At 51.3% G+C, this 106,184-nt stretch overlaps 1 protein-coding gene across 6 annotated transcripts; it reads left to right on the forward strand.

The window, feature by feature from the left end:
• The first annotated feature begins 4,954 nt into the window (after positions 1-4,954).
• Positions 4,955-104,167, forward strand: SIL1 (SIL1 nucleotide exchange factor). Of its 6 annotated transcripts, none has more exons than XM_063348840.1 (12): positions 5,013-5,028; positions 6,363-6,436; positions 9,357-9,526; positions 27,893-28,007; positions 31,284-31,419; positions 57,819-57,939; positions 59,172-59,268; positions 62,084-62,275; positions 67,040-67,161; positions 99,096-99,192; positions 101,425-101,589; positions 103,709-104,167. In XM_063348840.1, the coding sequence occupies exons 4-12, from the start codon at positions 27,903-27,905 to the stop codon at positions 104,057-104,059; spliced, it is 1,386 nt and encodes a 461-aa protein (XP_063204910.1). In that variant the 5' UTR covers positions 5,013-5,028; positions 6,363-6,436; positions 9,357-9,526; positions 27,893-27,902; the 3' UTR covers positions 104,060-104,167. The 6 variants fall into 6 exon arrangements, with proteins under 6 accessions (XP_063204907.1, XP_063204910.1, XP_063204909.1 ...); XM_063348839.1 differs by lacking the exon at positions 5,013-5,028 and adding an exon at positions 5,218-6,122 and having other exon boundaries at positions 6,335-6,436; XM_063348838.1 differs by lacking the exon at positions 5,013-5,028 and adding an exon at positions 5,218-6,122.
• Positions 104,168-106,184: the final 2,017 nt, after the last annotated feature.

A 106,184-nucleotide genomic window follows, 5' to 3' on the forward strand; every position in this document is an offset into this window, starting at 1 on the left:
CACCTGGAAACCCTCGCACTTCAGCCCCCGGCCCTGCTGGCAGAGCCTCCCCGCGCAGGGATGGCCCCTCGGCTCATCACATCACGTTTAGTGCTCCAGAGCCTCCCAGGGACTGACGGCAAAAGCCCTCAGATGAGTAATCTTATTTATTTATTTTTGAGTGGTGAATGAAGTAGCATTTAGGCTGGTGGTGGTGAGGGGCTGCAAGTGGGACCCGTCTGATCCTTATGGCAATGCGGGGAGGCTGATGCTGATGTGGCAGAACTGGTCCCGTAAATTCCCCCAGGTCCCAGAGCGCAAAATGGGTGAGGAAAAAGCATTTTTAAAAGCAAGAAGGTTAACCCTGCAGCTGTGATGCCACACCGTCTTCAAGCCTGGGGTTCACTTCTGTCCTCTCTGGATGCCTCTGCACTGCAAAAATCATCTGCTCTGAACTCAGACTGGGTCGTGACTCGCTTCCTGAGTTGTAAAGATGGGTCGCATCATCTCAGCGTGGGAAGCGGCCGCCGCCAGCTCTCTGGCAGTGGCGGGGCAGGCTGGGAGGTGATGCAGCACGGTGCTGGAGCTGCAGCTTGTTAAACATTTATACCCGCTGGAGCCTGAATTTCATCTAATTTTTTGGAGCTACAGCACAACACAAAAGGCTGAGTGGAAGGAAGGGAGGAAAGGTCAGAGAGGAAAGACATTTCAGACAACAGTCCCCTTCCTGGTGACTGTCTGGTCACAACTCCGTCTATTTTGGTGCAAGCGTGCAGTGCAAAGCCTGGACCCGCTGCCTGGAAACTCGACCTACTGAGTCTCTTGCAGCCTGTGGAGTTTGCTTATTATCCGGGCAAAATACGCCTTTCGTCCCTCATCGTCCTCTGCCCCAGGGATGGGAGCAAACCCATGCTCACCTGGGGTGCCCTGGAAAAGGCTCCCCTGGCTGCCAAAGTGGGTTCTCCTCCCCTGGCATCCTCCTGGGGGAAAATGGTAATCAAACCCTCCTGGTAACAGCAACCTGGCGCAGGAGCCCCATGAACACGTTGCCACGGCTGAGCTGTTGGAGAAGTGGAATGGCCCTGAGGAGGATCCCAAGGAGGGGAGGTGGGCCCAGCCAAGCACGTGGTGGTCCCGGGCACAAGAGAGGGAAAATCTGAATTTCTGATGGCCCAAGAATCACCTCGGAACCACCTCTGCAGCAATTGCACCATCTCACCTCCAGCTCCTGCCTGGGAAGCAGCAGATATTCCTTGAAATCAAATTGTTAGGGCCAGTCACAAAGGCAAGGAAGAGTTTTATCAACTTTATTGTGCCAGTGTGGTGTCAAGCTATTGATCTGGGCTTGTGCTGAGCAAGGGCGAGTTTTGGATCATCCTGCCTGAGGGGAACAAAGCTCTCCCTGCTCTTTTGCTGCTGCTTAGGGGTAGGACTGGTCCACCTCTTCTGGCCCCTTGCCTAGTTCACTGTTAAACTTGTGAAGCTGTCGACCGAGAAGCTGTCAGTGCTGTTTTGCAGGGAATAACCCATTTCTGCAGCCTCAGCTTTTCTGATGTCCTCTTTTGAACAGCTGAGGGCTATTGATAAGGGAAGACCGAGGTCCCCACGGCAGGTATTTGGGGATGCCAGTGGCTCTGGGCTTGCAGGCAGCCTGTGGGAGATGGGCAGCGGTGGCCGGTGGTCTCTGCCGGGGAGTGGGCAGGATCCAGCAGGATGCTCTGCCCAGGGAGATCATGCCCAAATCCCACCCTATGCTCAAAGCTGAGCCGCTTTGAGCAGAGCTTGCCCTTAAAAGAAGATATTTGTACTTAATGCAATTGATTCCTTGTGTTTAAACTCATCTGTTGATGCTGCTGTCCGGGGGCAGAGCGGCCGTTCGCTGCAGCACACGATGCCGCGGGGATCAGCGGCTCTGCGCTCATTAACACTCTGGGCCACTAACGATGCCCAGAAGTGGCTGGAAACAAAGACAACTGAAGTCTGATGGATTAATGCTGCCTCCCACCAATGCAGCCTGCGATCCATCAATTACCTATCTGCTTAGTCCTTTTCTCCATCCTTTTACAATCTAAATAGCACATTTTATAGTCACTACTAAGTGATGTGATCAACATCAATTACCTACTAAAAGAGAATCAAGTCTTGATTTAAAATTAAGTGCTGCATTTTGCCATGTTCTTTATATGTAGCCAACAGAATAATTGCAGTGACATAAAAACTAATTACACAACTCCACAATTAGGCCTCCCTCCTAGTGCTGTGATTGTCTTTAAGTACATTGATGAAAAATTACTCCCAGCCCTAAATTACTCTCTGCACCCATCTTCTCCGATACCTTTGGAAAAAAAAAAACCAAACACCTCCACCCCACCAGATCAAACAGAAGAACTTGAAATGCAAAAGATAATGCATGCAGAGCATGTTTTCTGATCTCTTTGATGTGCGAGCAGTTTCAGACAGCGGGATTAGGCTGGTATCGCCCGGGGATGCAGCAGTGCGATGGACCAAGCATCTCAGCAAGGATTCCAAAACGGCCTGGGGCCGTCACAGGACGGTGAGGCCGGGATGCTGGCACGCCGCCATTAGGCTGTGGCTGGGGAGAAGCTCCTCTTCCCTGTGCCCGGCTGCTGGCTCTGGGTTTGGCGCATGGAGGGGTTTTGTTGCTGCTCCTGCTGTGCCTGAAAGAGAGGGCTCACCGTGGCTCCGGAGAGATGGCTGATCATCCTTGTAGTGCTGTTCCACCTGCCAGAAACAAGGGGAAGAGCTGGATCCAGCTCGCCTGCTCCACTGGCGAAACCACGGCGGGGTTTGGGCAGAGGTGGATGGTTAAGCCCCATCCTGAGCTGGTGGCAACACTGCTCCAGGAGCTGAGAGGGCCCAGAGCCACAAAGGGAAGAGAAGGAAGAGGCTGGAGTACGGCAGCGCTTCCATAGGCCAGGAGTTACATCTTGCTGGAAATCACACAGTTGCCTGAAAAATCATACCATTAAACCCCCAAAATCTGTGGAGGGCTCCTGATGGGCTTTGTGGGTTTTGCTTCTGGATTCCGATTTTGAGGTGCTTATATCCAACCTGGAAAGACTGAAAACATCTCAGTTACTGGAAATGAAAGCTAGGATTTGCTTACAATCAATCTCCTGCCTCCAGGATCTTGGTGGGTGCCGGCAGCAAAGCTGGCGCGGGGGCGAGCGGAGCGGTGGGGACGCTGGCCCAGGGGACAGAGCAGGCATGCAGCTTCCCACCGAGTCCCCTCACACCATGCCATCCTGCCAGTTGTCACTTGCTGTCGCTGAGCATCACTTGCTGTCGCTGAGCATCCTTTGCTGGATAATTAAACATTGCAGGTTTAATTTTGGGGCTGGCAGGGTGTTTTTGGCCATTGCCTCGTGGAGCCCTTGCTGGGGATGAGGGTCGCACAGCTCGTGGCTGTGTTTTTTCTGTCATTTCTGCAATGCTATCACTCAGTGACCAGCCAGGAGAGGGGTGGGAAATGCTTTGGCACTCGATTTTAATCAGCGTGGTGCTGTGAGGTAACGAGGCAGAAGGGACCCGCAGGCTCACGCCTGAAGCAGCCCTGCAGTCCCTGCGCCTTCCAGTCCGGCTTTGTCACCTCCTCTTCAGCACGGTCCAGGGGACGTTAGGTGCCAAGGCTGTGAATTAACACCCTTGTATTTACCTGAGACTTCACCACCTCCCTCAAAAGGTGTGAAAAATAAAGGGGGTGCTGAAGCAGCCGACGGCAGGGAAGATGTGATGTGTAAGGCCAACTACATCTCATGAACTTTGCAAATGTCACCTCCTCCTCCTTCCCCACCACCCGCCTTGGGGGAAGCTCGGGATGCCCCAGCACACAGGTGGAGGCTGGAGCAGGGAAGGCCGACGGGACCAGGCACTGCCTCACTCGTGTCCAGGGGCTCGAGCCTGTCCCCATTCCCCTCCTGGTGCCACCCCAGAGGCAGCTGGGACCGGTGGCTCTGCAGGGCCCAGTGCTCTGAGTCTGCACCCAGACAAGCTGCGGTGCAAGGCCACCATGAAAGAAAGCAGATATTTGGGAAAGCTATTGACTGTTGTTGGTCAGTCAGTGCATTGGTCAGTCAGCTAGTTCGTTGTCAGTCAGTCTGTCGGTTGGTCACTCCATTGTCGGTCAGTCCATTGTTGGTCATAGAATCACAGAACCATAGAATGTGCTGGGTTGGAAGGGACCTCTAAAGGCCATCTAGTCCAACCCCCTGCAGTGAGCAGGGACATCTTCAACTAGATCAGGTTGCTCAGAGCCTCATCCAGCCTGGCCTTGGATGTCTCCAGGGATGGGGCCTCCACCCCCTCTCTGGGCAACCTGGGCCAGTGTCTCACCACCCTCAGTGTAAAGAACTTCTTCCTAATGTCTGATCTAACCCTGCCCTGCTCTAGTTTAAACCATTGCCCCTCGGCCTGTCGCTACATGCCCTTGCAAACAGCCCCTCCCCAGCTTTCCTGGAGCTCCTTCAGGGACTTCCAGTTCTTCAGGGCCTGGAAGGGGCTCCAAGGTCTCCCTGGAGCCTTCTCTTCTCCAGGCTGAACCCCCCCAGCTCTCTCAGCCTGTCCTCCCAGCAGAGGGGCTCCAGCCCTCCCAGCATCTCCGGGGCCTCCTCTGGCCCCGCTCCAACAGGTCCATGTCCTTCTTGTGCTGAGGGCTCCAGAGCTGGACACAGCACTGCAGGTGGGGCCTCAGGAGAGGAGAGCAGAGAGGGAGAATCCCCTCTGGAGCTGCTGGCCACGCTTCTTTTGATGCGGCCCGGGATGCGATTGGCCTTCTGGGCTGCAAGCACACATAATGGTGGTCGGTCAGTCCGTCCGTCTCTCAGAGTGACTAATTTCTTCAGGGCCTGGCACCGCCTCGGCGGGGCTGCCGTCGGCTCCCCGGAACAGGCCGTTTGCCCGCAGCGAGGAGGTCTCCCCGGGGCCCCGCTCCCTCCTGCCCGTCCGGGGACGGGGCCCGGCCCCGCCGGCTGCCGGGCGGTGCCTCACGGGGGGGGCGGGGCCCGAGCGGAGCGTGCGCAGTGCGGAGCGGTGAGTGAGGGCTGCGGCGGGGGGCGCCGCCATGACACCCCCGGCACGGGCTGTTGCTCGGGTCGGGGCCGCACACGGGCTCGGCCGCCGGAGCGTGTCCTGCCGGCGCCCTCGTTCGAGGGGAGCCGGCGGTGAGGCCTTGCCGGGGCGGATGGGGGGGGGTGGGGGTGGGGGTGCTGCCCGCCGCCCTGCTTTCGCACTGAGGGGGCCCGGCTCAGGCTCTGAGGGCGCAGGGCCCCGGGAGCCGGTGCTGGGGTGGAGTGAGGGCGTTTGTGGAGAACCCGGGGGGTTCGGCCTGCCCCGGGCAGGGCTGGGAAGTCAGGGCAGTTGCCTGGGCTGTCGTGTTCCAGAAGTGACTGAAAATCAGGGCCCTGGGGTGGGCACTGACCCATAAAGTGTGGGGCAGGACACCTGGTTAGGGCAGGACCCCTTATACTGAAAGGTTTGAAATACAAATTCAACAAAATGAGAGCAGTTTATGTTCGGCCTTGAGCATGAGGACAGGCTGGGTCACCTCAGGCCCCTTTGCACCTGGGCAGTTGTGGACTAAAAGTGTTCTGGTACCTTTGGCGTAGCTCTGGGACATTAAAATGGATTTTTCTTCAGGCTATGCACTCGGTAACATGAGGCCTGAATTTTAAAACGGTTTAATTATTTTGGTACAAGCTTGCATATGGCTCTCTTGCCAGAGAACTAGTGAAATTACATGTTGCACAAAGCCAGGGAGTGAAAACTGAGCAAATGGGATTTTGTGTATAAACACTATTTGGAATAGTGCCTTAAAATGTTTAACTTCAGTGGTTGACTAACACTCGCATTAGAAGTAATCTTTGACAAATAATCAACACTACCCGCCTCTCAAGATGGCCTAGGTTTACCCTAACAAGTTCTGTAGACACAATTTCTTAGGGGCGAGTTATTTATTTTAACAGTGTTTTGCTGATAGAACTAACCTAGTACAAATATGGCTGAGAGGCAGAAAGTGTGACTTCACTGATACTGTTTAATTTGCTTCCCGAAGCAGTATCATCTGCACAGGCATTTCTGTTGGTAGAGCTGTCTGCGCGGAGAGGCTGCTCCAGCCTACAGCCGTGGTAGGAAACCTTTTAAGTGCAGATAAGTCTCTGCTGTGTTAGAAGCCAATGACACACCCTGTCATTTACTGCACGCGCTACCGCAGTGTTTCTGCCCTCTGTCATCCTTTAGAATTCATTTGTGCTCTGGGAGTAGCATTATTAAGGGATGGACTTCTTTTTTTTTTTCCCCCTCTCTTTTCTTTCCCTCAACCCTACCTTAAAATGACCAGCCTGGACCGTGTTGGTATTTTTCCGCAGCCTCCAAGGCATTTCTATGGTGGAAGCATCCAAAATACTGCCCCAGAAACTTTAATGAGAAGCGCAGCTAACAGGTGAGAGCAGTGTCTGCAGGTTCCTGGGGTCTGCCATCTGTGTGACCACTTATTTACTGCATTTGAAGGGATACAAATGTGTTCTTTTTAAAGAAAGAAGCTGAAAACAGGATATTCCTAACGAGTTGTAAGACTAGCCCTTAAATCCGCTACACCGTCCCCTAAAGCAACACAAGAAGGTGCTACCACCACCTTCTCCTTTTTTACAGTTGAGAAATTGTTTAGCCTGAGTATAAAACACCTGAAAAACTCTCCAGCACCCCCAGACCCTCTCTCTGCTCTTACCTGGCAAGGAAATGGAAGGCTACTTAAATACAGGTGTTGTCAAACTGGGCAGGTGGGGTTAAAATCACAGTGGCTAAACCCTGAGAATTTGCAAGGCAGTGGATTATTGGGATAAATTTAGGGATAATTAGTCAGCCTTTCTACGTGCTAATCCTCTCTGCTACTGACTCCCTCTGTGGCTTTTATAACCCACCTCAGCTCTCTTACCACTCAGCTTTCCCCTCTGAGAAATCGCGTTTAACTTGCACTCATGAAGTAGGTGAATCAGCTTTAATTAAGATTTGTCGAGTGCTTTGTTGATAAGTTCCCCATAAAGCTAGTTATTATTTTTTATTAACACGCAGATATTCTTAGCACCTGAAGTGAAAAATGACACAACACTGGGGATCTTCTGGGAAACAGCCCTGTGAAAGGAGACGGCGCGTGCTAACGAAGGCTTTGTCAAAGCTCTTCTGGCTGTGGTTCACGAGGCAGCTTGCTCCCAAAGCTCTGACTCAAAAAAAAAAAAAAAAAAAAAAAAAAAAATCCTCTCGAGTGACTGGGAAATCTTAAATGTTCCTGGAAGTTAAGCCCTGCTTTTGCATAAAATTTGTAGATCTTGCCCCCTTGCTGGATTTCTCGCACAGCCTTCAGTCGAGGTTTAGTGCAGCTGTGTGTGTATGGCATCAGCTGCGTGGGCACAGCTGCTCTCACCCATTTGAAACACCTTGTTTCAATGATTTCAATTGCTTTCAGCAATCATTGCCTCAAATTATTCTGTCTGGGGTAGGGAGGGCTTGCCCACATAGCTGAGTGGTGACCCTTATGGGCTACGGCCCGTCGCAGGGGTCAGTGGGGCTGTTTGGGGGTAGGAGGGGAGCCTTGTCCAGCCCCACCGGCAGCCAAGGTCACCATCCCTCGCCCTGCAGCGCGTGGGAAGGCTGTCTTCACCACCAAAGTAGCTTGGTGGCAAGTTGAGCTGAAGAGCTTCGTTTATGAAAGGTAATGAAGACGTGAATTGAAACGGTTACGGCTGTGCTTGTTCTGCGTTGCTGTGTGGGTGCCCTTTCAGTAGGATGAGGAGCTCTATTGTATTTTGGGGAAGAGAAGGCTGTTAATTTAGCTCCAAGATAGCACTGCTGTAGCGGTGTAGGAGTGGCCAGATGGAGGATGCTAAATGAAATGCAGGGAAAAGCCTCCTTGTCTGTGCCCCTGTCCTGAGGCCAGGTGAGAGATACTCAGCTCCAGACTGGACAGAGGTGGATGTTAGTGCAGAGCTGGACCAGGGGCAAGTTCCCTCTGGGACTTGATGAAATCCCAGTCTCAGCCTGATACCTCATCTAACTCACCTGTGCAATGACTGAAGCGGGCTGCTGTGTCTCTTGCCTTCAGAGAATGGGGAGACCTTCTTGTAAACAGCTGTTTAGTGCCGACCGAGAGCTGATAATGACCCTGGAGGGAAGCAGGGATGGAGAAACCCTTCAACAGCTGCTACAAGGCTGCACGTTTTACGCTGCTGACTGCTCTGCTTGTTGCCCAGACCCTCTGCAATTTTCTTAGGGGCGTCACTGAGCATGGCCTTCCAGCCCAGAATTAGGAATTTTATGTTCTTAAATCCCAGAAAGATGTTTAGCTCTTTGTTGCTGGAGCTGTGATGTCACAATGCTGACACACGTCGCATTTTTCATCCAGTCCCTGGCTTTCTTTGGTGTTACCTGTGTCCAGAGAGCTTTCCCTCGTGCTGTATTTGTGTGCTTGATCTTTGTTTTTTGCTGTTTCCAAGTGCGGTTCTTTGCATTGCTTTCCTTGCTTTTTGTTTTATTGATTCGTGGGTTTTTTTGGAACTTGTCTTCATTTTATCAATTCTGATCACGACCTCCAGAGTGTTTCTAGCTCTTAACTGTTGGGCATCCTTTCAGGTTTTATAAAAGTACTTTCTCTTTCATCGTTTGAGCCATTAATGAAAAGGATGAATAGAAGCAGACCTGGACTGAGCTCCAGGGGCCTATATGTGAGGTTTTCTCCCGTTGTGACAGGGAATCGTTGATAGCTACCCCTGAAGTGTGCATGGGGGGGAGTCGCTTTGGTTTTTTCTTTTTCTTGGTTAGTGATGAGTGCTGTGCCTTGTTAAGGTGAGCTCGCCTGGTCCGAGTTCCTCTGGTTTGCCTGAGAGCGTCAGATGGATGGAGTAAAAAGCCTTGCTTTAACGCTGTTGTGCTGCTCGGAGGTGTATCACACAGATCTCTGTAGAGGGGGATTTGTGCCCCATTTCTGAAGACTTGGGTGATTTCTGAAAGCTTTCATGAACCTCATTTAACTGGAGCTTCTCGCTGGTGCTCGATAGGATTAGCATTGCTCAGAGGCAGTCCTCTGGTCGTTCAGCCCTGCTTTGCACCAAGAGCTCCCCAGGTGTCTTTGCTTTGGTCACAGAGGGGTATGGATGGGGGGAATTTGTGCCTGTAGTGTCCTGTTCCCCTTTGTTTCTCTGTCACTCTGCCCTCAGTGAGAGTTAGGCTTGTCTGTATGTGACTAAGGTAGGAAAAATATATATTTCTGCTCAAGCAATTTGAAGTTCCTCGTGTGATTGCTCTGTTCTAGGAAAAAAAAATTACTTGCTCTGGAAAAATTAATTACACTCATTTTTATCCCCAAATAGTGTGTCGTTGTGGGAGCAGTTGCAGGATACCTCGTTCCACCAGAGCTCCGCCAGTCACCTTCTCAGCGCGAACTAAGCTTAAGGAAGAGGAGTTGCTTGAACTGAAATACATTTAACTGGAGAAAACGTCACTGTCCAAGCAGGAGCAGCTCTGACTGCCTCTGAGTTCTGTAAGTACTGAGCTGCTGTGTTCAGTTTTTTGAATTTTAAGAGGTTGATCCTTTTCCGAAGTGCACTTCTGGCCACTATGCCACCTTTCTTTGCACATCGGTATAACTGTGGGGTGAAATTTGGGCCCCGCTGAATTCAAGGGCAACACAGGTTTCCTCTGTGGTTTTTATCTCTTCCACCTCTCAAGGCTGGTAACTTGAGGTACTCGGCCACAGCTGTTTGCTCAGGCTGTGCTTCAAGGACACCATCAATGGAAGAGAGAAGCTGTGCCCTGTTTGTTCTCCTTTGTTGGTCCACGGCTGATAGTGGTTGTCCTGACCAAATTTCAGTTCCAGGCAAGAAAATTCAGCCTCCTTAAAGCATTCCTGTGGCTTCTGTTGGATTCTTCCTTACTTCTCTCTGAGGGGCTGCGTGCTGTAGTTAAATACTGGTAGAAAGGTTGTGTTCCCTTCTGGATTACGGCTGAATCTCGGTGGTGGATAAATCCTGAGTCCAGTCTGCAAAGCCCTTCGGGCTTCATGGGATGCAAGAAGCTGTATTTTATTCCAGATGTGCGTTTGCTGATAATTCTATAGGATTTTCAGTGAGCAGGTTCTAAGAGTCCTGATTATACTGGTTCTCTGCACAGTCAGACTCTTTGCCCAAATAATTCAAAAGCCTGCAGCAGGGAGAGGTAAAGGAAGGTGGAAGGATGATTTAGAAACCGCTGGGTCACTGGAATAGGTGGGAAGAAGATGCATATGTTGATCTGAAGGAGATACCACGCCAGGTATGTGTCTTTAAGCATCTGAAGAAAAGTTGGGATTTTTTTAACAGCTGCCTACTTTAAGCCCAAATAGTTTCTTTAATGAGAATTTTTAAAGGTTTAACTGTTAATTTTAGAATTTTTATTTCAAGCATGCTTCCATAAAATTAACTTTTTCAACGCAGAACACTTTAATGTCTTCCGTGTTGGTGCTCATTTGCAAGAAATCTATGCGCAATTATTTCTTATGTACCAGTTAAATCTATCAGCCAACAGATGTCAAGTGTAGCAAAAATGCTATAATAATATTATGGTCTAATAATAGTTATAATGATTCTAATTACCTGGCGCGGCTTTTAAGAGAGACAGACTTGGAAATTAGTGCAAAGGAGATGTTTAACCTTGAACTGCAGAAGCAGGGCACTTTCAGAGGTGTCTGGGCTGTGCCCCCTCCTCTTTACTGGACATCCCATTCCCTTTATTTCCTTCAGCAAACTGGGAGTAGCAGTCTGGTCTGTTTTAAATGTTCAAACCTCATTCTTGGTATGTTCAGAGGTGGAGAAGAGTGCTGGCGAGATGTCGATGAGCACGTTTCTTGAAATACCTGTGAATGTAGCCCGGTCATTTTTAACCTTGCACTGCAGTCTAGCCGCCCTGGTTTTGGCGTGCTCCTGCTGCCTGATTACAGTGCGCACAGATTGCTCTCACCTCGGGAAGGCTGCGGGAGGCTCAGCAATCTTCATCTTTTACCAAGCCGGTTGTGCTGCTTTTAAGTGGCAAAGCCTCCCTAAGACAGCCTGGAAAGCACAAAGCCAGCCTGAATCTGCCCTGAGCGCTGCCGGGCAGCTTTCACGCTGTCCGCTGATGGGAGAGCAGGTGTGGAGGTGTGCGGGTGAATGGGTGTGAATTGTTGATCCCGATGGAGGTTTTGACGTGGGATGCTTTGGCGTGGGAGGTGAGGAGGGCATGTCAGCAGTTAGGAGTCGGCCCCTTGCTGGTGCAGGGCTGCTGCGCTTGCTTTGCCTTCGGCAGCTTGGACCCACACAGCCTTGTCGGAGTCTTCTTCCCCAGTGCAGAAAGGATGCTCTGTGTGCCAGCTCTGTTATGTCACTCCAAATGCCCCTCTGCCGCAGTATTTTTCCTTAGGAAGGATCCTGGCCTGCATTTTCTATATTCCGGTGGCTTTTGCGCAACCTTACTATTTGCTGTGTAGGGTCTTGGGGTCCCAGTGCTCATTATTTGTAGGACCGATAAGGCGATGCATAACGCGATGCCCCTTGCCGCAGGTATTTGTTTTGATTTTTGTGACGTGCAGTTGGTGAGAAGTCCCTGATACACAGGGAAGAATCCTTTCTGCAGAGGAAACCCTGCATAGGCTGGAAGTTGACAGCTTTCAATGATTATATGCCAGGCTGAACGTTTTTCCTCTAAATAATAGATTCACATGCTGATGAGAACTCAGCAGGACCTACGGGAATTCTGCTGTCAGTGGCTGGTCCCTGGCATGGGCAGCAGCTGTGAATCTTTTTCCATCTTCCTGTAAAATGGATCTGGAGGTGCCCTTGCAAGGTTTTCTTCTTCATTTCCAGCCTGCTTGTAGGCCAGCGCGCTCCGCTTCTCGCAAAAGCCCTGCCTTCCAGCGCTGCTCATGCAGCCCACTTTTCTCCGGGGCTCACACCGATGAGAGCTCTGCCATCTTCAGCCTTCTTTTTTGGGGGGGAGGTTTGCCTTCTTGCTGGAGTTGGTACCTCCATTGGTGCATCACCATGGAGATGGGACCGTAAGAGCTGCAGGACACAGCCTTTTCCAGGCTCACATGAAGAAGGATGCGGTAATGGGCTACACTTGTTTAGGGAAAATGATTTCTTGGAGTAAATAATTTGTCAAAGAACACTTGGCATCACCCCAGATGCTATTGAGGAAAAGACAAATCTTGGATCTCTTCAAGCCTGAGCTGTGAGGCTCATGTAATATTCACTTGCTTTTTAACATGCTGCTTTGCTTTGTTCAACGTCAGGCATGGCTGCTACGACTGACGCTGACTCACTAACCTGCTTGTGCTTTTACTTACCCTGAGAAACCCAAAGCTTCCTTTGTTTTTCTCCTCCCTGTCAATATTAGCACTATGTTTCTCCTCCTGCCACAAGAGCACCACAATCTGGACAAGAGTCCAGATTTTCTGGGTCGGTTGCAAGGGTATGCTTCCTATGACTGGTGCGGCTCTGGCCAGGTTTCCAAAGGACGCAAAGGGTGCTCAAGTGCATTGAGCTTTCCTGCACGCGGAGGAGTGCAGGCACCTCGCCGGCGTGGCAGACTGTGTCAGCGCACCCCAGACCCCGAATGAGCTCATGCTGACATTCTTGGAGGTTTGGGGATGCTGCCCCTTCTGCTCACCTGGCACTGGCGCGCTCTTTCTTCGTCTAGTTTCTGGTACATGGAGAACCGTCTCGACAAGGTCTAGAAGAGCCCTCTGGCACCTCTCTGCCTCATTGCCTCCATGTCTCATTTCAGATTTCATCTGTAAACATCTCTTTGCCCTTGCTAAATGCTGTGTCTCTTAATTTCTCTCTGCAAGAGTATTATTTAATTTGTAAATGTTTTAGGACGTTATTTGAAAAATATGATATGAAGCTGTATTTCATTTACTGTAATGATCCACTAATGCGGGCATATTTCAAAGGCAGGCTATGCAGTACTGTGGCGTTTAATTAAATTTTGTTTTTCATGTAAGCATCAATAGACAGACAATAACAAATGGTGGACAATATGCATACAGAACAAAGCCACTCCATTTTCTTTTCCAAGACTGTGGAATTGAAAAAGTATAGCCTTGAAAATGTACTCGGCCTGCTCACGGCTGCTGCTTTAGTGCAGTTACTCACTTTAGGGCGAGTTTTTTCTTCTTACACCGACTTACTTAATTTTCCTGATCTCTTCCTGCCCACAAAATAAACTGTTACGCTACGGAGAATTTCCGGCAGGAGCCTTGGGTGATCTAAGTTCTGCTGCAAGCTCTGGACTTAGTTTTGAATATTGCGTTGTGGCTTATTGCATTTTGGCTTGTAGAGATGGGTCCTCATTGGGGTTACAAAACCGAAGGCTGGCTATGAGGTTCTCGTTCCTTCGGTGGGAAATGCCTGTTTGCGGTGGCTGGTTGTGACGTGTGCCAGCCCCGGTGCAGGGAGGTTGCAGGGAGGTAAAAATGTTGTTGCATCTGGCATTGTTGTACCCAAATCAAGAATAAGCAAGTGGCTCTTGAGTGCGTTTCGTTCCTTTTCTTCCAGCAAGCATGGGGTAATCAAGTACAAAATGTATGCGGAGAAGCTTGGAAAGTCTGTTCAACAGCAGCGGGAAGCTGTTGGAAATCGTAATGGCACTCATAAGGGTGGCACTTCTACAAGTTTTCTAGGGGTAAAGAAATTCATCGGTGATGATGTAAATGGCCTCCTTTGTATGGGTTTGTGCCGAGCATGGCTGGAGGAGCAGAGTGAGATTGGTGGCTGGAGCATCAGTGAGTTCTGGCTGGTTTCTGGTGGCTAGCGTGGGTTTTGTTCTCTCTTGGTGTTTGGGAAATTTTCCATTGTTGAGAAACGTAACCAGAATTTGATAAGGAAATCAGTGCGGGTACCCTGGACTCCCGCAGCACTGCAGCCCTTTGATTTCTTTCTGAAATCTCTCCAAGGCAGAGAGCTGAAAAAAAGGTAAATTTTTCAGGAGGACCCCCTGCCCTCCATTCGGAGAGTTCAAGCCGTGTCCTGGGTTGATGCCTAAAGCTTTGCCTGCTTAACCTGACTGCAAATGGATCCCAGGCTGGGGCAGCGGGGTGCCTGGGGGCGAGGGCTGGCTGGGCATGGTGCTGGCTGTGCTCACCGCCAGCTGACCTGGCGTGGGTCACTGTCCAAAGAGCTGTTGGGTGGAAATTGGAGTGCGTAAAGCCTGGGAGAGGCTGTGGGAACCTGGCTCTTGACTTGCCTCTCTGCAGCTGTAAGTGCCTGAAAAGCATCGCTGTAAATGACAGACTTGTGTCTGCTAACCTCCTCCTCCATGAGATCTCGGTTTAACACTTCCTGCGTTGCAGTAACAGCCTGTGTTTTGCTCCGTGCTGGAAAGCAGCGCCACGAATACTTTACAGCTCTCCTGGTGCATGTACTGGCTGATAGTGTTTTCTGCTCGGGATGAGATGCTCGTAGGAAACAACAATCCTGTCCAAGTAAGGCTGGCAAGACGGTGTCCTGTGCTTGATGCCAGTCCCTGTGGCTGGAGAGGAGTCCTGATACAGATAAAATGGTGTCTAAATATAACTGGTCATGAAGCATCAGATGCTCTTTAAATAAATTCTGGAAAAAAAATCCCACGCAGCTGAGGTTTGTGCTGGTACTACCAATACCAAGGGGAATGCCCTGTGCCTGCTGCCTTGTTCTTCCCATGTTCCTTGCTTTCAGCTGCCAGGTTTTCCCTTTTCTCACTTCTTTTTGTTGATGTGTAGTGTCCCTCAAGGCTCTGTTGCTGGGTTTTGGGGCAGGCAGCTGCTTTTTGGTGACTTGAGGCAACATCTGCTTCTCTTGGCCTTCCTTTGGATCTCCTGCCTTTCTCCCATTTGCTCTGGCTTTCCGATAAGCTAACCTCCTCTGTGGGCGAGTCAAGCTTCCCATCCAGGAATCTCAGGCCTCTTGCAAACAAATTTTTCAGGGGCCATTATTCATCTTCTGTGGAAGGAGCGGTTTTCCTGGCTGTGGTGGTGCTCAGGTGGCTGACCCCAGGTGAAGCACGCTGGCATCTGGAACATCTGGAGCCAGCGGCTGAGCCCTGGGCTGAGGGATTTGCCCTCTCTGCAGACCAGTAAGCGCTTGAGCCTGGTGTTTGCAGGAGCAGGTGAGTGATAGGCGTTCCCCACAGTACAGACTGGCATGATTAAATCTTGTAGATGTGCCCAGAGCAGGTTTAGGGGCTTGTTTTCCTGCCCAGTGGGAAACAGAGAGAGAATGATGTGCCCTGCTGCAGAGCCAGCACTGAGGAGTCCAGGCCTGAATGGTTCTTGCAGGACCATACAGCAAACGGGGGACCCAGGAGGGGCCTAAACACAACGTCTGGGATGACGTGAGCCCAGGGCATGGGCTGTGACAGTGCTCGGGAATGAACCAAAAAAAAGGCTCTAGGATTATTCGAAAGAAAAAGAAAAGTAATCTGTAGCTCAGCTTTTGGGTAATTTGCTTCTAGTGAGAGAGCGTGAGGCTGGCTGGGAGAGGAGGAGCACTTGCTCAGACGGATGATAATCCATCGCAGCACGTTACCACGCCAAGGCTCTTTGACAAACATTAGCCTTCTTAATGCCTCCCTAGGATGAGCGAGATGCTGCGCCGCTAGATGAGGAACGTGAAGTTTCTGGACTACAAGGAGCTTCAGCCCAGAGCGATAATTTAAACACCAAATTCTTTTTAATAATGGATATTGTTGATGGCTGCCGTGTATGGGTGTGCTGCACAGGAACAGATTGCGTTGTACTGATGTGTTTTAAAAATGAAAAGTGTGCTGGTCTTTGTAAGCGCTTAGGTCTGACACCAGCCAGCTAGGTTTCTTGGATTTCTCCTTTGGAGTTTGGCAGCCGTCTGCTTCAGGGAGTACAGTGGTCTCAAAAGAGTTTATTTGATCTGACACATGACAAATTGTTTCTGCTGGCGGGTACTTCAGGCGCAGTCTGTTAGCTGGCAGCCGTGGCTTTGCGGGCACCGGGGAAGTTGGGGAAGGCAAGCCTGCCCTCCTCCTCCTCTTAGAAAGTGTTAACGGAGGGAGCGTGGCTTTAGCCCACCTCCCATTCCAGCCTCCTTTTTGCCGGTTGTTAAATTGTGCTATTTGCATAGATTATTAATGTTGCTTATGTGCTGGGGGTCCCTGCAGACGCTCGTTGTGTCTCTCGTTGTGCTTCGGTGTGCGGGGCAGAAGAGGAGAGCTTGCTTTTCTGGAACCGGACCCAGTTGCCATTAAAGATGCTTTGTTAAGTTGCCTTTTTTTTAGGGCACCCTTTTAACTCTGTAACGAGGAGTGGAATATTACATTCCTCAGCAGAATAAAAAGTACACGTCCCCTGTGAGATACTGTAAATACATTTTATCTATTCTATTACCTGCATTTTCGAGAATATGTCCCCTAAGCATTTTAATCTTGTTTTCCAGAGTTGTCTCAGGGTGAGGAATCGCTCTTATTTGCAACTTTGGGAATAATTACTGTGTTCATTAATTTCTTCTCTTTCCTGCTGTCCATCTATTATTGCTTCCAAGAGGGGGGAAAAAAAACCTCTCTGTAAATCTCCACCGAAACAGGACTGGCTGCTTGATTAGAAGGAGAGTTATGTGCGCTAGAAATATGTTTGTGAGAGAGCATCTCATAGCCGTGCGTTTGGACGGACCCACCGACGTGTGCTGGTTCCTCCAGTGCCGTTCGAAAGCACTTAGCCGCATAGAGCCCGCCAGATGCCCGGGCTGGCTTGGCGCTCCTTACCCTATGATTAAAGAAGAAAGCACCACAGGCAGCATGTTTCTGGGCAGTCGTGGCACACCTGGAGCACTGTGATGAGGCAGGAGGCTGAAGGTCAGGTCTGCTCAGCCACCCGAGCGATGCTTTGCCTCCTGAAGTGCTTTGCCTGCAGTGCCTGGTTGCTGTTATGAAATAGAAATTAGACAGGACAATAAGGAAAGCCGTTCATCAGCTGGTCCTCCTTTGTCCAGCAACTAAAAGCCAGTTCAGAGATTTTTTTGTGGAAGCGCTGTTTGCTCTGGTCCTTTTTTTTTTTTTTGCTCTTTCTTTAAGTACAGAGTGAAAAGAGCTGGAGACTGGCGGCCACTGTAATTATTATTTCTTCCTGAGTAACAGAATTAATGTGCTATTTAATGCATAAATGACAGGGTCCTTGCCTCGGAAAAAATATGTGGCTTGACCCTGATGCTGCAAACCCTTCTACATGTGAGTAACCGTCCCTGCCTGGTTCTGGGTGCACTGAGATTTCTCAGTCCCTGGATTGGGGTCGGTGCCAAAACTTGTCTCGATGTGTGATGTCTGCGGTCACTGGAAGTCGCTGTGCAGGCTGTCATTGGAACAGCCTTGGTACGCGTGGCACCTTTATTTAAATGGCAGCTGCTGTAGAAGCTTTGCAGAATAGTGTGGCCATCATGTGCTAAAATCTGCTTGCAGCAGGGGACAGCTGAAGTCTGTGGTCCTTATTGGAGAAGCCCCCTCCTTGGAAATGGGGCCTGGCAGTCCTGTGACGGACTTGCCACCTCCCTGCCTCGTGTGGCAAGATGAGGCTGTGGCACCACCAGGATGGAGAGGAAGCTGAAAATCACTCCTTTGGCGGCTGCTTCTCGCTGCTTGGGTGCGTTGTGTGGTGTTTGCAGAGGCAGCAGATGCAGTGACAGCCAGGATTGCCAAAGAAAGGACCATTCAGGGACTGGTGCTGCTCAGCTACTGAGATATGCCAGTCCATGAAATGGCTTTTTATAGGTATCCTCTAAGAAAAGGATGTTCCTTTTAAGTGGCTGGGTCTCCTGCCCTTGGTCCAAGCTCAAGATGAGAAACAGTGCGTCTTTTCTTTTGGACTGAAGGGTGCTGAGGTTGCGAACACAGTCGTTGTCCCTGGGAAGAGAAAATCACAACGGAAAACCACTCACTTCTGGTCGCACCTCTGTTTTCCTCCTTCCTCAGTCTAGGTTTTGGGCCGCTGTGGCTGAGGGGCAGCGGGACGAGCTAAGGTACTGCTTCTGCTTGAACCCCACGGCTCTGAAGAGCAGTGGGCACAGCGACGGGGCTCAGGAGGGACCTGTGGGCTGGGAGCAGTCCTACCGCTTGGAAGGTTTACTACTTCTCTGAGTCTCTCTCCGTGACCCTTCATTGTGCACACCTATAAGGCCCAGACTTGCAGTTCAAAGGTGCGTAGTGAAGCGGTTGCATGAGCCTTCCCTGCGGAGAGGAGCCACGTGGACCTTGCAGCCCTTGGGTGTGGTGACCAATGCAACTGTTAACACGCCCAGGGTCCTGTAGTGGCTAAGGCATTTACAGAAATGCTGTTTCATAACCTCTGCTGGGATTCGTGAGACGTACAGAGGCAGGTTCCCTGATTTGTCACAGTGTCATAAGGATTTAAGGTTGAGGAGCTCTTTGAAGCACCAATATAGCCTGTTCTGCCATGACAAGGTGGAGATGAGCGCCAGCATGACTTTTCTTCCCCAAGGAAAACGCTCTTTTGCACAGATCACAAGCTGTGGTTCTGCTGCTGTTTGAAGAGACCAGACGAATCGCAGAGACGGACGCTCTGTGCAACATCAAAGTCTGCCCGTCTGAAGCCGAGATGCTCAGGAACTCCATCTCGGCATCCTTCATGTCTAGGCAGCAAAAGGAAAGAAGGTCTCTGAACCGGGAGTCACTTGGGGGATCAAAGTTCTGCTTAGCGGAGGCTGATGAGGCAAAAGACAGGACGACAGCAGGCAGGTCACAGCCTGTGCGGGTGATCTGGGCCATTTAATAACGGCAGTTGGGCCTCCAGAGGGGTCTGTGAAACCTTCTCCTCTGCTGAAGGACTCAGGCCTGCTTCAACCCCTGAGGAAGTGGACGTGCAATGTCCAGCGCCTGCGCTTGGCTGGAGAGATTCTGCAATGCCTGAGAGATTGTTTAATTAAAAGCCTGCTGCACTGTCACATTTCAAACTGTTTTTTCCATACATTGCTACAAGTAGTATCTAAAATAGCTCCATCTGACAAGAGATGAGAGAATTTTTCAACTGTGGACTCCTTGCATTTGGTGGTGCTTTGTGTGCAGGCGGTTTCCTTGCTTCTTCCCTGATTTTTATCAAGCTTAAAACAGTGTCCAAGGAGCAACAAAGGCTGGAGCATTGTGATCCTAGGTGCAGTGTAAGCACGTGTCAGTCTGTAACCATCTCACAAGCTGAAAGGCAAAAAACCCTTCCCCAAAGTCAAAGTGGCAGATAATGAAGAACAAGAAAGGGATGGAATTATGTTCTCTTTCAGCTTGCCGTGTCTGTGCATCTACTTCTGCATTTGCAGCCTTTGGGGCTCTTTGCTGTTTCAGATTTCCTTGGGGAAAAAAGCTGCTGAAGGAATGCTGCCGGCTGCTGGCTGGCTGTTCTGCTTTGGTTTTGAACTGGGGAGGCTCTTATGCTCGGGGAGCAAGACGGGCTTTTTAATCTTGGTGGGAAATGCCTGGGTAGAGAAGTGGAAATCATGGTGAGAGTCGCTTTTAGATGATTGTAGTGGTAGTCTCTCTTCTTTCTTCATATTCGTTACTGTCCCAGAGCTTTTTTAATTGCTTATGAAAGGCATCCTCTGAGGCCACTTTAAAAGTACTAAAGCAGTGAAAAAAAATAAGCAAACTTGAACAATGCCTTTCATCCAAGCGTGTGAAGATATTACTGCAGACCTTAGTGGAAGGAGCCCTGCGATTCCCGTGTTTGTAACCATTGCGTCTGTGTTAGGAGTGGAGCAACTGAGCCCCAGCGTGGGGAGCGACTTCCCTGGGTTCATGCAGAGAGTTGGGGCAAAGCCAGGAGCAGTCCCGAGGCAACCTGCTTGGCAGTGGCTATGTTCATCCCCAGAGAGCTCCTTATATCCCTTCGGGGAAGGTTTGAGATTGTCTTCTTGGGCCTTTATTCTGGATTTTGGTGCCGGTGGCCAACCTTGCAGCTCCTGGGTGGGTTTGGTGGATCCCAGTAGCTTTTCAGCTGGGAACTTGCCACGAAACTGGAAGCGTGGGGGGAGCCCGGTTTGCTTGCAAGGGAGGTCCTGAGCTGGGCATCCCGCCAGACATCCTGCGCAATTAATCCCATGGGTTGCGGTGCCACATTAATCCTGCCCGCACAGCCAGAGCACGCGGCGGGCGAGCCACACATTTGCTGCCCGTGTGCCATGCTGTTCCCTGCTGTGACCTGTACCCGTGGGTTGTCACGCTGAGTAAGAGCTGTCACCGCTGCCTGGTGCACTGTAAAGAGGTGAAGAAATCCATTTTTCATAAACTTCACAGCTCACTGTTTCTGGCAGATTGATGGGGCTGTTGGAGAAGCCCTTTGCTTGCTTGCTGTCGGGGCACCTCTGTGCCGGGTGCTCTGCAGGGCTGCGGCAGCGGGTGCCCTCGGCTCGGGAGAGATGGCAGTCCCGACAGGAAAACTCCGGGCTGAGCCAGAGCCCGCAGCAAGGGTCTTGGCAGGTGCAGGCTGAGATATCGACGCAGGGGAAAGATGCTTGTGGCGTGGCAGGCGGCGTGGGTGCTGCCATGAGAGTTGTGTGCCTGATACATCAGTGTCGAATTTCTACAACACTGAGCCTGAATTTTGCATGGTTTTTTAACCTCTTAATTGAGTCTTTTTATAGGGAGGCCGGCACCTGACAGGGGAAGGAGGTTGTTATTTGATGTGAGAGCCACGAGTGAACAGCAATAACTTGGAAAATGCAAAAAGCTGGTTCCAGAGAGGCTGTTTCCAGAGTACACCAATTAAATCTTTGGTTCTTTGTTAGCCCAATTGCAGTGGGACATCAGGGTGTCCCTTACCCTGGCTAATCCCGTGGCCGCTTTCGTTCCTGTTAGATCCTCCAAGCTGAGGAAGACAGAGGGGGTAAAAAAAATACGCTGATGGAAATGATAGATATTGGCGGGGGGGGAATATCATCCTTTTTATGTGCTGCGCATGGGAAATTGCAGCAAGGAGCAGGAGAAGGGAACAGGTATGGGCAGGAGGAGAGGCGATTTCAGCTGGGGTTTGGGGCGATGTGGAGGCGATGAGGGAGGGAAGAGCTGTTTTTGTGTGGTTGAGGTCAGGCAGTGCGGCAGCTTCCAGAAAGAGGTTTGTCCTGGAGGTCCCTGCGCATCTCTCATCTCCAGGCAAGTCCTAAATTGGTGCAAATAAGCCCCTGCGCTCGGCTATGGACTTGAATGTGCTCGCTAGCCCTGAAGCTCTGCGGAGCGAGGGTGTCGTGTGTGTGTGTGCAGGCAGTCGCGGAGCCCTGCGAGAACAGCTGTCGGAAATTCAGATGGCTTCATTATTTATACATAATAAATGTTAAATTCAGTCCTCTGATCTCTGAGGCACGCTCTGGTTTTGCGTGCTTCGTCCTGGGGCATCCTGGACCTGGGGCTCTCTGGCATGGAGGGTCCAAGGAACACTGGAGATACGCTGGCCGCAGCCCTCGCCATCGGGGCGCTTGCTGAGCGGCGGTGGAGAGTGTCCTCCTCTGCCATCGCTGCTAATGAGCGGGCGGAGAGGACGATGGCAGCCTTACTCAGACTTCAAACCGCCGAAGTACAAAGCTGTGCTCTTGCCCTCTGGAGAGCAGCGTTTTCTGTGAACACCGCTTTCTGAAGGAATTAATTAAGTGAATTTAATTGATAGACTAAATGATGTTTCATGTTAAACTGCACAAAGTTATTTGGATAAACAACAGGGTTGGAGTTGCTGTGGTCAGGTAGAAGGGGCGATGCTGGCTTTATTCGTAAATGACCGGCACCAACCCACTTCTCTGGCCTGTGTGGAGCTGTGGCTGGTGCCAGCAGAGCCGCCGGGTGCCAAGAGCTGCCCTCGCCGTGCCCAGGTGCTGCTGTGCCATCTCCTGTCGCTGGAGACATCCGAGCTTTGCTCTCGCTTGTGTTGGCACCCGGCAGCGCTTGTAGGAAAGACCAACGTTAGGTGGTATCGTAGCCGAGCTGCCTTTAGAGGGGCTGCTGTTAGCTGATGGCTAAGCAGGTAGCCTGTAGGAGTTACTAATATTTATTATTATTATTTGTTAGTGGCAGTTATAAAAGATGCCATGGTAGATGCCGGGCTCTGTAAATCTCGTGTTTCTGCTGTGGTTATCCTTCTCCCTCCCCATCTCCCACTGTCCTGTGTCAAAATTTCTCCCTGTGCACTGGTCCCAGTTCAGCAGGACCTGCTCCTTGGTGGCAGGCTGTGCCTAACCAGCAGGGCTCGAGCTGCGATTTATTCCTGTAAACCTAAAAGCGTGGCCTCTTTGCTGCGTGGGTTCTCTGTGGGCAACCAAATACGGCAAGGTGTTCCCACAACTTTTCCCTTGTGTAGGAGTGTTTTTAACACGCCAGAGCAGAGTCCGGGTAGGAGTAAACGATGAGGAGCAAGCAAGAAGAATAAAAGTTCTTTAAGCGATTTCATAAGCAGCGTCAACAGGGTGGTCTGTATTGCAGCTGCGCGCACTCTGCTGTGCCGAAATCTTGGTAGTGTGAGGGTGTTTGCAAACAAGTGATACTCGCTGTCCTGTCTTTCACCCGTGCATGTAGGCCTCTGTGCTCAGGTGAGACCTTCTGGCAGGGCTTGGGGGCTCTCAGGCCAGTGGGCTCCTGTTTGGAGCTGGGGATACTCGCTGGAGGGACGAGCGTGCTTTCCCAACGGCAGGACTCCAGGAGGAGCAGAGCTGTGAGAGCATCCCGAGTGTGGCAGAAGTGGTTACAATGTGGAACCTCGAACAAAGCTGCGCACAGCCTGCCGGTGCAGGCTGGTGCATCCGTTCCCAGAGAAGCCTGTTCCTGCCGGGTTTGTCCTGGGACAATCGAGGACACAGAAACTGGGGCTCCATCAGGAGCATTCCATGCGTCCCTGAAGGAAGCTCCTCATTGTGTTTGGTGTTGCCGTTCAGGGCTCTTCTGCTTTGCATAAGGTGATAGATAGGTTCATTATTATTATTTTATTCTGTTTTTATTATTAATTTTTATTCAGATCTAGTTCTTTGATCAGTCAAGTGTATTCAGGTCTCTTCCAGCATCTTTTTAGTTTTAATATTGGCTTTAATGAAGAGGAAAATTCACTCCTGTCTCCTTTTGGAAGTGTCGCTGATCAGGACCCATCCGTGGCAGGAGGGAGCACAGGGAGACACACGGAGCAGCAGGTCACTGGTGCGTCCTGGGTGCCTGTCGATCAGCCGTGCAGAGCTACAGCAGCTCACCTGGGCACTGCACTTAGGGCAAGCGCAATTAATTGCTAGGCCTCATCTCAGGGAAGAAAAAGCATGAAAAGATGACAAAGATGGCTTTTAAGGGGGGAAAAGTGGTGTCAGAGACTCACAAGTCCTCTTCTTGATGAAGGCAGTAGAGAATGCTCAGATTTGGCAACGTTTGGTAGCTCTTTGTGGTTCTCGCAGCATCTTGCTGTCAGCTTGCATCTTTCTGCTGGATCCTCCACATTATAACGTGCTGCAGGTAACCATCTCCAGGCAAACATTACACGTGCTCTCTCTTACGAGAGCCATTGGGTTTTTAGTACGGGTAAGTTGTCTTCTCATGGCTCCAATATGCAGAGGAAATCCAAGAAATTCATGCCAGAAGCCGCGGTGCGACGTCCATGTACTGTCAGGGCAGGGAGAGCGGAGGCAGGTCTTCAGGATTGAGACCTGCTAAGCAGACACATGGTCACCTGGGCCTGTGTCCACCAAAACATGAGTATTTCCAGGCTGGCTTCTTTTAGCTTGGTTTGTACTTAACAGGAGCCTTTGTGTTTCTGTGCCCCTGGGAAGAAGAGAGGAGGATTGTATTTGCAGGGTGGTCCTGCTCATCTGTTTGAAAGCAGAGGGTTGCGCAGACCTGACTGTAATGAACGGGGAAGGGCAGAGTGTCCTGTGGCCTCCTAGTAATCCTCTGATTGTCCACCAGCTGTTTCCTCTCTTAGGCACAGACTGAATTTCAGATTAAAACTCCTCTTTCTCCTGTCGGTGTAGCTGCACAGCCATCGGAAGAGGAGGGACTGCCAGCCACAGGACATTCCCAAGGTGTCTGACTGACGCTGCACTGCTCTTCAGTAGCAAGTCAGCAAAAACGGGTGCTCATTACAGACCTGGGGACCCTATTGCTCAGAGGAAGAAAATTTCAGGTCAGGTCAGCTAAATTTCCTTCTCTTTCTCTGTTGCACTGCACATCACTTAGCACGTCATGCTGGTCTCGGCCATAGATGCCAGCGTCATTAAAATGACATTGTGTTTGAATGGGCATCTTGACTTGACACTGATTGTAGCATGTGTCCTGAGCACATCTCTTCAATCAGACATCTCAATTTACACGTCTATCTTTAAAACAGTTTCCTTAACTGTTATTGCCCATCAAACTTTGGTTTCAGCCTAAGAGGCTCTAAGTGCTTGGAGGTCTTTGTGTCATCGGTTCAGCTGAAAGGTGCCTGGGCTGTGTTCCTCGATGTCTTTCATCGTTTGATTGTTCTCCGCTGCTGCCCTACGTTCCGCAAGGGGACCTCTGTGAATTGTTTGTGCTCGTAGACACACAATGTGCTGTCGGTGCTTTCGTTACCACTGGCCATCCCGACGACGGGTGGCTGGGCAGATACCCGGCCTGAACTAGTAAATTTGCTGACAGTTTTGCAAGACTTAAAATTCCCATACTGCTCCCTCCATCTCTAGATGAGAACAAGGATTAGCTTATTGTTATTGCTTCCCGTTGTCCATAAAGCCAGAGCCTGGCGAGGGGGCTGGGGAGCTTCCTGGGATGTCCGCGTGCTCTCCTGGAGCAGCGGATCAGAATTCAGATGAGGTTTCAGATGGATTTATTGGAGTGGCACAGTATACGCAGTGTGGGCTTTGAGTTAGGACTTGAAAGAGCAGTGCGTTCCCAGCAGCCAAAGGCATTAATGAAATATGTTCCTCTTACTGACTGGCTTTGAACTGTCACCTATGACTACGGCAACTGCCTTCACAGGGCTGTGCAGCACTTAGTGATGCGCAGCTAGTAAAATCAGTAAAAATGTCCCTGCTAATAGAGAACATAATGGCAATGCTATTGTTTCTGCAGCTGCCGGTGCGGACAGGTTTTTCTGGAGCTGTGGAGCAGAACCTCCCAGCACTGCGAAGTCGAGAACATTGCCTGCTCTGACGGGAGGACTGCTGCGAGGAACGGAGGCTTCTTTGGAGCTGACCCTTTGCTTTTTCCCTAGTACCTGATTTTCTTTGACAAAAGAGAATTATTGGGGGGGGAGGAACCCACCCCACTCTGCACAAGGGGAATTTGTGGTCTTCCTGTAGCCGTTCTGGCGCTGACTGCTGCAGCTGTACATGGGTGCTGCTGGGTCCCAAAATGATGTCCTTAAATCAGAGCAAATACTCCCCATGCAGGTGGAGTCTCAGTTACCACCCTTTCTGCTTTGCAAGCTGCAAGGGTCGTTTCTAAAAATGCATTGTTTCCACATAACATTCGGTTTGGAAGCCCGCTCACGCCCTCTGCGTATGTCTGTCTTGTAATGAGATGTCAGCCTGTGCAGGCTTCTCTCCAGGAGCTTCAAACCCCCGTGTTTCACATGTTAGCTCCTCCTGCCTACCTGGGACCTAAGCAAACTGCTAATTGTTGTGCAGATGTCATCTTCCAGGCAGGCATGAGGTGGTAGGCTTTAAAGAGGCTGTACTGTCATTTGCTACCAGCCTTCTCGGTACACGTGAGCTCTATTTTTATGGGAGTGCGCGTTTTCTTTCAGCCGCTGCTTTGTTGAATTTCTTTTTCTTCTTTTCTCTTTTTATTTCCAGGCTTGCAGGTGAAGTTTTAGAGATACATCTATTTTTCATTATCCTAGTTTTGCCGCTTGTTTTATAACTGAAAAAAACCCCCAAACCCCTGTTTCCTATGTAATAAGCAGCAGTTTTCTTCTGAGATGAGTTTAAGGGGGGACTGTGTGTCATGGTCAGTCTGAGATGGAGGTCCCGACTCTGTCATTGACCAGAAGGGCATGTAGTTCTTTTGGGAGCAGGTGGAGTTTGGGGCCATGAATTCTGCTCTGGGTTTTCCAGCTCAGGAACTTGGGTGTTGGTTGTAGCCCGGTTGCCCTTGGCCTTGCCCCAAGTGAGAGGTGAAGGCTTTGGCCACAGGTCTTTGTCTATCTTCTGAAAAGGGAGAACTTTTCTTCTGCTCCGATTGTAGTTTAATAAGGGCTTGTGGGTCCTTGAGGTGGTTCTCTGACCCTTTAGAAAAGGGGAGACATCGGAGGAGGATATCAAGCACCAGGTCAGACATGCCAAGTGATACTTTCATGCATGGTGTGAATTAAGCAGAGGAACTCATTACTGAGGGATGCTGTGGGTGTCTGAAGTCCAGATCTGCTCCAAAAGCAATTAATGGCAAAACCAAAAATCCCGTTGATCTGGCTTTGAGCTCAAAGATAGAGGCTGCTGTTCGGGAAGCACCTGGGTCAGGAGTTTCTGGAAGCTGCATACATGCCTCGGATGTATTACTGTTTGTGCTCCCTGCTTGGCTGCTCTTTCCTAGACATCCACCACTGACCAGTGTGATCTAGTATTTTGCCTTTTATTTTCTTTTTTTTTGGCTAAAGCGAAAACCAAGCAGGAAGAGGAAGAAGAACCGTAACGGAGTGGGGAGGCAAGATAGCAGTAAAGGGGTGGAAGGAGAAGACTCCCTCCGTGTCCCTAAAGTCTTCTGGGGGCAGAGGTCCTCTGGTGGCAGGAGGCCGTGAGCATATTTTCTGCTTTGTGGAACAGAAGATGGTTGCTTCAAGGAAGGAAAAAAACCTGCGGTGTGATGTGCCATCCTGATGGACAACAAAGACAGAAAGAAAGATATTTAGGACTGCATGTATGGGAGGAAATTCTTTAAAACCTGGATAGGAGTAGGAGCAGACTTGATGGAGGGATGAGTAATGAAGGAGTGTTTGAACGGAACTAATCAGTCCCATCTTCTTTCAAAAGACCTCATTTAGTTTAATTTAGCAGCGTGTAAATTTAGAGCCAATCAAAGGAAATACTTCTCCAGCCTGTGTGCTGGCAGGCTGCTCCGTTCCCTACCCCAGCAGGAGAAGCAGCGAGCTGAGCGCCGTAGGTGGATTTAAAGCCTGGTGTTGCGAAGCAGTGGGGCCACGCATGTGTGCGAGTGTGGTTACACACATAGCGGTGGGGATACAAGCTCCGTACCAAGGGGGCTAGCAGCCACAAGAGCAGGACCTTTCTTCCCCCCCACCTCCCCCCCTAGTTCCGTCGGTGGTCTGTGGTCGGTCAGGGCAAGTGTTTGCCGTGGGGACTGCTTTACGGTCTGCTGCAAGCGCGGGCAGAGCCGGTGCTCTGAGCATCGAGGGAGAGCCTTGCGCTGTAAGAACCACCACATAAACCTTGTTCACCTCTGCAAAATGTTGTTTTCCTCAAGCAAAGCCTACATATGGATTTAGATAAACTTCTGATCCTTTGACAACTGGTAGTTTTGTTTAATTTAAATTAATGTAGCTACTTCTGTGTTTAAAATGAGGCACATGCATAAAAGGCATTCACAGGATTGCACTAATGTTTAGCTTTCCCTTTCACTGTCATCCGTGGCAGTAACACAGTGATTTTAAACAAGACTTACAGGTCTCTTCATCTTTTCCAGGAGACACATAAGCCCCTGCGGGGTCCACGTAAGGTACTTAGTCGTTACCTGTCGTAAGCTCCATTAGCAGTAAAATCGGCACCCCTTGCAAGCGGCTGCCCCTGGTGAGACCTGTGCGCCAGCACTTAGTGGTGTTCTTTGTCCTGCAGTGTTGCACCCCTGAAGCCATGCTGCGTTGCAAAATGTTGCTTAAAGGATGCTGAAACCTGTGAAAGTATGGAATAAAATATTGTTGGTTTTGCTTTCCGTTGCATTTCAGGCTGGTGGCAATGTCTCACTGGACTGGTCTCCTCTCCACCGCTGCCAAAGTCAACCTGCTGGTCTTGGTGGTTTCTGTGGTGTTTTCCCGGTCAAGCCTAAGCGACAGAGTTCCCGTAAGTGTTGACTGCTCCGGCCGAGAGCCACACTTGAGAGGGCTGTCCAGCCACCAGAGTCTCCGATGGGGTGACAGCCTTACCTGATCCCTCTGTAGGGCCGAGTAGAACGCAGCAGCGGTTGGTGAATCACCTCTTCTCCACAGGGGGTCTTCAATAGCAACATTTCAGCAGGGCTTCTTTCTTGAGACTGCTTGCCTCACCCCAGGAAATCCAGAATATTCTTGACCTGGAGGGTTTGCAATGGGAACGGTGCAACGCGGGCAGCTCTTGTGTTTGCTAGGTGTCACTTTTTCTATTTGGAGTTGTCACACGTTCCCCCTGGTAGCAAGAGGCAAAGCTAATTACGCAGTCTAGTGGCAAGAAGAGGGGAAGAGGTGTCCTTGATTAGTTTCCTAGCTGTGCCTCTGTTGAGTCACCGCAAGTGAGTCAGGTCCTTGCATCCCATGGGCACGGATTTTGCTACTTGCAGTGTTATTCTGAAGCTGCAGTTGAGGTGGGTGGACTCTGTCTGCCCCTTTGGGCTTGCACAGGTGCGCAAAACTACCCCAGTTCTGGATTCTGCTGCTGAGCCCCAGGTGCCAGACCCCTCTAGATTAGCAGATCTGGAAAGTTTCCTTGAGGAGCTTGCTTGAGACAGGCTCTGTAGCAGTGCAGTGGTGATTTTTTGGTTTAATTAATGCTGTGGCTTAAAATCACAACGACGCTGGCGTAGGGGAGTGCTGCCCCCCCCGCCATGTCCCTGGACACTCGCTCCTGCTTTTGCATTTTAGCTTGCTGGTCTGTTGGTTGTGTGATGCAGCTGTTTGGGAGCTGTGCTATTACCCAGAGCAAATACAAGGGACAGATGATAGTGTAAGTGCCGTCAGCCAGTGCCTTGGGCCCACCTGGGGTCAGGTAACGATGTCTTTGTTTCAGGGAGGGAGGGGAGGAGGCTGGAGAACAGAGCACAGTTGTCTCAGCTGGAGAGCAAGCACCAGGACAGGCACCCAGTGATACCTGCCCGAATTGGCAGGAGGCCTGACACGGGGGTTCAGACAGGGTTCGCGCAGTGGGTGGCTAACTCTCCCGTTGCCTTTTCCTGCGCTCCCTCTACAACGGCTCCGTGGTGGCCACGTCCCTCCTTTACTGCAAACAGACTGCAGATTGTCTCAAACCCTCCCTGATGAGGCTTTTCAGCTTATTGCAGCTGATTTCAGACTGATAAAGCCAGGAGGCTTTTTGCCTTTGAGGAAATTTCCATTGTTCTTTAGAAAACATCTTTCTTTCTGCATTTTTGATGATGAAAACAAACCAAAAAGGATTCTGCCTAACTTCTACCTAAATGAAGGACGGCTTGTGCATTGTTGCCCATTTTTGCTGGAAATACTAGTGAAAATGGGGTATTGCAAAGCAGTTGCGGGCCAAGCAGTGGGAGTAACGTTTAAATGAACCATGTCACATCCTTTTATCCTTACCGAAGGTTTAGACCACGGCGCTTCTCTTAAGCAGAGCCAGTAAACATCAGCTATCTCCATTATGTGTTTCAACAGATACAACACTCGGAGGCCTGTTGGTAAATTTACAATAGCCTGTATTGTTAAGTCCCTCTTGGATAATAATATAACAGCATAAATAAGCTAAGTAATAACTGCTCTGACTCATTTATTTTAGTCCTGTTGAGTCTTGGCTCAGAAAATGTTAACATTGATTTTCATCTGCAGAACCTGGCCTTTTATGTTTGTGAGTGTTACTGAGCTTTAACCATTTGTCATAATTTTAACAATTTCTAAGCCTCTGATGTGCTAAGCGAAAGTAGGAGTTAAGGTCTATTTTCCCACGCGTTTACGAAATTTCAATCCCTTTTGACAGATAAAATAAAAACATTCTATAGGTTTGTCAACCATCTTCGTGCGTTCCCGCTGTCGTTGCTAATTGTATGTGTTTTGCTCGGGCTGACATTTCTCTTGCTCAGAAACACTCTCCTAGGCTGGATAATGGATATTTATATGCAAAGCACCCAGATCCTGCCTGAAAATGTGCACACATTTATTCCAAGAAGTGGAAGAAGTGAAGGCAGAACGCGGACTAAAATTTCCAGTTAACCTCTTAATTGACTTTTTTTTTTTTTCCCTGTGAAAACGTTCTAAGGATTAATATCAAAACACTTCATGAAGTGAGCTGTAACTCTTATTCTAATTGCCAGCAATTAGGAATAATCTTTCCCTATAGGCTGGTTATTTGAAATTATTCAGTGGTGGCGTTCATGGAGATACCAGCAACGGATAATGTTCCCTGCAACAGAAACTGAGCTGCCTGGACGATTAGCCTGGACCAGCTTATCTGTTCCCGTGAAAACCAGACCAGCAAATACCCGCTTCCCAACCAGTTAATAGCCTGGTCTGAGATAGTACGAGGTCGTTACTCACTACGCGCTCTCAATAATTTTACCCGCGGCAGTTTTACACGACTCCCACCAGTTCCCTAGGGAGACTTTCCAGTGAACAGCGAGGTTTCCCTCGCAGCAAGGATTTTTTATTATTTTTTTTTTTTTCCCCCCTGCTTTTCATCCTCATTTTTTCCTTTGCGTAATGCCTTACCGCTCGTGCTGGCTGATCTACCACACCTCTACCGTTGGCGTGCTGCACTTGCGATGTAGGTGGCGATTAAATCACTGCCTCATTGTTTTAAAAGATTTGGAGGACACCGGGAACGGGTAAAGAAAAGGATGCTCGCGTTTTTATTGCGTGGGCAGTTCAGTGTGTTTTCCCTGTGTCCTATTTTGGAAATAGCTGAACTATTTTAGCTGAAATCTTCTCCAAGCCTCAAACAAGTGCTTTTAAGGGAAAAAAAAAAAAAAAAAAAGCAAAACACGAACAAACAATGCTTGAGGCGTTCCACTCGTGTGGAAAATTTCTGCTGAAAAAGTTAAAAGTTTGACATATTTTTAGGCAAGGGAAAATGGGGTCTTACAACATTACACAAGCCTAATGATAGTCGGGGCTCCTGGCTCTGAGTCTAATATAGGTGAGGCTCTGCGAAAGCTTGTTTTAAACCTGCAGCCTGCACTGGAATAGGAAATAAGCCGCGTTGCTTTGTTCAGCACAAATGTCATGCTAGTTATGCATGTTTAACCTTTAATATACTCTAAATCTAAATTTAACCATGTGGAAAGAATCTCGGATGTCAAAAAAAAAGAAAAAAATCTGCTGGCGAGGGAAAAAATTTTGTATTCTCAGCCGGCACTAAATTACCCAGATGCAATTGCTAATGAGCTGAATCTCTTCTATCCGAAAGGAATTTGCCCTTACAAAAATAGAAGAGAGCGACATAAAAGATGACAGCGGGAGAGAGCCGATAACAGAAGATGATGGTGATCCTGAAGACCTGGAAGTGTTTTACCCAACACATCAGTGGCAAACCCTCCGTCCAGGTAACGTGTTGATGACTAATTATAGCATCCCTCTGAAACAGTACCGACAGAAGCCGTGCAGCAACTCAAAAATACCTGTTTGTTCCCATGACAATGTATTCTTTGCTGGTGTTCGGAGCGAGAGGTAGGGACCCAGTGACCCAGTACAGGGACAGGGGACCATCGCCGAACCAGCTGGCCATGGGAGCGGTTGCTAAAGTGCTTTCAGTTCACTGGAGCAGGTCGAGTGGGCTGCCAGTCCCATCGCAGGTGGGGATGTGTCTCTGTCACTAGCTCAGAAGCCCTTTCTCTCTTTGTACGCTTGTCAAGGGACAGATTTTATAACATTTGTTGGCACGCGGTATCCCAGGTCTGCTGTGCTCCAATGTGGGCTGGTGAGATGCCGCTCAGTGGCAATATGATTAAGGATCGTCAGTGTAACACTACACAGCTTTTTAACAATGGGTTTTCTGTTCCTTGGCTGTTTGAAATCCAGCTTTTATCCCTATCCGCACATCCCATGAAAAAAAAAATCTCTTCCCTTTTTTTGGGGTTGACGTCTTTTATTAGACGTGTATGGGACAGGTATGGTGGGAAAACACCAACCGAGCAGGCTGGCTTCGCTGCAAAATCCCGTGTGCTGGGAAAGGCTCCGGAGAGGATAAGCCCGTTTAAACACACACACAGGTGCATGTGCGCACACATATTTCGGCAATTAGGATGATCAGTAAGCCTGCCTCTGGGGTCTTGGACAAGGTATTTAATCCACTTGTGCTTCAATGTCCTCATGTATATGCAGGTGTAATACCTTCCCACCTCGGAAGGGTGAACTAAGTAGTAATTAATTTTTATAAAGTGCTCTGAATTTAAAAGAGCTTTATCCTGTGCTTAGTGTTATCATTGAATGAATAAATATAGGATCCATTTGTCTCGAAATTTCTGCCAGATATAGCAGAATGACTTTTCCAAATGTAAATCTTTGTGTAACATAAAAGTCTAGCAAAAGCCCCTAAATTTCACAAAGCTGCAGTATATACTTATATTCCATTTTTGTACCATTATGTATGGAAGGCGTGTGGTGTCCCTGCTTAGTATTCAGGCTGGCAGATCCCCACCACCCTCGTTGAAGCAGAATATGTATATACTTGCAGTCATTATAAACGTCGTTGCCGGTTTTGTTCAGAAGCACCTTCTCCGTTGCTCGGGTTTCTTGTTCCACTTCATTTTTGTAGCAATTCCACGTTGGGCATGTGCAGCGAAGAGCTTGTGGAAGTGGGGAGCTTGTCAGCATTCACAGCGCGCTGTAGGAGAAGAATTTCAATTACTCTCGTAAAAGGCTTAAATGGTGGCCTGCCTCATCGTCTGGTCGCTACAGATCCTCGTTTCAGGTGTGCGTGCGGATTTGGGTAGAAACATGTCAGAAAAATGAGTTTTCCTTAGTCTCTCCCTGCCAGCCTGGGTTTTTGTCTCCTGTGGGTTTCTCTGAAGCCACGTCCTGTGTGTGGACTGTGACTCGCAGTTTTCGCGTGCGTATTACCCGAGGCAAGACTCGTGAACCTGCTGCCTCCACAAGCCCATCCCTGCTGCCTCTGACCTCCAGGGTTTCTCCTTTGCTAGCACGGGTCCGTGCTGCGGTTTGTCGACCCGCAGGACGAGGGAAGCGGCCAGCGTGGCCTCATGAGGGATGTGCCTTTCTGGCCTTTAACAGAGGCACACGTGTTGGCAGCGTGTCTAATCCGGAGCTGCTGCATCTTCCGATGTTTTCTGCCGTGGTTTCACTCGCTCACAGCCGAGCAGAGCCCTGGCTGGGCTGTGCTCAGCACAGGCCGAAGTGAACCGCAGCACGATGCTCACAAGTTTGCTTTCTGCCACCCTCCTCTCCAGGATGGCCCTGTGCCGTCTTCTGTTGTATCCCTGCGGCAAATGGGGCCAGTCTCTCCTGAGGAAGCAAATGTTTTTATTTGAAATCTGGATCTTCAGTTTGAATAGCGGAAGGGACCTCAGAGTTGCGTTTCCTGCTGTCGCACTCCTGTTTCATCTTGTTCCTTTCCTGAGCTCAGCACAGGATATTTATGCTTCTGTCCAGTCCCGCAGTTGCTCATCTTTTATACATGTATTTCCAATTTTATTCTACTGTTTTTTCTGGTTCCCTGTTGCTAATTGCATCAAACTGCTTTTTTCCGCCGAGACTGCAGCAGTGTCATCGCCATGTAACCTGTCAAATCCCTCCACCAAATTCAGTCGGTATTGTCTGTGTAACGCTGCTTTGTGTGGTTCTTCACTCGCTGCCTACAGTGTGAGCTGGATTTTGATCAAGTGCTTTCTTGCACTTCGAGCACGCTTCAAGCTGCTGGAGGTAGCTGGATGCAAACAGAGAGAGACAGTTACCCTAAGAGCTCTGCCGCCTGTAATCTGGAAGCAAGGGGATCAGTTGTCTCTTCTGCCAGCCAGCTGGGAAGCTGACGGGCTGTGGAAAGGTTGGTGAAACTTCACAAAGTCCTTTAACACTTCGTTAGGCGTTGCTTTTTTCTCACTCGGTACTAAATAATGCACCAGCCACGGCTAGGTTAGACAGAAAGGATACACGTGCCTTGGAAAGACTTCTAGCACCTCCATTATTTTACTTTTTTTGCTGCCATTGGAGGAAACAATGAAGACGTCTGTGGGACTTTTCATCCTGTTCTTAGTTGGCATCCGTAGGAACTTGCAGGCGACTTGGGTTTTAACAAGCAGGATTACAACGTCCTCTGAATGGATGTTCACGCCCGTGATCAGATCACTTCTCGTGGCCAGGGATCTCTTCGTCCACACACGCAGGTATTTTTTTTGAAGTTGTGCTTCCTCTGGTCTTGCTTTCCTTTCTGAATGCACTTTCACCAGGTGATAGTACCCTCGTGAGTTGGAAGCTCTCTGGAGAAACACAGCAGAGCTGGCTTGTGATTCGCTTTTGTTGCTGCTTACATTAAGCTCTTCCAAGTGCAGGGAGGCGAGTCTGTCAGTGCACAGAAACGCCCCACCACTTCTCAAGGTGATCTTTGCCTGTTGGTTATGGCAACCAAATACTGATTCCTTAGTCTCTGTGATGACAGAGATGAATGGAAGGATTGGATGGCATTGATGGTCTTCTGTATCAAGTTGACAGTTTTCTTCGGGGTTCTGTATAGAAAAGCATTTCTTCCACGGCTGTAGGTGACCTCAAATCTGCCATGCAACATCCTGGAGCACACGAATGCTTCATTTCTCAGGAATTACCTCCTTTTGTTATTTGGGCACCTTGTTTCCCTCTGTCTGTTTAGCATTCCTGATGATTATTGAAACTCAGATTGCTCTGACCATCTAGTCGCGTCGCTGACCAGCAGATTTTCCACCCTGCATGCGGGTCAGAAGTAGCTCCTCTGGGGAAAACGCTGCTGTGAAGACTAAGGAAAAGGATATGAGAGGCAAGGGTTTAACTGGGAAAATAAAAGGGGGTTAATCACCTTCTCCTTAGCAGCGAGCAGAGCTGTGGGGAGCCCGGGCTGCACGGTGCTTCTGTAGATGGGCTGTGTCCACCTCTGTGGCAGCAGCACTTTCCTGCTCCCTGATGTGGCAGAAACTCGCTGGCAGGTTTCTCAGCTGACAGTTTGAAATTGGGAATTAACGTGTCCAGTTTCCAAATCCAGATGGACCAAGCAAGAACCTCATCTGCCCAAAATATCAAAATATTTACAATCTACTCTGTACGCTTTCCATTTGAGAGGAGCCAGCACTGGGGCACAGAAAGGCTTCCTTTGGTCCAGAGCAGCTCCCTGCGGACTGGAGAAATGGAGCAAAATCTTGCATTGGCGACTGAAATGTTGCGTTGTTGGGTCTATCTCAGTTTTGGATAGCCTGTCTCTGTATCTAGCCGGGCAGAGCGTGTCTTACAGGAGCTCAACTGGCCTGTACCTTTAGCTGTGGTTAAACTTCGGGCTCGCAGAGCTGTGTGCTGATACCTGCAGTTACTCTGTGGCATTTGTACTGTTCAGAGTCATTTTCCTAAGTGCCTAATTATATTGCAGTTAAAAAATAAGAAGCCATGACTGCCGCTGTTGATCAAACTGCCAGAGCGAAGTTGATGTGAGCATGCTGTTGTTGCTGCTTCTGCAAAGATGAAACCATCTTCTGTTCAGCGGGAAGCTGATGATACGTTACTGAGCATTTAAATATCCGTGGCTGCAGCTTCCGCAGGTCCGCGGGCTGCTTTCTCTGGCGGTAGCTGTCTTTTGCCGTTCATACTTGTGTCAGGTCTTCCCCTGTCTCATTTGCTGCACAAACAAGGTTGTACAGGTATGGAAACAGCTCTCAAAGAAAGCATTCACGTCGGGGAGCTCATTTCAGAAGCTGCTTTGAAGGACTTGCTGTGGTTTTGGAGAGAACAGGACTCAGGACCGGGAATGACTCCATCCAGTTTCGTTGCCAGTCTTTGTTTTTCAAGAGGCTTCAGGGGCCGAATGAGGCAGCCACCGCTGTAAGCTGAGGAGAGGTTTGTAAAGCTGGGAGGAGAAGGTAATGGCAGGAGGGATCCCTTTGGCTCAGGACTCCCGTGCCAGGGGCTGTCCCCAGCCCGCGTGGGTGATGTGGTGGCTGGCGAGGATTTCCTTACACCTCGACGGTGGGCGTCTTGCTCCTGCCGTTCAGCGGGATGTCCTGAGCTGTGCCGAGTCCTGCTGATTGCTTTGCTGAATTAATGAATCCGTCCAAGCCATTGGCTTCTGGGTGACCTAGACCTAACTCAAACGCAGGTCTCTGAAATATTTATGTCAGCACGGGCAAGAGAGGGCTGTGAAACACGGTGTTAAACCACCAGGGTATGCTCGTTTTTGCAAAGCTGGACATGTGTAATCCGGGAAATGGGAACCTCAGCAGATCAGCACAGGTTCACATGAAGAGGGAAGCAAATAGGATTTTAAAAACCTTATTTGCACCAGATGAAATGCTTCTTTTCCATTTTATTTTTTTTTATATAAAATAACTTGTTACTGATGTGCAGAGGGGAGAAATCTTGACTGTGGCGTTGTTACAGTCTTCTCTGGCCTGCAGCAGGGAGAGCTGCAGGGTGAGTACAGCAGGTAGGAAAGCCCAGGCAGGCTCGAGAGCGGTTGCAAACGTTCAGAGCTTGGAGGCAGAGTTATGGCCGCTGGCAACACTCCCTCTGCTTGTTTTCCATCTGACCTCTCGCATACGAGGCTTTTGATATCTTAAGTGTATCTCGTGCCTGTTCTCCTTTTTATTACCACATGCTTCCTCTCTCCTCCCTTGGTTTCCCCATCCTCGTGACTTCACACCTTGGCATTATGGGGTGGAGGGTTTCCCTAACACTGGCTCGTGCTCAATTCCTCTGTACACTGAAGGTCTTCTCTGGCAAAAGTGCCAGGGCTGAAGCTCCCTGTGCTGCTTCTGGCTCTGGCGTGGGGCAGACGCGTAAAACAGTAAATTCTCCTGATGTGCGTAAGAGGGATAACCGTGTGTCCCTGTCTGGTGCTGTCAGAGGGCAGGATTGGGACTGCCCGGGAGATGCTTGGAGAGCTTGCAGACAGAAGGTGCCTGAAACCTCTGAGTAGGGAATGTTTGAAGGATGCCAGGTTTGGGACATGGAGATATTGTCTGTGTGAGTCTTCCCAGCTCAGCTGTGCAGATGAGGGCAGTGCTGTTACCTGTCTCCAGCCATACTCTGCATTATCCGCTTGGATTTTCTTTGCCAGCGGGTTCTCTGAGCTGGGAATGCAGAGGGTGCCCACAGGGGCTGCACACCTGCTCCTTGTCAAGCAGTCTCTTCACTGTGCAGACAAGGGCAGCCCAGCACTGCGCGGTGAGCAGGACGGCGTCCCGGCTGCGAGGCAGGCCTGGGCTGGCCGTCCTCTGCACGGTGAGCTGCCCGGAGCCACTGCTACCGTCCCCACGAGGTGTCGGTGGCTTTGGACCCGTATAGTTGAGGCACTCGTGAAACCACCAGGAATGTTACTGGGCTGGGTCCTTGGGCACAAAGCTGACCTTTTCCAGGAGAGGACAGAACTGCAGAACCTTTGTCGTTCACGCTAAGAAATGGGAAACTGTAGCAAATAACACAACTTTATAGGTCAGTAACGGAACGCGCATGTTAAAAAATTGAAAAAAAATATAAAAAAATACTCCTACATTGTAAAAAACAAAAAACAAAAAAAACCCACTCTGCTTCTCTAATTTGACAACTGTAGTAATGTAGTTTTGATTATAGATTTTGTAGCATCTTGTAAGTGCAGTGTCTATATATCTATCTATCTAATTAGATTTAAATAATGTGAGACCTTAGGACTGCATCACTCCTGGTACCACATCATTCCTGGGAACTGGGCAGCAATGGACTGTTGTGTGTCAGTACGCTTCACTTGCAGGTTTTAATTAAGCGTAATGGCAGGGGTTGGTGGTGTGCCCAGCCCCAGCGCACATGGCTCGGAGCAGTGGGCTCAGCGTGGCACGTTCAGCGTGGCCAGGTACCGGGCTGGCTCACAGGGCTGTTTCCCCGTGTTTCCTATCAGCTTCTCTGTGTGTCGGGAAGTTTTGCCACCGTTGTTTTCCCAGCGTGTCCAGGAGGTTCAGTATTTGTGAAATGAACTGAGAGGCGATTTCTTGTTCCCCCTCAAACACAGCTAAAACTTCTGTTGTCTTCTGTCATTTCAAGAACTGCCGGTATCCTGGCAGCACTGGAGTCAGGGAGAAAACACTCTAAATTTACTACTTGGATTGCTCTGTTTAGGAGCGAAGCCGGGCTGAGACGGGCTTTCGGTGAATCAGGATGAATGCTGTCCCTTCCTGGCTGTGGTGTTACTGGTTTCGTTAAACGAGCTGGTTGTACAGAGTCTTCTGCGGTGATACATGTACTGCTAAAAACTAATTGCGCTTCTGAGCAGCCGAGATAAAAGTTTGCAGCTTCTCTAACATAGAGCCATGGGCTTGGATGTGAGGCATAACCAAAACAAGGATGTAACGATGTATTGTATGACTCCATGCCCCACAGTGTTTTACAGGTTAGTTATAAAATCATAGACTCATAGAATCTTCATGGTTGGAAAGGAGGGACCTTTGAGATCATCGAGTCCAACCACACGCTCACAAAAAACCCTACAGTCTCTGCCACTACAGTGTGCCCTGAAGTGCCAAATCTAGATGTTTCTTAAACACCTCTAGGGATGGTGACTCAACCCCCTCCCTGGGCAGGCTGTTCCAGGGCCTGACCACTCTTTCAGTAAAGTAATTCTTCCTAATATCTAACCTAAACCTCCCCTGCCGCAACTTCAGACCATTTCCTCTGGTCCTGTCATTATTCACCTGGGAGAAGAGGCCAACACCCACCTCTCTCCACCCTCCTTTCAGGGAGTTGTAGAGGGCAATGAGGTCTCCCCTCAGCCTCCTCTTCTCCAAGCTAAACATGCCCAGCTCCCTCAGCCTCTCCTCACATGCCCTGGTCTCCAGACCCTTCACCAGCCTGGTCGCTCTCCTCTGGACGCGCTCTAGCCCTTCAGTGTCCCTCTTGTACAGGGGGGCCCAGAACTGAACACAGCACTCGAGGTGGGGCCTCACCAGTGCCCAGTACAGAGGCATGATCCCTTCCCTGCCCCTGCTGGCCACGCTATTCCTGATACAAGCCAGGATGCTGTTGGCCTTCTTGGCCACCTGGGCACACTGCTGGCTCATGTCAAGCTGGCCGTCCACCAGCACCCCCAGGTCCTTTTCTGCCGGGCAGCTTTCCAGCCACTTTTCCCCAAGCCTGTAGCGCTGCTTGGGGTTGTTGTGACCAAAATGCAGGTCCCGGCACTTGGCCTTATTAAACCTCATACGGTTGGCCTTGGCCCATCGATCCAGCCTGTCCAGGTCCCTCTGTAGAGCCTACCTACCCTCCAGCAGATCAACACTCCCACCTGGTTTGGTGTCGTCTGCGAACTTACCGAGGGTGCCCTCAATCCCTCGTCCACATCATTGATAAAGATATTAAACAAAACTGAGCCCTGAGGGACACCACTGGTGACCGGCCGCCAAGAGGATTTCACCCCATTAATCCCAACTCTGTGGGCACGGCCATCCAGCCAGTTTTTAACCCAGCGAAGAGTACACTTGTCTGTGCCATGATTCGCCAGCTTCTCCTGGAGAATGCTGTGGGGGATGGTGTCAGAGGCCTTACCAAAGTCCAGACAGACAACGTCCACAGCCTTCCCCGTGTCCAGAAGGCGGGTCGCATGGTCACCGAAATGGCTATAAACCAGGCGACAGAGGTGTTTGAGAGTCAAGCGGCTCTTTTTGTACAACAGGAGGAAGTTAGGCTGCGTTTGCCAAAATATTTTCAAACTTAGCTTTAATGGTGCTCTGACTGGTGGTGTTATAATGTAAGCGTAGCGTTAGTGAAGAGATTAAGTATGTATCGGCTGCATAGCAGTCGACATAAGCAGTGTGGAATCGTTCACACGGTTAAATTTACATTGTTTGGAGGGCAAAAAGTGCTTTGAAATAGGAGACTGTTTCCCCGAGAGGGGATCTCCCATGCTTCTCTTTTTATCTTCTTTCTGCCAAACCAGGGATGCTGCGAGCGTGCGAGCTGCTAAGAGATGGTTAAATGCGTGCCGGGCGATGAGGAATATCTTGCTATGGTTTTCTGTGCAAGCATGCGATATTTTCTGTAATAACATTAATAACCTTCACGTGGCTGTTTAGAAGGATGAACCTTGTTAAAGAAGTAGTATTTAATAACGGGCCTATTTTTATCTCTGTCTTTATCTAGCAGTCCGCACAGTTATTTCAAGCTTGTAACAGTGCTTTGGAAGAAAAATGTTTTCCCTTCTGGAAAACATTTTGGGAGTGCATACAGCCTTGGTTATCTCGGATTTCCAGTCTGGGTATCTTCCCTCTTCCTTCCAGAGCAAGCAAGCCAGACCACGACCTTGGCTCCAACATTTTTATCAGGTGTTACGGGAAAGTGTTTTTTTCAACAGCGTGACTTGGATTCCAGAGTCACTTCAATGGTTCCGAAGGTTTGACCGAATATAATCAGAGCAACTCCCTTACACTTCAAATGCAGGATGATGTTTTGTGGGACGAGCCTTCCCAGCATTGCAACGCGCCCTTGCTTAGCCGCGGGTCCGACCTCCATCCCCATGAAACCCCGGGGGTTGCTTCATGGCCGCGAAAGCATTGAATTCCCCCCAAAGCACCATCGTGGATGCTGGGGATCAGACAAATCATCCAGCACATTGAAACAAACGTCCCCGCTTTACCCAAACAGCTTCCTTTAACATCTCAAGGAAACTTCTGAGTTAAAAAATAAATATATGTCTCTGGTTTTCCAGCTCTGCTTTACCAGCATAAGCTTGGGAAAGAAATGTAATCTCCTTGGGTCTGTCCTGATGTTTTGTAGAACTAATTCCCATTTATTGCAAGAACCCTTACAACGCTATATTCCAGTTTAATTTTTTATTATGTGTTTACATCTTGGAAGGAGAAAGTGTGGTGGCGTTGGAAATTCTAATTAAGGATAACATTTCAGATTCAAAAGCTCTTTCTTCAGTCCCGAGATTCTTTCCTCTCTCTTGATTTTTTTTTCTGCCTGCTCCTTAAGACGGCAGGAAGTTTTGCTTGGGTCATTCGCTTGCAACAGGATGTTTTCTGCATCCTGAATTAATGTATGCAGTCTGTCACTTGGTATTTCTTCTGTTCTTCTGCTGGAGATCTCCCAGGGTTGCAAAGACCTTGCAAGCGGCAATGGCACTAACAGGAATGTGCCTGTGATCCTGCAAAGTAAAAGAGGAAACATTAAGCTGCCTGTCTCTCCCGTCACTGCAGGGTGTGAGTAAATAGATCTAATCAACAATTTACATTTTACCCCTGGACCAGGTTTTATTTTTAGGATTTGTCATTCAGCCCAAGCGAAACCTTTCCTTTTCTGTCTGGCGGTGTTTCTGAAAGCACCTTTACGTTATCATCAAGACTGTATTTTAAGATGCATTTGCATTTTGATGTAATCTGTTGCTTTTTGTATTTGAAACAAAGCCCGATTGTTCTTCATTAATTATACTATCATTTAACCTGCTAACCAGGGTGCTACTAATTACAGTTATCTCACTGTTCTGCACTCGATAACATGCAAAAATGATTAGGCCTCTCTCTATCTTGATTCACTAGAGCTGTAACGAGGTGGCAAATTGTGAAGGTTTTTCCGGGTATTGTGAAGGTGTTTACAGACTATATGATAGGAAGCTGGGAGGAGTGGGAGCTGCGCCTTCAGAGGGACCTCGACACCACAAACAGAAATAGAAGAAACCGTTTAAACACAGGAAAATCCATTTTACTGTATTGATTGAGCACTGGAGCAGGTCAACTCCATCAGAGTGGTTGCGGAGTCTCCATCCTAGGAGACGTTCAAAACCCAACTGGACGCAGTCGTGGACAAGACAACCTGCTCGAGGTGACCTTGCTTGAGCAGGGCTTGGACGGGGTGATCTCCAGAGATGCCTTCCAACTTTGACTGATCTGTGGTGCTGTATGGCAGAGGATCTCATGGTGGGCTTCACAGAGAGATGCAAATCCTATTGGTGGTGCTGACTGTCCCCCTTGCTAACACCAGCTGAAACCTGAACGGAGCAAACATGGGAAGAGTTACTGGAGACCTCTCTCTGAAGAGAGGCAGCAGAAAGTGGTGTCTGAGACCAGGTGCTAGGGAGCTGCAGGGCCCAGCAGGGCTGGAGCCAGGAGCCAGAGGCTGGAATGAAGGTGCCCCACGGGAGCAGAGCCTTTGTTGGAAGATAAGCCAAGAGCCTTTTCACCTGAGACCTGCTTTATCATCTTTACACCCATGTCGATCTCTTCAGGTGCTCTCCAAACCTTTGCATTACATCCTGAAGTGGAAAGGACATGTCCTGACGGAGGAGCAGAGCGAGGCTGGTGATGGAGGAGAGCTTGTACCTCACCCTGCCGCCTGCGGGGAAAGCCCGGTCTTGCTGGCAAGCAGGAGAGGAGGAAGAGCTTCCAAATGAAGCTGTGTCGGCCAGTGGTGTTAATGCAGCTGCTTTGTGAGAAGGAAATGTATACGCTCTCCTTCAGTCACTCCAACAAAGATCCTCAGGTTAGGTCAAACCACCTACGCTGGCTCTTTTTCCTATTTGCTCTCTCTCTACTTGATATGCTGATTTGTCTGTGGTGTTTTTGTTAGGTTTTGGTGTTTGTTTTTTTTTTTTTTTTTCCCCTGAAGTGAACTAGAGGTGGTTCATGCGATTTCTTTTGTCCCCTCTGCAGTGCAGAAGATGCAGGCAGGGCGGGATGATAGCATCTTTATAGTTGTCAAGCATCCATCCGCGCAACCCACGTACAAACTGAGTGCAAAGGTGATTTTCTTGAAGTTTTGCCTATCGTGTAGTATTCCTAAGACCAGACACTCGGAAAAGCTCCAGAAAGATTGTATCCACGGTCTAAAAGCAAGATTCGGGGTCAACTGAAGTGCACTGTGCAGTCATAGCTGAGCTGGGAGCCCTGGAAGGGGAGATTTCCTGCACTTCTGGCATGAGGATCTGAAGGACCTCTTGGTTCTCTGTGGTTCTCCATGAGGACCTCCTGATGCCTCACGCAGAGCTTGCTGCGACACTGGGCAGAATCTCGCTGGCGGGGCTGCTCTGCTGTTGCAGGCTGTGGTTCAGCCCAGCAGTGTTCCTAGGGACCGGGCAGCAGTGATGCTTGGTTTTCTTGACGTTCTTCTGCTCTGAAACGTGGCCGTGCATGAAAGTACCTTCCTGCAATGGCTGACTCTTGTCTGCATCGCTTCCATCAGCGCCGGAGGGACAAAAATACCCTCCCGCTGCATCGCCGTGAGCCCTGTGGAGCCAGCACACCTGAGAGACGAGGAGACCGTCTGTACTCTCCTGTGCGTCGCCTGGGCAGTACTGGTTTAATCATTTATCCCTCTTCATGCCACCAAAGCTTCATGTCGGGTGGAGATGTGTGTATTTGAGGTGGTGGTGGGGGGTGAACCCCAACCGTGAGCTTGTCAGGTGTCAGGCAGGATTTGCAACACTGGCAGCTGGGGAGAAAAACTGTTATTAAGCGTGACACGGCACCTTGGATATAGAAAGCATGGGGAGACAATAAATACAGGCTTCCATAGTGGCATTTTATAGTGTCACTCTTCAGAATTTATTAAGACTTAGTTGCAACGATGCCTGCAGCTTCTTCTGGTTGAATCAGTAACTTCTGTTCATTATCTCCAGCACTTTTTTTGACCTACTGTGTTTGAAAAAAGCAGAAGCATAGGGGCCACCCCAATTACTTTCTTTGGCGGCGGGGTTTTTTGGTGTAAATCCGGCTTTTCTCAGGTTTGCCGCTAGCACCCCAGTCAGGCTGGAGGGACCCAAAATGTGAAGTGTTGGCTTGGTGAGAGCACTGAGAAAGAAACGCAGGCACCGAAGATCTGCATTAATCTTCGCAGCTTCCCGCGGGGAGTGTGCGGCAACGGGAAGAGGAGAGCGGTAGCAAGGAGGGACGTGACTGCCATCTCGGAGCACGTTTGCATGTCTTGTCATCCCACCCTGGTACCGCTCCAGCGTGTGGACGGTCTTGGACAGGCTGAGGATGGCTGAAGGTGGAGAAGGGTTCACAAGACCTTCCTTAATGACAAAAAGGTGGTTGCGAAAGCCGCAGGCTCAAAGGATGGTTCGCGGTCACTTCTCTGCGGGTGGTGCCACTTGTTTGCTGTCGGGAGCCCGCTGCCTTGTTGGTGCTGAGAACGGCGCCGGCGTTTTTCAAGTGTTCCTCAGTCTACAAATGAAATTGTGTCCATTTCTCCCGTTTTTTTTGTCAAACACAAATCACAGCGGCGGCACGTTTGTGTCCCTTTACCCTCGAGCTCAGCGTTCAGCTCTCCAGCATGGAAGAAAATGAGTTCAAGCTCAACCTTCTGATAATTTATTGTGTTCCTGGTGCTTAAGGGCAAAATTTAAGTTGCCAAAAGCAGATGTTTGCTTGCTCCTTTTTTAGCTCTCAAAGTACTTTCTGTGTGCTTGATTGATGGACGTCCCTGTTACGTTAATAGTTGGGCTTTGCAGAAAGCTGTTATTACCAGGAGAATCTGGTGTGGGTTTCAGTTTTTCTTCTTGCATTGAAAATCCATTATTAATGTCTTTTTGAGGAAGAAAAAAAAAAAAAGCTTTCAATTCCGGCATTTTGCTTTACTTTCTCAGGCTCCTTCGCAACTCTCTTCTCTGAGGCACTTTTAAAATCAATATTACAAGTGTTCTTTATATTTTACTGTGTGGTTGAGGGTTTTTGCGTCTTGCTATTGATTTCTAATTGTGTTGCAGGACATCTGGGTGCGCGCGGTTTGCCACGTGACGGATTGCTTCGTATGTGTCTTCCTGATCATCGCGGAGTTGGCTTTTTGCGTGTCCCCTCTTGCAGGATGCTGCTGTTGAGCCTGGAAGCTACCAGGACAGTTTTGCCGGCTTGTACCCACGAGTGCAGTCTTGAGACTCGGAACGTGTGACCATTCATTTAACGGTGGTTTTGATTTTGGTTTTCTATAGGATGCGGAGGTATGCTTGTGAGGTCTCCTCTTTTGTCTAGCCTTTGCAGAGTTGTTCTGCCCTGGCTTCTCAGGCACCTTTGTGTTCTGCATCGTAGGAGCTTAAGAGGTTGTCCTGGTTTTGTCTGGGGTGGCCATAATGCATCTTCCGCTCTTTGGATCGGTGCTGGCGTGAGCTCTGACGTTGCTTCTTGGATCAGCTCTGCTAACAGGCCTTGGCATTTCAGAGGTGCAAAGTCCGAGTCTCGATGAAATAATATGAAAACACAGGCCACGTCTGTAGCTCCTGTAAAGTTGGATTTGCAGATATAGGCCCTTGCAGCGTGGTGGAACGTGGGCACATCTGAGAGCTTGTTGGGACCAAAGGAGGCTGTGAGGAGCGACACGACGGTGGCCAGCACGGGTCCTCCAAAATGCATCCATCACTCCAGGTGCCTGCCGAAGAGGAGAGAGGACCACGCGCGTGTGTGTGTATGTGCACGTGGCAAGTCCTGAAAGCACGAAGGAGCAAGAGCAGCAACAGAAGTTTTCTGCGCAAGGAGGGTTTCCACGTGCCTCAAGCTCTTGTGAAGCCGGGTGGTGGGCTCGTTCCGAGCCCTCTGTGCATTGGCAGCACAGGCTCCGCGTCTGCCGCGCGCGTTGGTTGTGACGATACGCAATACGTAGGTGGTCTGGGTATGCAGCAAATCGCTGCCAGCGGGATTGGGGTGCTTGCTTGTCAGGCTTCTCTTCAGTGAGGTTCAACTCCTAGGCACGTAAAACACACTGTGCTTCATGGAGGCCAGTTTTTTAGCTTCTAAAGAAAAAAGTTGCTGTAGTTTATCCATCCGTCCTGGGGATCAGAGCGAAAAGATGGCAGAGGCGCTCGGTACCGCGTCTCTGGAGGAGCAGCACAGAGCGCGGATGTTTTCGACACGCTCGTAGAGGACACGGGCAGCCTGAGATCTTCCTGGGTCCAGCGCTGCCGCCGTTTGCTGGAGCCGGCAAGCGGGAGGGGGATGGCATGCATAACTACGGGCAGGCTTTGACCTTGCCGCTGGAACTTAGTTAGCAATTCTGTTGATGTTCTGGAAACGAAAATATAATTCAGGCCACCTTCTCCTCCAAGCTGACCCTGAGAATCTGGGAGGAGAGGAACTACTGAATAATTAGGGTCTTTTTTTTTTTATTTTTGCTAGAGTTACTGCTCAGTGCTGAAGAGTGCTGTAAAGTGTCATTAGTTTCCTTGAACTTATTGGTCCAAGTGTACTTTGCATTAATATAATTACGTAAATTGCAGTGTCATTAATCACATTGTGTGCTGCAGCATATCACTGTCTCGCCTTATTTTGCGGGTGCTTTGGCTGGTGGGAACCCACGTAACCCTGGCCGGGGGGGAAGGCTGTGGCTGTAGCACTCCCCCGCCACCCCCCCCGGACTCCTCTACCTGTTTTAATTCATTGTTTTTTAATTGCACGGCTTTACCCTGTGAGATGCGGGCGCATTTGCCACGACTGCGGAGAGCAGCCACGCTGCTGCGGAGGAGGGCAGCTGGGACAGAGCCGGGGAAAGGTAGGTTTGTCGCAAGGGATTTTTGCCGTCCCACATCCCTGCTTGCTGCCGTTTCGTTTTGGGTCCATAGAGGTCCCGGCACGGTGGAGCCCAGGCTCCTGGTGTTGCAGTAAATACGCAGATCCTGAGCTCTTGCGCAGGGGACCGCTGCAGGGCCGTTTGATGATGCTGTGGCTCTGTCTCCGTGGCAGAGCTCTCAGCCTTCCTGGCAATGTAAATTCTCCTGGCTGCATGCTAAAATTACACTGAGTTATTGATTTATCTTTGAGAGGATTTCCTTCCCGAGGGACATTTCTGGCCGTTGTAATGATTTAGTTCTTCTGCGAGCGCAGAATCCCGAGCGGAGCAGAGCCACGCTCCTGCCCACGAGTCTGCAGCCCGGGGGTCGCGCTCCCACAGGCTTCCTCCGCAAGCTGATTTCTATTCCAAAACCAAGGTTATTCTGCTGTTGCTTCCAAGTGACAACTGCAAATAAAAGGGCATTTTCAACTTCGCACCGAGCGAGCTGCAAGTCTCAGAGTAGCCTTTATGCCACGGGCGCCAGCGTGGTTACCGCGGACTTGTTGCAGATGCAGCTCTTGAGGCTGGCATGTGGGAAGTGTGAAACCATGCCAGCATTAACGCACCCGGGCTCCTGGGAATGTTGTAATGCTTTAAAGTAGTGTATGATGGGAGCGGGATTGTGCAAACATTTTTTTTTTTCCCCGAAGATGCAGGGTACAGCCTCTCTTTTTGTGGTTTTTGTTTGGTTTTTTTGTGTTGGTTTTTTTTTCGCTTTCTGCTGACTTGCCCATGAAGCATCTCTGAAAATCAGGCTAGGCAAGATCGATTTTGACCTCCTGCTTGAACCCCGGAGGAGGCAAAACCGATTCTCTGCTTCTACCACCCCTTTTCTCCCCTTAGCCCTGAAATCGTAGTCCACTGGTTGCGGCTCGACTGGTGAGCGCCATCAGTAGAAGGACCCAACCCTTCAGGAGTTGGGTTGAACGTTTTACCCAATATCTCTGGAAGGGAAATGTGTCCCTCCTCTCTCTGTGTCCCTGGATCCCATCTGTGTCCCTGGGTGCCCATCTCCAGTGATGGCCCGTCTCCAGCATGGATTCCTTGATCTAACCCCATGGTGAATGTGGATCCGAACTCAGCTGCAGTGTGTGCGCTGATGAACCGCGAGGCTGCTTGCGCACGCGGTGTTATAAAACAGCATCCCCTCATTAGGCTCGGGGAGAATGTCGATTTATTTTCCTGTGAACCAAGCGTGGCACAACTACTTTCTTTCTCAGTGATCTATCTGCAAGATAAAACAAGTCCTTAGCGTCTATCTTAAATACTGCAGTGTTGACAAGTTCTCTTGACAAAAATTAGGCTAATGTTCCCTACGACTGCATTAGCTATAGAAAGGAGGCTTTAAATTGAAGCTTAGGAAAGCACTATACCAACGCTCTCTCCAAGGCATCTTCCTATTCCAGCTTTTATTATTCAAATTCGTTCTCACTATAGCTTGGCAGCGTAGCTGGCAGACGAGTTTATCCAATACGTTGTGCTAGTCTCGCAGCCGGGCGGTTGGGATCAGGCACCTTTCAGCGTTGAAGCGGGGGAATGTTGTCCAACCGTCTGCGGACCCGGGCCCTCTTGGCTCTGGGGGATGCTCTGGGCTCAGGGGAACGTTGGTGCCGGGATGTTGCTGCGACCGCTGGTGTGAAAGCGTGCGATGAGCCAGCCGACACGCATGGAGTAGAGACGCAATCCGAGGCCATAAGGCGCACACCTTGCCAGCAGCACCGCATGTCCTGAAACGCTCCCGGTGGTAGCTGGAGAAAGGGAGTTTGGTCTTCCGCTGTTGAACGTGTCTTATCTTTTCAGTATCGGCCTTGACTGAGTCATAAACGCAGAAGCTGAGGACAGGAACAGAGATCGCTGAGACTGGGTTGTGAAGACCCCTTCTCAAGCTTCCCAGCCTTCCCCCTGAAAATAGGTTCTTTTTTGCCCCTTTTTCCTCCTGTAGCACGATCTTAGGCTTCAGCTCCTCCTTACCAACTGTGGATTAACTGTGGCCAGTTTAGACCTCCTGGTTTTCCCTCTGGTGTTGGTCCTGACAGATTATCCCTCCCTAGAGAGCAGTTGTGTGCTTGCCATGTCTCCACGTTGCTGGGTTCTCTGGGGGTGGTTTTCTCTGCCTTTACGTCCATCTGTGGTGGCCATCAAAACGGTTACTGGAGAGAGGAACCGAGGCTCTCTGAGGGTGACGGATGTGGAAGACAGCTGTGGTTGATGATGTTCTGGAGGTGGTTGATGATGTTCTGGAGGTGCTAATCTCTGTCATAGTAAAGAAGGCAATTGTGCCTGGCTCAAAAAGGTATTAGATGCCTAAAATTTGGCAGGATGAACATCATCCTCAGTTCATTTTGTCAGGTTCTTAATTCTCCTGGTCATCCCCCTCGTCCTTCTCTGCCTACGTTCTGCATTGATCTTCTCTGAACGTAGATAAGCCTTTGTGTCCCAGGTGGGCTTTCTAGTATAACAAATACACCCGTGGGATGACAATTATTTAATAGGTTGTAGTGACATTATGAAGTACTTAAGGCTTGGGGATAAATAACTTGGTGAGCTGGAGAGGGATTAAACCGGGCTTTTGTAAATAACGTTTCTCTCAGATGTTGACTTGGCGACATGGTGAGACAAAGGTCGCTCCGTGTCTGTGCAGCCCAGCGTGCCGTTGGATAGCTGAAATAATCGGGCTGGGGCCGGACGCCATCAATTCTCCGCTTTTCTGCTGCTGCCCAGACCTTTGTGGGATTAAACTCTCTAAACTGCTGCAGTTCACAGAATCGAGCCCGATATCAAAAGAGAAAATGAATTAAGTGCTTCGTATTGAATCCCTAAGCACATGCATCACGCTGTAACCGAGGCTGGGTGGTAATGCATCAGAAATGACTGGCTTGAAACTGGAGATAAGCGTTTGCTTATAAAGTGAAAACACGTGTTTTTGCCAATTTTACAAAAGGGCAACCCTTCCTCCTCCTTCCCCCCTATTTTTTTTTTTTTTTTTTTTTTTTTCCTGGTGTACTTCCCACCGTTGCGGTGCAAGTGAGGGAGAAGCCTTTGCGGAGAGGGAGGTGGAAGGGCAGAAGCACTTGTTGCGAGGAGCTCTTCGCCATATGAAGCTTTTCTATATTGGCAGCAGCGGAAGATACATCAACAGATGCTAAAGCAGCGACTCCCATCAGAGAGGCACCATATGTCCTCTCCCGTCGCTCCTTCCCGAAGAGCCTTCCTCCCCAGGCACCTCGCTAGCATCCGCCTTCGCTTCCATTGCTTACTATCTCAGAGCATCCCGGAAAGCGGCCGACACCTGGTGGGAGGTACGCGCTCTCGTCCTCGGGGGTTGTTTGATGGGTTTTTGGGGAGCTTTGCTGTCTGTGCACCCCTGCGCGAGGCTGGGCTACGCACAGAATAATCTCTTTGGCCCCCGGCGATGGTGGGCGTGAGTTAAATGGACCCGATCTGACAGCCTCAACCGGAGTCCGTCGATCCTCGCCGCCGGGTTTGCCTGCCTCTCCCTCCCCTTCTGCTCTCCCGCTGCCGGAGGCGAAGCCAAGCGTAGGCAGCGGGTGGATTTGGCAAGAGGCGTTAGGAGCCGGAGCCTGGTGCTCGCGGGGTGCCACCAGTTTGAATAACTGGGCTCAGGGCCCCCGGCGCTTGCTGATCAATGGAGAGAACGTAAATACCGGTGCCGTGGGAGAGCGCTGGATCGGTTTAAAATGGCATTTGTAAGTGGTCGTCCAACTGAGTGTCCAAATTTAACTGATGCTTTCACATGTCTAACCAAGTATTACTTACTGGAAAGCCCCTTCCTTGCGACGCTTTGTTCTCTGCTAGCTGCAGATCGAATCACGGAAGGAGGGATTTGATTCTGGAGTCATTTTAAAAGACGTTTTCATTATATCTGCTGAGGGAAACAAATTACAGAGAAGACCTCTCAGCACTAGGACAAAAGAGCGGCTCTAAAACCCTTTTCGGGTGAAGAAATGTTTTGAGCTGTAGGGCTGATGGCTGCTGTTTAAAGACACGGTCATTACTGCAGCAAGCAAGCGGTTGGCATTAAAAATCAAAGGAAGTTCTCCCAAGGTTTACTGTGGGCACGTGTCTCCCTGCAACCCTGGTTTCGCGGAGCCCTTAGCACCCCGAGTCCACACAGTGACCTCTGTGGCATTAGCCACGGGAAAGCAGTAGCCCAGCGAGCACCAGTAAGTAGCTTCTCTCTTGCTAAATGAGAAACTGGAATGGAAATGGCCCTTTCTCTGCACCCTGTTTGAGTTAGGGTTCAAGTCCAGCAGAAAGCAGCGCTGCTTCTTTGAGACTTAAGGACGCCAGGCCAGAGCAGGGACGGTGGCGTTTTGTGTTGGGGGGTAGCGGTGCCGCGATTTTGGGGTTTTCCCGTGGATGGCTTTGCTGCCAGCAGCGGCGCTGGGCACTGAACTGGGAATGGGTTTGCCCTTGGCGAGCCTGAAAGCATTTCAAGGTGGCTTCTGTCCCCGCTCCGCTGCAGCGTGGTGTGAAAGCGGTGTTGGTGAAGATGTCGTGTTTTAGACATCACCATTTTGAGTGATGGAATTGCAGTGTGTTTATTAGCATTGCTTGGAGCATTATATAAAAGGTTTATCTGGTGACCTAACCAACTAAAGTGTCTTTTGCCTGAAACAGCCTTGAATTTTTTTTAAGTTTTTTGTAACTGTTTGTTCAGGCTCTCAGCAATTCATCACGTTCAGGCGTTTCTGGAGGACGTTGGTGTGGGTTGCTGCCGAGAGTTAAATACCCGTGGCTTGGGGATCAGGCCCTGCCGGCTCAGTGTTTGTCTGCGTGCTCTGGGAGGCAGGAGAAAACAGCAGTTTGAGTTGTTTGCTCGTGCTGTAAGGACAAAACTCCCCTCTCATGGTTTCCTCCGTAATCCCCGGGAAGAGGAGGACGTCTCTTTATCCTTGTTGGTCCTTTGCACGCAGCAGGGTACAGTGATAAGACAAAATAACGGTGGTAAAACCAGCCTGCCGCCACCAGGGCTTTGGATTTGCAGGCAGAGGCAGCGCGGCCGGCAGCCCCTGGGAGAACTGGCATGGTGGGTCACGGCAGGGGTTCATCCAGCATCCCGTCCCCTGCAGGTGCTGCCAGCACGTGCTTAAGCAACAGTTTAAGAACATGCTGATTATAAAAAGAGTTTTCTCTGTAATTAATTACAGTAGGTAATTAGAGCCCCTGCTGTTGCTGATGGTGTGGACCTGAGAGACCAGAGGCGGTGCCCAGGGTGGTGCTTCTCAAAGGATGCGCCGCGCTCAACAGGCGGCGGCGGTTTCCCAGCAGAAGCACAGACCTGATGGATACGAGCGCTGCAGGTGAAGTGGCTTTGTGCAAAGCATTTCGTCCGGCGTCGTAGGGGTTCCTGCTTGAAATGGTGGACGCGGGTGTCAGAGCTGTCTCACCGCCTGCGCTGCAGGCGAGCTACGCTGGGAAACGCTGGGGGATGCTGGGGCGGCTTCTGGGGGAAGTTTCCAGGTCCGATGCTGTTAAACCTCTCCGCCAGCTATCTGGATGAGGTGATATATAGCATATTAATGACCTTTTCCGGTGGCACTTAATTGGGAGGAGCTGTGAGTGCCAGAAAGCGAACTAATACAAAAGGCTGTAGATAAGTGAAAAAGGGGCAGGAAGTAGCAAAATGAGATTCAGGCTCGCTCTGGGCTTCCTCTTCCCACCAGTAATCCATCTCCTCTTGACCCGTGTCTTATACACATCTTCCCTTCCTTTTGTATGTAAAAATGTTCTGTTTTGAAATAACAAGCAATCCAAGGAGTGGTATGACTCACCCTTATAGAAAAAAAAAAAAATAATAAAAAGAAGGCAGGCTCTGCTGCTTCCTCGCTTGACAGCGCTAACCGGAGAGTCCGGAGTCAGAGCACGCGCCGAGCCCCATCAGACCGGGGCTGCTTCATCTGTTTTCCTCCGAGCCCTGCGTTTGGCGTGAGAAACAGGCGCCGTCTTCGTGCGGCCAGAGCACCGTGCTCCTGTGACATCCCGTCCGGCGGCGGGGGCGGGCAGCGTCAGCGAGTGCCGGGGTGGCTGCGTGCCCCTGTGCATGGCAGCGCGGCATGCCCCAGCCTCTCCCATTTACCCACCCGTGGCAGTGGCGGCTCCGGGAGCCGGCAATGCCAGCGATGCGGCAGAGGGGAGCTCTGCTGCTTCCTGGGATTTGTCTCCTTTTGGGTTTGTTGTTTTTTGTTTGGTTTTTTAATCATTATTTTATTAAAGGAGTAGGTACAGTGCCATCAGATAACTTTTTGCAGATGCTCTGTCAGTGTTGTGCAGCCTTATTATTTTTAATATCGCAGCGCTGCCGGTTTGTTTTGCTGGGAACATTCACGTATTGATTCACGGATTCTTTTGTTGCCTGTATTAGAAATAAAGTCCCTTTTCCCCTCGCTCCCCTGCGCCGAGAGAAAACAAAGAGTAAAGAACTGTAGATGCTATCTGACGCTCGCTCAGATACCAAGGTGATTTCTGAGAACTGCGGAGCCGGTTACTGACTCATAACTGTGGCTTGTTTTCACACCGTTAATAGGTTTATATTTATTTTTGCGATGGCAAATGAGGACTCTCACTTGGGGAGAAACCAGGGGATCTGCCTCGCTGAGCTGGATCACCCTTTTTTTTCCCCGCTTGGAAAAGCCTTTCCAAGGGAACACTTCCCTGCCGTGGGGGACAACGTGGTGCCAGAAGGTGGTTCTAGAGGGGGAGAATCTCACGTCCTTCTTGAGCTTCTCTTGCTGGGTAGGTCGGTGGGTGGCAGCTTGGAGGCCCAAGGGAGGGGACGAGGAAGCCGCTGCCAGGAGCGTCGTGAGTTATTGCAGGATCCCAGTGTGAGATTTACGTGTCTGTGTATGATGCAAAACTTCCCCAGGTATTTTTGATGCCTGTTGCTGCGTGGTGAGCTGGGGCTCAGCCTTGAGATGCAAAACCACCTGTGGCCAGCGCTAAATGGAATGACGTACTGGGAAGGAGCCGCTGAAGAGGATGAGACCTTTTTTCTTTAGTGAGGAAACACGGGTGGTCATTTGGTTGGTCTAGAGAAGGAGAGATGGGGTTACTTGGATATTACGACGTGATGCATCTTCAGCACAGCAGCCCTCTGCTTTTAGTTATCCTGTATATAATGCGCCTTGTTCTTGCTTTAGTTGCCGAGCGTGGTGGAAGCATGTTCTGGTTTCTAGTTGTTTGTTTATTTGTCGGCTTGCTTTCGGCCTCTGCAAAGCTTGATATAGGTGTAGAGCTTCAGTAAACGTACACATAACAGAATAATAGATAACTGTGATTTGGTTTCAAGGCAATAATTTAAGTCGACAGGTTTAGCTGATAACATAAAACACAAGAGAGAAATAGGATCAGTTTATAAATGTCAGCAGAACCCCTGCAAGTGAGCTGCTGCCTTGAAGCCGACTCTGGTGCTGTTACTCCGCCTAATATATTATAAGAAGAAATAAACAGATGTCTGAAAAACTCTGGCTGACCAAGATTAAAAGAAGAGGGCTATAAATTAAATTCTTCCTCTGCGTCACTTTGAGCAGCTTTCAGGACAGACAGAACACATCCAAATTAGCTGAATGCTCGTGCACTGGAAGGACCTCCACAAGCCCAGGTGTTTTTCGGCTGCGGATGCGCGTGGCAGCACCCAGGACGGTTTGTCCGGCGAGCGGTCTAAGTCAGAAAGCGTTTGTGCTTCTGCGATGATAAAGAGATTAAATCAAAAATGGGAATAACGCCGTCCTAGCAGCGCATTGCCACAGGATCAGTGTCTTCTCCGTGGAAAATAAACACTGTCGCTTTGCTCTTTGATGTTTATTCCCAAGAAATACCTTGTCATCCATGCGGCGGCAAGCGTTTGTTAGCCTCTGCCAGTATTTCACCTGGTGGACGCTATCTTTCTGGCTGAGCCACTGCAGGGCAGGCGGGCGGCACGTCCCCGTCAGGGACGCTGGGCGCTCTGCTTAGACCCCATGGCTTCCTCCTCGATCCACCAAGCCAAGCTGATGCAGTAATGGGTGTTCAACTCTGTGTCGATTGTGGTTTAAAAAATTCCAAGCACGGGCTGGTTTTTAAGTGGCAAAGCGTCCAAAGCCGGTTGTGGGGGAAGGAGTTTGCCGGCTGCCTCCTCCGGCAGCTACAGCCTTTTCTGCAGGTTCATGGAGGGGTTTTCCCAGCTGTTTCTGCTCCCTTGGACCTCCAAGCTGCCACCCAGTCTGGGTAGATGATTCGGAGGTGGGAAATTAATTAGAATGGAAACTCTTCTTTCCCTTTATAAAGAGCGAGGGAGCAGGACAGGGTGGGATCTAGCGGCTGTAGGATTGGGAGGTCTCTGGGAAGCGAGACCGTTCAGCTTCATTCGGTAACGCGGATACGCAGTTTGGATAGACGTCGTTTATTTTTCTAAGGTGTCAAGGAGAAAAAAGGTCAATATAAACTTGTTTTCGTGTTTTTTTTTTTTTTTTTAATTGAGTTTCAGTTCCTAAATGGGACTTAATACAAACAATAAGTAAAAAAAAATTAATTCCTCTGGGGGGGGGAAAGCTATTAAGAGTGTGATTCTGTATCAGCAGCACGTGAAGCTGTGTAATTGCTTACATGTGTATCGCTCCGGTGCGTGCTCCCAGTAGTTGAATAGCTTCAAATTATATAGGAATCAGAGAGACTCAACTATTTTTAAGGGAAGCGTCTGGAAGCTACATATTGAAACATTAAAATTCAGGATTTCCAGCTTGCTCGTTGTAAATCGGCAATTTTAATCACATTATTCAAGTCAACCCACCCTTGAAACACTCTTTATAAATAATACTTCAAAATACCCCAAACTTAAACAAGACTGAAGAGTTCATCCTGTCTCAAACCTCTGGCATGTTTTAAGCGGCTACACCAATCTTTTGGTGAAAACAGAGACGTTTGTCTTGGTTTATTTAATTAAGCGGGATGTTTGTCCTGCTGTGGCGTGAATCTCCGCTGCTGTGCACAGGGGCAAGAAGAAATCCCTGTAGCAACGGAAGCCGCTTAAATACATCAGAGCTGAGATTTCTGCCCTGGGGTTTGGATGGTCTGGGTCAAATCTCACTTAGGACGGTGCGGAAGAAGTAGAAGCAGGAAAGGTTTGTGTCTTCTCTGATGGCAACCTCCTTAATTCGGTTGCGCCGGGTTTGTGAGCTCGTGGGCGCCGGGGTTTACGTTTTCTTTTATTTACGGCTCGCTGAAAATAGAAACTGGGAGGACTGGTCGCACGGGAGTCGCTCAGCCCTTCTGGAGGCTGCTCCCTCGCTTTCCCTTTTGCTGTTTCTTTTAAGCAAAGCCCATCAGCCGCGTTCCTCTCCCCTGGCAACCGAGGGAACTAATGTGGCCAGATGTACCGGGAGCACGACAGCCAGAATATACTGTACTCTTCTAACAGGGACATTTATTTCTGGCTTCATGTGACAATTCAGGAGCTGCTTCAGCGAGTGCTGTGGTTGCAACCTGGGCTGTCCCAGTGCGAGTGTCCCCTCGCTTTCTCCCCGAAGTGCTGGTCGTGCCTGCGGAGGAGGAAGATGTCCTCATGCACCCCGTATGTTCAGCACGTAATGCCATTTTATAATTTTTTTTTTTTTTTTTCCTCGCTGGCAGCTCCCTGCCTTGGTGTCTCCTGAAACGGGCAGAGGAGATGCGATGTTGTCCTTTTCTCGGAGATCCTACAAACTCCTTTTTGACGTCCCGGCTGCGTTGCCTGCATCGCCGGCGAGGGGGAAAGCTTGGCTATCGCAGGGAATTTCTGCAAAGCTCACCTTTTCCAAGGGGGAAGACGCTCTTCTAGACAGACGTATAGGTGAAAGCTCCCGCATATCACAAGGAAAGGAGCAGAAGAAGGGTTGGGCCTGTCGATGGAAAGCGTTCCAAGTACGGAGGAGGCATATCCAGCCTGTCCATGCATAGTTTAAGATGATAAGGTCTGTCCCCTCATGTATCCGACCAACGCAACTTCCTACGGACAGGATACGGTGGGGAGAAGGAGGAGCTGTCAGAAATGCACCCTGATTTAATAGGAAATCCTCCAAAATGGATTTTCCTGGGTTTTTTTTTCTGTTTGTTTTTTTTTTTTTCCTAAATGCATTTATACCTGCTGGATGGCTTCAGGCTTTGAAATGTTTTTGTCTGAATTGTGACAAACATCCCAGTCTTATGTAGGAAGCACCGGGTCCTTTGATCAGTGAAATGTCTCTTTGGTCTTGAAGAGGGGGGGATCAATGCGGTCGTTCCCTAGACTACAGCATTTTGTCTTTGAGTGCCTGTATTTATTGTACGAAATAATTATCCTTGTCTTCGCTTCCCTTTGGTGGGAGATGCTACCTGTCTCCTGCCTGCTGCGTTATTTTATCGAGGCGTCCCTTTAGGTAAAAGGAAACAGATAAAGGAAAGGCTGAATAGGGAAACCTCATCGAGCAAGAGGAATGTGAGCAGCTGTGTGTCTGTCTGTCTGTCCGTCGGTGTGCGGCTGAGATCTCTCTCTCCCCGCTCTCCTAAGCAGGCGGATTTCTTGCATTGAAAGAAGAGGAAGCGACATCAAGAAGAAGCAACTAAATATTGCCGTCCCTCCATCCCAGTGTGACAGCTGGCCGTCGTGACGTGTTCGTGGCGAATTGTGACCAAGAAAAAACACCCTGAATTTCCCATCTTCTCTGCATTTAAAAGCAAAGCTTAATGTATTCTGTGTATTTTTGTTGGCAGAGCGCAGTGATCATATATTCCTTTTAATACAATATTTCCAAACCAACACAGCCTCGTCTGGGTACACTTGATATTCAGCGTACCTGGCTGTGCTCTGCGGTGTGCTTTGATTTCATTTTGGCAGCTGTGTTTTATGCTCTCTACCCCCATCAGCAACCAATTCCCCTTTCTCCGAGAGTCTCCACATCTCCTCCTGATGTGGAGTTTTAGTGCTCTTTTAGAAGTTGGCCCGGGAGGGAGCTGGTGCTCTGCTGGGCTTGGGCTCCCTCCTCCCCCGCGGCACGGAGCCAGCCCGGGGACAGGTTTGGTGGGTCACGGTGGCATCTCTGCGAGGTTGAAGTGTCACTTGGATCAAAGGGACGTTGGTGGAGGGGGACAGTGGTGGGGGGCGGATGGCCCGCTCCCTCATCCCGCATGGTGAACAGCTTTTGTGTCTCTTTCTCTCGGGTAGGAACGTGCGCCTTCAGCTTGCCCTTCCTGCGCAAAGCTGAAATAATGCGCGTGTCTAAAGTAACCCAACCTTTGTTTGTAGGTCAGGCCGTTCCTGCAGGGTCACACGTACGATTAAATCTGCAGACGGGAGAGAGAGAAGCCAAGCTCCCAGATAGTGAAAATGGAAAAAGTGACACGAGAGAAGAGAGAAGAAGAAAAAGGTACAGTGATGCAAAGCATCAGGGGTGGGCGGGCTGCGAGTTTCGTGCCTTTTATTAAAGGCCGGGTTCCCTGGTGCACACAATTGCTGTCTCTTCCTGAGACTTCATTGCTGGTTTAAGAGTTCAGCAGTGCTGAAGGCAGAGCCCCGTCCTTTGTGATCCCTTCGGGACGGCAGCAGCAGTGCCCTGAGCATGGATGCAGAGGCACCTTCATGGCGTCTTGTGCCGTGACACTGACACTAAATTTGCCACGTGGCTTCTTCGAGTGACGTTTATTCCTTTGCGATGTCTGCAGCCGTCTCTCCGAACCTGCTTTCTGAGCTTGAACCGTCAGAGCCGTTGTGAGGGGCTCGGTTTGTGCTGACCTGAGCCAGACAGCACTGTTTGTAACTCGGTGCGGTCGGCAGGCGTGCAGCATTCGCTGGCGCGTCAGCTATTGTCCGCGTTCTCCTTAGATCACACGGCTTCCCCTGCACCCACGTTTTTTAATTTGTTTTAAAAGGTGCTGACTTTCCCCTTGGCGCCCTCCTAACAAAGGCAGGTTTAGTTACTATGGGGAATTTTCTTCCCTGACGAGCGTGGGGTTCGCCACTGCTTCCCTCGCTGTCCCAGTCACTCCGGTTCGGAGGCTCTTTAGCTCCGTCACGCCTCAACAGTTGGCTTTCCTTTTTTCTGTGCAACATCGTTTGTGGCCCAGATAAACGCTCTCTGAAGCAACGAGATGGGCGCAGAGAGCAACGCAACATGTTTTTTAGCATTTCTGTGTAATTTCTGGTGGGATTTACCCTTGCCCTAACTTTGTGTACGACGGTCATCACAACTTCAGCTGTAAATCTCCAGCTAAAGCTTGCAAGTCCTTAGCAATGATCTAGCAGCGCAGCGGTGCTGTTTTGTTTTTCCTCTGAAACGTTCCCTGCTTTTCTGTGTTGCTACGTGAAATTCAGAGGCATAAATTCATCAGCTGTATTTACTGCATTAGGACTTGAGATTTTGGGTCGGTGTGCAGATTACAGAGCCGTTTTTGATTGTCAGGGTGAGCTGTCTGCAAACCGCACACAAAATACAGCACTTGGACGCATCTTTTCTAGCACGCGGAGGTTTGTTGTGTGTTTTAAGTGAGACGCCTGGAAATTTAGCCCTTTCCTCCTGACATTGTCGGTCGCTAGTATATCACAATGAAAATATTATAGATACAACTGTTCACTCGTAAACTCTTTTGTTTCCTCTGCAAGGCTGGGCAAGGTGGATGTTGACTCAAATTCATTCACGTCCCAAGAGCTCAAAAAAGCGTTGGCTAAAATGAAGGAAAGCGAGAAGGCAGAAAGAAAGGTAAGGAAACGATTCCCTGTTTCCGAAGCGATGCACAGTACGCGCATGCCAACGCCCTACGTTGCACGTCTCAGAAATATGGTGGTTAAAGTAATCGCTCGGGAAAATCCTATGCAGAGTCTTCTGGTGAACGTGGACCTAAAATACCTTTGCTAGGCTGTTAGTGGTAGAGTTCCCTGGGAAGCTCTCACCCTTTTTTGTAGTAATCCTGGGTTTTCTGTAAGAATAGGTCCATTTTATTAATTTCAGCCTTAAAGGCCTTGTGTTGCAAGCTGCTAATAAGTACTTAAGTATATTCTCACAGTTCGGGGTGTTTCTCGGTAAAAATTACCCCGTGGGCTGGCAGGGGGAGAGGGGCCGCAGTGGCGGAGCGGGCTGGCATCAGCAGTTTAGCGACGGATCAGCCATCGGGTGCTGCTGCTTCCTGGTCCTTCCTCAAGTGAGCGAGACCTCAACTGGCAAACCAGGCGCACGGTGTCCACGTGACCGTCCACCTGAGCCGTCCAGACACCGAATTTCTTCCTGCCGTTCTTGGCGTACCAATGCTAAAGTCAAGCTATGGGATCTTTCCCGTGAACCCAAAGCACGTATGGTCCATAAGCTCTCCGGCGTGATGCTGCTCCCCTAAGCTTTCTGATGCTGATGTGATTAGACCGGAGTTAATAATGCAAAAAAGTTACTTGCAAACACTTGTGTGAACCCGCGGGCTGATGTCCTTTCTGTTGTTTGGTTGGATTTTTATCCATTGTTTTGATTTATTTATTCAGCTGCCGCTTGGTTCACAAAAATGTGTGCAGATGCCCAAACGGGACTGGATTGCAGCGTGGTGGTATTTGTAAAGGAAGTTACTTTGCTACTCGCTCTCCTCCTTGCTTTAGGTTTCTGATCTCACACCCTGGGTAGTAAAACCCAAATGGCCACGGTGAAAGACAGGTTGACGTTTCCTTATATAAGCTCTCATTTTCCAATGTAGTTACAAATAGGCCACAATCCAAAGTAAAAGAGAATGTAAGTGCTACTTTCAGCCCTCTCCAGGCTTGGAGCTGGTCCCCAGCCGCTGGCGTGACGCTGGTGGGATGAGATGTGACTCATCAGGTGTAACACAGCCTTTTTCCTCTCTTACACTCAGCAGCATTTCCTTAAGCCCTGACTCCTCCTGCTGCTTTGACGCTGTCACAGTCAAAGGAAAACCGAGGTAGGAGTCAAAGCTAGAAAGTCTTGGAGTCGCAGAAAGTCCTTTTCCCCCGTCTTGCACCAGGGCATTATTTTGGTTTCCATAAGGTTATGTAGCAGCCAGCGTTACTGCTGGCAGGACTTTTTGAAATGAGTGTCATTTAAATGCAGAAATTAGCGATACTAATATGTGAAAATAAGCTGTATTTAAAAAAAAAACCCCGTTAGAATAGCTATTGTCCCAGCAACTGGGCTAAAACCAGCTACATCTAATGGACCTAAAGTACTCCATTTGAAATCGCTCCTGCAGGGAGCAAATTCATCCTTGAAGTAACTGTGTCAAAGTAAATTGAGTTACAGTGAGCCCGCTCCCGTCTGTGCTCCTGCAAAAGCAATTCCGGGCGGTTGGGGTGGGGATGGTGTTCTGTGTTGCCATGTGCTACCTGTAGTAATTAGGCCAGGAGTCATTAGCGCCGATTGTACGGCTGCCGTTAGATCGATAACGCTTTACTTCCATCGCTCTTTTTTTTTGTTGTTGCTGTTCTCTGATGGCTGGAGCCCTCGGCTTCTGTTCAGGCGTGGGGGAGCGGGGCGGTGCGTGCGGGGGGAGCACTGCGCCTGCAGACCCTCTAGCTGGGGGTCACTCTTCTATAAAAACACAGTTTGATATTTTCATTTGTGACTGACTCCCTTTCAAAAGGGGCTTTCTCGCTTTCTCCTGCTCTCGGGGCAGCCCGTCTTCAGTCTGGGCTCTCTGCTTCCTCCGTCCCCTGCAGCAGCAGGCTCTGTCCCCGCCTGCCCCAGTGTCACCGGTGCCGATGCTGGAGAATCGGTCCCTGCCAAGCTCTGGAGCTCTCGTAGATCTCTGGCAGAACCTTTTCCTTCTCACCGCGTGCCTTTCCGCAGCTCTCGGTTCATCGCAGCCCTTGGGGTGCTGTTGTACGAGGGAGACGAGCCGCGCTGCGTGACGAGGTATCCCCTGGCCGAGCCCCATGGCACGGCACTCCGGCTGCCCCCACCTCGCAGCCCGTCCCCCGCTTCGCTTTCTGACAGCTTCTGTCCCCGCCAGCAACTGCATATGTTTCCCCAACAAAGCCATCCTGAAATGCGTTAAATGGTTGGAATGCGTCTTCATACACATCTGAAGAGATCTCCTTGATGCCACCGGCATGGAGTCACTGGGCAGTTCAGGCTGGACGGGACCTCCGGAGGTCTCCGGCTCCAAGCAGGGTCAGCTGTGAGACTTGGGGAGGTTCTTAAAGGCTTTTTACAATCAGGTCTTGAGAACATCGAGTTGTAGGCAAATGGAGTGCTGTTCTCCGTGTGCCTGCCTCTGGGCTTGACGGTGTTTTGGAAAGTATGTAGGACGTAGAAATGGTGGACAAAGCCCTTAGGTACAGGCTCAGCTCCTCGGGGAGTGCTTCCTGGTACCCAAGGTGGGTATCTTACAGATAACGGCGTTCCTGGGCTTCTCAGGAGGACCCTGCAGCACTGCCCTCCTATCTGTGATGCACAGCGGTAAATCGTTTGCATAGACAGCCACGTTCCCCTTGTAAACCTGGGGCTGGGGTTTCTTTCTACATCTTTCTTGACTCTCTTTATCACCTGCCTTTATATCTGGTTTCCTCCTTCTGCTTTCAAGGCTCACGAGGAAGAGGTGAGGAAGAAGTTCCGGCCCATAGAGCAGCTGAAGGAGGAGTTTGAAAAGCTGAACGTGAAGATGGAAACAGATTATGAAATTATGGTTAAATTAATCAGCAAATTCAACAGCTCTGCCTCCACGCTGGATGAAAAAGTAGCGGCGCTTTATGATCTTGAATATTATGTTCACCAGGTAACCAAAATGCATTAGTAACTACCGTGTAAAATCCAAGGGATACGGTGTCATAAACGTGGGTTTATTTTTCTTATCGCTATCAGGTAATACAAATTGCTTAATTATCATAATCCTGGGACAATAACAGACAGCAGAGGGCTACTGCAGGCTTATTTTATATCCAGGTTTGAATAAATCATCTCCCGTACCAGTAGCAAGCAGTTTCCTAAGGGCTAGTATTGCCTGATTTGTTGTCTGTTCTCAGGCTTTTTTTCCTTGCCCCTCTCTTTTTCTTCTTTTATATGCTAAATGTTACGAAATGGGGTTTTGTCTGCCGGTTTAGTAAGTATAGTGATGGCTGCTAAAAAAATAATTATTTTCTCGCTTCTTCTGTGGAAAGCATCAGTCGTTGCAGGTAGGTCCCCTTACACCAGTTCGCAGAGAATGTCATCGTATCAGGGAAGACAACAGCCACCCAAAAAGCTGTATTTTTGTCTTGGCGTGGGTAAGAAATGGCGTGTAGCGCCTCTCTCACGGCTGGGTCGGTGGCAGAAAGGGCTGAAGAGGCTCAGGCGAATGGCGAGTTGCTGAGCATCAGCTGAGCCGTGCGGATCGGCTCCGTGTGAGGTGGAATGTATTTCCTGAAATCTCGCTTCCTCGGGTTTATGCTCCCACTTTCCCCCCCCCTCCCCCCCACCTCTGGATCTCTCTTGCTCAGCTCGCACGTTTTTGCCTCCCGTTGGTTGCAGGCTCTGGGCACGTCGCTCTCCTCCCCTGGGCTTGGTGCCTTCCCGGGCTGCAGCGGCTTGGGGTGGGCGTCGAGGCGGCGTTCTGCCTGCTGGGAAAGGACTGGGCTTCTCCCTCTCCAGAGAGACTCGAGCAGGCTGGGAGAGTTTCCCGTGTCGCTCCCGGTGCCTTTATCATTTCAGAGGGTGAATGGGACAACCCTTGGGAGATGCCAGTGCAAGACCTTTCACTGGAACGGCACTTCTTAAAACCAAACGTGGTGTTTTGGGGGAAGGTGGCTGAAGGAATGTGCTGCTGAGGGAGGGAGTCTGTGCGCCAGCTAATAGAAGCGTTATTTCCAGGGCTCTTTGTCTCAAATTTCCACGTTAAATCTCTGTCATACTCATGCAGAGGCTTCCTTGCTGTTTGTTCTCAATGCTTTTGTTTCACTGACAGCATCTGTCTGACTCAGAGAATAAGTGTGAAGAACGGGTGCCCAAAGAGCTTCGTATTTATACTCAGGGCTAATTGTGTCCGGTTAAGGGTGCCAGAGCACCAGGCCAGCATCCTAAAAAGCAACCCCCAAACACCCTGGGATGCTTTGGATTCCAGCGTAACGGTCTGGACTAGTCCAACATAAAACCCTGCCCGCTTGCGGCACGGGATGGGGCAAACAGTTTCAGAAAGGCGAGAGGAGCGGGGAAGCCGTCCCCACTCCCTGCGCGGGGACTGGAGCATCAAAGGGAACCACATCCAGCATCAAAGGGGTCAGAAAGGGGGAGATGGCAGGGGGGCTGGCAGGGAGCACAGAGGGCTCCTTTGTGCATCGATCACAACGTTGCTCTGTGCCCGCGCTGTCGGGGCAGATGGCTGGGCAGCACCTTCTCATCAGGCAGGAAGCTGATAAGAAATATGACTTGTCTCTAAGCCAGCATGGCTTTTCCTCCTCTTTCTTCTTCCAGCCAGTTGAATGCGTCCAGAGCATTATCTCTGCTTGGTACTGACTTTAGCAGCGCTGGCTTAATGTAATTACTGAATAGCAGCCAAACGCGCTTGTGCCGCATAACCCTGGAAGGGCTGAACTTGTCAGGAGTCCTCTGCGGTGAGCCACGGCCGTGCCGCTGGAGGACGGGGGTCCTTGGAGGTGTGGGTGGCCCAGGGCAGCACGCATCCACCTGTGGGACCGGTGACGGCTCTGCTGCTCCCTCTTCCCCCCCACCTCCATCTGAATGGTAACGTGCCATGGCTTTCGATAATCGTTCTGCTCCCGGCCGTCCCGCTGCTTCCTCCGGGGCACAAAACGCCCTGTTGAGTGGAAAATGCCGTGCCCTGCGGGGTTTGCAAGCAAAGGATGCTCTCTGCTCCGCGGCGTGCTCACGGGCATCCCGCAGCGCTGGGACATGGAGCGGCGAGCGTGCCTGCGAGGGAGCGAGCGGAGGGGAAGCCGCGGCCGGTGCCGAGCCGGGGGAGAGATGCTCTCTCCTGCTCTTGAAGAGTCAGCCCAAGGGCTCTGTGTTTGCTCAGCTTTTGGTTGCCAGCTCTGGTTTGCTTCTCGTCAGTCAGGATTCAACTTGGCATGTTTGGGAGCCCGTCTTGGAGAAGGAGCAGGAAGGCTTGGCTTGCCGGGTTATCTGTAACGCATAAAAACCGAATGCAAATGTGAAGAGGCCAGAGCATAACTCATTTATAAACAGAATTCACGGTGCTTGCACAGCAGTGCGCGCAGCCAAGCCCCGTTCTTGTGCGTTGCAGGCTCTTACTCTCAATTATTTACTCTCCTTATCTTCCTCTCTCCCCTCCTCTGACATGCCACACCGTTTCTCGTTGCTAATTTCCTCTCCGTTGTGTGCCGTTGACATGCTGCTGCTTCCCCGCTTTCGTTTTCCAACATCTTCTCTCTCGCCTCCCCTCCCCGCTTTCTTTCTCCTCCGATTCAAAGCCTCTCCCCGAATAACTGCTGTCATATTTGCTCTTCTCCCGTCCCTCTCCTCGCCCGCCTTCCCTGTGTACTTTACTCGAGAGCTCTTTTGATCTTTGCCTTTCTGCCGTGCTGTTTTCGGTGGGCTGAAGCGAGGCACGAGCTGCTGCCGCTCCCCAGAGAGGTTAATACCTTCAAGTTGTTGAGTTTGGGGGGGGTTTGTTGGTTTGAAAGCGGTGAGTTGAGGGAAGGAGCTCTCACAACAGACTCCAGTTTAAAAAAAAAAAAAACAAACAAATACATTCTTCAAAACAAGCTGTACAGCACACTTTGTATTCTGCGGCTGAGGCGTCTCGCTGGCGCTGGCCTGAAGGACTCCGGTGCTGGTGAGGATACGGCGACAGTTGGTTTTACCACGACTGATGCGGGATGCAAACTTTCTGCCTCTCTGTGCGCTCCCTCTTCAGCAGAAGTCAGCGTCCAATTCCAGCGTTAAAAGAGCCTCGGAGTTTTTACAGAGGCTGAGCCATAAAGGGACCCGCTGGTAGCTGAAATTGGGTTGCTGCGTAGGTTTCTTTGTAGCCAAAGATGGGCCTGCAGAAAAGCAAGAGGTCTGACGGGTCCAGTTGATAGGGACAGTTAAAAGAACAGGATCTGAAAGGATACAAAAGCTGCTGCAAATCCTGAATCAGCCCCAGCCAGACCTGCAGGGATCGGCTCTCTGCCGCTGCCTTTGCGGTGGGACAGCAAGTGGTGGGTATTGTTGGGGAGAAGAGACGGGCTGTAGCTGCCCGGGTCCTGCTGTGGTAAAGACATACCCATAGGACACAAAGCTAAGTAGCTTCTTCATTCTCCTGGCTACCTAAAATATCTGATTTATGGCCGATTTTGGTGAAGGCACACCGTTGAGATAAAAATAACACTGAGCATGAAGTCACTGTTGACTAAAAGAATGTTCAAGCTGGAGCGCGGTGCCTGAGCCCGACGTCCCCTGCGTGTCTCACGGTGTTTGTCCTCTCCCACCCCATCGGTGCTGTCTGCTCGCTGAAGCCGGGGAGGTCGGTTTGCCCGGCTGATAATTAATTTTCAGGTTCTATTTCCATCTACTAACACATGCTGTTGTCTCCCTGGCTTTCTGGGAGGAGAAACGTTGAAATTCTAAACCCGATTCTTTTTGCAGACGCAATTCTGAGCGTTCATCAGGTTCCCCTTTAAACTGGAAAAAAAAAAAAAAATCCTTGAAAACCGAAATGTATTGATTTGACTTTGGACCGAATTTTGTACTGGAAGCACTTTGTGCTGTGTCTCTACGTTTTGTTTGCGGGCCACTCTGAGCCCCTGTCTAATCTCCTCTCCGAGAACAGACGCCCACTGTGATTTGTGCCTGGTTGGCCCCAAGTCTGGTTAAAGTCAAAGGCTGATGAATCCCTGCTAACGTTTAAACTTTCCCTGCTGGCAGTTAGTCCAATATCGTCTGCTTTAGAAAAATCATTGCTCTGGCTGACTCTTCCGAGCGGGGCTGGCTTTTTCTTTCCCTGGCCGTGTTGAAGCTCTTGATGGTAGTCGTGAAAAACACCCAGTGCCGCCCACGCGCCTCGCTGCCAGCAGAGGTGAGATGCTGCCTGTGTACCGACGCTGCCGACAGGCTCTTAAACGTTCCGAACTCCTGGTGCTACGTTAGGGCATCAATTCATTAAGTGCATCTGCAAAACATACAGTTCCCTGGGTTTCCAGTAACAGCCTGCTCAGGTGAGAGAGCGAAGAACTGGGGTTTTTTTTTTTTGACATCATCAGATCTACTGAATTTTTGACATCACCGGAATTACCGAAACATGTGTCCAGAATAGTTCTGATAGCTAATCAAAGTATTTGAGTTTTCAGCAATGCCTTCTGCATGTGATAACAGCCACCTATCAGTAGACTCTGCTTCTGCAACCATGACATCCACTGCTCACAGACAGCATTGTACAGAATTCAAGCCACACTCGTTCCCTCTTAATTTTTAATTGCTTTTAAAACTCGGCGCTGGTTAGACTGGGAGGGAAGAGACGCTGTGCTTTCTGAAGCACGGCATTCTCGAAGGGGTGAGTGGAATCCGGCTGGGGTTTTTGTACTGATGGGGACCTGCTCTCTCCCAGGTGGACAACGCGAAGGACTTCCTCTCCATGGGGGGTCTCCAGCTTCTGATCGACGGGCTGAACAGCACGGAGGCCGCGCTGAAGGAGCATGCTGCCTTCGTCCTGGGAGCCGCGCTGTCCAGGTGAGCTCCCTCCCACCTCGGGCGGGAGGGTGGCAACCTCGGGAAATGGGCTCTGTGCTTCTCTTCATCTCTCTTGATTTGTTTCTGATAGCAGGAGCTGAGAGCTTCTCTCTTCTTGCAACACACCAATTTGGCTTCTCCCCTGCCTAGCTCTTTCCTTGCGGCACCGCTTGCCCTGGTCTTCTCCTCAGTGTGTCCTCATCCTGCTTGTTAGACTCAGCCAGGAGTAATTCAGTGAGGAAGCTGTGATTGTTTCTTGATTTCCCTGGGCTCCTTGTTTTCACAAGGTCCGAGGGGAATAATCCTGCCTCCCCTCCCTTTGGCAGCCCTCTCTGGGGGAAGATCTGGAGGATGGCGCGCTTACGAGCGCCTCGGGGAGAACCTTTCTCCCTCCTGTTCCTTTCTTCTAGGCTGCTTTAGGATAGCAAAATGCTGATTTCAGAAATATAGCAACACCTGTGATCTTTGGAGGGGGGCGTTTAGCCCCGTGGACGTATGCCTCTGACGCCAAAGGGGTGTCGATTCGGCACAGGAACAGGCTGAACCAAGAAGAGACTGGTCCGAAGGATGTTCATGGTTCATGGGACGGTGGCAGTTGCCCAGAGGAGCCCGGTTGTCCTCGTGATAGGGCGTAGCGTGTAGTGCTGCGGGTGGTACCCTGTGGGCTCAGTGGGTTTTATTGGTGCCCTTTACAGGTTTGGGGTTTATGGAATTTGGGGCTGGGCGGTGCGTTGCACATTCACAGGTGCGGAGGCTTTAGAAATGCATGGGATGGACTGGACCCAAACTTCAAGGTGAGGAGTGCAGAGTGAACACTGACGGTCAGGACTGTTATAGCTGCATATTTCTATGCCTAAAAATACAGTCACCTTCTCCACCATTATAAATTATTTATCACGTAGTCTAATATAGTCTACAAATCTGCATTTCTTTTGCAATCTTGTTAGTCCTCAGCCTGTGTGAAGTAATACGGCCTCGTGGACAGCAGCGGGTAGCCAGATTTACACTGGGAAAGGATCCAGTTTGTGGCCTGAAACAGAGCTTGACTTACCGATCGCAATAAAATACACTCTTTCACATCAGAAAAACCCACCCGCTCTTCGTATTCTGGCATGTCTTAATGTTTGAACCGATATTGTAATTGTTTCCTTAGGTTCTTTAATAGCGGGTAGAAGTTAGTTATACGTTTCATAAAGAGAAAATCATGCAGAGGTTCTGGAAACGTTTGCAGGTAACTTACAAAGTGATGGGGGGTATTAAATGGCTTCTTTCCTGATTTAGCTAACATGGCATGATCCAGACTCAAGAAACTCATTGTCTCGTGATACGAGCATATGGCAGTGACCACGAAACTAATGCTTTTGTGTGGGGTTCCTCACTTAATTGCAAATGCCTTTCGTTGGACAGAAACAATCTCTTTTCTAATATGAAAATATTAAAATACTACTTTGGAAACTTTTAGACCTTTTTTCTTTAAAGGACATTCTGACAGATGGTAATTTTGAGTGGTTTGGATGATGTATTGTCTGAGAGCTCGGTTCCAAAATGTGAGGAATATTACGCCTGGTTTTTGGGTTTGCTTTTTTTTTTTCCCCTTGCTGTGCTTAAGCTTTCTCAATAGACACCTACACGCCAGCTCGTCTGCCCTGTGCTATCTGCTTAATTTGTTTGTTCGTACATTCTTCTCAGCTTACTCCGTGCTCCATTTAAACTGCCGGGGGCATTTCAATTACTTCACGCTAAACATTTTCCTGATGTCTTTTGTTTTTTGGAGGGGTTGTTGTTTATTTCCTTCGCTCATGGTTGTTCCTAGTTAGGTGGTAGGATTTTCCAGGAAGTGCCCAGAGGTGCCACAGCTCCCTGAGCTGTAGGGGCGTGATCCGATCCGTACTTACGTGCCTGGGGCTGGTGTCGGATCCTGCCTTGGATGCTGAGCCGTGCCTGAGCAAGAGGCGATGGTCTGCTGCTCACCAAATGGCTCTGTGGCCACCTCCCAGGTCTCTTCAGCCAGGTTGGCTCAGGCCAGCGGTTTCAAGCCTGGCAAACCTTCCCAGAAGGAAATCAGGACACGATCACAGCAGCTCCTCAGCCCGGGAGGTCATTAACTCCCGGCGCAGCTGAATCTGGAAGAGGAAGTTCGGCGGCGTCTGTAGGCAAGTTGTTTTATGCAGGAGAGAAAAAAGCTGGACACTGAGCCGTCTCAGACGTGCTTGGGTCGCGTCCAGAACTTTTCAACTCTTAAAAATACGCGGATCTTCCCCAGATTCACGTTGTGCTTAACTGTGATCAGGTAGCAAAGCAGGTAAAGGATGGAGCAACCAGCTGCATCACCCAGGTCTTGCCTGCGCGCGGTCTGGCTGGGACCTGGCTCGGAAACCCAATTTGGGATGAAAGGGTTTTCAAGTGGATCAGCATCTTGAGCCAACGGGCCAGGTGCCTGGCCAAGATGTTGGATCAGCAGAGGCAGGAGGAGGAGAAAGAGAGGGCACGGCAGGGGCAGCTCAGGATTTCTCCCTCCTGGTATCGTTCCTATTTATTTGGTTTAAACTAGACTTGAAAAGCAGCCTTAGCACAGGAGGGTTCGGTCCTCAGGGCAAAGGGTCCCAGGGTCTGTCTGCCAGGGTGCTGCCTGCACGGACACTGGCCTCCCGGCCTCTGCCTCCATCTGTGAGCCTCTGCCGTGGAAGAGGGTGACCTGGTACGGAAAAAAAATAAATCAAGATTTCATCTCTTGTTTCTCTTATATATCCTTCCTTCTAGGTATTTGGCTTTTAATCGCTGAGTCTCTGATGAAATCAAACATCGTTCCATCTGGTAGAGTTTTCCGAGCGGTGCCCTTATTGCCACTGGAAAACCTCATCGCGGTCTTGCTGTTTTTAAACCTTTAACAAAATGTTTTCTGTTCAGCACTTTGCAAAAGTAAACTTCATTTGAACAATCCTCAAGTGCTCTGATTGCAAATAAAAGTTAAATGCACTAACAAAAATAATTGCTAGGCATGTGGGATTGTACATTTAGGTATCCATAATTCACTAACAGTATATGCCAATACACAACATTATCTGGATTTTCAGTGATTGCATTAGCATAAAAGCATGTTAGCATTTATCCGGTGGTACTAACATTTAAATATATATAAGTATGAAATATTAAGATACAGCATTTTGGAGGCAAGTAAAACTACTGTCTGTAAAATGTTCTTGCATATTTTTGAAGGTACACTCTAGTATCTTCGGATGACAATCAGCATTCGCACCATTGGGTCCAAACATTGCAAAAATGTCAATGTTTTATGCAAAGAGGAGCTATATTAAGCTAAGAAAGATTGCTGATGAGGGAAGCGTCTTCTGATGTCCTCTGAGCTATTTACAGGCAGCATCTTCCTTTGTTCGTCGCGCAGCCAGGCCTCTGCGCGGTTTGTATCGAGATGTTTCACAAGACTGGAAGTGTTAGCCAGCAAGGATTACGCTTGTGATTAAAACCTCAATTTTTAAAAACTTTACCTCCAGGAAACGTTTTTCCACACCAATAATTGGAACATTTTAATATTTTGTAATAAAAGGATTTTTGTAATCCGTTTAGAAGGGGAATAATGATTTATGTCGAATGCATTCTTGAGGCTTTATCCCAAATGCTCCCCGTACGCTTAGGGGTGAATTAGAGGTGAGGACGGAGAGGAGCTAAGCCGCCGGACCTTCAAGGTGAAGAGAAGCCATTTGCGTTTTGTGGGGAGGGGGCAGAAGGTGCAAAAGGTGCGATTTCGGCATGGCCAAAGTCGCTTGTGCAGCTGCACTGAGACATTTGTGGTGTCTTGGCCCGTCGGTTAAAAACCCAAGTGCTCTTCAGACTGTGTGGCCGGGGACAGGATCTCCCTGATGGTGTGTCCCAGCAGGATGGTCCCCAGCAGAGCCTCTTCCAACAAGCCCAGCGCTACTGGGATCTCGCTCTTTATCGCTGGCCGAGTGATCAAACAAACGGTGCAGGATTTGGTAAAGACTTGAGAGGAAACTCGTCACAAGCATCACCTTGTAGCAGCACTCGAGAGTTTCCTAGAGGTGGCTCACGTCGGGGTATCGCTTGTCTTAACCATTTCCCATGAGATTAAACCCCTTAAACCGTGACGATGTACATCACGAATATCCCGATCACCATTATGCATCTTACCCAGCTCTGAGGCTTGTTTCGAGCTAGCACCGTTTTGGCAAAGCAAAGAGAGGCCTAAAACACGTATCTGCTTTTCCAGGTAAGCCTAAAAGGAGAGCCCAGAGCGATGGCTCCGCTGCCTCCCCGCGCAGGGCTGTGCCGGGGTGGCCGAGTAGTGCTCAGCATCGTGATATCCGGCTGGGTTCCGTCCTGCTTTCTCAGCTTCTTTTCTTTGGGAGGAGGGAATGCTGTCTCCCCGTCCCTGCTCTGGCCGTCGGTATTTCCGTGGTGTCCATTCCCCTAGGGTGCACGACTTCCATGTTTCGTCAGAGAGGCACCAGGATGTCTCTGTCGGGAGGAAAACGCTTCCACCGGATTTAACGATTTTGAATTAAGTCCAGCTTCGCAATGAGACTGGTTGACACTCACTGCTGTTAAATAACATTAAGGCCCAAGCAATAAACCCGGGAAAAGTAAAATTAAAGACCTTGCTTCGATGCTGTCTTGTAAGGACATAAGAATTTCTGGGCAGAGAAATAAATCTAGTTAGCTTAACAAGCACTGTCGCTACCCATTTATTTCAAATCCATCTTCATGTTCGTCCCTTCCTTCTCCAGCTTCTCCTTTTGCATCCTACTGTCTTTGCCCATCTCTTTATCCGTTCTCACCGTGTTTTTTCAGTGGCCCTGTTTGCCAACGCCGTGTGTTTGCCACCCTCGAATTGCGGTAATTCGGGCTCGACTCCCTGCCCGCCTGTAATTTCTTGCTTTTGTAGATTGTCTCTTCTATTTTTATTTGAACTCCTGACTTGTGTGGAGTTATCGGCCTCGCTGCACTTAATTTCAAATTAATTTGATTGGGTCACCTCATTTTTTTTTTTCCCTGTAACAATAATGAACTCAACCTATTTAGCCTTTCCCCATTATGAATAACCTTAACAAAACTGCAGTGCGGTAGAAAACTGTGTTTCATCATTATGGTTAATTACACAGAAGAATAAATCCCTAAACATTTTTCAGTGTCCGAAATCTAACAAGAAAGTGTAATTAACAATTAAATAGTAAACTGCCATCCTTGTGCTCTCAGCAAGACAGAGAGAGCAGATCCTGGGAGAAAAATCTAGAATCCGAGCTTTGCTCCTGGTTTTGTTTTCATAAATGCTTTGGTAATTTAAATACTGGGAAAACGCTGGTGCCTGGAATCATAGAATCATGGAATGGTTCGGGTTGGAGGGGGCCTTAAATGTCATCTGGTTCCACCCCCTGCCCTGGGCAGGGCCAGGTCGGGTGCTTGTCCCCTGCCAGGTGTATTTTCTCCAGGTGCCTGCAACTGCTGGAGAGTTGACAGGTGGGATGGACATCTCGGCTTCACCCTGTGGGACCGGTTTTAGGCTGAGGATGTTGTTGCTCCTGTCAAGTGTGAGAATTCTGGAGTGAATTACCCCATCCACGGGGTCTGGGTTGGGCCGGTGGCGCTGGAGGGGAGGACGAAGAGGTTAAGCAACGAGGATGCAGATTGCTGAAATCGGAGCGTTTGGCCTCACGTCGCACTTCAGCAGCGAGTAAAACCTACGGTTTTCCCCCCCAGCACCGGTGTATTTTATCGCTTATCACAGGGCTCGGCCTTGACGATGCAGGTGGTCTCTTCCTGGTGCGTCCTTTGCGGGGAGGTGAGCGCGCTCAGAGCCGTGCAGGGTCTTGCTGGTCTGGCTGCTTGCTCTGAGGTGGCCTGTCCTGCAAACACAGCCCCACGGGATAGCCGCTGCTACCCGGGGACGTGGCAGGGCTCCAGAGCACCGGGAAGCTGCTCCGACGACGCTCGGCGGCTCCCTCTCTTCAGCAGGGAAGTTGGTGACACAACCTGCAGGAAAAACTCATCGCAGCCAGGTCATGCATTATATAAAACGCATTGTTTCTGTCTCTTCTCATTTAGTAAATGCCCTCCGCTAAAGCATTTGAGTTATTGTCGTGGTTTCCATTTAAAATATGCATTCGGACTGGTTACCTAATGGCTTTCTGCAACAAAAAAAAACCAGCCCACACTTGCTGTTTCTCAGCGTAGACCTGGTTTCGTCGCTGGACGCAACATGTATTCCTCTGTCTCTTCAGCCACTATTTATTCATCATCCATGTTCTCTGTTTATCCTTTTCACTACAGCCTGCGCGCGCGGCTAATGGCTTCACAAGCTTCAAAGATTTTCCTACCCAACGCCTACGTTATTTCCCTGACCTGCTGTGGCTTTCCCGTGTTCTCCGCATTCCCTCCAAGTAATAGGTGCGAAACGCTCCACAAAGAAGAGGCACCTGCGTCTGCTCTTTAATCGGGGCGTACGGGAGGCTGTGGCAGCCTGTTGTTAATGTGTTTCCGAAGGGAGGTTGAAAACGTGCATTGAACAGAACAAAGCAGTGAGGGATGGGAAGAAGAGGAACAATGAGAGCAGGAAACGCGGGATCCAGCCTCAATTACGTACCTGCTCCCAGCAGGGTTTGGGGTGGACAGAACTGACCCAGCGATTACGATTACGGGCTATTGTCTGAGCTTGTATAGGAGGGTCCAGATCCCCATCTCTCCCTTTGTGGGTCCTGCTGCGTGCACCCTCCTACCCCTTTGCTGATTGCGGCTTTTGTTGGATTTAATTGCTGGCAGGCTGTATGCCGCCAGCATGCAAAGGCAGATCCAGCCAGGTTTGTGGTGTGACTGGTAGTGGCAGAATCGGGCTTTTGGGAGGGGTCTTGGGGGGTGGCCCGTAGCTCTCATGAGCTGTCTTCTGGATTTAGCCACATTTACTCACTGTCCCTCCGTTGTTCCGCTGCTCTTCCCCTTGTGCCGCCGAGAGGAAGACAGAGCTGCTGGTCTCAGAGCTTGCATAGGAGGCAAAATAACACAAGCCAGCAGCCGCAGGCTTTCACGGCGTCGAAGATTGGCCCTGGGTTGTCCTGGTTGAAGAGGGATCAAGTCCCAGCAACTGACCTTGTTCTCAGGTTGGCGTCTTCCAGCCTACCTGTTCTCCTGATACAGCGTTTTGATAAGTTTTTCCTCATCTGTCTGTTTGTGTGCTTTTAAGATTCGTTGAAACAGTTGATTATTCATCCCTGAAGACAGTTGCTCAGGTCTTCCACCAGATTGCTGCCAACCTCAGCCCCTTCAAGGCTCGCCAAGTGTTTGAACGGGGTGATGCTCTGCAGAGGGAGAAAACAGCTTACTGGAAATAAGCTCTTTCTGAAGAAACTCATCATCACTGTTGACTACTTGCTCTTCCCTCAGGTGCTGACATTCTGTGTCGTCTTGTGAGCCGGATTTTGATCTCTCTTTATTTTAGATGATCCTCTTTCTGCTTTAAAGCAGATGTCTGTCAGAGGCCCTTGGAGCCGCCTGGCGTGTTTTGGAAGGGGAAGGCTCACTGGCTTGGCTGTCTGAAGCCACACAGATCTCTGAGCCCTGCCGGTCAGGGCAACTGTCTGGCCACGAGTTGTCTCCAGGGAGCTGGACTGGTGGGCAGCCCCCTCCCCGTGGGGTGGCTTGGAGTCATCACGCAAGTTGAAGAAACGCTATCGCAGCTGCTCGCCACCAAGTCTTAGCCCCTTGACGCCACTGTGTGAGACCTGAATAGATTTGAAAACTAATTTGCTGCTCAAAGCATCAATAGATGTACGTCACTTGTCCTTTCTGCTGCATTTAATGAGTTTCCAAGGTACTGCAGCCAGTTCCAGAAGGCAACCATCAAAGGATTGCGTCTTCGCTTCCATCAGAAGCGTCTAGCTGTCCCTCCAGCGCACTTCGGTTCTCACAGATTCTCTCTGGTTTCGTCTCTTATGAATTTAACGTGGAGTGCATCGTATAATTTCTTGCAACCATCCTTTCCAGAGTGTCTCTCTCCTGGTTTGTTTTTTTTTTTTTTTTCTTTTCTAAATGCCCTGAATATAGGGAATAGGAAAGAGACAGGACTCTTCCGGCAGTCAGATGGGGTCAGCTGGAGCCCAGGTGATACGTGGGTCACGGTGAGTGTCCTGTCGCTCTGCTGCTCTCCACGTTCACAACTCTTTCCCCGTGATTCTCCCCTGTTGCCCAGCCGTACCTCTTCCCTTCTCTTAATCATCCTGGAGCTGGCCCGTGCTTTGAGCATCCCCGCCTGCGTCAGTCTGGGCTGTCACCCAAGTTGGGGCCGCATCTTTGCCTGGGTGAGGAGTGAGGGAACGCGTTGGTGCCGCTGGATCGACAGCCGGGAGACGATGGGCACGGCTCTGCCGTGGCTGTTTTGAGGGACAGGTTGTTAATCCTTAGCTCCGTCTGCCAAGATCAATAATTAGGGCTGTTGCTCTGTATAAACCACCAGGTCAACTTAGGAATTGACTTATTAAAGCCGGCATGTAGGCCTGGCTGGTCGGAAAGCCCCGGTGGCTGGATTTTGCAGAGGTGGGAAGAAAAAACCCGGGGTGGTAACAGTACGGTAACATGCAAATGAGGTTTCCCTAAGCCTTAAGCAGCTAAAACCTGCCGTACGTGATGAACCACAAGGGTTCTTGGGTTCTTTGTCTATTTCTGTCAGTGCAACGGAGAGGGTTAAAAAAGGGTTTCTGATTCTGGTCCATGCCTGGTGCGGCAGGGTGTCTGCTGCCGGAATCCCTTTGCTCGGCGGCCGCACGCAGGAGCGTTCCTGATCTCCCTCTGCGTGTTCCTCGCCTCCCTTGGGAAGCAGATTGTGTTACATTTCCATACATACTCCGTCATAAAAACCCATAAATATGATTTTAGTGTGTTTGCATGACTTGCAGTGAGCCGAGTTGTTTTGCAAATTAATACCCCGCTGCTTTTACTTAAGATCTTTTTCCAAGCTGAGAATGGTAACAACTCTGAGATTTTCTTTTTAAAAAACGCATTTTCTTCTCGGGCACTTCATATTGAAATCTGTCTTAATTTCAGTTCAACTAGTGTGTGAAAACACACGGTGAGGCGTTATTAGTCCCTGAAGGAATAAAGACAGATGGAGCCCAAAATGGAATTGGCTTTATGATTAATTGAAACCTTCAAGAGTGGAATGGAGTCAGGACTTGGTCCTACCCCGTCTGCGTCTGGAGATCAATTCAGCCGGCGTGAATCTCCATGAGCACGGGCTGAGGAGCTCAGCGGGAGAAATACGGATGTCATTTGGTAGAGCCAGCCCTGGGTTGTCCCCTTCCAGGTGGGACCGGGGAGGATGGGCTGGCGGAGCGGTGGAAGCGGGGTGCGGGTCGGGGTGACGGGGAGGGGAGCGAAGTGCGTATCGGGGTCCTTGGCGTGTGATGACGTGCTTTAGTAATGAGCTGCTATTTCTGGCCTCGAGCTTCCCGCAGCTGTGCACGATGGCTCTTGTGTGACTGCCGCGATGGAGAGCAGAGCTGGGAGGAGGGGAACGTTTTGAGGCGTGCTCCAAAAAGCTTGGGAAACGGGGATGTGGAGGTGTTGGAAGTGATGCTGGGGGGCGGCAAGTTCAGGCTCTGCTCTGGGCCCCTGCTCCATATGCGACCTGAGCAATTCCCTCAGGGGCTGTGGTTTCACACCCTTCTGAGATGTGAAGGGTGGATCTGCCTCTCGAAAGGGAGAAAGACCAGGTGGTGGTACCTGTGCCGGCTTTGGCGTTAGTGGCTGTTTCTGGAGTCTGTAGCTACAGACCTTTACAGCATTTCTAACATATCTGCCGGGAAGGAGAAAGAAAAGGTGTTGCAGAAAGATTTCTCCATCGTGTTCTGGGAGTGAGTCCTCCCCCTGCAAGCTGGCCGTGCAGCTCAGACCATGACCGTGCTTGCACGGGCAGCAAGTTCTGAGCAGCTCTGGAGTTGGGGAGAAGCAGCCAGCAAAGGCTGAGGTGCTTTGCAAAGTCAAAACCAGATCAGTGATGGAGGTGTGTCAGCACATCTGTCTGGAGAGGGTACGAAGGGGGTGGTTAAGTGCAATGGTGGCATCCCCGGGATTTGGCCTAATTTCCCACCCCACAGCTCAGCGCTCACCGCTGATCTTCCCTCTGTGCACGGGGTTGTGCTGGCGTGGGGCACCCTTACCAGAGAGGATTGTGGCTGCTTCCACCTCGGCTGAATGAGGCAGAGAGGTCCAAAATAACTTAAAGAAGGCTTTGGTGCAGAAAGTTGATGTTGCCCGTGGAGATCGTGGGTTAAAGTGTGCAAACTGACCGTGAGTGTGCTTGGCAGGTCTGCGCCCCCCGCACCCTTGCCATACCCTGAGAGCGGGGATACAATGGACCGATCTTCCCGGGGCAAAACGGATGAGGAGCAGCTTCCACGGGTGGACGTCAGCTGGGAAGAAGGTACCGAGGGACACATCCCTTAGGTCCAGCCAGGACAGTCTTTTCGCAGGCGCCAACACGCCATCCTGCAGTGCAGTCGCAGCGCTTCTGCGTTAAGAACGCGACTCAGACCTCGCTAATTGTCCTAACGAGTAGGAAGGCTGCTGCAAATGAGCTGATTCTGCAGATCAATGGGGAGCCCAGCAAACGCAGAAAGCATCATGCCCGGCACCTCACAAAACGCCCATTGTTCGCTTATTCTGACAAGTGCAATTTGGTTTTTATTATCCCTGGTACCCCCTAGCACGGCAGCGTGTTTGCCAAGGTGTGTTTTGCAAAAGGAGGAAAGCTCCATAGCGTGAGCTGTTTCTGCAGGACCTGGCCAGGAAATCTTAGAGAAATAGTGTAAGGCTGCTGTGGATTTTCTGTTCTTTCCCTGGGGACTCTGGGGATTGCAGATCAGCGGATTGTGGATTAGCGGATCAGGAATTAGAAATGCATTTTTCATTCTTAGGTTACACACTAATGAACCGACAAATTTAATTTCTTTAAATCCAGCTACTTCAGCTAGAATAAGTGAAGTCGTCTTCTGTCTCTTTTGGTAACTGGGGAAAGGCTGCATCGCGACCTCTCTGGGTCTCACGTCATCCAAATTCAGTTCTTTGTCTTCAGCCTGTGGCCGTAGGGAAGTACAGTCTGTTTGCAAGAAAGAGCTCATCATCCCATCCGTGGGTGCTCGCCGAGCGATGCGCTGGCCTGACCGTCGGGCGCTGCAGCTCTCCACCGGCCGTGTGTTGCCTTGCCAGGAGAAGGAGGTGAACTCGACCTCGGGGAAGCAGGCGTTGCACCAGGCTGGTGGCTCCAGTTTCGGTGCCTGAGCCAGCTCAGGTCTCCCTACCAGTTGCTACTGGGCAGACACCCTTTGAAAACCCAGTACTGCGGCTCTGCTGAGTGGCTTTTTGGCTCCAGCTGTGAGATGTGTTTGGCTTACATCTAATACGTGTTTCTAGCCCCTGGGTTCATTCCTGTGAGTGAAGTTGAGGTTGTCTTCCATCTTCTGGATCCCTCCATGGGTCCAAAAACCCTCTGAGGGTCCCAGTGCCATGGGCAGCTCCCTCCGCTGCAAGGGGCTGGGATTTGGGAAACGCTGGTGCCGGTGGATGCTCAGGCTGCAGCAGACTCCACGTGCCTCTCCTTTAGCTTAGCTGTTCTTCAGGTCTTGCGGTATGCACCTCCCTACCCAAACCCCGTGCCAGGGATAACACAGAGCAGAAAAAGGCATTTATGTCATTAAAAGCCTAACGGACTGCGCTGTGGGACCCGATCTGCAGGGGGAAACCAGCTCCATCATTACCCAGTCACTCTTCAGAGCTTTAAATGAGAGCTAAACAAAACGGCCTTGGCTTTCTGGAGCAGGCTTTATTCGTTCACTTTGTGATGCTGAAAGTGGGTCTGAAACGCGGCCGCCTCTCGAGGAGAAATGCCGGCACCCCCGGCAGGGCCGTGGGCTGGCTCCTGCCATGAGAACCGCTCTCGCCCGGCGGGCCGGGCACAGCCCGTGCCTTGCAGGAGGAGAGCGCTGGGACGTCGGTCACTCCCCTTGACTGATGAACGGGTTTTGGGCTTTGCCCGTAATATCTTGATTAATAATTAACGTGATGGAGCTGGAAAATACATCTCACTTCTCCCCGTGAACCCGACAGGTGAGGATATATGTTTCCTGGTTGATTGCTGTGCCTTGTTACAGCCTATTTATGATTGATTGAAAAGCAGAGGCTTTGTACGAAGAGAGACCTTTAATCTCCTGGCAGAGCCGAGTGCGTTTCCCTTCAGGAAACGTTCCTTCTCTTCTGCTTATCTCTAACCCCCACTTTAAACCCGAACCTGGCAGAGACCAGAAAGAAGGCAGGATCAAAGCGAAAATAATTGGGATCGCTGACTTCTGTGGGCAGTCTGAACCCGTTATTCCTACTTACTAACTAGTTATTCCTAAATAACTCTTGCAAGAGACAATTCGGCAGTTGCAGCATCTTCTTGATGAAAAGCACTCAAATGTAATAACCATGGCAACAGTTGCTGAGGGCCGGCGCAAGGAGGGACGGAGATGTGCTCTCTAAAGGACAACGGGCCCAACTTTCCTGACAAATGACACTGTGATGCGCCAAGGAGGTGATGTACGGTGAGCTCCGCGTGCTGGCTGTTGTCCTGGTGGGGACCCAGCCACACGTGCTGTGCTGGGGATGAAGGTTGCCCCAGTGCACCCATTAATGAGCCGCACTTCATTAATGGTGGGCATCTTCCCCTCTAGATGACAGGGAAGCTCGTAACCTGAAAGCCGAGGAAGTGGTGGGGGCACGTGATTGGGAGGGAGAGACCAGGGAAGGAACCTCAGGAGGAGACACCACCTCTGATCCCAGAGTCCCAGATGAGATGGACGGCGCCTGCGTGCACGGCCAACAGATTTCCCAGGTTTGGCTGCTCGGGGAAAAACCGCGTCTTTCTGCTCTTCGTTGTCACCCAGCCTGATCGGTGCCGCAGGCGGATAGCGATAGTAAATACTTGACATGTCTGATTTCAGAGCTGCTTCTTTGTAAGCCACCTTTAAGAGCATGTTTGAAGCTCTACAGGAGAGGTGCCAGAAGCCACCTGGTGTTGCAGGTGGAGGAGTTGGTAAGAAATGGGGCATTTTGACTTGAAAAGCCTTGCTGCAAGGGTCCTTCATCCCTGGGTCGTGTTCTCCCCTTGCCCAGGGCTTTTCTAAACGCTCACTGCTAGGACGACCCTGGAAAGAGCTTTCCGAACCTTCTGGTCTGAATCAACGGCTTGGCAGCACCTTAGGTTATGGGATCAAGGCCGCTCAAATAGCTTTGTGGGGATCGTGTTATTTTTATCAGGCAATATTCTCTCTCTTTTGTCTTATTTAATTGGACAAGTTGTGGGCATGAAATGTGAGAGAAGGAAACTCTTTAATGCTCACCAGAAGAGAAGAGGAGTCTGCTGAAAGGCAGCATTTTTACAGATTTCCGAGAAGGAGGCAGTAAATACTCCACCTCTGCTTAATAATAATAATAGGCAGGCTAAGTATCTCTAAAAATATAAAATAACGTGGGCCTGTTTGGAATAGTCAACATCCTTATCAGCCTGCTGCCATCTCTGCAAACAAGTTTCGCTGGAGATTCTGGGCATGATTTTCAATGGCTCGGAGCAGCTGTAGCTTCTTTGACTTCGGTGAAAAGTCTGAGTGCTTGGCACGGCGGCAAACCAAGCCTCTTCCTTTCTGCATCAAATTGGGTCTTGATTCTAAGTGAGATGAATTTTCTCCTCCTGATAATTCCGTGCATCTGAAGTGATTACAGCTCCGCGTGAGTGCTCTTTTAGGAGATTTGAATGCAGCGTTTTCTTCCGTCTTAAAAAGGTTCCTTCAAGCCTTATGATTCTGGAGAGGGGGGAAAAAAAAATAAATCCTGGTGGAATCCGTCACATCTTCCTATGCAGATTAGAGATTAAAACTTTTATTTTTATAAAACACATACGGGGGCTAAATGGGAAAACTTCTGTTCAGGCGAGCGGGTTTTGGCTGGTGGCAACGTGCTGCTAAATTCTTATCTGGCGGTGGAGAGGCAGAGCCAAGGAGTGGCATTATTTGGAGTTCTTAGAGAGTGAGCTTTAATGTTTGCTTAACTCCACTAAAAATAGACGCCACCCTCTTTTCCTAATAGGCGGCATTTGTCACACTTGATTCATTTCCTTTCCCAAACTGAGTTCCTTCATGAATATTCATTCTCTACTCCCCAGGAATCTGCCTGTCCTCAGAAGTTGTACTCGCGGCGATCCTACCCTGACGATGCGAGTCAACCTTTCAAAGCTCACCGAATACCTGGCCCAATCCGGCAAAATGTTGCGATATCAACAGCTCTCATTGATTTCTGCCTTCTCTGTGAGCTGTGATTGCTCGTTATCCCTCTCGATGAGTCCCTTAACGAGTCTCCCGTTCCTGTTGTCATAGCAGCACCGCACTGCCCGGTATGGTGAAGTCTCTGTCACTGTTAATTGTGAGATGGGAGGATCAGCTTGGCGGTTTTTCTAGTGGGGATTAGGCCAAAAGGTCCCTTCTGAACTGTGATGAATGCAGTTTCCTTCAGAAGGTACTAAAACTTGGTAGTTACAGAATATTTCTGAAGAGGGACAGCAGTCCTTACAGAGCTCTTCCCGGTCATGCTCAGCCACCACTTAAAGCAGGAGGAAAAAAAACCGGCAATGCCAAAGGAGAATATAAAACGGTTGATTCGTGGGTAAGGAAGTCTGTCAGTACCTCAGACCTTCTAACCTTGGGGGGTCCAAAGCACGTTGAAGGTCCAGGTTGTTGCTGGAATGGGAGAAATCTGCTACCCAGTGAGCACCGAGGAAGCAAAGGGCTGACGTGATGCTGGAGGAGCGTGGGGCCAGCGAAGCTGCTGGACCACGGACCCTGGAGCCCTTGGCCAGTGTGTGTACATGAGGAGGTCACAGAATCACAGGATGGCAGGGGTTGGAAGGGACCTCTGGAGATCATCCAGTCCAACCCCTGCCAGAGCAGGGTCACCCAGAGCAGGTGGCACAGGAACGCCTCCAGGCGGGTTTGGAATGTCTCCAGAGACGGAGACTCCACCACCTCTCTGGGCAGCCTGTGCCAGGGCTCTGCCACCCTCACAGCAAAGAAGTTCCTCCTCATGTTGAGATGGAACTTCCTATGCTCGAGTTTGTGCCCGTTACCTCTTGTCCAGTTGCCGGGCACCACTGAAAAGAGCCTGGCCCCATCCTCCTGACACCCACCCTTGAAGTATTGATAAGTGTTGATAAGGTCCCCCCTCAGCTGTCTTTTTTCCAGACTGAAGAGACCCAAATCTCTCAGCCTTTCTTCATCAGAGAGGTGTTCCAGTCCCCTCATCAGGCGCGTAGAAGGTGTGTGTGTGTGGAAGGGCATCTGTAGGATCTTGTGAGAGGTGACGGCGTGTTTCACTCAGCAGGGACCAAGGAGAAGACTTGATGCGTTGCTTTTTAGGGCGTGGGGTGAGTTCTGTGCCAGCGGTGCGGTGACGTGCCCGTTTGCTGTGTGAAGGGGTGCTGGTGGTCGCCCACATCTGTGTGGTGCCTTCTAGCACATCAGGCTGCGGGTCTGCTCCCAGACAGTCACCCCATCCTCACTCCGTTTGCTCCCTTTCAACTCTGCTAATTGTTAAAGCAATTCAAAGACTAAAATTGATAGTATCTGAGCAGGGTGCTTGTCTGCTGGGCTTGTGAGAACCACCCAGTGGGCGGACTTTAAGGGTCCTTTCCAACCATGAAGATTCTGTGACTCTGTGACTTCTGTTGCCAGCGGGGTCTTTGCCATCAAGGAAGACCGTGTTGATTTGCAGCAACGTGCTAGGAGAGTTTTATAGGGGTTGCTCTGATGTTGCGGGTGAGGAATGCGTGGAGCAAAAAGAATGATCTCATCACACCTTTCATCCTGCGAGTCCTAGGGCGGCTGCGTTGCCCGGGCGCCGTGAGCCGTAGCCGCGGTTGGTTGAAGAGGACACAGAGAGGCAGCGTGCTGTTTGCGCCTTGACCCGAAGGAGCGATTTATGGGCACGGATGCCATCCTTAACTGGTCGGACCTGTCCGAGACACCGGGTCAGCATCTCTGCTCTCGCACGGACTAACGCTGCGTGGTCGTTTGCCCAGAAGCTGTAGGGCCAGGGGTTGTACGTCACCTCCAGGGATGACAGCTCGTCGGCAGGCTGGCTGCTGGCTCAGCAGAGGCAGGGAAGAAGGGCTGTCTGTAAACAATTTACTCTTGTTTCCCGCATCCTGAGGGATGGGGATCAGCTGCGCTTCTTCCCGAAGAGCTACTCTGTTAATACGCAGGGCAGAGTTGTCCTCCGTGCCTGTCACTGGGTTTATTCCAAAACTCTGAAATGTAGCCAGAATCATCTGTGACCTAAACGTAGGCACCAGCGGTGTTTTTATAGAATGAAAAAACCAAAAAAAAATTAAAAAAAAAAAATCTGTACCCCCCTTCAGTCTCTCCCCCGAAATGAAAAACTCCACTGGCCAAGCCCCGCAAACGAGTTTTTGGGGTTTTTTTTCATGTGTGCGGTGAGGAGCCAGATTTCTAAAGGCTTGGCTTTCAGTTTTACAGGCGTTTATTATAGGCATGAATAATTGCTGGCACTGTGCTACCACTGCTGTTGTTTGCTCTTACGGTTAGGCCAATTACATATGTAAGCCCCTGATTTACAAGCGAAAGCAGAACTAAAGTAGCTTTGTGGCCTACATTTCAAGAGCGAGTAATGTGTCCGCAGTCGGCTGTAGGTCCCCGGATTTGGGTTGTCAAACACGGAGGTCCATTGCCATAAATATGTGGACCCAGATTGTCCGAGGCTTTATGCGACACGTGCTGTCACGGCGCAGCGTGAAGGACATAAACATGGATGAGTATTTGAGCCCCGGGAACCTGCCCAGATTCATCCCATGGCGAGCAGGCTGGAAGATTCGTGCTGCATTTGGGGAATTTACAGAGAAGGCACACAAAAGAGAGAGAATTTGGACTAAATCTCATTGTTCTTTGAGATGGACTTAAACAAAGCCTGTCCAAATCCTATTTCCCAACATGATAATCGCTTTGTTTCCAGTTCGTGCTGTCCAGTGGGCCCTCCTGGGGGAGAAGAGATGATGTCCATTGCCGAATTGCAAATTGGTCAATTGAGATCAAACTGAGAGGTTTTTTTCCTCGCTGTTGCGCACTAGGCAGAAGCGGAGCGGGAAGGAGGTAGGGTTAATGGGATGACTGATTCTCCATGGGGTGATGGTTTCCAGACAGCTGCTCGGATGAGTCACGTCACCCACGCGACCTGTTGACCTGGACTCTGCATTGCCCAGCCTGGGGAAGGTCTCACCTTGCTGTGCTGGTACCAGTCGATACCGTCAGCTCTGGGGTAAGGCAAAGAGCCGGCCCACGCGGTGGGGGAGGATGATGAGCTGTGCTGGTCCTCCTTGGAGCGGTGGCAAGCTGGTGTCCTTGCTGCTGGGCGGAGCAGAGAGGGAAGGATGTGAGTAAGGAGAGGAGAAGGCAGGACGTTTGTGGATGCTGACCTCATCGTCACAAATCAGTCGTGGATATTGTCTGTGGGAGGTAGTAGCAGCTCTGCTTGGGAAGGAGGCCAGCGTTTCACACTCCAGGGGATGGCCATGGGAGGATGATGCACCCGTGTCATTAGTCATTAGCGCAGAGCTTCTCATCTCGTAGGGTTTGTGTGCTCAGGGGCACACCTCCTTTGTGTAAACGGCCCGAAATCAGTCTGATTGTTGTGTGCTGAGCTGATGGACGTTGGCAAGGAGATAATCCACACCAGCTCAGCGTAGGGTGTCCTGCGTAGGTTCACAAATGTCCGTCTGGGGAGGAAGCATCGGTTTAGGACCATTGTTTTCTGAAGTGATGCTTCAGAGCATCTACAGCTTCTGAAGGCAAACACGGCAGCCCGGGGCAGGCAGACCACCCGGCGGCATGCCCCATGGCCTCAGCAGACCCCCTGGGCAGTGGCTTCCCTCCCCCCGCGGTACAAGGCAGATGGGAACCGCAGACCCAGATTTGTTTACTAGGCTGCCATCGACTGGGGTTTTGCGTCCCGGCAATTACTGGCAAGTCTGCTCTCCTCCTGCGCCTTCGCAGCACATGTGTGAACTTCTGGTTGTGTCACCTTCCCGTCCTCTCTTAACGGAGTCTAGCAGTGGGAAGTGATCATCACAACTAACGTTTGCGGAGCGTATGTCTTTCCACAGTTCCAGAGCGTTGAATAAATTGAACTCCGCTTCCTCCTTCACCCTTCGCCTTCGAGCTGTTTCTGAATCCAGGCATCTCATCTTCCGCAGCCGCTCTCTGCTCTCCCAGCTTTCTTCTGCTCTGGTGGTTAAGCCCTTATCTCCTGCCTCGAAGAACCTACCTCTGATGCCCCTATCACCGTTCCTCATTACAAAAACAGTGTTCATCTCAAGATCTTTCTGGCTTTTCCTAACCATTTCATTGCCAGGCTAAGTCTGTCTGTTGGCTCCCTCCACCACCGCAGCAGATGAGGGCTTTTTCTCTTTGCCTTTAGGGTCGTTAAAACTTAATTGGCATGTCGGCTTTCTTTGTCGAGGAATGCGTTCTCTCTGTCAGTCGGTGATGTGGGACACGCTGCTGAAATTCCCCTCTCCTTGCATAATTATCTTACTCCGCTGCGTCTTTTATGCAAAACCTTCCCTTCTGAACGTGCTTCCTCTCCTTGCTCCAGCCCTTTCTGAGCATCCCGTTTGGCTGTGGTACCTGCTGTGGCTTTGTGCCTCGGGTACGCACATTAAGTCGTTGCATTAGTAATGTGTTTTATTAGCTCGCTTGGTCATTTTAACTCTTTGACAGCTTGATTCAGGCATTTCCTTCGCCCTCTCTCTGAAGATGGGGTCCACGTCACCTAGCTTCAGTCTTCCTTTACGAGTGTCCACCTGAGCCAACTACCCAGGCTCCATCTCCAACCAGGGGAGAGAGACGCCTCCAAAAGGCAAATCATCCCGTCGTAAGACAGGAGTCAAAGAACACCCCCATCTCCCATGGGGCAAATCATCATTTCTGCTTGCGGCCGGTGACCGTGAATTCCTCCGACACTTTCCGAAATAGATGTAGCCCCCTTTAGAGCGACTCTAAAGCCTTGGACCATAGACTTGCCTTTTTGGATTAGCCCGGGCAAGTCTCATGGAAATACAGAGACGGGGGTTGGGTCTCCGGGGGGGTGCAGAGCGCAGGTTGGAACACGTTACTGAGGGAGCCCAGGCAGCTCGTCTGAGCTGGGTGTCTTAATTTTAGGTATCTAACGTTACGTGAGATGAATATGACACTTAGAGAGGTTTGGGGAAATGTTTCCGTCTTATTTTGTATTTAGAAAATATAAAGGTATAATAGTGAATGTTTTAAACAACAACAACAACAGTAATAACAGTAATTATAGGTGGGTACAATTTTCCTTTAGCGTCTAACTGAAGCTGCTAGAAAAATGACTGCTGTGCTGATATTTGGCAGGGACACCGATGCGAGTACCCACTTGTTTCTGAAAAATGCTGTTGGATTTTTAATGACCATCAGCGGCACAACCTTGATTTTTAAATGTCATCCTAAATGTAGCAGTTCCAGCCTCCTCTGCCGTGGCATGTGGGTGTTTGAGTAGGGATGAATCAGAAAGCAGAAAGAATGGCTGGTGCTTTCTGTGGCTCCCAAGTTTTCCTTGAGGGCTTCCCACCCGGGAACTGGCTTGGATCGTCGGTCCCTGGTCCCGTGGTGGCGCTCGGGCTGTCACTCTCCCCTCTATCAATGCGTGATTGAGCCCCTCGATGCAGAACGAGTTAGATTTCTGGTGTTCCACAGGTCATGCTTTCCATTTAGGAAAACCGGATAAATTAAAAAAAAAAAAAAAAAAGGTTTCCCAGCTTTTGCAGATGCAGCTTTTCCATTCTCTCTCCGGCTGGAAGCGTTCCCCGGGCTTCGCTTTTGGAGCTGAAATCTGCGCTTGGCATTTGCGAGGTGGTGATTTGCTTTTGTAAATGGAGCGAAGTCTCGTTTTTTGAATCATGACTCAGTGAAACAAATCTCCTTTTCTAGTCTAAAATGATTCTAATAGCACTGCTAAACCCGCTGGGAATGGGAACAGCCGGAGTTTAAAACATGACATTGCAGTGGGTGTGATTCTCCCTGTGATCCAGCATCTTCCCTTGCCTGTAGAGGAGTGCGGTGCTTTGAGAGGAGGCTGGTAAGCGGTGAGCGGTGGTTTAAGAGCAATACCTTGCGCGGTGGCGCCCGGGGGTGCTCCGGGGCACGTCCGTAAGCAAAACGGGTGGGAGAGGATAGAAAGATTTGCTTGATGTAACGCGCTGCCTTCCTCGGTTACGGGAGGAACGCGGAGAGTTGCGAAACAGATGGCAGGGTTAAAATAGGACAGAGCATCGCGAAGATGCTGCTGGAAGGGAGGGAAGCGAAGTGCCTGTTCTCACACTTCGCTTTGGGGCTGGTGGAAGAAGAGCTGGAGAGTGCCTGCGCTCCGCTGGCGTTCCCAACAGGGACACGCCAGGCAAAGGCTTTCTTATTAGCACTTGTCTTAAAGAAAAATCAGCCTAAATGAGCAAGCAAACAAATAAAGCGAATAACAATCAAAGGTCTTAGCCTCGGGCCGCCTTTTAACGTCTTTCAAGATATTAGTTCTACGGACACTCATTGCCACGGGAGAATATAAGCCGCAGTGTTAGGAGCCCGGCGGTTAGCACTACGGCTTCCTTTCTTGGGGTGCTTTCAGACAGCTTTCTGCAGTGTTTTCACGTTACCTAAGGCGTGTGAATAGGTTTTGTTGGAATATCTGGGTAACTTTGCATGCCTGGAATGACGCTCAGTGCGCCATGGATGGCAGACCTGGCGGGGATGCTTCCGTGCAAAGCTGCCCCGCTGCGAGTCGCTGTCGCAGAAGGGGCTCGTCCAGGGGTCCTACAGCAGCAAAGAGCTGGGTAAGGCCTCGAGTGCTCCTGCGTTTGCCGCCATCCCAGGCCAGTTCGGTTTCGGAGCCAGGAGGCCGGAGGCTCGCAGAGAAAAGGAGTGTGAGGAAGGGGAGGAGCGGGGCGGCAGGAGCCCAGCCGACGCTCCTGGGAGCGCTTCGCTTTCCCTGTCTATAAATCGAGGGGGCGCTTTGAAGTCTCTGGGATGAAAAACGCTGGATGAGCTCAAGGACGTGGTATTAATCCTGCAATATTGTTCTTGTTCCTCGCTGCGTTGTGATTTTTTGAAAAGAAATCAACGCCGTTTTTGTGGGCTGTGGCCAAAATGGCAAGGAAATAAATGGGTTCTGCTTGCGCTCGGAGGGAATCGCTCACTTTTTATTAACGCAGCCTCCAATGAAACAGACCCCATCCTTAGGCACTGATACGCGTTTGACCTACGGTAAAATAACAGGCTTTCAGAATTGCATAGGGAGTGTTTTGTAAGCATGGCACATACAGCCTTAAGGTTGATTTACGCCTCAAGATAAAGCATCAGTTTGGATGATGGAGCGCTGGAGGAGTTCCCGTGATGTCCTTCTCCATGCACCGTGGAGCACAGTCTCGTACCTGCCTGGAAGGATCAGTCATTCGACACGTTGTGCTTGGAGGGAGCTCAGGCAGTTCCCTTGATGGTTGCAGACGGAGCATGAGTCACCCAGTCCAGCCCCTAAATCACAGCGGGCTGACAAACCTCCGGAGTGGACTGCACGGGCCCATCCCTCACCGTCAGGAGAACGGAGGAGATGGGCTAGCCTTGATGGGGCTGCTCCGGACCCTTTCCTCTGCAGGCTCCTCCGGCTCTGCGCTGGCAGGCTGACGGCGATAGCCCCGAGAATCCAAAAACCTTTGCTTTTTCATCATAAAATGGTTTGCGGGTTTTCGATTAAACTCGTGAAAGCTGAGCTGGTACCTGAGGCTCTTGAGAGCTGCACCCCTCCACTTGCCCCGGCGTCGGTGGGAGCTTCGGGTGGACAACAGCCCCCTCCAAAGCAGAGCAGGGAGTCACCCGGCCGTCAGCACTGACGGCCGCGTAGCTGGGGGACATGTACTGGCACCAAAATAAAGCTCAGAGATAGCAAAGACAAGGGTCAGGGGAAGAGAGGGGCTCTGGGGGTGTCCTGGGGAGCCTCACACGTGCTGGGACAGTGGGACTCCTGCCTGGGCTCGCTTTCTGTTACCCTCTGTGCAATCTCCGGCTCGTTTTCCCGGTACCTTTTTTCCTACGGATATAAATACCACCTGTCGGTTTGTTGTTTGTGTGCGTTCAGCCGGACAATCTGGCGTGGTCGATTTTCTTACGGCACCTAAGATTTTATTGTCCAGAGCTGGTATTCGCTCTTCTACTCTGCTCCCCGGAGAGGTGAGGAGGAAGAGGGGGTTTCGCTGCAACTTGACTTGGTCCCACTGTTCCCATCGCTCCTCTCCGGAGCGGTCGTGCTTTGGGTGACAACTCATTTCGGTTGACCCAAACGAGTCCCCCGTGGCTGGGACAGGGGTGCCGCTGGCTCCCCTGTGTCTGGGACGTTGGGTCCCGGCTGCAGGGGCTTCCTGCACCCCTGCGAGGTGTCTGGCTGCGGGCGGCAGATTCGCTATTCTGTATTTTTATTTAATTACTTACTTTTACAGCTTTTCGTATAAATCTAATTATCCATCTGTTATGCTACATTACAGCCCTGCAGCTCATCTGATTTTATTATTTTTTTTTCCCCTGTTATGAAATATTAGCCGCCTCAGCCTTGCCCTCTCTGGGCTTCGGCGAGCCGGGTCCCCTCCCCGCGGGGCTCTCGATGGCTCTCGACCCTGGCACGTCGCGAGAAGTAGCTCTGCTCTGCTCTTCCAGCTCGAAATCGGTGTGACTGCAAAGGGCCAGAAACTCACGTCAGGTAATTCCCACTCACATCGCCTATCTGAGAGGTTTCCCCAGTTAAACCCGATGTCACTGTGTCCCCAGGGAACTCGGGGCTTGTCCGTAACGGGACGTTATAGCCGTCCCGCTTCCAGCGGGGATGTTGTAGGGCTCATAAGAAACTCCGCTATCTCTTGGTGGTGTCTGGGATGTGGATACACGGTCGATAGCGAGCCAAGGTTCCCCAGCTTTTCCCAGGCAGTCCTCCACGCTGTTTCTGCCTCTCCGGGGTGACTCACGCTCCCCCGGTTTAAGTATCGCATTAGCCCATCAAAATCGCGGGATCACGTACTCGGCTCCGACTTATTCTCTGCAGTTCTATTCTCCTCTTAGCAACAAATATTCAATAACCTAATTGCTCATTAAAACCCGTACTTGCGTCTGTGTAATCCATTATGTCACGTTGAGACGCGTTGCTCTCGCAGGGACGCGGCTGCTCCCCCGCTAGTGCCATGAGTGCCTGGCTTGGCAGAAAGTGAGAAGGCAGCATTGCATTGAAGTGGAGATTTTCATCTTCTCGGGGCTTTTTTTTTTTTTTTTTTTTTTTTAATGTCTCTCCTATATTCTGGGCTTTTGAACATCTAACACCTCTTTTATGCTTCACATCTTTCATACGAAATTGTGGTATTGTGTTGCCTATTGAAACCTAGTTTTTCCTTTTGTCAGGTTTTCCCCCCTCGCCCCCCACTTTCTTCTTCGCTGTATTTTGATCGGCACAACTACTTTAGGGCTCCATTTTTCTGGGTGGTTTTTAATCTCCTTAAGTCGTGGCTCTGAAGGCCTTTATCTGTGATAAACTCAGGTTTGAGCTGATGCTCAGAGAAGAGGCTTTTCTAGGCCGGTTTTGCTGCATGCGGACCTAGGTGGGGGCTTTGGGGGTGTGTGCGCTTCATCCCTAACTCCGAATAGTTGCAGGCGTCCTGTTTGGGGTCGGGGTTATCTTATCATTACCCTCTTTATCTCATATCGTGCGTGCAAATGTCCCGTCTCCTTTTCAGTCGCGTGAGACGCTGCAATAATGGAAAGCCTCCGTTAAATAAGTATTTTTGTAAGAGATTCCCCAACCCTGCACTTAAGCGTCATTTGCTGGCGTCCCACGGCAGAGCCAGGGTGCTTGTTTCAGGGGGCGGGGGGCGCTGCGAATTGTTCGCATTGAGTTGTCCCAGTTATCCTCCTCTGGAGAGCAAAGTTGGGAAGGAGATGTATCACCTGGGAAGTCGTGGGTCGGAGCCAGCTGGGCTCACTGCAGCGGCTCCGCGGTCGTTTCCAGTGGGGATGGTTCATGCCAGTGCTTTGAACGCGGTCGGAAAGCGTGTTTTCTGCATGTGTCACTTCTCACTTGGACTGTTTTGATGCTTTTTTCATTTTTTTGTTTTTTCTTAAACCTGCAATCTAAAATTCAATCGTACAAGTATTAATGAGCTGCTGATCATCCTGCCTCTCTTTTTTCTGCCCTTACGTAGAATCTCAGATTCACGGCTATAGTTCGGGCTGGAATTACTGAATTCCAGTCAAACCTTTAAACATTGACATCGTAATGATTAGTTTCATCTCTCTATTGCTTGTCAGGTGATTTTAACGTGAATATACTTACAAGAGCTGTCAGAAATCCTCCAAATACAGAGGCCTCTGAAGAAGTCATTGCCCTTTTCACGTGTGACCCTGCTTGCGTTGCTTTTGGTTTCCAGGACTCGCAGAAACGACCTTTTCCGTTGCCTTTCCAGTTCTTACCCGGGTGTGAGGGCCTGAGAGGCATGAGAAGGCAGGCAGGGCTCCGAGAGCTGTGTTTCAGGGTGATGCCATCGTAGCCGCATTTCGGTTCCCAGCCGCCTCGTTCTCCTTTGAGCAAAACATCGGTGCGCTCTCGTTTTCTTCGTTAACAGATTTTGGAGTGAAAACTGGGGAAGGGGGATGGGTGGAGGAGGAGGGGGAGGTAAGCCGTGCTGCCTTGCTGCCTGTTTCTGATCCTCAGGTTATAGCACGAGCTAAATAGACTACACTAAATTTTTTAGGCTGTTTCGCAGACTTAAAGACTTTGATCCCGGCTTTGATTTCCCATGCGGCATCGCAGACCGCGCTGGCTCTGAGGAGAGAAGAGACCCATTAAGTCCTGTCCATTAAGCCCGGTGATTATCATGCCTTTTCACCGTCACGCCGGGCTTTCATCCAAGCACGAGCTCCAGACTTACCTCCCCGTGCCCTGGGGAGGATGCCCAGCAGCCGGTGGCCACCGGAGTGGGCGTGCAGCCACCGCCGCAGTGGGACACCACCGCCGGGGCAGGAGAAGGGCTGTGCTCAGCACCCTGCCCTGCCAGACAGGAGCATCCCCTCCCTCGCACTCCCCCATTCACGCACTCCCCCATTCACACCTCCTTTTGGTTCTTTCTCTGCTTGGCTTTAGCAGGATGCTCAGAGTAAGGAGGTGACGCTCTTTTTTTCTAGCGTCTCATGCGGTTTGTACAACAAGCAGGCCAAGAAATAAATATTCTCTGTGTGTCCCTGCCAGAGCAGGAGAGACAAAGGCGTTTGCCTGCCTGCCCTGCTCTGTGCTTCTGAGGCCCCACGTCCCTTCACACCGCTTGGCTTTCCCCCCCCCTTTTTTTTTTTTTTTTTTAATTTAAATCTAATTTTGCAAGTTCCCGTCTAACTCAAGAGCCGCTGTTGCCTCAGGGCTGTGTTGCTGCTTTTCAGTCTTCCCACGCCCCTCGCCTGTGCAGTCTGGCAAAACTTTGAAAAGTCTCTCCGAAATTTCGTGCACGTGTGCTTGGGGTCATCCCAGGAGGAACAGGTAAGGGTGTCCCTTCACGGACAGTGCTCTTAAAAAAAAAAATCCCTTCTTCAGCAAAAGGGGAGCTGCTTCCATGTCATGAGTTTGCCAGTCAGAATGGCAGAGAAGCCCGTGCTGGATTTTCAGGAGCAACAGCCGCATCCCCTGTGCAGGTGCTGCTCCTTACCGTGCCCGAAAGAATGTCCGTGGAGAAACGGCAGCCGTCCCGCAAGCGGGTCCCTAACAGCCCAACGCTACAGCGCATGGAGAAGCTGTTTGGAGGGCTCTGATCCCAGCTGGTGAGGCCGTGTCTCCTCCAGGAAGCATCCATCATGTTGGTAGATCTTCCGGATGGTCATCCGTGTGCTAAGGTCGTGCTGCTTCCACAAAGAGCTTTAATGGAAGGAAAAAAGAAGGGAGCAAACTGTATCCCAGGCTGCATCCCCAGCAGCGTGGGCAGCAGGGCGAGGGGGGGGATTCTGCCCCTCTGCTCCGCTCCGTGAGACCCCCCTGCAGTGCTGCCTCCAGCGCTGGGGCACCAACAGCAGAAGGACACGGAGCTGTTGGAGCGGAGCCAGAGGAGGCCCCGGAGATGCTGGGAGGGCTGGAGCCCCTCTGCTGTGGGGACAGGCTGAGAGAGCTGGGGGGGTTCAGCCTGGAGAAGAGAAGGCTCCGGGGAGACCTTCCAGCCCCTTCCAGGCCCTAAAGGGGCTCCAGGAAAGCTGGGGAGGGACTCTGGAGCAGGGAGGGGAGCCATGGGACGAGGGGGAAGGGTTTTAAACTGGAAGAGGGGAGATTGAGATGAGATCTGAGGCAGAAATTGTTTGCTGTGAGGGGGGTGAGCCCCTGGCCCAGGGTGCCCAGAGAAGCTGTGGCTGCCCCATCCCTGGAGGGGTTCAAGGCCAGGTTGGACGGGGCTTGGAGCAACCTGGGCTGGTGGGAGGTGTCCCTGCCCAGGGCAGGGGGGTGGCACTGGGTGGGCTTTAAGGTCCCTTCCAACCCGAACCATTCTGTGATAAATATCCTGACCCAGCAGCCGGTGGAAGATGCTGGATCCCATCTCTGCCTTCACCACCCGCCCAAGGCAGGACTTGTCACCGGTCACCGAGGCGCTGCGGCGACTTCATTTCAGTTTTACTCCGATAGCGCTGATCACAGCGCGTCAGCCCTTGTTTTTGTTCCTTTTGCTCCTCTCTGTGCGCTGTTGAGGCTTGCAGTGCTCTGGCAAACAAGCCTTGACTGTAATAATTTCTGGCCCCTCGTGGGAAGTTGTAACTCCAACGCAGTGAAATATAAACTGGCAGAAAATGGAGTGTTTCCTTCTGCCGTTGCGAGCTGCAGCAGGCAGGCTCAGATGGAGGTTTTCTGGTGGCTTTCCCTCCCCTGCTTTTGTTTTTTCCCCTGGCTGCCGAAGGGCACGGTCACCCTCCCGCAGCCACCGAGAGGGAAACATGATGAAATGGCACATTAAATTTGTGCTCGGCAAAGTCACAACTCCAGGAGCTTCGGGAGGAGGCAGCAGTGGGAAACATAAATGTTGTTTGTCTTGTGATCAAAAGGGCGCCTCTTAATTGCTGCGGTGTGCTCCTGAGGGTGTGGGTGGCAGCCCCGTCACTGCTGGGTGACCCCGTCTACGGAGGTCCCTGGGAGGGCTGGGGAGAAGCAGGGATGTCTGCAGGCAGCGGGGACGTCTTGAGTTGGGTGGAGGATCAGCCTTGGTTGGGGTTTGAAAGCACAGAGAGCAGACTGTAGACTACACCCTGGGAAACTAGAGCAGGGCAGGTTTAGATGAGACATTAGGAAGAAGTTCTTTCCACTGAGGGTGGTGAGACGCTGGCCCAGGTTGCCCAGAGAGGGGGTGGAGGCCCCATCCCTGGAGACGTTCAAGGCCAGGCTGGATGAGGCTCTGAGTAACCTGATCTAGTTGAAGATGTCCCTGCTCGCTGCAGGGGGGGTTGGACTAGATGGCCTTTAGAGGTCCCTTCCAACCCAGCACATTCTAGGATTCTATGAAAGAGGGTATTGTCTCCAGGATGTGTATCAAGAGGGTCTGGTGGCCCATGCTCAGAGCTGTTCAGAGGTCCTCTCGTGGTCTGGGGCGGATGGCCCATGTCTCAAGAAGTTTGAGAACTTCTGCCCAAGAACAAAGCCCACCTTGTGAGGGACAGAGCTTTGTCAGGAGCTTCTCAGAGATGTCAGCGTGAGCACCTGCAGGCAGTAGGGATTCTGGCCAGTCTCCCCAAACTCTTCATCCCTGCTCAGTGCGTCTCGTCCAGCATGACCACCAGCAGCATACCTGTTAACCCCAGCCTGTCCCTGCACCCAGGCAGTTTCTTGCATGGATCAATTATGATGACCCTTGCTTTCTACTCTTCAGGAACAGGATGAGAGAGAGATGGATGTGATGGTGCTTGGAGGCACAAGAACCTCAGATGGGTGGTGAGGGTCGCATCTGGAGGGGATGCGGTGTGGCCCTGCAGTCAGGGTGGGTCCTGCCAGGATGAACCGGGGCTGTGTTTAGCACACAGGGGCCTCCTTTGGAAACCTGCTTGAACCTGAGCACGGCGCTTGTGTCGAGTCCCCGTAGCCTCGCGGCTGTTCCTCACCTGGGTTTGAAGCTGGTTAATCTCATCTGTTGAGCGCACCCAAATCTCTGCCATCACTGTGGCATCACGGGGTGTCGTCATCGGCTGTCTCTGTCCCAGCCTCAGAGTTTCATTTCGGTGAATGTCCTTGCTGGTGCCACCATCCCCTTATCCAGTAGCAGATTAGCACAGGTTGAGTTTCCCGCGCGAGCGCTCCGCTGTCTGTCTCATTGTATTTATTTTGTTCAGGCCGTGCTTTTCCCTGGCCTTGACAGCGTAATTTGTACGGATCTGTGCTGAGTTTTCCAAACCCTCAAACCGGCTTTTTTGTTAGCGTGAAGCCTGGACTATTGATAGTAGAGACATTAAGCAACAGAAACGTTGACAAGTGAGCAGCACGCCTACCATCCAGGAAGGCTTCCTAACCTCTAGAGGTGCTCCTTGGCAAAAAACTCCATGGTTCAGAGGTTTTAATTAGATCTAATCCTCCAGGTGACCAGCCAAGCCCTAAAAGGCATACCAATTTTTCAGTTGTGTCCCTTGCTGTAAGAGTTCTTATTATTTATTTTAGATAGATGTGACAAAAGAGCTTGGATATCCCAAACTTCACGTTTTCCTGGAATGGCACTAAGAGGTCTCAGCGTAGGAGTCCTTTCAGTGCAGCTACGCTCAGGCAAGTGCCTGCCTGCAAGCTCTTTCTGCACTTACTCTGGTCTCCCTTGCCCAGGGTGACTTGCGTGTGAAATTTGGTTGGGGTTTTGGATCAAAAGTTGTATTTTCTGAGTGTCAGAGTTGCCAGCTCCTCCTTGGGGTCTGCAAATGCGGCCGTGGTTTCTTTGCCTCTCGTTCGCGCCGTTCAATGGAGTCCCAGCATTGAAAACGTGCCTGACGACGTGGTTGATGATGTGCCAGGCAGAGCCGAACCTGCGCGCCGTGCCTTCCCCCAGAAAAGCTCGAAGCAGAAACAAGCCCAACCCAACGTTACGCAGACAAAGGCAGAGACCACAGCTGCCATCGCTGGAAAAACAGAGCTGGAAAAAAACCTCTTCTTCCCGCTCCTGCCTGGTTTGCAGCAGAGCTTGTCTCAGCAGCGGGGGGCTGCGTCTGCCCATCGCCTGTAGCGGCCGGGTGGGTTTCGGAGATGTGCAGGGCCCTGATCACAGCCCCAGCGGCTCTGCTCCTGCTGCCCAGCCTCTGCAGCAGAAGGTTTTGTGCTGTTGTGGTGGGCACGGCCGTGCTCAGCCATCCCAGCTCGAGCACCGGCTGTGCCCAACTTGCTGCCGAGGGCACCTTCAGTGACTTTGGGACGTGTATTGCTTCTCACTGCTGCGTTTCCTTGCTGCTTTCTGGGTATTGTGTCTCTGAACTCCCAGAGGAGTCTAACCACAAGCCTGACTTATAAATCCATCTGGACCGAAAGGAGATGCAGGATTCATTCACTTCCAAAGGGCAGCTGTTACTTACCTCTGGATCTCTTGAGGCGAGGGCCACGCTTAGCACATTTCCACCTGCTGGGGTATGTTAGACAGGCCTTCAGCCGACCCCTGGCTGTTCTGGGAGCTGTTTGTCTCCATCCCACCATTGTACTCTTCCCGTATTTGCCCTGGGAGAAGTTGCTGAGGCTGGACAGGGTGCCATGGTGCTGCGGGGCTGCAGCACCGTCCCTGGGCTGTCCCCATGCTGGAGGGGCCACCGCTGTCTGTGTGACTGTGGGTATGGATGGAGGTGAGAGCGGTGGTTGTCATCCGGGAGGGAATTGCCTTGCGTCCAGGGGTTGCCAGAGGCAGCTGAAGGTTTTGGGGCTGATGCTGTTTGCCTGCATTGACTCCCGACTCTTCAAAATGAGAGCCCAGGCCATCAGAGATGCCATCGCTGCTCTGCGGGAAGAGGGGGTTGGCCATACGGGTCATTTCCTACCACGTTGAGGTGGAAAATAACATCGTGTTGCTGCAGGAGGAGACTCTGCTGTGCCTGTTGACATGGTGAGGGTGGGGAACAAATACATCTCGGTACATGCATCGGGTCCCACCTGGACCCAGGCATTACCAGGAGCCTGTTTGCTCCCAGGGATGCTGGGGCTGCCGCAGCGCCGGCACACGGGGGTCTGCGGGCGCATGTGTGGACCACGCCGCAAAAATCTCTTCTGCAGGAGGATGCTGAAGCCCCTGGGTTTGTTCTTTCTCCTCCCTGTGTGGGAAGGTCACAGATGTCCCCCTCCTCGGCAGGATGCCTGCACCGTGGCTCTGCCTGGGTGCCTGCCACAGCGAGTGGGTGAGGAAGGAGCAGTCAAAGGTGGCTTTCAACAAACCCCCCTTTTCCTGCCTTGATGTCAGCCTGGTAATCGTAGTCGGGAACCCGCACACCAGACCTGCTGCCTCTGAGCCCTGGATGACTCCTAACGGTGCGAGAAGCAAAGCCTGGATGGGGCTGGGAGGGTTGGAGAGATTGCCCGGCGCCTTGGTTGACACAGATGAGCGTAGTGTTTTGCTGTATTTCTTGGAGCCATGGGTTTAATTCAAAGCTGCTCCCTGCCCAAGTCCATTTGTCTTCTGTTTTTGTTTTCTTATGACCCTGTCTGCCTCTGTCTGTCTTATTTCTTGGAGGTTGCTTGGCACAGGCTGCTCCAGCAGCTTTCTGGTAGCGGTAAGAGCTGTGGGTGTTTTTGCTGTAGCAGGGACGTGTGACCTTCGTCTGGCTGCAGCGCAATTGCTGCTTCAAAGTCGAGCAAAGGCTGAAGTGCTGGAGCTCTTCCTCGGAGCGCGAGAGACCAGGGATCAGGGATGTAGACAGCCGGTGCGTTGTGCTCCGACTGCAAAAGCCCTGCCCAAGAGGGAGCCTGTAGCATCTAACCTCTCCGCCACCTTCAAAGATGTGCTGGCAGTGGGTTTGCAAAGCGTCTGCGTGGCCGAGGTGCCCCTGCCCAGGCAGCTGGTACCTGGGGGCAACGCGGGTGGAAGGCAAGGCTTGGCTTCATCTGCCTGCACCTGGGGCAGCTCTTCACATCCTGACCTGAAATTTTAGCCTGGTTCTTGCACGCAGAGGGATGCATTTAGCCATTTGTAGCGCTTGGAGGAAAGTGCTCGATGCGAGAGGCGCGTGGGTGGGGAGACCAGGTGTAATTTGCGATTCAGAGGCTTTGGGGACAAGCAGGGCCTTCCTCCAGGTGAGCTGTGGCACAGGAGCGTTTAAATAAACGAATTTAACAAATTAGCAGAAAGTTATATTAACAAAAAGAGCAAATCAACAGAAAGTGAGGAGCAGGCGAGGGGGGGAAGTGAGAGTCGAAATAAAAGGCTGTTAAGGAACAGATGCGATGCAAAGCCAGAGGATTAATACCTACGAGGGAAACACGGGGGAGGGCTCCTTGCCGGGGGAAGAGGGGTAGGACGTGGGCACGTGGTGGGGTGATGTGGACGGCCTGGCGTGCCCTTCCCCAGCCCTGTTGCCATCGCTTCAGGGTGCATCAGTCATGTGCCGTGTTTGGGGTGGCCATACAGGGCTCCCAGCCCCTCCGTAACGGCCAGCCACCAGTGGTGGGAGCTGGGCGGGGGGTTTTGCTCTGGGATCAGCTGGATCGACCCTCGGTGGTGTCCGCTGCGGGGTGCTGCCCCAGACGGACCCGGGGTCCGTCCCACCCTGCTGTGCCCCGCTCTGTTGGTGACCTGCCTTTTGCGTTTGTCCCCGCAGCAACCCCAAAGTCCAGATAGAAGCAATCGAGGGCGGCGCGCTGCAGAAGCTCCTGGTCATTCTGGCCACAGAACAACCCCTGGCTGTCAAGAAGAAGGTGAGCGGGCCGGGGAGCGCCGCTGGGTAAAGGCAGCTTCACGCTGAACTCGATATAAGCGCTCCTTGGGGCATCGCTGACATCTTGAGAGCGGCACCCTGCGCTGCTCCCCACGCTGGGTGGGCTCCAGTGCACCCCAGGGTGCTGGACACCCCCCCGGCAACCCCGACACTGCGGGTCTCGCCCTACTGCCAGCAGCAGCACGCGCGGCAGCTCTGCCAGCCCCGCGGGGGACAGGCCTCGGTGCTGCGGCTCCTCTGGGAGGAAAGGCGGGGGTCCCCGTGGCAGGCGTGACGATCAGAGGCTAACAAACATGGGAGCTGACGTTTGGAAGGAGCTAATTGCTGGAGCTGGCCCCGTGTCCTGCCTTTGGCGGTGGCTTTGGAGCAAGCCGAGTAGCGCCGAGAGCCCCCAGCCAAATGTGCAGCGTTGTCCGTCGGGGCGGGGGCTTCCTCGCTCCCTCCCTTCCTCCCTCCCTCCTCGCCGTACTCCCCGGAGCATGAGATCTCATTACCCTCACTTTAGCGTGTGGTGCCACCTCTGTTTACGGGCCGTAAAATTATCTGGCTGCTCCCGAAAACCTGGCGCCACCATTTAACACGGTGACCTCCTGCGAGAGGGGGTTCGGTGGGGCGAGGGAACCACCAGCTCTTTCATTCGTCTTTAGTGCAGCTGCTGTTACGCGAGCAACAATGGCCTGCCAGGGCTTTAGCAAGCTCCCACAGACACCTTCCCCTTTAGCCCATGGTAAGAATCCTCCAGCGGGTGAAAGACGGCAACCCGTTTGCTGTTGGCCATGGGTGGGAGGACATCCTGGCCGGAGAGGTGCACCACAGGATGCTCCGTGCTCAGAAATTCCTCCTGGGAGTGCCCGTAGCTCGATCCGGAGCTTGTTTTGGGGTGGGAAGGGACGGCTGGGCATGCAGAGGCCTTCACCAGCATCGCTTGAACCCCTGAGTGGTGGGTGCAGGGCGCTTCTTTCCAGGTAGCCTGAACGCTTCCTGCTGGCAGCCCCTGGGGAAGAGCGAGAGGGATGAGCTCAGTACTGTCTGCTGGCAGGCATGGCCTTACGGGAGCCTCCGAGGGTTGAACCCCCTTTGACAGGAGGACAGAGGCTTTTAATTTCCAGTTCCCGTGCTGCTTGTGGTCTCCCATCTCTCCAGGCCAAGGATAAGTTGGTGCCCCAGCCCATTCCCACGCAGGGCAGCAGCCCACGACTCCCGCTCCGGTGGGTTTTCCACCCCGGCGCTCGCAGCGATTGACGGCAGCGAGGCCAAAAGTGCATTTCTTCCCTCCCCCGTCCTTTGGCCTATGGTTAAAAAAGGAGATGGAAACGTCCTCCGATTCACCGGCGGCAATTTGGAAAATGGAAAATAGAAACAAATGGGACTGGGGAAGACGTGGCTGTCGGCTCGGATCTGTCCAGGGAGAGCGGGGGGTGCGTGGTCCACCCCAGTGCGCGGAGGAGCTGGCTCGGCTCGCTGGCAGGCACCCAGATGAGCATCCTGGTCCCCGCTCGGGCAGCAGCCCTGCCCCGGGCGGCGTCAGCCCGTCTCCTCTGCAAACCGCCGTCATCCAAAGTAGACAAGTGTAAAATTCAGTGGTTGGCCCCTAATTGCCTCCTCGTTGTTAACCCCGTGACGCTCGAGGCCCAGGAGGCAAGGGCAGGCGTGCTGGTGTCTCTCGCTGGCGGTGCCTGGTGCTGCACCATGGCAGACCCTGTTTTGGGGCTGTGTCCTGGGAAACGGCATGGTCATGTCCTCCAGCCGCGTGGGTGCAAGGGAAAGGATGTTCCCCAGGCGTCCGAATCATCTCAAGGGGATCGGGCTCTGCTGAGTCGTGCTGGACCCTTCTTTGCCCCGTCCTTAGCCCGTAGCTGGGCTGTGTACCAAGGACCAGTGGGTGGGAACTGTGAGGAGAAGCGATGGCGTTGGGTCTGTTCAGGTGATGGCCACAGGTCCCTCTGCGTTATAGTTCTAGTGAGCGTGGTGACAGTCCGGGTGGGAGTTTGGGTGGAAGTCACCCAAGTTGGGGCAGCCTCACAGCACCGGGGAGGGTTGGGATCAGAGGATGAGGGGTCTTGGAGATGCCCCTTGGCGAGGAGAGGCTTGAATGCATATGCTGGGGAGCTCCACACAAGAACGGTTGGAGCACTGCTCTTGGCCCCCTGGGATGCCACAAAGAGAAGTGGTGGCCATGGCCACCATGCTGATGGACCTCTTTCCCCACCAGGCTCTCTTCGCCCTGTCCTCCATGCTGAGACACTTCCCTTACGCCCAGCAGCAGTTCCTCAAGCTGGGCGGCCTCCAGGTCCTCAGGAGCCTCTTCAGGCAGAAGGGGATGGAGACCCTCTACGTCCGTGTGGTGACGCTCCTCTACGACCTCATCATGGAGAAGGTGAGGAGCTGGGAGGGAGGGGACGCGACCTGGCCGGGTTCTTCCCACTTTCATCCCCTCGCCAAGCCAAAGGGGAGGAAGGTGGAGAGAGGTCGTCGAGCATCCTCGCAGGACGAGGGCGAGCAGGGGCCGATCCAGCGTCGGTGCTGGTCTGTGCTGTTGGGATGAATTCCCTCCAGCCCGTGGGCTGCTGCTGCCGGGGACGAGCACCTGGGAGAGCCCAGAGAGAGCTTAAAACTTTATTTTTCATTAAACCGCTACCACCGTTTCCACCCGACGGTGTTTAAATAACAAAATGGCAAGGACGGGAGCAGGGAATAAAGGCGCTGGGCTGCGGCGAGCTCGGCTGCCGTGTCTGGCCACCAGCCGAGTGCCGGGGACCAGCCGCCGCTGCTGTGCCCTGCTGGAGAGGCCCTTCCTTGCCTGCAGAGCCCTCGCTGGAACCAAGCCCACGCCGTTAAGTGGTTTATTTTCAAATACCTTGGATTACTGCTGTAAATGTCAGTTTAAAACCCGTCTTTCCTTGCCGTCGCCTGTTGTTTAGTCACTGCGTTTCTCTTACTCCAGAGAACGGAAATTAAATCCACTTTCACTCAGTTTATAGCCAATTTGCCCCGCAGATTATTGCTGCTGTAATACTTGGGTTTCAGGCGCCGCGGAGCAACGTCTGCGTTTTGAAACAGCCGTTTTCCAGGAGACTTTGTAAAGGTGCAAATTATTTTTAGCGGGTCTGAAATTTTATCAGGTGCTGGTTGGAAGGCGCAGTGCTCCCGTCCGTCTGCTCGCCCGCAAAGGCAGCCCACGCGGGCACCCTGCCCCGAACCGTTCCCCGTGGCTCCTGCTGCGTAGCGATCCCAGCCCCGTCGTGGAGGATTCGGGAGAGCCCTCGGTGCCCGGCGGGATGCAGGGCTGGGCCGAGCGGGGGGGTGACGGATTTGGGTGACGTTCAGATAGGTTGGTTTGAAAATCAGAAACTACATCGACACCTCTCTGCTCTGAAGCACAGACTGCCGGGGCTCTGAATGGTGCTTTTTTTGCCGTCTTTTTTCCCTTTTCACCCCAAATCGTGTGTGACCAGCGGGGGTGTAGCAGACAGCTCTCTTGGGGGACCGGGAGAGGGGAGGTCTCCTTGGCGTTGTCCCGCCTTGTCCCCACCGTGTCCCGTAAATCAGTGGGATAAAAGAGCACGACCAAGCTCCCTGCAGGAGCTTCCCAGGGGACGGCAGGAGTCCACTGCAAAGCTGATGAACAGGTCAGAGAAAATGTCACGGGCGCCCTCGGGGACCCAGGTGCCCCCCGGGGATGGGGTTGTCCCATCGCTTCTCATGGCAGCTCCTGGGCACGCTGCCCGCCCTCGCCCTTCCCCAGGGCTGGGTTTCTGCTCTCCGCCCGTGCAGAAGCCCTCGTGGAGGCAAGCAGCCGACTCAGAACTAATTAGTGAAGCACGGCCACAGTATTTATCCCAGGGGGCCACCAGCCAAGCCGGGAGGAGCGCTCCGTCGGGGAGCAGAGCCACTCCACCAGCCAAGGCCTGAAAGGCGTCGGGGTGGTGGCAGGTTTCCCTTCCTCCCCCTGGCGCTGGCGCTGCTCGGGGCAGGTCTCTGGCTGGGAAGAGAAGAGAGATGGTGGCTCTGCCCGCCCCGGTCCCCGCGGCGCCTTTCTGCTCTCGGCACCGTCTCCGCAGAGTTCCAGTATCGGGGGTTTTCTGGAGCAGGCTGGGAGGGGAAGGTCTGGCAGTGGCCGGAGGAGACCGAGATCTCCGTCTCTTCCGTAGAGCAGCGTGAAGCCAAGCGGTGACGTTTGTTAGGTGCCGAAGGAGCCTGTCCGGCAGCCCAAAGGAACAGATTTTACAGGTCTTCTGCTGAACTTTGTCCCCCTTTTGGGGCCGTGTGATACCGAACCTCCCGCTCACCAAGAGTTCTCCAGGATTGGCCGCTGTGGCCAACTTCGTGCATGGGCAATGGGGAACCAGGACACAACCTCGCCTTGGTTTTCCATTGCAAGTCACCTTCCAAGGCAGATGTTACGGGATGTGCATCCTACTCTCCCGCGATGTGTCACCTGGAAGCGGTTGCTCTCCCGATAGGGATATTAATCCATGTCCCACCACTTCCCACAGATGCTGCTTGAGGACTCGCAGCACGGAGATCAAATGGAAGAGAAAATCCAGCAGTACCGGCAAGTCAAGCTGGTCCCGGCGGTGGTGGAGCAGGACTGGTGTGTGGTTGTTTCCAACCTGCTGGCCATGCCGGAGCACGACACTCGGGAGAAGGTCCTCAAGACGGTTGGTGTGCTGATGGCCTTCTGCAAGGAGCGCTACCGGGGGGACCAGGCCCTCAGCACCACCCTCAGCCTCCTGCGCAGCGAGTACGAGGAGCTGGCGGCGGAGGAGCAGAGGGAAGGTGACAAAGACGGCTATTTCAAGGAACTCCTTGGCTCTGTAAATACCATCATCCAGGAATTAAGGTGAAACTAGCTGTAGATCCAGTTCAGTTCCAGATCAATTCAATGCCCAAGGGTGAGTTTTGATGGCACCGATGTAAATGCACTTTTGAATAAACTGCTGGGCTGAATGAGATCCCGCCAACAGCTTCGTTACTAAACCAGACGCGTTTGGGGGAACGTTTTCTTTTGCGTGGGGCACTGCTGGAAAAACAGAGGTATGTACCGTAGAGGGACAGCGAGGCAGAGTCTCAGCTTGTGTTGCCTCCAACCATGGTTCCTTCTGAGTGTTCTCAGTCCGTCTGCGGGTTCGTTTGGGGTGGGCAGGGCTGAGGGCGGTGGGACTGTCCCGGTCAGGCAGCTCTGCTGCCCACAGGGGAGCGTTTGTTGCCGCAGCTCTGATGTGCCGTTGTTCTGGCCTGGCGGTGACCCGCGGCGTCTGTGATCTTTTATTTGCTGCTGCGTAATGGATCTGGGCACGCAGACAGCACCGTTGGCCTTGGGATCGTTCTGTGCTTGTACGGGAAGACTGAGCGTTGCTTCCTTGAAACGTTGCTTGGAGGAGCTCTCTGGAGGTCTCTAATCCAGCCTTCGCTCAGAGCAGGACTGTCCCTCGGCTGTGGCCGCCTCCGAGAAGCCCAGCTCCACCCGCTGTGTAGGTCATGTAGCTCCGCCGTGGCAGCTCTCCTGCAGCCCCTCCCTGCTTGGAGGCCACCCACGTCCCAGTGGCCTGGGGGTCAAAACATCTGTCTAAGCCCTGGGGTGGTGCAGCCATGGAACCGCTCCTGCCGTCGCGGCGGCTAACGGGCTGCTGAAGCACGCTTTGTCCTGCAGCAGACCATTGAGACTTGCTTGCCTTCTTCCTGCTCTTGGAGGTGGCTTCCCAGACCATGACCTAGGGACTGAGGCTGGCCAGCCGCGGATTTTTCATCCGTGATGTACGGCACGCTCTCCTTTCCGTGCTGGGCTGGGCATCTCCCGTCACACACCTCTTCCAGGTGCAGCTTCTGCTCTTTTCCCTCTAGGCTCAGGTCCCTGTCCCCATGAACCCCCGTTGGGGTCCTCCTCACGCTGGATGGTCCGTTGGGGAAGATGCTCTGCCCTCTCTTCATGGGGCTCATTTGGTCTTCCCGATGTCGGCCTTCCTCAGGCGAGGCGTCAAAGGCCGGGTGGTGGCCACTGGTGCAAGAGGAGAGGAAGAGCTGAGCTCCCCCCTGCTGTCCTCTCCTGCTGCCACGTGCGTGGGGAGACCCCCTTCGCACCAGGCTTTTATCTTCTCTGGGCCCACGCAGCCGGGGTGACCAGTGTCCTGCGTGGGGACCAGCCCCGGCCGCTGGTGCGGGTGCCGTTCCCCTGCGGGGGGGAGCCCCCACGCCCCGTGTCCTTGGGGCAGGCGGCAGCAGAGGCCGACCCCGCTGGGCTTGGGGTCTGCAAAAACGGGGCCGTGGGGGTCACTCGTGGCTCGCTCCCTCCCTCCCGCGGTGGAGGTTTTCCTACGGCTCTGACACTCAGTGGCAGCCGGGTGCTGGCCGCCGGCTCGGGCGGCTTCCAGCGGTTTTCCCGCCGCCCCCTCTTCGAGGGTGACTTTTCGAGGGGCTCTTTCTCCGCGGGGTTTGCTCAGCGGCACAAGGAGAGGGGAAGGCAGAGCCGTCGTCGGCGTGTCCCAGTGCCGGGCTGAAAGCGTTTGGCCGCCGAGCGAGGCCGCGGCCGCCCCTGCACCGGCCGAGGGATCACACCCCGCTCCCGGGGCGGCGAGGAGGCCATTGCTTATAATTCCTGTGTTCCCTCTCAAAATTGCTCTCTGGCAACAACAGGTATTTCCGTCACCGCTTCTCCTGCCGCCGGCTGAATGGGGCCCGGGGGCTGCAGCCCCACGTTGGCAACGCAAGTGCAGAAAAATAAATGAAGAAAAGAAGCCGGGCCGGTCCCACAGCGTCCCCCAGCCCTGAGCCGGGGCCGTGCCCGCGCAGCCACACGTGGGGCCGCCTCATCTGTCCCCCGGTAGCCGCACAGGCCCCTCCCCGCGCCAGCACGGCCGGCAGGCGATCGATGGGGCCCTTGCGGTGCCGTTAGCCCTTCTGGATGCTAAAATATTTCTGGCTACTGTTTACGGCGTGTCAGTTGTCACCGTTAAGTAGCTGGGCTAATGATAA

This window comes from Chroicocephalus ridibundus, chromosome 11 (assembly GCF_963924245.1).
Source record: "Chroicocephalus ridibundus chromosome 11, bChrRid1.1, whole genome shotgun sequence".
Classification (NCBI taxonomy): Eukaryota; Metazoa; Chordata; class Aves; order Charadriiformes; family Laridae; genus Chroicocephalus; species Chroicocephalus ridibundus.

Coding starts and splice junctions, on each gene's coding strand:
- SIL1 (XM_063348837.1), top strand. CDS start 27,903: ATGTCTCACTGGACTGGTCTCCTCTCCACCGCTGCCAAAGTCAACCTG. Junction 62,276..67,039: donor TTGAATATTATGTTCACCAG/GTAACCAAAATG, acceptor GCTCTCTCCCAG/GTGGACAACGCGAAGGACTT. Junction 99,193..101,424: donor CCCTGGCTGTCAAGAAGAAG/GTGAGCGGGCCG, acceptor TTTCCCCACCAG/GCTCTCTTCGCCCTGTCCTC.